Here is a 144,179-nt window from a genome sequence, read left to right on the forward strand (position 1 = left end):
CTTGCTGGCTGCTGCCAGGTGGGGGGTGATTCCTACTGCCCTACACTGCCCCACACTGCATGGGGGTTCTGTCATGAGCCCCCATCCCCTGCCCACTCTCCCAGCCCCCTGCCCCATGGCTGCCCCACCCAGCCCCAGGTCCAAGTTCTTTTAAAAATAAAAGCCCCACATTCACTGGCTACTGCCAGGTGGGAGGGATCCCTGCTGCCACTCACTGCCCCACACTGCATGGGGGGCTCTGCCACAAGCCCCAGAAGCCCTGACAGCTGCTGCAGGAGCCATTGAGCGGGGGCTTATTTTTTTTAAAGAGCCTGGAACTGGGCGAGGCAGCCATGGTGGGGCAGGGGCTGGGAGAGTGTGTGGCGGTCGTGGGGTGCTCAAGGAGGCTGAGAAGCAAGCAGGAGATAGAGCCTGGCAGGGCCCCACCCATGGTCCCCTCCCCGCTCCTCCAGCTCCCACTACCCCTCCCCCAACTTACCAGTATGGAGTCTGGGTCCAGCTCCCTGATGCAGTGAGCAGGGACTGCCCAAATCTTCGAAAATCTCTGAATCTTTTCTGAATTGATTTGGAAAGCTTCAAATCAATTCAGACCTTTTTATTGGTCTCCTGATTCGATTCAGATTCGGAGATTTGGCCACTGAATCTGGCCGAATCTCCTCCGAATTGAATCAGCACTTAAAGCTTTGCACAGCCCTATTACTTAAGTTGTTGACCATTCTCTTTTCAATTTTTTGCTCATCTAATATCCGCTATCGTGACCCCCTCATTCCTTTAGTATTTTTAAATGTCTCGTGTTGTCCACGTAAGTTTTACAGTAATTTGTGCTTGTAAATGATATTAAGTCCTCATCAGTATGTTTAAAGGTTCTGATGTTCATGTCATCTTTTGAGGCCAATCATGTTTTGATAGTTTCATATTCAGCTACTATACCAACACCAAAGTACTTCAGCTGACTTTTTCTGCCAACTATATTTTTCTAGACTTGTGCATAGATGAGCAAATACAACAAAAATATTATTGACTGTTTTTTTCCATTTGTAACCTTTTGTTCTAGTAATAATAATGATTGTTGTTATTAATATAAATGTCTTACTCATGGTATTGATTTATCCATTTTATATGAATGTTTTCTTGAAAAAAATCAATAAAGGAGCTTTTCAAAGAGAATTGAAGAATTGTTTGTGAATCTATTCAGTTATTTCTATAAATATCTTATAAAAACCATATTTTTGTGCATAAAAACGTTTGCAAAAGTACAAGTGTTATGGGTACTAGTGAAAATATACATGGAAATGCATATAAGTGTGAATATTTATATTGAAAATGTGTGTGTGGCCTGAATGGAAGATCATCCAGACAGCAACAGAAACAATGCAAAATAACTAATGAAGAAGCAAAAACAGTAAAATAGTGAAGGCTCCCAAAATATACACCTTGAGCAATCAACATGAAATTTATTCATATAAAAGATTTCCAAAAATGCTGTAAATAACAATTGATAAAAATCACAACTTCCAGACACGTTGGAAAAACAAAATTGATTAAATAAGAGTAAGAAATCATTTACTATGAACTGTTCACTGCTTCTAAGTAAACAGCTTAAATTTTCAGCAGTGACTATTTAGAGGGCGGTAGTATAAGAGATATAATGGCGTTGTGATGGTCAGCAATTATGTGAGAGGAAAGGATTTCTTAGGGTGATATCTTTTTTTGGACTAATTATGTAGTTTGGATAAAGTTAGACAAGCTTTTGAATGCGAGACATTCTTCACCAGGTATTTAGAGCATCTTATTTTGTGGGGTCCACCTTGAAATGCCTTAATAGCACCAGGTACCTAGAAAAAAATGTTGCAATCAGTAAGTACTGAGCAACCATCCACTAAAAAATTGCCCTGTTCATTTTATCTCCAGAGAGGCAACCACAATTTGAGGTACCTACAATCACTGTTCTCTATTTGGAAAACTAAGGAACTATATCTTTAATGAACACAATTTATACAAATGTTTACAGAGACTCACAAAACAAGTGTCCCTTTTTTACAGAGTAAAAAAGGTGGATTTGAACTGGCACAGGCTTTCTTGTGACATTTCCCCCACTTTGGAGCTCTGTGCTTTCAACAGTGTATCTCCTGCACAAGATAAAACTAATCCACACATATCTTAGTATATTTATAGGAAATATCATTCCCTCATGGATACCTTTCACTGATGTGGGTAATTTCTATTTTTAGTTGAACTACATATTTACTGAGCTGTGGTACAAGTGTTTAGTTTCAGATTTGTAACACAGTAGGCTTTTCAATGATCACCAATTTTCTCAGCATGTCATGACGAGCAACAACAAAACAGCATTTAATTCAGGATATATATTGTTTATTTTGGGACTTCTAAAATGATGCCAGTTTTACATTTCAGACGGTGTATGCTTTGTTTAGTACACGCACACACAGAGAAATATGCTTTCTTTAAAATTAACAAATAATAGCAATGTTTTCAACCCACATCCATGATAAAAATTATTCTATTCTGGTTCTTTCACTGTGCCCATCACTATGATATCTGTAGGCCTATCTGTACCAGATACATCTCTGTCACCATAGTTCTGCTGGCATAGCCAGGTTAGCAGATGTAATAAACACTGGCAGACACAGCTGGCTTTCAGCAAAGCAGCTACACCACTTCTCCATGTGACAGGACAATGCATATGGCAGGGTAGGTTTGCACCTTATATATGCTAATTAAATTAGAGATAACTGTGACCAGGAAGCCAGCGAACAGGGACTGTACACAGGGGAAGCAGTTTGCAGGCAGTTGCTGGAGGCCAGAGGAGGAAGGAGGAGAGAAGGCAGGCATCAGATCATCCCCAGGAAAGGTAAGAGAACCAGCTGCCTGCACCTTTGGTTTTGCTGACTGTTTGTTTGGTGGGCTGTGTGTGTTTGGGGCATGGGCTCTGAGAAGCTTGGAGTGATTGCTAACTGCTGATTGCTGATTGTTGTGGGATTGCTGATGCTGTGGGATTGCTGCCTGGGCCTGACAGAAGCCCTAACAAAGGGCTTGAGTCAGTAATTCAGTACCCTAGAGATGTTGTCTCCTACTTCAGCCCAGACTACAGGAGCACATGGGACACTCCCAGAGCTGGGAGCCCTCTCACTGCTCTCCATGGGTATCTAGAACAGAACCTGGTCTGGAGCTTCACATGCTGGTCCATTCCACCTGTAGGAGCCCCTGTCCTATTCATTAGAAAAAAAAAGGAGTCTCTGCATATATGGTGATTATTAGGCACTGAACCAGATGACCATTTGCAATCAGTACCTCTCTGCCTCTCATCCCGGAGCTGCTTGATCAACTCAAAATGGTGCGCATCTTCACTAAACTTGATCTTCAGGGAGCCCACTCCGACTCTGCCCTGGGGATGAGTGGAAGACTGCTTTTTGAACCTGGTATAAGCACTCAGAACACCTAGTCATGCTCTCTGGGCTCACAAACATCCTGCCTGGTTACTTTGCGACACTTCACTAATGATGTGCTGTGAGACCTACTGGACCAGTTTGTAATTGCCTACCTTGACTACATACTGCTTTTATTGGCAGACCCTAACCAATATTTAGCACATGTCCAAACAGTGCTGGAAAGACTGTGTCAACATAACTTTTTTACAGACTTAGATAAATGGGCATTTAATCTACAAGAATTGAGTTCCTTGGATTCATTTTATCCCCTGAAGGCCTGAAAATAGATCCTTGGGAGGCTCAGGGCATCTGTGAGTGTAAAGCCCCCTGGAATGTCGAGGAAACTTCAAAGATTCCTGGGGTTTGTGAAGTTTTACCACAGATTCATCATCAACTTTGTAGAGGTAGTAAGTCCTCTCACTATGCTATTGTGGAAGAATGTCCAGTTCTGGTGATCTAGGGAGGAGTATTAAAACAACTGAAATAGGCTTTCACCTCTGCTTCTGTGGTTGCTCATCCAGACCCTGTCCTGCATTTCATAATAGAAATGGACACACATAGCACTGCCATAAGTGCAGTGTTCTCCCAACAGCAATGCCCAGAACAGACCTCACACCCCTGAGCTTTCTTTTCCCAAAAACCTACCCCAGCAGAACAGAATTACAAGAACTTTTGGATTGTGAACTGCTGGCCAGGTCTGGCCAGACTAACAATGCTTTGTGCAAGCCACGACTCACTATTAACAAGCTACCGCAGAACAGCCACAATCTCCTGACTGGTTGCTTGATACTTTTGGTAGCCACACCTGCACAAGACCAGTCTGAGACTTTGTCTACTCCTGCAATCTTTGCACTGACACTAAAAGATCCACACAGAAACTGTGGGCCTCTCCAGCCTCAACCATTTCTCTCAACTCTGGTCTGCTATTTCATTCGACTTTATTGTAAAGATGTCTGAATCCAACAGATACTCCACTGCCCTCAGCCAAAGATGCTGCCTAATTATGGTTGGACCATGTTGTTTGCCTTCATGGTTTCCCAGACTACATAACCTCTGACTGTGGGCCCCAGTTTGTCTCCCGATTTTTGGCATGAGGTCCTGAGCCTGCTGGGAGTCCATGCCAAGTTCTCATCCACATACCACCCACAAACAAATGTTCAAGCCAAGAGAACAAATCAGATACTAGAGCAGTACCTCTGGTGTTAACTCCATGTCCAGCAGAACAACTGAGCCACCTTGCTAGCACTTGCAAAGTTCGTCCACAATAACTCCACATGTGCTTTGACTCAACAGACTCCATGCTTTGCTAATTATTGGTTCTACCCCCACCCTACCTGCCACCTCTGATACCCCTGCAACTCTGGACTGGGTATAACATGTGCAGGAGGTCCAAAAGAACAAAAAATCTACCTAGAAAAGGTGAAACAAGCTTATAAACAACATGTAGACCAATATAGTCAACAGGGGCAAAAAGTATGGCTATTAGCAGATCCCCTCCACACCAACTGCAGAAACTGGACCACAGATATATTGGCCTTTTCCATATCACCCAACAAATTAATCTGGTCAACTTTGAATTGCAGCTCCCACCAACACTAAAAATCCATCCAGTATTCCACACGTTCCTGTTTAAGCCTGACACTGAAAACTTGCTCCACCACTGGTCTCAGCCTCCTCTACCACTCATAATGGCTCAGAGTCAAGGAGAATAATTAGGCCACAACACTCCAGGCTCAAGGTAGATATTATTTCATGGACTGGGAGGTTTATGGGCCAGAGGAATGCATGTGAAAGCCCATGGAAAGTGTCCATGCCCCCAATCGAGTGAAAAAACATAACTGTTGGTGGCAGTAAAATTATACAAGATATGAATTTAGACTGGCGGTCCCTGGAAGGGGTTTTGGGCTGGTAAATATCAGGCTGTGGCTTTGAACATGGGGCCTCAGCTTGCCTAGCATAGCAACTCATCCTGGTTGGCTGTCAACACAGAAGAGTGTTAGGGTGGACACAGGTGGGCAGAATACTCCCACTGGGCTTCATCGCACACCTACTCCCTGCTACTGGAGTGGCCGGCCAGGGTCAGCTGACCCTTCACTTTTTCCAGGATAAACCCCTGACTTCAAAAAGGCAGTGTTTGGGCAACCAGGTACAACCCTGTATTCAGCACTGTTGGCTTGTGCTGCTACTGGCTTCCTGACCAAGCCTTTGGATACCTGACCCAGCTTGCCCATGGACCTCAAGTCTGGCCTGATTCTTTATGTACCTGACTTAATCCTGGCTTGATTTCATGGATACCTGATCCAGGTAGCCTTCTGACACTGACCCTCTGCATCTCTGACACCTTTTGCTGGGTGGATCTTCTGGCTTCTTGGATTCCCTACATTCTTACTCGGCGCACAGCCCTTGGACCTGAGCTCCTTCTCCTGACCTTGAGGTAACCCCTAGACCTGGCTGCTTATGACCCAGCATGACAGGGCTTCCCCTACCCCAGGAGTAAGGCAGGATGGAATCTAATGCATGATCCCACTCTGATTGTGTAGATAGTGCATTAGATCCCATTGTGCCTTTACCTGCATGTGTAGAGGGCCCTTGGGCTTCTCAACAGTAAGAAATGTCCTTCCCTGACTAGTCTCAATAGTCAAGTGTTATTCTTGCAGGTCCCTTCTTTTAAACTGTAAACTAATCCTTGCCTGGTAGGCCTCATATTTAACATATTCACATGGATGCTGATTTAGAACATAAAAGAAATATAGTTTATATCAAATACCACAGGGCATATAAACATAGCTTGATGCTACCTATTCATAGAGACGACACATTCTATATCATTAAAACAAACTCAAGAAAACAAGCTTGCATCTCCATTTCTCAGAGACTGGAGCTCCTGTGACCTCCCATGCATGGGGTGCCCCTGTAGCTGGGAGATTACAGCAGATGGTCTCTCAGCCACAAGGTGCTGGGGCTCTGGGAGAGGGCTCCCAACTGTGGGAGCATGCTTCTTGCTGGTAGAGGGGGAGCCTTGTATCAGCAATAATGTATGATGGGATCTGATTCATGATTGGGCAGATTGCACAACAGATCCTATCATACATTTACCTGCATATGTAAAGGTGCCCTAAGTGACATAAAAAGAATAAAGTGCAAAAACAATTCCTTGAAAAGCAGCTTTCCTACCCTATTTTGATATCAACCAAACTCCCCACCAGCTTTTAGTATTTATAGTAAATACCTGGGCCATTGCCTTCAGGAACCTGCATTCTAACACAGCTGAAAAGATGCATAAGTTTATCTTCATAAACAAATATAGGGTTTAGGGCATCATATGGGGTGGGGAGGGGCTGATGCAGTGAAGTCTGTGTGCTGGGGAGCACTGTGATGTAGTCAGCTGAGGGTGGGGGCTAGGGTGCCTTCATTAGCAGGAAAGCCTGCAGCTGGGGAACTGGCCCATGTCATCTGGCCCACATGGATCCCCATAGAGCCATATGCATGCACAGTGAAGGAGGTGGATCTGTGAGCACATATGGTACTGCAGGGAAAGCGCCCATTTGCGTGCACGGTGCAGCAAGGAAACTACCTGTGCATGCAGTGCAATGCTTGTGGCTGACGCTGGTGCAGTTCTTGCTGGTGGGGCTTGTGTGGGCCCCCAGCTACTTAAATCTTGGATGGCACTGGTCTGCTGTAATACCCAGGTCCTTTTCTGCTACACTGCAGCCTAGCCAGTCATGCCTCAGTCTGTATTGGTGCGTGTGATTGCTTAAACTTGAATGCAGAACTTTGCGCTTGTCTTTATTGATCTTTATTTGATTGATTTTTGGACCATTTTTTCAGTTTATCAAGGCTATTCTGTATCCACGCGATACATAGCATAGCCCTGAATATTAGATTGAGTGTGTGGGGCTGACTGAATCTGCAAACCAGCCCTACACTACTGTTCTAGACAGACAAGATAAAGGTTAACATCTCAGCATCTACATGTGCACCGCTATTAGGATGCAGGAAACTAATAAACTCCACAGAGTAGTACTACCCTACTGCAGAGTGTTTTCATGTGCAGATGCACACAAATAGATGCTGACACAGCTGGCTGGGGCATGAGGGTGCTTCAGTGTGGGGGCTGCTTGCTTACTAGCCCCACAGTGAAGCACCCTTGTGCCCCAGCCAGCCCCTCCGCAGCACACTGAACCCAATTAGAACAGAGCTGGGCTGGGAGGCTTACCTCCATAGCCCCCTGACAGCTTAGGTTAATCCAACTGGGCTCCACATGCTGCACATGAATGAACTCCAAAGCTTATCACTCCAAAGTTAATTGCTTGTGGGTGCATGTTAAAACAGCGCACCTGGAAGCAAAAAACTCCTGAGCAATAAACTCCGGAGTTTATTCACGTGCACCAATTGCAAGTGTAGACATGACCAATGTCTAACATAACTTGCAAGCATCCAGTTACAGGGCGGTCTAGCCCTTAAGTGGAAGCAGGCAACCCTGTTGTAGAAACTGAGCTGCAGATGGTTAGCTAATGAGAACCTATGCCACTAGCAGGTAAAAACCCAGAGGAGAAAGCAGAGAGTAATAAGCTGGGTGAAGAAGCAGTTTATGGACAAGACAAAAACTGGTACCTAGATAAAATTGCTACCTGGGAGGGGCCATGCTATGCAACTGGGTGACAGCTTAAGGGCCCCTTCTACTTTTCAGAGAAGGGATAGAAGTTTTGTTTGATTGGTTTATTGGTTTATTTGATGCAAGGACTGTGTTTGTATTTGAAGAATTGGCTGAGGATTTGCCAAGGGGAGCAAAGCTAGCCTTTGCAGTCACACACACCCACTTACAAATCCATTTTTGGTAAAGGTACTCCATAGATGATCTTGGGGCCTACTCTCTCAACGCTTCTCAATGAACAAAAACTACAGAACCAGGTCCTTTCATTCCTCTTTATTAATCTGTTCCTTTTTTAGTAGTATGCCAAGAAATGAACTATTACATAGGTTTATAGCTAACAATGGTCTGCCCCTGCTACTTATGCTGAATACTACTTCTTCAGTAAAAGTACTGCACATGAAAGTTAGTGGGGTAATTTATGGTATTGTAGCACTACTTAATGTGAGCAAAGGAGCAAATTCATGCCCCTTGTGAGCAAAGCCTCTTATTCATATAACATAGCCTAGGGCAGATATTACACACAAACCAGTTTAACTGATCAGAGACTGGAAATGTTGGAAAGGTAGCATCAGTTTGAAAAAGGCTGAAACTGGTTTGAGATAAACCTGGTTGAATGTAGTATCAGACAACTGATTTGGCTCAGACCAGTTTATGCAATGTCTGTCCCAAACCCTTTGCTGGTTTAAGTTAAATCTGAATCCTTCAGTATCCTGGCCTGCTATCTTGGCTGGGCAGAGCTCTGCTTCACAGCAGGACTGGCCCCTCCCCTCTGCTCCCTGGCTGGAGCTCAGCATAGACTTTCAGGAACAGCAGAGTTTGCTGGCTTCCCCCCGCCCCCCTCTCACCACTTGCTGCTTAAGCTGAGATACCTTCCTCCTCTCTGCCCCAACAGGAACCATAGCCAGCATGTGGTAGCTAGCTTATGCCCAGAGGTGTCTGTGCGTGTGTGTCTCTCTCTCCAGTTTCACTGGGACAGGCAGACAGAACAATGACTGCTTAGGGCTTTTGGAGCTAATCAACAGGTCAGCCAGTAAGCTGTTCAAGAAGTTTGAAGTAATGTGGAGAGAGGCTATTGTTTTCCTAATCAGGTGATAAACACTGTTATTAGCCCCCTGGCTTGCTTGCTCGCTTGTCAGTTTGGTGCAGACAATATGACGAAGCGGGGAGGGAGATTGAAAAGCTCTGTATCATCAACAGATGAATGCACTGCACACTCCCACTTGCCTCAGAGCACTAGCCCAGGGCTGGCGACACTTCCGCCCCTTGAGCAGCCAACGGGGAAAAGCCTGGGACTGTGCAGGCAGACCTCCCTAATGAGAGAGACTGCCAAGGACTGGCCATGCCCACCTTAGCTCGGGTCCTTGCAGAAGGGAAGGGTGGGCTGCTCTAGCACACCCGGGCTTCTAGCTTGAGCCACTGCAGGCATATGCCTGAATTTCCTCAGTACAGAGAGAATGTCTGTCCAGTTTCAAACCAGTTCAGCCTAGTCAGGTTAGACTAATCTGAAAAGATTTAATTAATTCAGGCTCAGGCTTTTTTGAATGTCTGTTCTTAGCCATAGAAAATGGACTCCGGTCCAGAAGTGCAACAGCTGATCTGATGATATCCATATATGTTTCTGTATAGTGTACTAAGCAGATCAAAGTATAATCTGCATTTATTAGAGAAGTGGTCTCCAAACTTTTTTGATCGCGTACCCCCATCAGTAAAAAATTTTTGAGCACCCCCCCAACATATAAGTATATTTATTTATTATAAATTATATACATGTACTACTCAGTGTAACACTGTACAAAGTTTGGAGACCACTGTACACTGTACTACTGTACCTCCGCGTTGTGGAACTTCCACTCTTCCCTCAAGATACCTCTCGTACCATACATGACACGTGACTGTCTGACATATGGACCGAGTGAGAGCGCCAGTGTCAATCAGTATATTAAGTACTAGTAAAGCTTAATTTCTTTCTTATTTTTTTAGATAAAAAATAAATATAAATAGAAGTTCTAATATTTTCTTCCTGCACCCCAATGGATTGTCTTGCGCATCCCCTGGGGTACGTGCACCCCACTTTGGAGACCACTGTATTAGAGAGTGTGTGTTTGTTTGTTTTTTTATTTTCTTGAACAACTGTTAGAAAATACCAGTTGTGTTCATGCTGTCACAATAATCCAGCCTGCAAACAAAAGGGACATTTTTGCTAACAGTAACTTTACAGTGTGCATGGTGTATCTTATTAAAGAAATTCTTACTTACCATAAAGTAATAAAGTGAATATCTTGTCAAAACACAAAGGAATCACAAAGATTATGTATTTTAATTTTGTCTTGGGACGCCTTTAACAAAGAAGTTTGAAGATATTGGCACACATTATATGAAAATACTTGGTTGGCAAACAGTACTGTGTAAATTACCACATCCCTATGGAGTACTGAGAAGGTTATAAATGAACATAATTTAATGCTGATATAGGGTTTCTGAATTATGCTACTTTTCAAACTTACTCCCCTGGATTTCATGGAATGATAATTGGACAATGGTCATTTAAGGTCAATCATAAATACTTTTAGAAAATACTCTGCTGTTTCACAGCCTGTCCTCCTTATGGTAAATATTCTAAAATAAAGCTATTGATACTGTTACAAATGAGATTTCTTTATTTCCAGTATAAATAATTAAGTAAATAAATAATGTCATCAGGTTTTCTGCATGCTAAAAACACCATCATCTGTTAGCCTTAATAAGACAGGCAAGGATTTCTTAGGTGATATCTTATATTGGACCAACTGCATAACTGGGATAGAGTTAGACAAGTTTTCAAATACAAGACATTCTTTTTGAAGTTTCTCACATAATTTCTGGACCATCACAACTGCAACAGCAGTAATTTCACTCTATCACAGCATTAATAAAGTATAATATCCAGTTCTACAATCTCATAACCCTTAACTTATATAATACTATAAGGAGTGTCTTTTGTTTCTTTTTCTAGACTTAAATTCATGGCTCTGCTTCTGAAGCAAATAAATAGAAAGCCCAGCAACCATTAAAGCATGACCAACAATAAACAATGGTTGAGCTCCCTCTTCTGGCTCTGCAGCAGCAGTTCACGGAGCAAACACTTTCAAGAGATTAAGGCTTTGCGAAACAGCACCGTTCCATTTTGACTTGCATTTCGACATTTCAACAGAACAGCATTTCGTTTCGAAGTTCATTTTGATTCAAAACTGCTGTTCTGTTTCATTTTGTCAAAGCAGTTTCACTGTTTTGACATTTCTCCCATAGGCTATAATGGGGAAGCTCAAAACAGCCTATCACTTTGTCATTTCTGGCCTGATTTGAATTCAACTTGCAGGAATGGTAGCCCCTTCTGAGGGTATAATGCCTGCCAAGTTTCAAGGAGATAGGTATAGGGGTTTCAGGGAAACTATATCCCAAAGTCTTGAAAGCAAAAATCTCACATCGTGTGTGTGTTAAGCCAGTGGGGTCAAAACTAGGCCTGCTAGGCCCTGCTGCAGCCACAAAGCCTGCCAGCTGTCGAGGAGATAGGTGCAGGGGTTCTGGGGCCCTGCACCTCTGGCTGCTGACAGGCAAAACTCGTGACATAAGTGGGTGACACTGTGTGTGTGTGTGTGTGTGTGTGTGTGTGTTAGTTAAGGTGCACCCTCACTCAACAAACACCAAGGCAGAAAGCAGGGTGGCTCAAACAATGCTCTCTTTTATGCAGTTTTTCCATTCCTCCTCCAGTTCACTGGGATTAGAAGAGAACTCAGGGAAGGATGACAGTCACTAGCCAACTACATGGACAATAATGAGAGCACTCCTTTCCCCCCTCTCCTTACTTTAGTTTCTGTTTCCCTGCAGGCAAGCCCAGCTTGAGCTTTGAAACTCAAAACGTTCCGAAAATTTCAAAACATTTCAACTTGCTTTGTTTAATTTTGAGGCTGTTTCGAAGCTCTTGGTTTTGTTTAGATTTTGCTGTTTTGAGCCTGAAACAAAACTGCCGGCAAACTTTCGCACAGCCCTACAAGAGATATGCAGATATTGTGGACGAGGCCCCTGCACAAGCGCACATAGACACAAACATAATTTTCAGTTCATTGTTTCATAAAAGGGAAACAGCTCAAGCAACACCACATGCAAGATGATAAGAGGTCTGTGCAATGGTATGTTTTATATGTTATAATGGTCAATTTTATTTACAGGCTTTTTGAAGGTTTTTCAAATATTTGAGAAGAAGGAAGAGCAAAATAGATGATAAATATCTATTAAATATGTGTGAATTATTAAACATGCTTACATTGTTTTTAAGGAACCCAGTTATAACAATCATGATTTTTGTGTACCATGGTTTACGAACAGAAGGAAGAGCTATTTACCAATCAGATTGTTCACCAAGGATATTTTAACTAGAACTATAAAACCACCTCTTTTAATTTCAGTTTGGCTAGCGCACAAACCCACCAATTTGCATAAAACAGACGCCTAAATGAAATAAAAAAATAATCTAGCCAATAAGTCACTATTTTATTGTATATAATTCTGTGCATACTGTGAAATGCAGTGGAGACTGTAATCTATACAAGACCTCACTTCTATTAAGTACAGTAAAAGCTGTGCTATCTGGCATTTTACCACCTGGAATGCTCTATTAACTGGCATCTGTCCCACCATGGCACTTTTGGTTTTGCTGCTGTGAGCCAAGTCCCACTTCTTCCTCCTGCACCAAGGCCCAGGGCAAAGCAGCCTGCGCGGGGCCTCCCTCTCTGTCCCCTGGCACAGTGATGCCAGGGAGTAAAAGCCCTGGTGCACTGGACGTAGTGGGAGGGGTGGCAGCCCGAACAGGCAAAGAAGCTTCCAACCCACTGGGCTGGAGGTAAGTATAACTCTCAGTTAACCAACATATTTGATTAACCAGCACCCCCCATTCCCTATGGATGCTGGGATAACAGAGCTTTTATTGTAATTTACTTTCTTAAAAGAAAATCCTTTCAAACTATCCCAGAATGTGTTGAATATAGGATTTCTCTTCTTATAAGCCACCTCTGTTGCATAAAAAATGATATATGTCTTTCTTCTGAATAGCCATTTAAGATTAATATTTTAGCAAAAAAAAAAGACTTATTTTATCAATAATTAAAATGGAACTACTAATTTCAAAATAAGAAATTAAAATACATTTTGCAATGTTTCATCTTTTCTGTTTGTTGGTTTGTTTGTTTGTTTTCTATTATGGGCTTGGCTTTCTGTTATGGCCTTTGAAAAGTTATGTTGTTGCCAAGAGCAGGGATCTAGTGCCTCAGTTATGGGGGTAAATAACAAGCATCAGTCTGGTGTTATGAAAGTTATTTCTTCTCTCTGTCCCAGCTCAGTGGGACAGGCAGGTAGCTTAGAACTTTGGATGAGAATAAAGACCTAATTTGGTTATCTTCAGGAATATGTAGAGACTTTGGGCAGAATACTGTTTCACTTGTTGAACTCTAATGATACTTATCAAGCCATGTAACTGTCATTTTTGACGCTTATTAGGCAGTTTGTGATCTCACTCCACGCCTATGTGGATGCATAAACAGTTACTGAGCATGTGCAGTACGCTGTATGCTGTACAGGAAGGTACATGGTTCTGTGTGCATCTTGGTCAGTATGAGTCACAAAATTGTATTCAGCAAAACCCCATGATCAGGAGGCATTGGACACCAGAGGATGGAAGCCCTCCCAAGTTTCAGCTCAATACTTAGTGGCTAGAGCACTCACCCAAGAATCAGGAAACCCAGGTTTTAGCCCCCCTCACTCAGAGGGCATGGCCAGGGAGAAGAAACCAAACCATACAAATGTATGGCTCAGTGAGGTAGCTGCTGTGGAGTCCCCTGTCACTCAGTGGTAGAATCTTTGTCTGCCATGCAGGAGACTGGGGCTTGATTCCCAGGTGCTTATGCAACTATAGCCATGGAGGCACCAAATATCTGGATTCAATGTGGCCTTTGGATTCTGTCTCGGTGACCTAAATGGTGGGTGCAATGTCTAGGCAGCCTCCACTCTTCCAAACTCCTGCCTAGGCATATGTGTTGGAGGTCTGGATGGCGTCTCATGGGCAACTGGAGCCGCCTTAGTCGGGGTGGGGGTAGGGAGGGCATGTGCCCCGCCCCAGCAATCAGTCAGTGACCAGTGGGGGAGATCCCCCAGCAACCAATCTCAGTGACCAGGGGTGGGGGAGCTCCTGCGCAGCTGATCTCGCTTCCTGGGGAGAGGGGTCAACTTCTTGGCCAGCGCTTGCAGGGGGCACTGCTGCTCCTTTCTGCTCCCCCTGCCCTTCACCTAAGCGGCAAGTGCGGCCAGTAAGGAGGTGCACTGATGCTCTCTGGGGATGCATGTGCACCCCTATGTACCCCGTATGTGTCACCACTGTGGCCTCTTATGCATATACTACGTTCTGGAAGGATCAGTGGTTGCTAAACTGACCAGGAGGCTGCTGTTCTGGAAGGCCATGGGTTGTAAAACAGGTGGGTATACCATATACTAATTCCATTAGTACCAAGACAGCTGTGGGCTATAAAACAGACCTTTGGCCTTAATGGGATAGAAACTTCTTCACTGTTCTCAATCCATTTTATCCAGTGACTCTTCAAGCAAGGTGCAGTGGCTCAGCTTCAAGATAAAAGTTGTGGGAGGAGAATAGCACCTAACCTGTGCCTGGTGATAAAAGCTAAGTACAGACATTCAAGAAGGCCAAGAAGGAATGCTCTAACACTTTTGAGCTTTAGTCTAAGTGTCCACCATTAGGTTGGGAGGAAGCAGAACACGTTAGCTGTTGTTGGGTTGGGACGACTCAGAACCTGTCTGACAAACCCAAGCCCAGCAGGTAGTGGGACTCTTGCACACATCCCAGCATACCCTGTGGGCTTCTGAGTAGAGCTGAATGGCTAAATCATCCCTGATTGGGTGGCAGGGACATCACGGCTGCTCACCTGGACCTTATGTGGCAGTGGCTCATAAGGACGTGCACCCTTTTGACCATGAGCCACCAGCTGGCCATCCTGTGTGCATAGTCAGTGTACCCTGCACCTGCCAAGTGTGTGTCGGTATGTTGGATGCCTGGATTCTGTGGGTGTGTGCATGCACATGTGCACACATGCACCAGATGCCTGGGTTATGTGTCTGTGAATTCGTGCATGTGCCCCAGATGCCTAGGTTCTGTGTGTGTGTGATTGTTCAGGATGTGTGTGTGTGTTTGCATGTGCGTGGACACTCATACGCACTCCCCACACATGCACACACACAACCCACTTGTCTGGGGCATGACTGAGCCACTGACTTTCGCATGGTCAGTGAGGACAATGTCCACCTCTTGTACAAATCCACGTTCCCCAGGGTGATGGAGGGTGGGCGCTATGCTCCTAGGGCTCCCAATTTCATCATTGGTGACATCATTGCCCCCCTTGCCCAGTCCTCACTGGGGGCTCCTTTCCTGGCTCATGAAGCCCTATGGGAGGCAGCTAGACCACTGGAAAGACCACTTCAACTATGGACTGGGCCAGCATCATGAGCACATGAGGCTCAGGGATGAGGGAGAGGGAAAGTCCCCCCATTGTGTGTGGCCCTGGCTCTGTACTATGGCAGGATGCCCAGATCCATGAAGCTCTGCCTGAGTAGGTCCTCACCCGTGTGGACGAGGAACCCTCCCCAAATGAGCAGGGCTGGAGGGCCCTGGCACCAAGCCATGGGTCTCCTACCATGGGCTTCTCTTGTGTCCTGTGTCACAGGAACCACTGCTCACAACCCATGGTGCCTGAGCACTGCTCGCCTTCCCTTCTCCCTCCCCAACCTCCCTTCTCCCCCTGGGGTACACACCTGGTGCAGGGGAATGCAGCCAGAGGAAAAGATGTGCCTTGTTTTAATCAAACTTTGAAGCAGGTAATTTTTAGTGTGCTTATTAAACGAAAACTGTGCAGCGTTACCTACTACAGAACTTGGGACCTTCATCCCAGTTAACGCTGAGAGAGCGGGGAAAGACCCTGGCTGCACTGGGTGGTTATGCCACGAGGTTGGGGGGGTGTGCCCAGCCATGGGGCTCAACTTAACAAACATGAAACCCTGGGGTGGCAAGGGGAATGCCACATATGAAATTGCTGCCCCTCGGTTTAATTAAATGTTGCAGCTGACAAACTTTTCATATACATAATGAAGAAAAACTGTGGAAGGCTGCCTGCCTGCTCCAAAACCTGGATACTAACACATGCTTTTCCTTGCAGAGGCTGTGCAGCTCTCCCTTAGTGGGACTGGAGCTTGGAGTGGCCTGGCCACGGTGGGTTGGTGGACTGCTCCCCTCTCCCATTCTGAGTGCTCCCATGCCCCTCTGGGACTGGCCTAGAAGCTCTTTGGGACCCTGCACCTACACTGGCAATCACCAGCAACTGGGGGAAGGCAAGTGGAGTCAGTGTCAGCCCTGGCAGCTGGTCTTGGGCAGCCTGGTCCTCCTCCCCTCCTAGAGTGCTGCTTCCTAGAACAGGGCCCACTGGGTGCTTTTCTGGCTCCTGCTTGTACAACTTACACAGATGTATTTCCTGCACTCTTGGGGCAGTAAACCAAGTGACATAAAAAGACAGATCCTAACTGCTCCCCTGCTGCCAGATCAATGGGCCTGTGGAGAGTCTGGCAGGGCAGGTATTGTGGCCTTGTGTATTGTGCTATATTTAGATAAGAGGGAGGGTTGAATGGAAATGAAATGATTGTTCAGAGTAATCTAGTCTAAAATATATTCTTACAGTGTTTATAGCAACACTAAACGAGTTCCACATTTGGCACAACCTTGACAGAGGAGCATGAACAGACTGGGATCTGGATATGGTTGCTTTAAAACAACACTGTACAAGGTGGACATCTTGGACAGCCCCCTGCATGAGTGCAGTGTCCACAATCAGCATAGCACTTAATCAGAAGCTGCAATCTTTACAAACGCCCAGATGAGGTAGATGGAATCTGAACACTGAACAATAATGTAGACAGTGGCTACAGGGGTGGGCAAAGTCTGGCCTGTGGGTTAGATCTGGCAGGCAGTGAACTCCATTTTCCAGCAGCCCCTGCCTGCGAGGCGGAGGTTGGTTTCCATGAAGGCCCCAGCAGCAGCCATGCTGTGATAGTATGGGGCCAGGGTTTCCATGGAGACTGGCCACAGCAGCGCTGGCAGGCAGCAGCAGCAGTGCCACCCTCTTCCTGGTGGGGGAGCTGTGCTGAGGGTGGGAGTAGGGTGGGCTCAGCTGCTGCTGCCTGTGCAGGTTGGGCAGCAGAGGCAGCAGTGGCGGCGCTGCTGGGAGGGGTAGCTATGGGGGGCTAGAGGGAATTTTGGGGTGGCTGTAGTCTCCCAAGTCTCCCCTAGCACTGTCCCTGCTGGCAGGGCATGGAGCTGTGATCAGGAGCCAGGGCAGAGCCGCGATCTGCAGCCTGCATGCCCCATGCAGGGGTGTGCAGGCAGTGGATTGCAGCTCTACCCTGGCTCTGAGCCACGCTGTCACTGCTGCAAGGAGCCAGGGCACAGCCGTGATCCTCTGCCTGCACACCCCTGCCTGGAGCATTCAGACTGCAGATCATGGCTCTGCCTTAGCTCTGGACCACGCTGTTACTGCCACAAAATCCCAGCCTGACTCTGGAGCAGCTTTGCCCCCTGCCATGCACCCTCCCAGCACTGCTGGGGCTGGTCTCCAGAGAAACCTTGGCCTTGAACTATGACAGCGGGGCTGCTGCAGGGTCTCCATGGAAACTGGCCCCAGCCACACAGGCAGAGGCTGCAGGGAAATGGAGTCCGGCCGCCAGCCATGTCTGCCATTTTGCCCACCCCTGCCCTATATGCACAAGAATCAGGCCTGATTTTGTCTTCAGGCAAAAAATGTTGCAGTCCTCAAAACAGTGTGCATTTATTAGCATTTCACTGTGCTAGAACATTGTGTTTCAAAACTGACCTATTTTTATTTTGGTTCACAGTGTCTGCTGACTGGAGAGGTGCATATAGATTTAGAGCATAATATAGTTTTTATGATGAGAGTCTAACCACAGTTGTGTGACGTTCATTGTGAAAAATCCACTATAACCACTACATGGATTTTTTAGATATGCATGTAGTAAATAAATAAATGCATACAATCAATAAATTTTGCCTTTGTAAACACTTTTGATCATAACGAATCATCCTCATCTTGCAGTTTGCAGAAAACCATTTGACATTGAAAGATAATGTCAAGTTAAAAAAACCCCACGCAATTATACTACTGTTATTTTTCAAATTCAAGCTAAATACAAAAGACACTAATTACAGATATGTTGAATACCTTTAATACATACAATAAAAATCTATGTGTATTGCCAAATACCGTATATACCAATATAAATTACAAAAATGAGGAATCAGTCTGGCATCAAAACTAACACCAAGCACTTAAAAAACCCCAAAACTGAACAAAGCCAAAACAAAAAATCTTTCATTCCAAACTGTCATCCTGATGTCATCAGGTTCCACATCCTCTGTCATCAGGTACTGGCTTCTATAGACAAAGGTCTCTGTTGCTAGAGATCTCGTTATATTACACAGATATGGAGTCTTTGACCTTTGGATCATCAATTCACATCCATCCTAGGTCTGTATGGTTTATTTATTTATTTATTTATTTTACCAGTGTAGAGTTTAAGCAAAAAGTTCTGTTTTTGGTGGACATTTGTCTACATCACAACACTAGCACTACATTTAGTGAAAGCAGGCAATCTTGCCTAGAGTCAGAGCTGATGGGACAAAGATTAAATCAGCTCCTGTCTCTCTAATCCCTATCTACCTCGTATTTCTTTCTGCACAGTGATTTATGTCATCAGGAGGGGAAGAATGTGTCCACACCTAGCCCAAAGAATAGCCATGTGGATAGGCACTTTCTTGAGGGATGAAAATTTGGGTTTAAACTCTCTCGCTCTATGTAAGACATAAATAACCTCAGTCTTCCATTTCCGCTGAGTGAATGATTTACTTCATGAAAGGTGACCACCAGCTCCTCTGGCTGTGTTTTAAAACTGGCAACAACGGCATTTTAAGGGAGATGTAATCTTATTTGTGTGATAGGCATACTTTTAGCATGCCTACCAGATTAGGGACCCTGGACTTAAATAGGATTCTATTTAGTTTCTGGATCACAATTGGGCTGAAGTAAGAGATAAGGTGTCAAGCTGCTGAGACTGGGGCAGTGTCAAAAACAGACTTCTAGTCATAAGCAGGGGTCCTGGTTTTCCCTGATTTAAAAAAATCCTCAATTTTCAGATTAAAAAAGTAACCCCAAATCCACACTTTTCCGTGATTAAAATGAAACGCCACTATCTCTCTCTCTCTCTATATATATATATAGATCTAGGTATATAGAGATATATAGTAGTGTTTCATTTTAATCATGGAAAAATGTGGATTTGGGGTTACTTTTTTTAATCTGAAAATTGAGGATTTTTTTTTTTATCAGAGAAAAACAGGATCCCTGGTCGTAAGTGAACTTCAAAGTCAAACAGAGAGGCACCTAGTATTGTAAGGAATACCTCCTGTGTTAGATGGCTGGTAAATGGGCTTTTGGATTTACAGGTTTGGACTGAAGTCTGCCTAACTCGTGTTCTAGGTGCCTAAATCCTTTGCTTCTGATTCTCCACCAGGGTGCTACCCTGGGGCATGCTGGGGTGGCACGCCGGTGTGTCTTCAGATTCTTTCAAAGATACTGTAGTGCTGCACAACGTTTACACTGTTAGGTGTGCAAACGTGAATCACAAGCTAAACCCAGAGATTTCAAACAGGAATTTAAGGTATTAAAAATATTCTGACCTGTTGTGGTCTCTCTCAGTTCTTTGCTATAGAAAAAATGCTCCATTATATTTCCATAGTCAAAAAATGAGTGAAAACTAAGAGCTAGCATTTCCTGAAAACTGCTTTGAGTCTAATCAAGGGTGTCTCAAATCTAAAAAAGGTTGAGAATCACTGCTCTGGCCCTCAGTTACTACTACTGAGACTGGAGAATTATTGTAATGGTCCTTTGCCCTTGCCTGGATGGAATGTGGATGGATGGATAGATATACTTGTGTCCATCTATATCAGTTCTCTCTCCTAGCTGATTTTACCAGAACAGCTGTTTTAATTTACTTGTTTGAGACATACTATTTCAATTTTGATGGGTGTGAGCTATTACTAATACAGGATTCAAATAACGTGCAATATTAGTTTGGCACACAATATTCTTCAGTAGTTTCTCAGACTAAAGGAATGTTAAATATGTTCTCCAGCACTACATTTGCCCCTGTACAGCAAGCTAACCACTGCAAGGCTGGGTGTCTTTACTAAAAATGGGAGGAGGTGCTTTTCTGTATCCTCCTTCTTTGGCAATCCCTCGTAGTCAAGGGTGATTGTCTTCCATGACTGTGATATCTGTGGGTCCAACAATGACTGACGAGGCTGATCTTAGATCAACAGACTCTGCTGCAACTCAGGCATTTGTTTCTGTACAGGCTGAGTGAATGATAGAAATCAGAATAGCAATCCTACCACAAAAACCAGGTTTCAGAGGACTGGAAAGGTGCCAATGTGGTCCCCATTTTCAAGAAGGAGAGGAAGGAGGAACTGGGAAACTATAGGCCAGTTAGTCTCACCTCTATCCTTGGGAAAACTCTGGAAGAAATCATTAAGGATCATATTTGTGGCAGCCCAGCAGGATAAATAATGTTGAAAGGAAATCAGCACGGATTCATTGCAGGCAGATCCTGACTGACTAACCTTGTTTCTTTTTATGACCAGGTCGCAAAATGCTTAGATGCAGGAGTTGAGGTAGATGTCAACTACCTAGACTTTAAGAAGGCCTTTGATACAGTATCTCATTCTGTTCTCATAAATAAACTGACAGGCTGTGATGTAGATGATTACACAGTCAGGTGGGTGACAAATTGGCTTAGGAGTTGCACCCAGAGAGTGGCAGTGGATGGGTCGATATCAACCTGGAAAGAAGTGGGCAGTAGAGTCCTGCAAGGCTCGGTCCTTGGACCGGTGCTATTCAATGTCTTTGTCAGTGACTTGGACAAGGGTGTGGAAGAGCACCCTAAGTTTGCAGATGACACCAAATTATGGGACCAAGCTAACATACCAGAGGGTAGGGAATGGATCTAGGTGGATCTGGACAGGTTGGAAAAATGGGCAGAATGAAATAGGATGCAGTTCAACAAAGATAAGTGCAAAGTGCTGCACCTGGGTAAAAAGAACCACCAACACACTTACAGGCTGGGGGATGACCTCAGTAGCACAGCAGCGGAAAGGGATCTTGGAATAATAGTTAACTCCACGATGAACCTGAGTCATCAATGTGATGAAGCAATCAACAAGGCTAACTGCACTTTATCATGCAGTAGCACATGCATGATGAACAGGTTCAGGAATGTGATGCTTCCCATCTATGCAGCACTGGTCTGGCCACAGCTGTAGTACTGCATCCAGTTTTGAGCACTGTACTTCAAGAGGGGTGCAGAGAATCTTGAGAGGGTTCAGTGGAGGGCCGCTCAAATGGTCAGAGGTCTGCAGGCAAGGCCCTACGAGGAGAGACTGAGGGACCTAGATCTCTTCAGCCTTTGCAAGAGAAGGCTGGAAGGTGATCTTGTGGCTGCCTATAAATTCATCAGGGGAGGGCAGCAGGGAATAGGAGATGCTCTATTAGGGCATCACATGGAGTAACTAGGAACAATGGCCACAAATTGATGGAGAGCAGATTTAGGTTGGACATTAGAAAGAACTTCTACACCGTAAGGGTTGCCAGAATCTGGAACAGGCTTCCAAGGGAGGTGGTGCTTTCTTTTACCTTGGGGATCTTCAGGAGGAGACTGGAGATAAATAACTAGCTGGGGTCATCTGACCCAGCGCTCTTTCCTGCCCAGGGCAGGGAGTTGGACTCGATGACCTACTGAGGGACCTTCTGACCCTAACATCTATGAATCTATAATCAGGCTGAGGATGCGTCTGCAGTTACTCTGTGTTCTTCCTGGATATATACTATAATATATATATTGGCTCAGGTGAGTGTGAGAGAGAGTGTGTGTGTGTGTGTGTGTGTGGGTATACACACACACACACACACACACACCAGAGTTCCTTCTAAGCTGTGTGGTGTGCGCAGCTGCGCATGGCAGAGCAGCGTAAGTGTGCCTGCATGGCCACACACACCACAAACCTTAGAGGGAATGCTGACACACGCATATACAAATGCAAACATTTACACACACACATATAGTACGCAGATGGAACACGTATACTATATATACACACATATATATGGTGTGTTTGCATGCATTTAGCATATACATATATATACAGTATAACCTCATAAATCCTGATGTCAAAAATCTGGAATTCTCGAAAATCCAGCACTTCTTAAGCTTTCCCCTCTGCTCCCTTGGATGAGATGGGGGGAGCCTGCACAAGGTGGCTGCTGCCACCATCCACCACCCTGTGGGATTGCTCCATGTGCAGCCACTGCTTTCTCCCCTCCCGGATGCGGAGGGGGAAGCTTGTAAGCAGTGGCTGCTGCCGCCTTTCACTGCCTTACTCTGCGTGAGGCCATGGCTCCAGGACTGGCTGCAACTGGCTGCAGCTCCAGTTCCAAAAAACCAGAATTTTCAAATTCCAGCAGGTGCTTGGTCCTAAGCATGGTTAAACTGTATACGCGCACACACACACACATATACATAGGCCTCTGGTTTCTATTGTTTTCCATCTGGGAAGAGCACAGACCAACTGCAGATGATGAAAGGGTGCTTGTACCTGAAAGCTTACAATTTTTTTGCCAACTATTTTAGCTGGTCTAATAAACGATGTGTGCGTGTGTGTATGGCTCATGTGCATGTAGCTGTATGGTAAATACATGCATACACACACATCACGTGTGTGTGTGTGTAATACACAGAGCGCCATTCTTCTGGCTGAGTCTTGGCTCAGGCTGATTCTTTAAGGCAAATACATTCATACACATTTACCATAAGCAATCAGCCTGCGCCAGAACTCGGTCAGAGGAAAGGCACTGGTGCAATGAGCACGGGCTTTAATTTAAGCGACCACCCTCTCTTCCCCCGGACTCCCACAGCCGCACGAGTCCCTAAACTCCCCGCCTGCCCGCCCCCAGTCCCCTTGCCAAAGCCCCACCCCCAATTCTCATTGGCTGCCCCGGTCCCTATCCTCACCTCGCGTGTAGACCCCACCCCTTAGCGTCACAACCCCTCCCTTTCCCTTCCGTTTGCCATCCCGGCGCGCCTTCTTTTCTCGCGAGGTTTCTTATTCTCGCGAGCGCTCAGGGCCGCCATCTTACCTGCTCTGGCCGCGGCTGCTGGGGTTGGAGTGGGCAGGGGGCGTTTGGTGGTTGTGGGAGCCGCTGTCCCTCGGGTGTCTGGCCGCCTCTGCCAGTCAGACCTTTCCTCCCCGCTGCCTGCGCGCTCCCGGGGCCGCGGGGCAGGGCGCAGCGGACGGGGCCGCACGGAGCCTCCCGGCCGGTCCCGCCCCCTTGGCGGCGCGGGGCCTCCGGCGCGGGCCAGCGGGAGCGGGGCAGGGGCGGCTGTGCCGGGCGGCCGGCGGGGGAGCCGGGTCCCGTTGCCGGCGCAGGGGGAGCCGGCCCTCGGCCCTTGCCCGCCGGAGCTGCCGGGGAGGCGGGGCACGGGCCGCTCTGGATGGTGGTGAAAATGATCATAGAAAACTTCGAGGCGCTGAAATCCTGGCTCAGCAAAACCTTGGAGCCCATGTGAGTACCCGGCGGCCCCGCACCCCTGGGCCCTCGGGCACCCCCTGAGCCCGGGCAGGACGAAGGAGACATCTTGGTGCTGGGGGTACTCTCAAGCCCTTGCATGCAGTCTGCACCTGCATTCCATGCCAGTCATTGGAGCCCCCCCACGCATCTTTCTGAGTCTATCTTCGTAGAGCCCATGTGCGCAACTAGAGCACCCTGTGATATGTGGAATCTTTCCTGTAACTAGAGCCTCTCAGGGCAGCATCTAGGCCAGTGGTTCCTAACCTTTTTTGGACCAGGACCCATTTGTAAACCTCTCCAAACCAGTGCCCTGCTCTCCTGAATTGCTGCCCTCCCAGTGTGTGGGGCGGGGAATGGTGTGTTGTGTCCCAAGCAGCCCCTTGTAAGCTGGAACTGTGCCAGCCTGCAAGGGAAAAGCCCTAGTTCCCTATGTTTTTATCTGCTAAAGGTGAATCCATTTTTAAAGTTTGTTCACAACCCATATGTTCTTGCTACCTGCTCCTGGGTTGTGACCCATGGGTTGAGAAATGCTGCTTTAGGGCAGTACTTCTCAGCCATGGTGATGCAGAACCCTTCTGTCCCTTGAGAACCTTTCAGGGGTGCCGTGCGTGCCCCACAGTGGTAGCATTGTTAGGTGCATGAACGCGACTTGCAAGGTAAACCCTGGGATTTCTGAGCGGAATCCATAGTGTTAAAATCCTTCTGACTTGTTGGGGTCGTCTTGAGTTCTTTGCAACAAAGGAAAATAGCTTTGTTGTTTTTCTGCTGCCTAAGAAACAAGTGAAAACTAAGAGCTGGCACTTATTCGAGGGGTGCCTCCATTCGCTCTCGAGCCTTAAAAGTCTGAGGACAGGTCTTATAAGGAAGGGACTTGAAACTAACCTGACTTTTAAAGACATGCTCATCCAGAAACAGAGAGTAGTGTTAACTCTCCCAGGTCACATCTGTGCTCTGATATCTTCTGACAAACCCAGGTGAGAAATTAGTGAAGCACTAATTTCTAATAGCTCAGAAACATTTGACTCCCTAAATTCTGGATCTCTGTAACCCAGCTAAAACACTCACAGATGTTTTGGACACTGCTCTATAACTTTGATTAGCCACCTGGAACTGAATAAAAAGCTCATATAATTTAAACTGTATGTCTGTCATGGTATAATTCATGGGGAGGTTATAAGCTTTATTAACACTCAAGAGGTGAAATGCTTAAAATTTATGCAGGAGACCTTCATTTAGTAGGGCCTGATTCAAAGCTTACTGAAATCGATACGAGTTTCTTGGTTGTTTTCAGAGGCCCTGTCATGAATTAAAACACATTAACAACATGAAATACTTGAGCTTGTGGTAAAGCCTAGATCTCTTTTATAGGTTAGGTTTTCTTATTTGACTTGTGATATATTTTGCATGGGTGTACTTGTAGAATCTTGTTTAAAATGGGTTAAGCATGATTTAGATATCCAAATGTCTTCCTGATTTGTAACTTACTAGTTCTTATTTAGTCTCTGTGCTCTGTGTTTTTACTTGTTTCAGCACTTAAGTAAAGTTCATATTATAACAGTCGTTCTCTGTATTGTGATGGTAGTGTGAATAGGTATTCCTGTGGTGCAAAAGTCATCTTGTTGTATTAGTTTTTTATTATTTGCACTGAGTACAAAATACAAGCATGTAATATTCAAGCAAAACTAAAATACTTCATTAAAAATTAGATTGCAAAATTTCCAGCTCACTTGGATTTCTTGAGTCTGTGTAAAAGGTTTTATCTTATGCATTTGTTTTTTGCAAGTAATCAGTTAATGTATAGTATTTACTAAAATTGCTGTGGCTAGTTTCCCCGTGTAGATGTGTACCAATTAGTTTGAACTGACTTCAAAATACTTAACTTTTATTGGGAAGAAAGATAACTATTTATATAGTTTTTGCCTGTAGTCTTAAAAAGATTCTGTTTCTTTGATCTTTTTGTTGGCTAGTGTGCTCCATGGAGCCATATGCTTCAGTGCATCAAGCTAGTGATTGGTTCTCTATCCATAATCCAGTAGTTGAGGTCTAGTAAATGAAGGCCAATGAAAAACTGAGGTTAGGGGCACCAGTGAGTTAGCAGTTCCATACTCTGCTGGGAAGGCCAGGTGGTGGAATACTAGTATCCTGTTCCTGGACTCTGCTTGAAGGTGAAACTGCCTTCTGCTACTGCTGGTGGCTGTCCAGAGCAGGTGAAGAATGAAATGGAGGTTGTCATATATCAACAGTGGCTATCAGTAGTCTAAAATGTTCCAAATAGCAGCAGGGGAAATTGTATCATATTTTTGTTTTCTGCTTTTTTGGAAAATGATAGGCATTAGCCTAAGTACTGAAGCTTTTTCTAGCTGGACTTGGGAAGGTGGCACTATATTGCTTCATATTTAGAAGGTCATACATGCATTTGCAGAGTAGAAATATTTAAGCATAATTTAATCATCATAGAACTGGAAGGGACCTGTACGATCATCAAGTCTGGTCCCCTGCCATGGGCAAGAAGTATTGGCCTCAAGCTTAGCTCAGCAAGGTGCTCAGAGAAGGGTGTTTGTGCCCACTGATTTGGATGAAGGGGTAGAAATGATATAATAATCTATAATATGCCTGAAGAAGGGTGTTTGTGCCCAAAAGCTTGCAACAAACAATTTTTTCCAACTATTTAGTTGGTCTAATAAAATACATCACATCTACCCAAAGAAGCTTTTCTGCCTAATTTAGTAACTCAAACACTTGCTTTGGTGGGAGGGAGGGAGTTACCACTAGGTTTTATAAGTCCCAAATATAAAGAATATGGGCTGAAAACCCTTAGATGGAGGATACTTCTTAATCAGGAATTGTAGTTGGTTACCAGAGGCAACAATGGCTGCATACGCAGTTCATATATAATCTGAGGGAGAAAGTGGGAAGTTCCTGAGAGAAACTGAATGTCTGTCTGCACCTGGCTGTAAATTAGAATGTCTCTAAGTTAGAAACTTAAGAAGCTCAACTTCTGTGATACTCTTACAGAAACACAACTGTAAATCTTAAGTTTTTAATTAGATGACTTATTAAAAGCAAGCTAGTTTTCTGTTGCACTCTACTTTAAAATGATGCAATAAACTTTACTGGGGCAAAGATGGGTTTAAAAAGTATGTGTGTGTTTTAGGCATTGCGTTCGAAGTATTGGGTCAGTTATCACTCATCTCTGAGTACACGCTAGAACATGCAGGCTGTGAGTTGGAGTGAAGGTGTTCTGGTTTCATTGAGAGTTGGAAAGGTAAAATCTCTCTCTCAACTGTTCCACAGTCATTGGCAAAACCTAGATAGACCTCTGCCTTGACAGGAATGTGGGCATGCTTCTAACTCCAGTTGGCTGCTCTGTTAGCTGGGTGTAGACCACAGCTTGCATTGGAGGTGGATGAGTTGTTCCAGAACAGAGGCTACCACAGCTAGTACTCCTATGTCTTCCCATGGTTCCCTCCAGGAAACGCAGACAAATTCTTGTACAACATTCATTTTTCTGGAGTGCTGAGAACTGTAACATTTCCCCAGAATCTTAGTGTCATGTGAATGAGTTTGGTACCAGTGTGGGCCCAACACATTTTACAGTGTTTTGCATTTTGCCTGCTTTCACTCAACTGGGGCTAACCTGAGTGCAGGTCAGTCTGTGGAATATAGGGACAGGCAGCTCCAACCCAACTTGGCTGCCAAAGATCACCACCTAGTCTCTAAATGCTGTATGCTGTATGCTGTGCAGGCTTCACTACATGTTTTGCAGTTGTGGCTATGGTAGGCAAGAGGTGGGAAATGATGGCACTGATGTAGCTTTGCTAGCAAAACCTGTCATCTGGATGCGGATATGCTCAAAGGAGAGGGTTTCTGCCAGAAGGGCTTCTATCGTTTGAGTCGGTGATGTAAATGTGCATATGGAGATGGAGGGGAAAACCCCTCTTCTGTCACTCATGCAATCTCTGCTTGGGAGTTCTGTTGCCATAGTTGTGGCTGCACAGTTCTGGCAGCAATGACCGCATAATGTAAACCAGGGCTATGCATCTGGTGGTGCATCGGCCACACCTTGCCTCTCAGGGCTTAATCTGTGGGCTGTGCAGCTTAGTCTGGGCACTATTTCCTCCTTTGTTTGCCTGCCACTGAACTCTCCATGCTTCCCTTTCCCTCAACTGGCTTCTGCTGCTTGTCTCTTGCATAGGTGCAGGATCTCACCATTAGTGTGTAGTATTCACTAGACTACAGCTACTCCTCACTTAAGGTCATAGTTACATTCTTGAAAAATGCAACTTCAAGCGGAACGATGCTAAGCAAATCCAATTATGCCACAGTAGTTACCTTCTAGCAGGCAGTGGCCGAACAACGTTTTTATAACCCAACGTTGTGCGACTTTAAACAAGTATGTTCTCTGATAGATCAGTGATGTACCCTACAAGTGGTTGTCATCTCTGTAGAGAGCGTACGCTCACAGTTTGCCTCAGGTGACATCATTAACAGTGGTATTATTTAGGTTAAGCCATCTCTCTTCATTTTCTACTTTATTTTACATAGAGGTAATTAAAACAAAATGTTGCCATAGTATAAAGTTAATTAAGATCTTTTATTGGCACTGGCTTTCCCCTCATAGCGGCTTAAGGCTCTAGGTATTTAATTCTTTTCCTCCTGTAGTCTCAGATCTTTTTTGCAGCTTTGTTCAGTTTGTTAATACTGATTTATCAAAAACTTTTTGTTTATGTGAATTAAAGGATAAAGTTTATGTGCCATGTAGGCATAGCCTCATTAAAATGGAAAATGTTCTTTGCCCTAGTTAATTATCTGAATTGCCATGGGATTATGGTATTGTAATTGCTTATTATCATAGGAAGAATAATAATAAAAAAAGTTTGCATTTAATTTAGGGGGTCGGACTAGATGATCTGTCTAGGTCCCTTCCGACTCATTGATTCTATGGTTCCTAAGAAAATCACATATAATATTTACAGTATTGTGAAAAAGCTGTCAGATTAATCTGGTCATCATGAGCTTCCAGTATTTTTCTTCCCTCCCTTTATTCTTGTGCCATCTTACCCTATTTTGACAATTTTTTTCTATCAACTGTCGATACTTCTTATTTTTGTGCTCAAATTTTTACTTGGTGAGCTCCTGCAATTTCATAAATTAGGTTGGCAGTTTTAGTTTTCCCTGTAGTGTTACTTAAGAGAATTGGCAAGGAAAAAAACTATTTGGTGATAGTCGGTTGTGATGAAGCATGCTTTGTCTACCTAGATCATTAAACGGGTGGCAGTAAACAAAGGTGAGAGAGAGGGCATTCCTTTCAATTTTTATTATTGCTTACCATGCTACATTTCTAGATCCCATAAGATTTTTTTTTCTACCTCTAATAGAAACGTAAGAGGAATACATACTTCAGTTTTGTCAAGCTTTTGCTTAATGTAAAACCGTAACATTGCTTTTATGTACATTACAGTAAATAAACATGTTTGCCTCTGGCATCCCAGAGTTTTGGTAAGTTTATTTGCCTTTTCATTGGTGAGGACCCTGGTTTTTTTCCTCCCTCTTGGGTGTATCTCAGTGGAGAACTCCCCTGAATAAAGGAGAAAGGGAGTCTCTGCTTGGGAATTGCAGGGAACTACTAAACCATGAAGCTGCTTCTAATTGTCAGGCCTCTTGAGCATAAGAAGCTGTAATGTTCCTTTGTAAAGTCTTTAGAATCTTTTATTCTGTTTTAAACATTTGCTAAAAATAATTGTAGCAAGAGCAGCCCTGCGTGGTTAGCAGCAACCTAATCTAATACAGAAGGAACGTCTGTGATGGTGTCTGTTTCATTGCTTGCTTACTAAAGAGCTTTGGGCTCTGACACATGTTACATTTGTCACGCCCTGTCTGGTATTTTACTGTGACAAAAAGCCTGTAGTCACACGTTTGGGCTTTTTGTCATGCTAAAAAAAGGTTTGATTTGGTCCCAAAATGGCAGATTCATGACAGGAAACTTGCTGTTTAAAACTGCAATTTTGTCTTTGGAAGGTTTAACAAATTTAACACATGGACAGGTATTCCTGTCTCTCAGTATTGCACAGCGATCCATAACTCCCTGGCAGTGAGTGACAGAACGTGCCTGTAGTCTAGGAACTTTGAAAGGCTGTTGGTGCTCCAGCCCATGAAAGCACCAGGAACTGTAAAGCGTAGCAGTAGTTGTTGGGGCGAGTTTGTCAGTGAGCCTCTCCAATCCCCTGACAGCATTCCTGGAGCTGGAGGGAGCTATGGAGCAGCCTCTTGTCATCCCCTGGCTAGATGGAGGGCAGCCTTCAAATACATCAGTGTATAGTGCTTCTGAGTGTAATGGCATTGGCCTTCTTGGCCAGTGTTAAGAGTCGAACCACTCCTAGAGATAGATGAACGAGTCTATGTTTGTGCTGTTTAGCCCAAGTCTGAACCTGACAGCTGTAACTAGAGTCTGTGGATTAAACACAGAATCAGATAAATATACGTGTGCACTCGCCTGCTTTACGTGAGTAGAAAGGCAGCATTGCGCGTAGGTTCAGTTTGCTGTTTTTTTCAGACACCTGGTTTCAGAGCATTTGGTGACCATGTTCAAGTTCTCATACTTAAAATAGGGGCACCTTGTGTTATATTGCTAACCATTTCTAAAATAAGAGGGAGCGTTCAGCAGCTACTTTCAACTGTCATCTTTCAGTTTGGGTTCCTGATGCAAGTACACAGTTAAAATAGGGAACTTGTACTGGAATGAATTGCCCTTTTGAGAACAAAGGGATTTGATGAAGGAGCCTGTCTCTGTCCCCTTCCACCACTTTCCTAAGTGATTGGCAATGTTCACACTTTAGTAAAGCCGTCAGATTAAAATTTGATGGGTTCAATATGGCATATGTTTTCCAGATGGCTACAAAGCTATAAAATGCTCTGCAGACAAACACTGCTTATGCATGACTGATTCTAGGAATCGGCCTGCAAGTAGTGACGGTGACCGAAAGGCCAGTTTGCAATGTGAAATTTCTTGCAGAAGTGGCACAAAAAGGTGAGAAATCAGTAAGAATTGCCAGAAGGGCTGTTTTTCTTTTCAGCAATTCATTTTCCTCGGGCCACCATGAAAATGCATACGATCCACAGTTTGTGTTCTTATATGTTCCATTGACAAGGAACAATGGACATGACAAGGAACAATGGACACAAGTTATTAGAGAGTAGATTTAGATTAGACACCCGCAAGAACTACTTCACAGTTAGGGCAGCTAGGAGCTGGAACCAACTTCGTAGGGAAGTGGTGCTGGCTCCTACCCTGGAGAGGTTTAAGAAGAGGCTTGATGACTACCTGGCTGGACTCCTGCCCAGGCAGGGGGTTGGACTTGAAGATCTACAAGGTCCTTTCCGACCCTGCTTCTATGATTCTATGATTTTGCTCTTTCATTTAGCTTCTTTTAGCAAAATTAAGTTTCTGTTGAAATTAAACGCTGCCATAAAATCAAGTTTGTTTTAATACTTGCAAAGATGAAAATCTGGTTGAAGGTAAAGAGAAAATGGGATTGACCAGAATGTGGATGCTGATGTTCATGTTTTGGGGTATTGTCGGAGGTTGCTTTGTGTGCAAAGAATTTAATGTGTTGCCCTGTATGTAACACAAGATCCTTTCCTGATGGCAGCTGTAGTCTGAGATGGAAACTAAGAAAAGATTCTTTCCATCTGTTAAGTGCTCCACCTTTCTTCATTGTAATCACTGAGTTGTTTTTTAAATGTTTCAGATGAGCATATGCACTGTTGATGTCGCTGTTGTTTCTTCCCATTGCGCTCTACTAAATTAGTACCTGTTTGGTAAAGTTTATTTAGAGTACTCCATGGGCATTCAGTATCACTGTCTAGATCACTTAAAATGCGCATGGAAACAAACAGATAACTAGATACCCTTATCTTTTAATAGGTGTATATTTCAAGTAGACTCATATCACCAGAGACCCTGGTTTTCTCTGATAAAATAAATATCCCCAATTTTTGGATTAAAACAAGTAAGCCAAAATCCATATTTTTCCATGATTAAAATGAAACACCATTAATAGATAAATATCTATGTAGATATATAGATCTATATCTATAGATCTATATATAGTGGCATTTTATTTTAATTGTGGAAAATGTGGATTTTGGGTTACTTGTTTTAATCCAAAAACTGGCGATTTCTTTTTTTCCTTGGGGAAAACCAGGATCCGATATTACCCTTAGATTCTTTGATTACTCTAAACATACCAGCACATCTCTCTTCATTTTCTTTGCTGTAAGAATGCTTCAGCAAGTTATTCTTGCTTTGGAGTCCTAGTGTCCCCATGTTCAAAGTTTATGCCATGGGATGTAGTGGCTTCTGGGTCATGTATTCCTTGGAGGTTTTCAGATAGTGGCAGATGAGGTTAACGGAGGCTGCCAAATATGCTGCCCCATTCTGATGCACTTGTTTTGAATTAAGATGCATATTTTTCTAAAGCTCCAGTCTAGTGTAACTCAGCCTTTTCAGGTTGTCAGTCCTTATTTGAAGTCCAACTTTCACAACCCTTTTATGGTATACTGTCAAAGAAAGAGTAAAATACAGGGTGTTTATAAAATCCTTGTGCATCTTTACATTTTAATAACTTTGGATGTACACGTGATAAAGCAAACTGTAGACGGTGGTTGAAAGCATTAAGTTTTAACACAATAAGTAGAAATTAAGTTTTAACACAGTATAGCTCAAATTTCTAGACTTCAACATAGTTGTCATTTTGTGATGCTGCATTCTGATTTTCCAACTCATTGGAAACATTTTCCAGTTGCTGTTGCATGATTTCATGAATTGCATTTATGATCCTCACCCTATGCATAGCTTACACTATGTTCCAAACTTAATGAATTAATTATGTTTTCAATTGCCGTTTACAGTTTGTTTGTATCTTTGGATGTCATATGTATATCCAAAGTTATTAAAGTTTAAAGTTGCATAAGAACTTTATAAATGCCCTGTACATAGATGTGGTTTGCCAAAATAAATAATTTATGTAGCTGAGAAGAAATAAATGGTTGAAAGAGCATATTTGGCTTTGAAAAGAGAGAGTGAGCAAAAAGGGAGGTTTTCATTGCTTTAGATTGGGGTGGCTAGTGTGTGGCATAGGTGGCACAAGTGACACGGGCAGCTTGTGTGTATTGTTCACAAATGATGTACACACAAGGAGGAAATGGGGAACAGTGATAGAGATCAGGCAGAAAGCATAGCAACAGATCAGGCAGGGGAAGTGAATGGGTATGGCACTTGGGGGGATGCTGGGCTTAGTTTGTGGGATGCCTTTTAAAAAATTTGGCCTTCACGGCCGTAGATCAGGAGCCAGACTTGATCTTAATGAACAACTTGTTTCTCCTTACTCTTTGTGTATCCAACAAGCTTGCTTAACCAAACTATAACATAACGTCATCAGGCTCATGGACTCCCTTCCCCCTGCCTCATGATAGATCCAGTGCATGCTGCATCTGTTTCAGCCAAGCTGTGCTCCATGCTGCATGTGGTGCCTGCACTGCTGGTCCAGGATGTATGCTGCACATGGTGTCTGCTTCAGCTCGTTCTGGTCCTGTGCTGCATATGGCATGTGTAGTGTGGGTTGGGGATTGGCTGTGTGATAGGTGGGGGAAGTGCGGGTGGACGGCAGGCTGGAGAGGACATCATAGTTTCGTAGTAGGGTCAGAAGGGACCTGAGCTGATCATCAGGTCTGACCCCCTGCCACAGGCAGGAAAGAATGCTGTGTCAGACAACTCTGGCAAGGTGTCTATCTAACATTCTCTTAAAGACCCCCAGGGCAGGAGCGGGGACCACTTCCCTTGGAAGTTGGTTCTAGATCCTAGCCACCTTGACTGAAATAGTGCCTCCTGATATCCAGCCTGAATTTGCTCTCAGTCAACTTATGACCGTTGTTCCTTGTTACTCCCGGTATTGCTTGGGGCAACAGGCACTCTCCTATTGCCTGCTGGTCTTCCTTGGCCAGTTTATAGATAGCCACCAGATCCCCTCTCAGCCTCCTCTTGTGCATGGCCCTGCTCCTGTGAGGCAATGATGTGGCGTCAGGTTGGGATGCTTTGTCCCTGCCTGCCCCTGCACTCCCCCTGGGACCTTTCAAAGTACCCCTGGGTTGGCAACCCCTGCATTAATTGGAGGCTTTTGTTGAAATGGTCAGCAGAAAAATTCACATTTAAATTAGCTTTATGGCTTATGTTTGGTTGAAGATACCCTGTAAACAGTAAGGGTTAGATACACAAGGATAAAAAATGTTGTATCAAGTTTGACATTAGAAAATGTACTGCTGTAGAACTGTCAGATATGGGGGGTTTTGTGCATCATCCCCATTCACATTAAATCAATCATTTAGGTTTCAGGACACATTCAGTGAAATCAAGGAAGCAGTTACTTACTCTTTTTAGAGTTACTGTTTTCACATTACCTGTAGATTTGGGAAGAGAGAACTTTATGGCTTATGTGTAGTTGAAGATACCTTGTAACCAATAAAGGTTAGATCAGGGGTGGGCAAAATATGGCCCAGGGGCCAGCTGTGGCCCACCAGACCATTCTAGCCCGTGGGCCCCTAAAATATTTTAGAAAATTAATATTAATCTTCCCTGGGCTGCCTGTTATGTGGCCCTCACTGGTTTGCCAAAACTCAGTAAGCAGCCCTCTGCTCAAAATAATTGCCTGCCCCTGGGTTAGATGCACAGTTTTTCAAAAAAGTATTTGTTATTTAAGATCTGCTTAATGCTGATGCAGCTTTATGCTAGCATGAATAGGTTTTTACTGTGATTTGTTTTTTTGCTTACTGAACCACTGTTCAACCAGACTAGCAGAAACACTTGGTTGAGAGGGGTTGTATATACAATACAGAGTTTTGCTGGTGTAGGTACTTTAAGGAAACTTTCATATAATCAGGTCTCCAAGGTGCAGACTTCATAGCAATTTGCTTGGGATTCTTCATTAAGGCAAAAGTTGTAATGGCAAGAATGAAGTTCCCAAAGTACTAGTAACTGAATTTGATTGCATTTACTTCTACAGCATTCATCAGAACATATAAGTGATCAGGAGTGTCATTCACCTGGGTCCCTGGACCAGATCTGGGCCATGAGGCTTCTTATGGAGTGGATCTGACTTGGGCTATGGGGCAGCAGCTGCAGTGGGAGAGACAGCTGTGGGTCAGGCAGCCACTGCTATGGCAGAGGTGTTCAAGCTGTGTTGCACACCCCTTGCTCACCTGCCTGCCTCAGAAAGCTATGCCCACTGGGGCCCTAGATTTCACAGCAGGCTGTGCCTATTTCTGACTGTGCTCCCAAATTCTCTGGCCTGTAGGCCAAAGGGAGCATCTCCATTGGCTAGATCCAGCATGTGGGCTATATGTTTGACACCCCTGCTATAGATATTTCAGTATACTTTTAGTGAAAACATTTATAGTTAGCTAGATGAAAGTTCTTCAGCCTGATGATTTTTTTCATAAACTCTTCTCATTTAAAAAAAATTCTTGACAGTATTTAGAAATCTTGAAGTTGCTTCGATATCTTGGCCTATGCTTTCCTCCATATTTTTTCCTCCCTTCTATCATCCATCCCTCGGCATACTTTTGGGTCAAAGAGACTTTGGAGGGATTTTGTGGCAGCTTACAAATATATCAGGGGCTAGGCCAGGGGTTCTCAAACTTTGTGATACTATGATCCTGAGTGCTGAATGGCGATGGCAGGGGACAGGGAGCTCGCACATGGCAGCCACTGGTGACAGCCACCATTTGGTCCTGCCACCACACGCTGCTTCTGTGCGTTGCTGTGCGCCCCCCCCCCCCGGGAAGTTTGCAGCCCCCTTTTAAGTTTGCGAGCCCCCAGGTGGTTGCGACCCACAGTTTGAGAATCCCTGGGCTAGGCAAACAACTCTTCACCAAAGCGCCCCAGGAGCAACGGTCATAACTCCTAGAAGAAGGTTTCAGACTGGATATAAAGAAAAACTTCTTCATGGTTTGTGTGATGAGACTGGAGTAGACTCCCAGTTGGGGTGGTGCAGGCACCTACCCTGGAGAGCTTCAAAAGGAGACTGGATGCACACCTAGCTGGGGACAGGGGGGAGCTAGTATCTTTGTAGGAGAGAGTAGATGGACCTCTAGGCTCAGCAGGCTGTCCACTGAAAGAATGGAAGAGCTCTGTAACTCCTGGACAAAACAGAATTATGCTCCTAAAGCAAATGCATAGTTTTGGGGTCACCAATAGCAAAGACTTAGAAAACTTGGAGTTGACATAGCATTTGGACCTGAAATGGTATATGCAAGTAGGAACAGGAGATTTTTTTTTTGTAAGTGGAAGAGTGGTATGTATGATTAGTGGGATTCTGGCTTTCTCTGACTTAACCCAAAAATTGGGGATTTTTTTTTTAAGGTAACCTGAAATCCATGTTTTTCTATTATGAAACTGAAACACCACTATATATTTATAGATCTTTATCTCTGTAGATCTATAGAGATACAGATATTCTGTATATTAGTGGCATTTCATTTTAATCATGGAAAAAACATGCATTTTGGGATACTTTTTTTAAATCCACAAATTAAGGTGTTTTTTTTATCATAGAGAGGATCTGGGGATTGTTTATTTTTGTTTGTTGTTTGTTTTAGAGCTTAGTAAAGACTTAATTCTGGTATGTCCAAGACCCTTATGTATCTTGAGCTTGTTTTGATTTTGTTTTGGGAAGGCAGAAAAAAGGGGAAAAAAGATTTTTCCTGTCATGGCTGAATTCTAATTGCAGGGATCCCAGTTTCATGGCTGACTGTTGTTTCTCCACCAAAAGCTACTGCAAATTTGGCAGTATCTGTGAAAGTGTTAAAATTATGGTGCTGAAGAGTTCATTCAACCCTTCCCTCTCTCAGGCCAGAAAGAGAAGCAGCCATTACATCATCCACAATTCCAGTGCAGAAATCAGCTTCCCTGTTTAATGTATATACCTCATTTTAGGAGGGCTGGGGTTTTTGGGGGGAAAGATATTTGTGAGTAATCTGAATTAATGAAGGAAATGACACAATGAAGCGTGAAGTCTGATCCCTTTCTGATTTTGTGTAATTGAGTTTTGCATCACTGAGGGATTAAGAAAAAGTTTTAACTTTTTTTTTAAAGCATTTTCAAAAGGTAGAAGGTTGGTCTCGGCTTTTTTCACTTAAAGTGAATGCATTAGGGCTGGTGTTTTGCCTGTTTACCTAGGTGTTAGATTTTTCAGTTGTTTCTTTTTAAAATGTATTCCCTTTCACTTTTCAATTCTGGAAAAACACATGTAAGCATTGGGCAGATCATTTCTATGGCTATGATTCATGTTTAGAGTTTTGCAGATGAAATTGGCAACCCTTTTTTATTTTCATGTTTCATTCTCAAATTCTTATTTTCCTAAATAATGCAAAATTTGATTTGAGTATCTGTAAAGTTAATACAGCTGTAGTATTTACTATCTGTAACCATTTCCACATTTATGAGTGGAATGAGTATGCAACTCTTTCCTTTCCTGTAATACAGAGACACTGTCTTGTAAAACAATGCTGTAACCTTTCCTTGTGTAGTTAATCAGTGCTTAACTGCATATTTGTAAATACAAGTCTTTAGTCTGGTATCACAAATCTATCTATAATGAAAACATTTTGCAGTAAAAGCTCTGTTATCCGGCATCCCCCAGGAATGGGGGATGCCAGATAACAAAATATGCTGGTTAAGTGAGCGGCCGTGGCTGCCACTTCCGCCGTCACGTCTGGGACATCCCTCCACACCTCCTGCTGCATCATGGCCCCTCCCGTGGGCCCTGCGAGATAGAAAAGCAGGCCCCGCGCAGCCTGTTACGCCCCCGGGCCATGGGAGCTCGGTGGCACGGGCTGCTCTGCCACAGTGGGCACTTCCGGTTTCACTTTTCCTTACGAGTCGGCATGCCAGTTAACAGAGCATGCAGGCTTCTAAGGTGCCAGTTACCGGAGAGTTTACTGTAATTTACACTTTAAAACTAGACAGAACAAATTTCTAAATTGTCTTCTGCCCTATTGAAATGTCAAACACATGGTGAGGATACATCCTTTTTTATTTTGTCAAATATTGGTTTGGTTCCTAAGCCCAGGGGTATCAAACTCACTTGGGTTGGTGGGCTGCACTTGCTTCTGGTGGTGGCATTAACTGTTGACCCCTACATGTTGACTGTTGCTCTAATCACCTAGCCCACGGGGCTTAATGTTGCCAGTGTCGAAACATGCCAGGTTGGCCAACAGGCCATGTTTTTAGACGCCCTTGCCTTAGCTTAATTTGAATGTGTGTGGTGATGACGAGGGTTGCAGCTGAGACTATTATAATTATAAGTGATAAGCTGAAGTAAAAATTGAGTCGAACCTAACTTTCTATTCTGAAGCCCCTAGTTAACCAAGTGTCATTCACATTTTAAAAATAAAATCTCTTTATAGATTTCTGTACGTTTCCCAATCCAATTTGAAATCTTAGTACTTATTTCATTGAAGAGAAAAAAGCAGAATGTGGTAAAAATAACATCTCATTGTAACCAATTCAATCTATGGTACTTGACTTAATAAGAAAACATGTTTGGGAACACTTAAAAATAGGAGTTAGGTTTATGTTGCTCTTAAAAGTTTGAGATGTTGCAGATTGCTTTTGGCATCCTACTTGTGACTGCACAGTTTGATTCCTGTTATCTTATGTGGGTGTTTAGTAGGGCAGCACTAAGCTGCATGTGCACAAAGTGGGAAAGCTTAGTAAATTGTACTTCAATTCTTGCTTTTCCTTAACACTTGTAATTAATGTCATAATATCTATTGTAACTGAGTTGCTCTCTCAATTTGCTGAAGTTGACCTTTGTGGCCTTATTCTATTAACTTTATTTGTATCCAGTAGATTTATGAAGTGAAGTTTGTAGGTTCATGTTTGAGAGGGATTTTGTAGGAATTTTTCCATGGCCAGTGTTATGCTCGTCATTCACCTATTCAGGTGCACATAACAATACTTGTTGTCTCCATGTTAAACAAGGTGGATAATTCTGGAGGTTTTAATAGTAAGATATCTTTTAAGAGGTTGGGGGGGTATATGTTGATTAGTTTGCTTGCTAGAACCCAGATCATTGCTGTTGAACAGTACTGACAAAATCCAAATATACAAAAATTGTGAATGCCCTTCCTTTAACTAGTGAAATTTGCTTTTTGGGTAACCTGTAAACTTTTGTGGTGGTTTTTTTTGTTTGTTTTGTTTTTTTGTTTTTTTTTAAGGTTGGGCTTCTTTTAAACCATATTTACTCAGCTAAGACCAGGTTCTTTTTCCCCATTCAGCAGGGGGTGTGGAACTTTGCCTTAGATTTTTAAGTTCAGGCCCAGAGCACATGGTAGCTTAGCTCTGGTTTTGGGCCTAGGAGCTTAGTTGCTTCTTGTCCCAGCCTGGAATGACTTGTTTAGTGGGGCATGCAGTCAAGGGGAGGGTGTTACCAGATTTGCCCCTTACTTTCAGATGCGCTCAGTTATTAAGGGTACATTTTTAGGGTCTCTCTAATTCTATCAGTGTGCTGCTTGTGTTACTTGTGGTTCTATATGGAGCTGTATCTCTCCCTTCTGCAAATCCTTTCCCCCAATGGAGCTATCTTGCTGGAGTCGCACACACAGACATCCCTACACCTCTGACCCGGCTGGGTTGATCAGCATGTACAGGTTGATACCCGCATATGCCAGGAATCAGTTAATTAAGGTAACAATACAATGAAATCAGACACAAGCACGCAAGTGAACAGAATACCTCTGAATCAGGCTGGGTGTCCAGCTGACACCTTCTTGGGCCACCATTCAGTTCATTAGGGCACGTCTGAGCCGGACTGGGTCATTCAGCCTATCTGAGCTGATCCCCTTATGTCTCTCAAACTTAGCGTGTCCCAATCTTTTGCCTTAACTTTCCTAGTAGTAGTCGCCTCTTGATGAGTAAACCCCACAGTATTTTGGGGCTTTACAGGGATCTTTGTCTTAGGCAGAGCAAGTGGGGAAGGGGAAGTAGAGAAGAAAAAATGCACCTGCTTACCACCAGTTTGACTATAAAAGTTATTTATTGCTAAGTCTATGAAATTAATGGTGGTCCTAGTAGTAATAGCCATGCAAGAAAAAACAAATGGAAACAATTACAATATTACCCTGGTTCAATTGAGTATTTGGGGAAACCTAGCTCAAGCTTAACTTAATAAAATTCAGGTTCAGAAAGCTATGCCTACAGAGAAAAAAGAGAGCTAAAGAGAGACAGCTGGGATCTTACCAATCCAAGGCACTTGGGTGTTGACAGGCAAAGATCCTAGCAGGATCATTAAAGGTTAAAGAGGCGCCAAAAAGAGACTATCTGTTTATCCCATTTTCTCAAGAACAACAGCGGATGGTGTCAGAGAGATTTCTCCCTCTGGAAGCACACTGTTTGCTGCTTTACAGCTTTCTTATACCCTTAGTCCAGCCTCTTCAAAGCATTCTGGTGAATGTGGCCGATCGGGGGGGAGGGTGTACCCTGTACATGTCATCCAGTATGTTTGCACTGTGAAGTTTGCATTAGTTTTTTGTATTTTACCTATTGTGAATAACCGTCAGCTTAGCATGACTTTCAGAACTTACTGTAGTCATTTACTGGTACCTTGATTTGGTCTGTTTTCTAAAGCAGGAAATTCCAAGGGCACATGGAACATACCTAAGGGGATTATTTGGAACGCTCATAAAGTTTATGGGGAGGACTTCCACCAGTCATCCCAGGAAAAGTATGACAGCATTTGTGGTCAGGGCTCCAACAGGCTGGGTGTTGTGATGAACCCTTAACCATTGTTCAAATATTTCCCATCCCCCCTCTGACTTGGTTTTTTGCCTCAGCATCCCCTAACCCGACAATCAAGTTTTAGTCAGTTAAGTTGAAATAGGCCTCCCATACTGGGACTGGGAAATGTACGGCCCAAGATGCCTATTAAACTTTTCTTCTGCTTAGTTCTGGTTAGGTGAGGTATAGTGGGAGGGAAAGAGAAAGTCCTTTGCAAGTTCAGCAGCTGGGTGCCAGGGTTCCCTCAGGAACACAAAGCTGACAGGTAACAATGGAGTGCAGGGGAGATTGCAGGGTGGGGAGAACCTGTTCCCCTCAACCCCCTTATCTTCTGCTCCAGCTCTGGTCTTCCTCAGCCTGGCTGGGAGCTACCTCTGCCTTTCCCTGGAACGGCCAGGGTTGCTGACGCTGCTGACTGCCCTGTAGGAGCACAGCTGCAACAGAAGACAAGTAAGGAGTGTGAGGGACAGGCGGTAGTGCGGGAGGAGGGTGTGATGGCGGAAGGGAATGAAAGATCGGCAGGGGACAGGCACAGGCATGGCGGGGCACATGGGGAGGGGCAGGCACAGAGCGAATAGGCACTGAGGGGATGGGGTGGGATGTCTTGCCATGGTAGTGGGGGGGGGGGGCTCAAATTTAAGATAACTTTCCACTAATTGGATTCTACGCATGGAAAATTATTTATAACTTTCCATGTTTAGATTCTAATTATTGCGGGGGGGGAATCATTAAATTCAAAGTCGCCTTGGATTCGGCTAAATACAGTTGTGTTTTGGTTTCTTAGTCTTTAGGGTATGATTAGGTTATTTTCCAGCTTTTCACTCTAATTGTAAAGAAGTTTTCTTTACTTTAAAAAAAATGCTCACATAATCACTTTTTCAGGGATCAGAGCTTTAATAAAAACAAATCTTTAAAGAGTTGCCATAAAATTGCAAGTGTTGGAAATTGTAGGTCCTGTACAGCAGACCTTGTGAAGCTTTTAGGATGAAGCTCTGAATTTAGATAAATTTATAAACATAACTGTGTCTAGATTTGCTTGACCTTTTAATCGTCTGTTCATGTGTAGTTTCTGATGGTATTTTACAAGCCTGAAACATTTCTTAGTGAAGTCACTCCACTTGTCAAATGTCAGCTAAAATATAAATAGTAAAGCAATTACATCTTATGTAATTTTGTTTAAAGTGTTTTAAAACGAAGACTGCTGAGGATGGGCCATTTGATAAAACATTTTTCAATATGTCCAGTTCATAGCAGCAAAGTTATTTTTCTGAGAAACAATGTAGTGTACACCTTTGGGGAGAGAGAAACCAGAATCTTAGTTGATCAGTGACGTACCTGAATTTCATTAAGGGACATTACAATGTTAAATATTTATGTTGTATAGTCAAGCTGTGAAATATAGTAAGGTTATGCCAATGCTGAAACTCTGCCATTGGCACCCTCATTTGTAGACTGTTTATAATTAATTCTCTATAGTCCTTCTATACAGCATCGGGGAGATCAGGTTAGAGATGACATGGGTAGATGACCCACCCCATAATAGACTTTCAGGTATTACCAAGATGGCCTAATTCAAGGATGGTGAGGAGCTTGTTAAAGCTGAACCAAATCAAGCAGAAGTACTGCATGTGGGCAGGAGAAAGCCACTCTGTGGTCTCATTTGCTTGACATTGTTCATCCACCTGTGATCATTTAACTCTGTACTGTAGGGATGCCTCCCTGACGAAAAGTGTCTAGCCCAGTATCCTATCTCTCTTGGTGGCAGAGTGGATGCCAAGGGGGAAAATATTTATATAGGGCCTAGCCAGACTGATCTTTCCACTGTTTCTCTTCCTTTGTAGCTTCCAGAATTTAGAAGCTTAGAAAGTCTTAATTTGGAGGTTGTGCCTCAGCTGTCATGTTTAAGACCCACTGATGGACCAGACCTGTCTGGCATGAATTTCTCAACAGTCTCATCCTTTAGCAGAGAGAGGTAGTGGTGTTAGTCTGAAGTTGGACAGAAGGCAGGGTAACCTTATTGGTTAACTAAACAAGATGCCTGAGGAAGTGAGCTTGAATTCATCAAAGCTTGTGCTTTACTATTATCTTTCTTAGTTAGTATACAGGGTACATATCTACCTTGTTTTATCCATTAGAACAGAGATGTTCAACTTTGCCACGAGTGGGGGCTTCATGCAGTGCTGATATGCGGCTTGCTGCGTGCTGCTAGGGCAGCTTCCCTCCAGAATGCCCCTCCCCCCCATACTTTGTGGCCTGTGCCAGCAGCATGTGGCCCCCTCCACAGACCCTTCCCCACTGTGCGGCTTGGAGAGGTGGCCAGCATGGTCCAACAGGTTGTAGGTTAATGCTGTTGGGTCATCATAGTTTCATAGTTTGTAGGGTCGGAAGGGACCTGAGCAGATCATCAACTCCAACCCCCTGCCATGGCAGGAAAGAGTACTGGGGTCAAATGACCCCAGCAAGGTGTTCATCTGTCCTCCTCTTAAAGACACCCAGGATAGGAGCCAACACCCCTTCTCTTGGAAGTTGGTTCCAGATACTAGCTGCCCTGACAGTGAAGTATCACCTCCTGATATCTAGCCTAAATCTACCCTCTGCCAGCTTGTGACCATTATTTCTAGTCACTCTTGGTAGTGCTTGGGGTAACAGGGACTCTCCCCCAATGCCTGCTGGTCTGCTCTGACTAGTTTGTAACAGGCCACTAGATCCCCCCTCAGCCTTCTCTTGCGGAGGCTGAAACAGGTTCAGGTCCTGTAGCCTCTCCTCCATAGGGCCTGCCCCTGCTGCCCCCTGATCATGCGAGTGGCCCTCCTCTGGACCCTCTCCATGTTGTCCACATCCCTCTTGAAGTGTGGTGCCCAGAACTGGATGCAGTACTCCAGCTGCGGCCTGACCAGTGTTGCATAGAGGGGGAGGATCACCTCCTTGGATCTGCTTGAGATGCACCTGTGAATGCATGACAAGGTGCGGTTGGCCTTCCTGACTGCATCCCCACACTGCCGGCCCATGTTCATCTTGTCATCAGTGGTGACTCCGAGATACTTTTTCTGCCTCTGCACTGACAAGAAGGGAGTTCCCCAGCCTGTAGGTATGGTGCTGGTTCTTCCTCCCCAGGTGCATCACCTTGCACTTGTTGGTGTTGAACCCCTTTCTATTCTCATCCGCCCACCCCTGCAACCTGTCTAGGTCTGATTGCAGCCTATTCCTTCCTTCTAGCATACCCACATCCCCCCACATCTTAGTGTCATCAGCAAATTTGAACAGGGTGCTTTTTACCCCCTCATTCAAGTCAATAATGAAGATGTTGAACAGTGCAGGCCCAAGAACCAAGCCCTGTGGAACCCCACTGCCCACATCCCTCCAGGTTGAAAATGACCCATCCACCACCACTCTTTGGGTGCGGCCCTCCAGCCAGTTGGCAACCCATTGGACCTTGTAGGTGTCGACACCACAGTCCCCCAGTTTCTTAATGAGAATGGGGTGAGAGGCAGTGTCGAAAGCTTTCCAAAAGTCCAGAAAGACTATGTCCACTGCTACCCGTGCGTCTAAGGATTTGGTGACCTGGTCATAGAAGGCCACCAGGTTTGTCTGACAGGACCTGCCTCTAATGCACCTGTGTTAGTTGTCCCTAAGCATAATCTCCCCTGCTGGCCCCTCATGGACATGTGCCAGAATAATTCTCTCAAAAAACTTACCCAAGATCAAGGTAAGACTAACTGGCCTATAGTTTCCCGGGTCTTCCTTCCTCCCCTTTTTGAAGATGGGAACCACATTGTCCCTCTTCCAGTCCTCTGGCACCACACCAGAGCACCACGAGTGCTCGTAAAGCCGTGCCAGGGGTCCTGCAATGACCGCAGCTAATTCCCTCAGTGCTCTAGGGTGGAGATCGTCTGGACCAGTTGATTTGAATACATCCAGTCCCTTCAGAAGTTCCCTAACTAGTTCCTCACTAACCCTTGGCCTAGGTGTGCCTCCCCTGGGGTGTAAAGGGGGCCCAGAGGGGCGGTGGCTGTTCCGGTTCCTGTTCAGGAAAATGGAGGTAAAGAAATTGTTAAATATGTTAGCTTTGTCATCTGCTTTGACAACCAGATTTCCTAGCATGTCCTGAAGGGGCCCCACATTACCTGGAACCTTCTTTTTACCCCCTCTGTATTTAAAAAAGGACTTCCTGTTGTCCTTGATCTGGGAAGCTAGTCCCAGTTCCACCTCCGCCTCAGCCTTCCTGACTGCCTCCCTGCATCCCCGAACAACTGCAGTATAATCCTCCCTGGTGATGGCCCCTCCCTTCCATTGGGTGTGCGCCTTCCTTTTAGCTAGGAGACGTTTCCAGATGCTTTTGGTGAGCCTTGGGGGCTTCTGCGCCCTCCTGCTCCCTTTGATCTGTGTTGGGATTACCTCCCTTTGGGCTTGCAGGATCATCTCCTTAAGAAGCGACCACTCTTCTTAGACACCTGGCTCCCCTCCAAGACCTCAGTGCTTCTGCGACTATTGTCCTTGGCCCATTGAAGTCCACCCTCCTGAAATCTAGGGCTGCTGCCTTGCTGTAGGCCTTTGCCACCTTGCACTGGATTGTGAATTCTAGCAGGTGTTGATTGCTGTCCCCCAGGTGGTCAAGCACCTGCAGGCCCCTCATCAGGTCATCACCGGTGGCCAGCACCAGGTCCAACAAGACATCTCCCAGTTGGACAGCTCTGCACTAGAAATATGAAGTCCTTTTTTTTCTGGTTTCATGAGAGGTTGCCTCTATGTCTTGCCAAAGCTGCATTGTTGTACCAACTGGTTCGAAGTTTCAAATTTGTGTTATTTCTCTTTCACGGGAGAGGAGGCTCTGGAGAAAGCAAAAAAGTACTTACAAAAAGCTTTGAATTTCAGCCCCCGCCCCCCGAGAAAGACCTTAAATTCTGTAGAAGTTGTTGGGTTGCTTGGAAAGTGTTTCCACAGCTGCTTTTGTGCAAGCCCCTGGACATTTCTGTCTAATTTGATTTTGAACAGTTACTGTTGGATAGCTACCTTTTACAGTTTTGACATGGGAATGTTAGGACTTTTTTTTTCTTTCTATTAGAACCATTCTTTCATTTAATGACTTCGTATTTTAGACTTCTTATCCATTGATCCTCTCCTGCCCCTCTTTCACTTGGTTTCCTACTGATTTTGCTTTTGACGATTTTGTTCTTTAACTCTTCTTTAAAATTCAGTTTAGACTCCCAAGTAAAGGATGGTTTTACAGTTGTGTTAATAACTTTTGAAAAATGTTGTCTGTCACACTGCTTTGGTATTCTATTTAAAACACAACCATGCCTTTCCAGTCCTTAATCCTAGTTTTTTTTTAATTAATGGTCCACCTCCCTCTGGGTCTAGGAGTATTACTCAGTCTAGGAATATTATCCTGTGGGCCTCTGAGGGTTTTTTTTTTTTTTTTTGATGCCTTCTGCCTGAGTAGCTTGATATTTTGTGCTTTTTGCATGTGGGGTCCAGCCTTTAGTATGCTGCTATTTGTAGTCCTGGTTTTCTCACCATGTCACTTTTACCCCAGGTGAGTATAGCAGTTCTCCACTTGCATATTTTGATTCAGAGCTCAGATTTTATCCTTTGGGATATCTGTATTAACATCTCCAGCTGTTTTTGCGGTTTTTTGCTTTGGCGACACCATGCATTTCTTTGAAAATTTGTTTTGTCTTCATTTTCTTCAGCTTAAATCTTCAGCACCTAGTCCTACCTTTCCAGTTTATTTTAGCACTCATCTTGTATAGATTCATAGGTTGTTAGGGGCTGGAAGGGACCTTGCAGATCATTGGGTCCAGCCTTCCTGCTCTAGGCAGGAAGACAGCTGGGGTTAGGCTCGACCCCAGCAAAGTGACTGTCTAGTCTTCTTGAAAACATCTTGGGTAGGTGACTACACTACCTCTGGAGAGAGTTTATTCCAGTCTGGACAGCCTGACTGTGAAGAAATTTTTCCTGGTATTAAGCCTAAAGTGGCCTTCCAGGAGTTGGTATCTGTTGGTCCAGGTCTTCCCCGGGGGTGCCATAGTGAACAGTTGTAGCATTAAGTAATCGTGGAATATGAGTACTTTTCCTAGCGGCTTTAAGAAAAAAGAAGGGTTTTAGCCAGCTCATGTACATAATATTATTAAATACATGACAGAAAGACTAGGTGAAATGCTAAAGCAAATACACTCAAAAGTAAAGAGTTCTCAAATGTTTTATAGTGTAGATTATTTTAACAGCTTTCTTGGACACTTCTCTACCAATTTGTGATTATACTGGCACATGTCTTTTCCCTAATGACTTAGTATCCTGGTGGCAGCTTGAGCAATTCTATAACTGGAAAAGAAGGGAAAGCATTATCAAAGTGGCTAGTAGCTGAATATAGAGTTGTTCCAGTATGACTAGCCATCTGCCTGCAGATTACATATCAAGAGCTTCGTGGGCTGCCATTTGGGAATCTCTTCTTTGGGGAACACCCCTCCTTTGGTAGGTGGGTGGGACTAAATTATAAAATACCAAAAAACTTGCTTTTTATCCTTGCGAGTTAATACACAGTGTTTTAGTTCTCCTTTCATTTCAGAGGTAATCATTCTTTTCAGAATATTGTTCTTGCCTAAGCAGAGGTGTTGGCTGGGTTGGCAGTTTTGTCTGTGTAACATTCTTCAGCCTTGTTATGCTGAGCAGCAAGAGAGAAAGATGATATTGAGCATCAGGGTTGAAATCTTGGCATCACTGAAGTGATGAAAAAATCTTTGACCCCAAGTAGGTTGACCTTTGCTGCCATTTTAATTCATGTTGCTACTTAAATCACCCATTCTAGTAACATTTCAGTGGTGATATCCATATGGCCACTGCTCCACAACAATGTTCAGATAAAAAGGCAGTCCACATTTTGCGGAGCAGACAGAGAGAGAGAGAGAGAGATGTAGAAGGTAAAGGCAACGTTCATAATCTGCTTGCTTCAAAGTTGAAACGAATCTGATGTCAATTATCATCCCCTGACTAATATGCTTTGAGATGAGGTTTAGTAAGGCTGCTTATTCAGTAATCTGCCCTCGCCTCCTTGTGCCTCTGTATGGGCTTGGGAGAATTAATGTACATTTTTTTTTCTCTGTAAGAATAGTAACTTGCATCATTTTATGAAGGTGAGACAAATTTCTGCTGATCAAAGAAAATATGTTAAGGCAAATATTGATTTTTCACAAGAATTTTGGGGGGAGCTCTATTTGTACTGATCCCCACTGAAACTGATTGTACATTTTCCATTAATTTTTAATATGAATACTGTGAGATCCTTGATATGTCTGTCTTGCCAGTTGTGGGCAGTTTCAGTTTTTGGTTGAATTTTACATTTTTATTTACAGATGTGATGCAGATCCATCAGCTCTGGCTAAATATGTTCTTGCTCTGGTAAAGAAGGATAAAAGTGAAAAAGAACTGAAGGCGTTGTGTGTTGATCAGCTGGATGTATTTCTTCAAAAGGGTAAGATAATTTTTGTGACTATAAAACTTCATGGAGATGCTTTATTTTTTAATGTTTATAGATTCTAATTTAATTTAGGATTAATTATTCTTTTCACAAGGCTTTATTACATGTAACTAGCTACTTAGGTTACATCTCTAACATCTAAAATAGGGATATTGCATAATATTTACATAAGCACTAACCTTGTATTTAATGTATTAATTCTTTTTAGCCGTTGCGTAGTTAAGGACAGGAATATTGGTAATTGGACTATATGCATTTGGCACTGTATTTGTGGTGTGAAATGTACGTGTTCTTAGACAACTTTCTTGGATCTCTAAAATCTAAACATAAAAGGTTTGGGTTCTGTTTAAAAGTATGGCTGTTGTTATAAAGCAGTGATTCTCAACTAAGGGTGTCACAGCACCCTGACGTGCCTACCTATCCATTTCAGTTTATTTCATTTTGTCTAAGTGTGTTCCTCCTTGGTTACTAAAGTGTGCCACTGGTGGGTGCATCCTTTGAGCTTCCATCATTGTGTCCTCCTTCCATGAAACCTTTCACCACTGTTAAATTATAAAAAGGTGTATATCTTATAGCTTTAAAAATCTTTAACATTGAGATTAGATCAGGATCTCTGTATCCACTGCTTTTGTCGGTACTGTGATTGAAAAAATTAAGCTCTTGGGGAAAGGAGCTGTGCCTTTTTTCTAATGTATTCTATTCAGGATGTTGACTACCCTTTATAGCTTCCAGTTAGGTGTTTTGATTGGAAAAATTGTATAATTTTAGGGGTAATTTTTCTTTGTTTATATGTTGTTTGCTTATCTTACCATCTTTTTTTTTTTTTTTTTTTTTTTTTTTTTATCTCAAATACTCCTGATTTGGAAGATGCAAGATGTGGGTAAAACTAAAAGTTTGTTTGTGTTGATGAAAAGTCATCCTTAAAACTTAATTGTAAAACGTTAGTACCGTGGAAAATCTTATATGGAGATAGAATACCACTGTCATATACCTAATAACATTTAGTGTGATTTTTTTTTTTTTTTTTGATTTTTTTTGGGCAACATTTTAACATTTTTCTAGCGGCTTTATTCAAGAGTAAATCCCTGGTGCACGAAATAATGCGTTACAAAATAAAAAGTCGCATATTGATAAATGGAACTATTAAGATTATATGTGTAATTTTATTTACTTTATCCCTTATTTTGTCCAACTACTATTTAAAAATATGTAATGACTAGATCAGTATTTTAGGAGCAATATGTTTTGTAGCAATTTAATTATGTAGCAAACTCCTTCATTCTTTATTTATTTCCAGTTATGTTAAATAACTTCCATAGTGCAGTTTATATTCTAATGATGCTGTTCATGAGCCCTGTATTTGGCAAATGAATTAGTAGTTGTTACTTTAATGCCAGTTCAAATCCATAATATTTATGTTAAGTAGCATTCTGTAGTGGCTTGTAAATGTAAGCAATGGGAAAGTTCAGATTTAAATTATAATTAGGTTAGAAAGGTTTAAAAAAACAGATTTTAGAGGGCTTAGGTAATGACTTGGTACTTTTTATTCTTTTTTTTTTAATCTTTGCAAGTATTCAGGCAATACTTTCCTTTGAAACATTTACCTGAGAGACGATAGAATTAAAATTTTAGTGAATGTATTAAAAACACGAACTATGGGGTTCTGAATCTCAGGCATTTGTAAAGTATGTACAAACTTTCTATTTTTAGAGACCCAGATCTTTGTTGAAAAACTTTTTGAGGCTGTGAATACAAAGAGCTATCTACCTCCACCAGAACAGCCATCATCAGGAAGCTTAAAAGTAGAATTTTTTCAACATCAAGAAAAAGACATAAAAAAAGAGGAGGTAAGAATTTGGGTAAGACTTGATCTTAATGCACAACTTTTCTCATTGTTCTTGTGTAACCAACAAATATGTTTGTATAACCAGACTTTAACATAATGCATTTTATAATACAGTGTATGTGATGTAATAAGCACTGTAGAACTTAAGCTATAGCAATAAGAATTGATTAAAAGAACAAGGCATGATATTGGAGAATGTTTCACATACACATCTGAGGACAGAATATGACTGTAGTGTAATGGGGGCTAACTTTTTTGGCAGCTGTGGTGCAAGGTAAGCCAGGCACCCTCCCAGAGGGCTGCTCCTGTCCTCTTCCCATACTGTTGCTCAGCTTTCTGTTCCCTGCCCTATTTGCTGCTGTGTTCTCGGAACACTTTCTCCCTAAACTGCTTCAGGCCACACACACAACCTTCCCATGCTACTTGTGGCACATGCTGCAGGTTGGCCCAGCCCTCCCTTAGCGTGTTAAGGCTACTAGTGTGGTAGCTTTCTTTCTCCCAGCAATTGTGTAGTGGGCTGAAAACCATCTTTTATTCTGAGCTGCTTTTTAAATAAAAATGTATATGTAACCCTAGTTTTGCTACACCATATTATAGAATCCTTAATCAGTATGTTGTCCCCATAGAGTGATGATCTGTTAAATTATTTACTACTAAAATTTTCCTTATTTCTTGCGTATGTAGACTGAGCTGGCAGGTGGTAAGAAGGGCAGCAGGATGCTCATGCTCTTTCACCCATAACCTGTAATAGTTTTGCAGGATACTGTCATTAAACTTGCCGTATATTGCAAGCTGCTCCTCTTTTTTTCATTGTTTTTATTGACTTCATATTCACAGTTACTTCTTGACATTGCTGCAGGCAGAGGAGCCTGATCAAAAGCATTGTAGCATCATGGGTAACTCAGCTGTCATTAACTATTTCCTGTACTTCTGTCCCTAACCTTAAACTGTAGGCATGCTGTCTTCTTTTCTCATCCCTCCTCATTGACAGTGTCCTTTGGGTGATGTAGGTTGATGACTCTGTGTAGTACTGATTGGGCAGTGATGTAATGAACTTTCAGCAAAAGTAAAATGGACTTCCTTGAGCCAAGCATAATGTGGAGAGGTGGCTCAGTGCGAATCTCTGGCTGTAATCCTACTTGGCAACAAAGTTCTTAATGTGAAGCAGCTCCCATTAAACCCCCCTCCCCCCAGTTCTGAAGTATCTCAGTCTTAACCTTCATATCATTTACTGATGTTGCAAATAAACTGGAGTGAGCAAGTCATAGAATTGTAGAAAATTACAGTTGGAAGGGACTTGAGAAGGCCATCTAGTCCAACTCCATGCTCAAAACAGAACCATCCCCAACTAGATTATCACAGCCAAGGCTTTGTCAAGTCAGGCCTTAAAAACCTCTAAGGGTGAAGATTTCACCACTTCTTTAGGTAATTTGTTCCAGTGTTTCATCACCCTCCTACTGAGAGAGTTTTTCCTGATATCCAACCTAAACTTCCCTTGCTGCAACTTGAGACTATTCCTCTTTGTATGTCACCTGCCACCACTGAGAACAGTCCAGCTTCTTCCTCTTTGGAACCACCCTTGAGGTAGTTAAAGGCTGCTATCAAATCCCCCCTTAGTTCTTCAGACTAAATAAACCCAGTTCCCTCAGCCTCTCCTCAAAAGTCATGAGCCTCAGTGCCCCAGCCATTTCCATTGCTCTCTACTGTACTCTCTCCACCTCGTCCACATACTTTCTGTACTGGGGGTCCCAAAACTGGACACAGTATTCCAAATGTGGCCTCACCAGTGCAGAATAGAGCAGAGTAATTACTTCCCTAGATCTTCTGGCAGCGCTTCTACTAATGCATCCTGGTATGCTGTTAGCCGTCTTGGCAACAGGGGCACATGGCTCGTCTCCAGCTTATTGTCCATTGTAACCCCCAGGTCCTCTTCTGTGCTATTGCTGCTTAGCCAGTCAATCCCCAGACTGTATTGGTGCATGGGATTGTTCTGTCCTAAGTGCAGGACTTTGCACTTGCCCTTGTTGAACCTCTTGAGATTCTTTTTGGCCCAATCCTCCAATTTGTCTAGGTTGATCAGAATCCTAGCCCTACATTCCAGTCTGTCTACTATACCCTCCAGCTTGGTGTCATCTGCAAACTTGTTGAGGGCGCAATACATCCCATCTTCCATATTGTTAATGAAGATATTGAACAAAACCAACCCCTAGGGCACTCCACTTTATACTGGCTGCCAGCTAGACATTAAGCCATTAATTACTACCCGTTGAGCCCAGCAATCCAGTCAGCTTTGTGTGCTTTATAGTCTATTCGTCCAACCTATCTTTCTTCAGCTTGCTTGCAAAAATGCTGTGGGAGGGCAGTATCAAAAGCCTTGATAAGGCGAGATGTATTTTGTCCACTGCTTTCCCTACATCCACACAGCTAGTTATGTCATTATAGAAGGCATTCAGGTTGGTCAGGCATGACTTGCCCTTGGTGAATCCCTGCTGACTGTTCCTAATCACCTTCTCCAAGTGCTTAGGAATGGATTCTTTGAGGACCTGTTCCATGACTGTTCTGGGGACTGAGGTGAGGCTGAGTAGTCTATAGTTCCTTGGATCATCCTTCTTCCCTTCCTTAAAGATGGACACCATATTTGCCCATTTCCAGTCATCTGAGACCTCCCCCAATCCCCACAAGTCTTCAGAGATAATGGCCAGTGACTCTGCAATCACATCTGCCAACTTCCTCAGCACCCTCAGGGGTATATTGCATCTGGTCCCATGGACTTATACACGTTCAGCTTTTCTAAATGGTCCCTAACTTATTTTTTCACCATTGGGAGCTGTTGACCTCTGCACACACAGGTTCTCTAATTTTCATAGGAGAATGCTACACACCTCGGGGAGGATTAGATATGGTATGATAGACCTCAGGGAGGTACAGAGAACTTGCAGGGTCTTTCTCTGCCATATTTGGTCCAGAGGAGGAGCAACAACAATGCCACCATGTTCTGCTTCAACAGATGGGGAGAAGTGAAATTTTCTCTTTAGAGAAGCAATTTGTTTCTGGAAGTGATGTATCTGGCATCAGGTACACCTTTCCAAAATACAGCTTTACAGGTTACAGAATCTCTTATGAAGACTGTTTTTTTTTTTTTTTGTTTTTTTTTTACCACAAGTTGGGGGTCCAAGGACTTGGTTTTCAGTTCAGCCTTCCCAGATAGGGGCTACCTAAGGAGAAATATCTCTGAAACTGAGGTTACTTTCATTACAGTGGATGCGTTAGTCCAAGTTACCAATTGGTTGTTTTTCTGATCCTATGGTTAGGAAGCCTCTTGTGTTTGCCATAACTCCCACATCTCTGTGGAAGTTCAGGTACATGAGGCAGGACTTTTTGCCTTCATGATTCTGTTGGCCCCCATATGGCCTAAAAATGTTGTTTTTCAAAACTTCGGGAGTGATTCCAGAGCTGCTCTGCTAGTCGCTGACATCTTGACTCAAAACGAGAGTCCTTCACTTGGAACCTTTACTCCCTTCATCTCACAACTTGGATGCTGGATGCTTGCCACAGAGAACAAAAGTGTTCTGTTCAGGTCAGCGACTTATTTATTTATAAACTAAAAGACCATGGCAAAGTGAAAGAGGTTTTCCAGCTTGCATCAGGCTGTTAATCCTGACACTGCATCCATTCCAGACATTCTGGACAACCTTTTATAATGTAACCAGTGTGATCTATCTCTTATTCGGAGAACATCTGTGAGCTGTCTTGGCCAGTGGTGGTCAAGGTTTTGACCCTGTAGGCCAAATGAATGGTGCAGGGCCAGTCTGTGGGCCTGATTGAGTCCAGTGCTGCCCCTGCACGCTGGGATTGGGCCAGTGTTTATTTTGGGCCAGTGTGTATTTTCTCATCTGACAGATCTAAAATTCCTCACATTTAACTGTGGTATTTCCCCAGAACAGGAATTCTTTTCCTTGATGGGACTGAATTTGGTCCTTATGTCACTGCCATTTGAGGCTAACAGTCCCTCCAGTGTGTGCTCCCTTCTCTGCCTGTTCATGAAAACAGCATTTTTGTTAGCTAGTACTTCATGACAGATCAGTTGAGATTCAAGCCTTTGTCAGAACTTCTCTGTTTTTCCCTTTTATCAAGATAAGCTTTTTGACTAAGGTGGTGTCTGAATTTTTGATCAGCAGACTACCTTGCTAGGGTTCTTCCCAAAACCTTACACCTTTCAGGCTCAAGCTGTGTTACTCCCTTGACAATAAGAAAACTTTGTCCTACTATCTGGATGAGACAAAACCCTTCTTTAAGGTTTCAGTTGGTATCTGTCTTGATAGTTTCTGAGCTGATAATCATAGAGTCTTTCAGACTCACAACTATGTGAAACTGTATAGTAATATCACTAAAGTGGAACTGCCTTCTGTCATGAGCTTATTCCATTAAACCACAGATTGATTCCATAGCCTTCCTAAGCAACATCACGATAGGTGGCATTTAACAGGGCAATCATCTCAAGTTTGACTTGCACTTTCACCAAACATTGTATCATAATGAAAGCTTCTAGGGCAGATACTGCATTTGGCAGCATAATCCTTTTATTGCTTTTTGCTTAGTGGATTCCTGCACCTGCCTCTAAACATGTGACAGTGTGAGAATGCTATATACGAACAATTATTTGAAGAAGAAAGAGAAGATTCTTACTTGTAACTGGAAGTGTGTGTGTGTCTGTGTACATAATAAATCCTACCTCTCCCCTGCCCTCCAGCCAGAGTTACATGTAGCATAAAACTCTACAGATGAGAGGAAGCAAAGGGACAGAAGGTATATACATCCTTTGTCCTCCGCTGCCTCATTTACTGCTAGTACGAGTAAGGGCAGGCTTGGAGCAAATTCACTGTGTACTGCTGAGGCAAAAAGTCTCTTGCTAACAGCTAAGAACATACATGAATTCAAGCTGCAGCAGAGAAAAGTTACGTTGGAGATTAGGAGGAGCTTTCTGACCACAAGTGTGGTTAAGCATTGGTTACCTAGAGAGATTGTGGAATCGCCATCCTTGGGAACTGGTATTAGAAAAGGGGTCTCAGACTTAAGAATGGTGAGCCATATTCTCTGTCAGTAGCCAGGGGGTAGGCCATAGCCAGGGTTTGGGTGATAAGGCTTCTCACTGGTCAGACTGCCTGCCCCCCAGCAGATCTGGACTTTGAGGCTTCTCGCCATGGTTGCTGGAAATGCTGCTTTGGCATGGCATCTGGGCAGTTTATGCTGCAGCCACTGGTGCATTCTCCATTTTCCCATTGTTGGCTGCTGCTGGCCTGCACCATCACAGGAGTTCCAGCTAAGTCAGGGGTTCTCAACCTTTTTCCTATCAGGACCCATTTGCCAAGATCCATGTCCTGTCCTGACCCACACCTGGTTTTGCCAGTGTCTGACCCCCAGTCTCCTGCCCCACTGGGCCATGCTTGTGTCCTTCACTCCTGACCCGTAGGCCTCTGCCCCACCAGCCCTTCCAGAGCAGCCTCCAGCCATCCCTTTCCTGGTTGGGCTGCAGCCTGGTAGCTACAGCAGCTCAAGTTCCTTCAGGCATCAGCCCAGCGAATCTGGTCCTGGCACAAGCTGGAAGGAGGAGTAGGCGAGTCCTGTGGCACTCCCTTCCCCACTCTAAGCTGGGGCTGCCATACTGCACTAGGCAGCCTGGTCATGGCCCTGCCCCGCCAAGCAGCAGCTCCTAGCCACCCCACCAGTGCAAGCATGGGCACTGCCCCTGGTGCATCCAGCATGGCCACGCAGCTCTCCCCTGCCTCCTCCCACTGCAGGGGCAGGTGCCTTCCTGCTACCCTTCTGCCCTGCTACAGCTTACTATCCTTTGAAATATTCTTGCAACCCACAGGTTGAGAAACTCTGGTCTAGCTCATGAGAAACCCCACAGGTTGGATGACCCACTTCTGAGGGTCATATGTTTGGTAACCCTCTGTTAGAACATTCTTTGAAATTCTGGAATTGATCAGACTTTAAAAGCTATTCCATTACAGACAAATATGCTATCAAGTTGCAGCTTAATGTACATTTCACTCAGCAAAAAATGCACTCAGCTTCTGTGTTTTATTAAAACTATTGCAAAGCTTTGGCAGACAAGGTTCTCTGCAAAGCTTTGAGCATTCTGATATCATGTTTTGACTTGCTGTTTTTCTTTAAAATCCAGACAATTAAAGAGGAAGAGCGAGAGAAGAAGTTTTCTAGAAGATTAAATCACAGTCCTCCTCAGTCAAGTTCTCGGTACAGAGAAACCAGGTGATGATAAACTTTGGATAGCTCTTGCATTATATCAGTAATCAGTTTTAGTTTTTGGAGGTTTTTCTTTTGTGCTGTCATCTGATGCTCCATTTCTCTATTGCGTTATGCTTTTATGTTCTAAAAGTAGGAGTTTGTCAGGTAGTTTCTCGATATTTGTATACAGTCATGGTATAAACCAGTACAGTTTACGAGTAGCTATGCAGGCTTTCCAAATTTAAAAAATAATATTAAGACTCTGTTTGAGGAATCTTTTTGGAGCAAATTCTGTGTTAACACTTGGTGATTATGTTATAACATACACCCTATTTTGCATTGACCTGGAAGCTGAGTAGCTTTAATTTGGTACCATATTTACTCAAAGATGTTTATCTTGAATATTTACTCGTATAAGATATGACCCCCCCCAATATATAAATTCTGTATACAGAAAATGTATAACTTAGTTGTAATTTTCCAGCTATAGAATATAATTATTGGAAGTTTGCCTTGAATTTTGTGCCCCTCCATTTCCTACAGCACAGGAAATAAATCTTGGGGTGGAGGGAGGATCAGGTGGCCCCCTTACCTTCTGGCTTCTTTCTCTTTCACCACCTTCTCTCCCTCCCCACCTTTTACTGCCAGACCCTGTTCTTTCTCAGCTCCTGGAAGTGAGGGGCAAATTTGAAATCACAGACTTTCATGCACATGCCTGTAGTAATTTGCATATAGGCTGATTACTGTGGCTACACATAGACTTAATTCATCCACAATTGATGCATTTTACCTTTTTTTAAAAATTGCTGCAATTTTTAGCACATAAAAGCACCCTTAAGCATCCCCTTTGTAGCTATTTATATGTAAGACAAAGTATGCATGATACTAGTACAAAGCCAAAAGGCTCATGATTTACCATATAGTTTACTGGGCTGGGCCCCAACAGAGTCAACAGGATTTCAAGCCATAGCTCAGCACTGCTTAGTATATGTGTGTATTCCAGAGTCCTGTTCTTCCCGCTACTCCCTCCCTGCCAAATCATCCATGTGTTAATTAACCCTTCCACTCATGACTGAACTGGGTGTTCTTGTCATGAGTCTTGGGGTCCTCCAAAAATGTATATGCAGATGAGGTGCAGGGGCAGCCTGGTCCAGTGTCATCTCATGGAGGGTGGGGCCACGTTATTTATATGCAAAAGTCAGATGGTGGGGGGGGGTGACAGATTCTGGATGAACTGTTAGGGGTGCATTTGGTGAGGTTTGCCAGACATGCATTTAAGGCTGGTGAAGAAATGGGAATGATTGGAAGTAGGAAAGAAAGGCACAGCTCATCTGTGGGAGTAAAGAGGAAGTTGAAGTTCATTCAGTGTAATGGCTCACCATGACTTTAAAGAGATGGCACTGGGGGGGTTTGAGCTCAATAGGCACTACCATATATCTTATTCAGGTGGGCTGCACTAAGTTATCTTTGTGGTGTAGGTACTGATCAGCATTTTTGGCACCAGGGAAGAGTGTTGGAGGTTGCTCTGGTATCTCCAAGTGCCAGTCTGGTATTGCAGTACCTTCAGGCCTGGTGGTCATAGCTTGCTGGGAAGAGCCATTGTTTCCCCACCCCCCTTTTTTTTTGGAAGGGCTGTGCACAAAAAAGAAATGAACACATTGTTCCTATCAGTATATTTAACAAATATGGGCCATGTTTCATACTAGTCATGCTGTTTTGCCTATGTTTAATCAACTTTATAGTAGGTTTCCATTTTTAAGCACATTCTGCTTTTGGCAGCAGTTTAATGATAGGTAATGTATTTAAGGAGGTTTCCTTGTATGAAAATATAAGACAAGGAGCTCTTTTCCCTCATGTTGACGGGATATTATTTATTTATTTATTTATTTATTTATTTCAGTAAATATGGTATTATTATTTTTTTTTTTAGTAGCTTTCAGTTTTGACTTTAACTTCTTGAAGATGTGCTACTGGGATAATAATTACTGGTTCAGTATTTTATCTGAATCTTTATGGTTTATACAAGACATCTTATACAATAAAAATTATGCAAACATTCACATGAGAGATTTGTCTTTGAAGAAAGGAGTGGTATTCATATACTTTGGTATTCATTTGAAAAAAATCAACTACACAAATAAAATCAGCAGTAAATGTAGCATCATGTGCCAATATTTTCTAGATTCTAGGTAAGTCCCAGATCTTATTCCATATCTTCAGCTTTCCTACTAACTTTAGAAGTTCACATCCCACCTTGGAAGTTGTATTCCACTCATGGAAGTGAATAGGTGTTCTCTCACTGGACAGATTCCTGACACTAATCCTGTTCCATCTTGCAGAGATGCAGAACTTTGTGTTTCCAGAAGATATTCCTGTTTTCCTTGCAGGAGGCACACAGTTCTCCTATTCTTTCACTGGGTAGTAGCGCTTGGCATATTCATCATACTTTGATCCAGCTTGCTCAAATGAGAAATGGCTATATGAATCAATGTATTACAAGTGGAAGATTTACCTTGTGCCTGATGATCATAGTTAGGGGACATCTTCAGGAATTGAGACCAGGGTTCCTTGGCCCTTTTTAGATAGAGGAGGTTTTAACTCTACCTCCTACTGAAGCACTTGAACCAGGCTAAAAACTAGGATGGAATGAGGGCATCCTCCTTGTCTTATTGAATTCTGGCCACTGGATACAAAGGAATAGAGGAGGCATGGCATTGGAAGGAGAGCATTTAAGAAGGCTGATTCTATAGTTCACTGAGGGAGAACACTTTCATAGGAAGAATGGAGGGAACCCTGATGTCTGGTCCTTTGTGTTTATCCATCTTGCATTAGATAGTAATTACTTCTATGCTTTTCATCCACTATTTTTTAAAACAAAATGCTTAAAATAATTGACCAAGGCACCCAGGGCTCACTTGCTCCTTTCTCTGTAGGAAAGTGTCCTCCTGAGTTATTGAATCAGGCTTCTGCTTGCACGTTCTCCTACTTCCAGTTATTCTTACATTTTGTTTTCTGTTTAAAGGCCTACCTTCCACAGAAAGTGGCAAGAGTTGCGATTGTTAGGAATAGGGATTAGATCCCATCACACCTTAACCTGAATGTCTGTCAGAGGTCTTAGACGTCTAGTAGGTGAAATAGTAGTGAGGACTTAGTTTTTAAATATCTTAATGTATTCCAAATTTTGTGTGATGGGGCAGGCAATCCTACTGTTCCCTCTCCATGCTCAAAGCACCGTGGAGTTTTAGCCAATGCATTATGTTCCTTTTAATAATTTTTAAAAAACTTTAGAGATTTTAGTAGCAATGGAAGTGCTTTATAATTTAAATTATGCTTTCAAAGTGGTCATATTTTCAAATAACAATTACATTGATGTGTAATGAATCTATGAATTTAGAAGCCGTGATGAGAGAAAAAAAGATGAACGTTCTCGCAAGAGAGACTATGACCGGAATCCACCTAGAAGAGATTCGTACAGAGACCGGTACAACAGAAGAAGAGGGCGGAGTCGGAGTTACAGCAGGAGTCGAAGTAGAAGTTGGAGCAAAGAGAGACTGAGGGACCGGGATAGGGACAGGAGCAGGAGCAGGACTAGAAGCAGAACACGAAGCAGAGGTAGCTGCTCTTGATCTATTTTGAACTAAGAAATTATCCAAGTTAGCCAGGTTTGGGGGCTTACCAACTTTGATACCATAAGTCTTATGAAAGTGAACTCTGTTTTCTTACAGAAAGGGATCTGGGAAAGCCAAAATATGATCTGGATAGAACAGATCCATTAGAAAACAGCTATACTCCGGTATCTTCTGTAACAAACATTTCATCTGGCCATTACCCTGTCCCTACCCTGAGCAGCACTATTACAGTTATTGCTCCTGCTCATCATGGCAATAACACGACTGAAAGTTGGTCAGAGTTCCATGAAGAACAGCTAGACCACAACTCATATGGAAGACCGCCACTGCCAAAGAAACGCTGTAGAGACTATGATGGTAGGTAATACTTTGTAGTAACTTAAATAGAAGTTTAAATATTGCACCATTGATAAGTAATCTTGGTATTTTTTTGATAATGTCTTTTGTTTAGCACTGTCATCCTAAAAGCTGTTTTCTGTCATCCTATTTTAACTTTTTTCCTCAGTAAAATCCTTAAAACGAATAAGTCATTTGAGTAGTTTACTTTTTAAACAATCTGATGATTGTCAGTGTATTTTTGACCTGTGCAACTGAAACTGCTCTTTTTATATGAATTTGCGGTTGAGATTTCCTTACCATTGTTCTGTTACACTTTTTATTATCTTCGTGCAGAAGTTAGTTGTCCAGTTCAAAGAAATCTTGGATAACTTGTTCCCCTGATTTTATTCCTAACTTTTTATTTATTACTTGATATTTTTTGACTGGTACTGGCTTTTAACTTCAAGTTCTTAGGCTTTCTTTGCACTTCAATTTTGGCAGTTTTTCTTAAAAATTTTAGTCCTGTGTTCATACTGCGGTTCTCAAACTGTTTTGACTTGAGGCACCTGTCATTGGTCCCAAGGCACCCCTCTGTATCTGTTGTGAATTGACACCCCATTTAAAAAACTAATTATTATATTACAGTGCTTACCTCCTTACATGGAGGCTGGGCAGTAGGGGTGTGGGAGATTGTCCAGGCAGGGGCAAGCCTGAACCTGGCTTATCTGCTTATTTCTTCACATGTCCTCATACCTCATGGCACTATTCAAAGAATCTGGCATATCACTGTTCTATAATATTTAATTCTTCTTTACACTTTTTACAAGTGTCAGCTCATGAATTTGACACAGTTTGCATTTATTCAGTAGAAGTGTGTCAAGTGTATTCAGAGTTGATACCTTACTAGGAAGAATTTCCTCAACTACAAAATTCCATCAGTTTTTCAAGTCATTTCCCATTATGGTATATGTTAGTAGCGAGGGATCAGCATGCAGGTCAGATTGACTATGGGATCAGTGGCGTCAGTCTGAGTGTGATCCAGAATGTCTGCCTGGCTCCGTGCTCTGGATCTCATTGCTGAGTGAACCCTTGTGCCGTCGCAGTGAGCGTTGTGGGACTGTCATCTGGCTTGGAATACCCATGGGTCCAGAAATTTTGTGGTGGGGGAGCAAAGACGGTGTTAGCTGTCATGGCAATTAATGCTGCCACTGCTCCCCTGTTGTCAAATTTCTGGACCCATGGGGTGCCCTGCAGGTTGGTTGACACAGCCCCACATGTCAGAGGTTGATCACCACTGGTTGGCATATACCATCGAAGATCTAGGGTTGATCTACATTTAAACTTCCGTTGACAGAGTAGTGAGTGACATTTTGAGACTAGCCAAAGCCCAACTATAGACATAATTATACAGATAAAGATGTGCTTTTATTTCACAAGTTGCATGAACACTAAGGAGGTCTGCCAGTTTAGGTATGCAGATGTAGGTATTTATAAGAAGCTTTTGCTGGTGGGGACTAAGCCCTAGAAGATTTTTATGCTTTACATCCACTTGACTTTGGGATGCAGATTTACGTATTTTTAGAAACTGCATATCCATAAGTAGTTGTTATGCTGAGACTGAGTTAAGCTTTATCTTAGATTAAAGGCAGTTAACATTTGGTAGGAACTTGACCTAGAACATCTGACACATGAAAACTATATTTGCCCCTGGCAAATTGAAAGCTAAACAAGGGATCTTGAGCCCTTTTTCATTCAAACTTCCTGATTTCAGCTTTCATTTAATTTCTAAGTAAATGTGAGCAGACAAGTAGGGTTAGGATTCTGAGATACCTTGACACATTTGAGGATTGGAGCAAAAGAAATTCCATGAGGTTCAATAAGGACAAGTGCAAAGTCCTGCACTTAAGACCGGAGAATCCCATGCACTGATACAAGTTGGGAACCAACTGGCTAAATAGCAGCTCTACAGAAAAGGACCTGGGCATTACAGAAGACAAGAAGCTGAATATGAGCCAACAGTGTGTGCCTCTGTTGCCAAGAAGGCTAACAGCATACAGGGCTGCATTAGCAGGAGTGTTGCCAGCAGATCAAGGGAAGTCATTCTTTGCTTTATTTGGCACTGGTGAAGTCACGTTTGGAGTACTGTGTCCAGTGTTGGGCCCGCCACTACAGAAAGGATGTAGACAAATAGGAGAGGGCATTTTATACACATGCTTTAGGAAAGTGTGTGGGACGCTTCAATTAGTGGCTCTGAGAGCTGCTGTAATTAAAACGCCCAGAGCATTACGTGTATCAGTGTTCCCTGTGCTGAAGAATGGCAGAGGCACTTTAACTAAAGCTCGTCAAACAAGTTTTAGTTAAAGCACCCCTGCTGGTATTTTTCAGCACGGAGATGCTGATGCATCTGATGCTGGAGCCTGCTGGAGCGCAGCAATTGGTACCCTCTAGCAGATTCTATTAATCGAGTCTGCTCCACTGCATTGTAATTACAGTGTGTCGGAGCTGGCTCCCTGCATGTGTATCAGCACTCAGAGTGTCTAGCAGAGGGCAATGAAAATAGTTAGGGGGCTCAGGCATAGGACTTACGGGAAGAGGCTGAGGGAGCAGGTTATTTAGTCTGGAGAAAAGAAGATTTGAGGTAGGATTTGATAGCAGTCTTCAACTACCTGAAGGGGGGTTCCAAAGAGAGTGGAGCTAGACCAGGGGTGTCCAACTTTTTTGAATGTGGGGCTGGATCATGAACTTTTTATCACCCAGTGGGCTGGCCAGCCATATTCAAAGACCTCACAGGAAGTGGTATCACATCCCCCTCCCCCCCCCAAGGAAAGTACAGTGTTTACTTTCGTTTCCTGTTGCAGCACCTCGGGCCTCAAAAAACAGCTTGGAGGACCTCATGGCAACCTGTGGGCCGTATGTTGGACAAGCCTGAGCTAAACTGTTCCCAGTGGTGGCAGATGAGATAACAAGGAGCAATGGTCTCAATTTGCAGCAAGGAAAACTTAGGTTAGATATTAGGAAAAAACTTTCTCATGAGTGTAGTAAAGTACTGGAATGGGTTACCATAGAGGTTGTAGAATCTCCATCGTTGGAAGTTTTTATGACCTGGCTAGACAGAGTCTTGGCTGGGATGACCTGGCTGGGAGAGATGGTCCTGTTTTGAGCAGGGAGTTGGACTAGATGACCTCGGGAGGTCCCTTCCAATCTTAATTTTTTATGATTCTCTGAAAGCTGCTGTACATCAGATGTTCTGTGGTAACCTATTTTAATATAGGCATTTGTCCATACCAGTATATTGTTTTATTTTTTTTATGTAGTCCATCCTGTACAACATCTTACCAGATTTTACTTTTCCAAAAATAAGCCTTATAAGTGTCCAGAAACTACTATAAAACTATCCTTTAGATTGTCATTAATATTCTATCAATTGCCAACTTTGATTTAAAAAAACAAATCCCTGTGGAACCTTTCTTTGAGTTGCCTCTCTGCTTGTGCGTTCTAATTCTTTATAGATAAGGCTAACCGCCTCACAAGCAGGTCCAGGGAGGTGATCCTTCCCCTCTACGCGGCACTGGTCAGGCCACACTTAGAGTGCTGCATCCAATTCTGGGTGCTGCATTTAAGAGAGATGTGGCTAGCATTGAGAGGGTCCAGAGGAGGTCCACTTGCATGGTTAAGGGGCAGCAGGGGAGGCCCTATAAAGAGAGGCTAAAGGGTCTGAACCTATTCACCCTACACAAGAGAAGGCTGAGAGGGGATCTGGTGGCCGTTTACAAACTCACCAGGGGGGATCAGCGGAAATTGGGGGAGGGCTCTGTTCCCTTGGGCACCACCGGGGATTACTAGGAATAACGGCCACAAATTGTTTGAGAGAAGGTTCAGGCTGGACATCAGGAAGGCTTAGTTTATGGTTAGGGCTGCCAGGCTCTGGAATGGACTCCCAAGGGAGATGGTGCTCTCTCCTATCTTACGGGTCTTCAAGAGGAGGCTAGTTAGATATCCGGCTGGGATGTTATGACCCCAGCACTTGTTCCTGCCTGGGGCAGGGGGTCAGACCTGATGATCTGTTTAGGACCCTTCTGACCCTAAGCACTGTGAGAACATATAGTTTCATATCTACTTCCTCCTCTCGGGGTTAGATGCTGTCTTGATTTTTGTCTGAACATCTAGGGCATATTCCCTGCCTCTCTAATCCTATTTTTTTATACTCTTTCCTTTTCCATCATGATGATTTTTCTTATAAAACAATTCAGTTTTATTTTCTGAGTCTTCCAATATCTGTTTATAATGTTCTTCCTGAAACTAAGTCAGTGTATCCTTTTTCTATCCACATAGTTTATTAAGGTGAATATAGTTAATACTTTTTTCTCTTGCTGTTTTATTGAGCAGGTTTTCTTACAGTACTTTCAGGGAGTATTATTTAAGCAAGTGACATTGGACGTGCTGGTAAAAAGAGATTAAAAAATGCTTTTTGCTGTCTGCTGTGTGTATGGCTTGTTTTTTAAAGAGAATCTTTTACAGGTATACTAAAACATTTCAATGCTTTTGGATAACCATTGCAATATGCACAATTTAATTCAAAATTTCCTATGTTGAACATTTAAAATGAAGCTTTCAAAAGAAGGTTTTGGTCCATGCTAATTTTTTTTGTTTGTGTTTTTTTTTTTTGTTTTTTTTGCACCTAAACAGCATTATCAGGGTTTACATTGAATTTGGAAGTTATACCTGGGTAATATCCATTATTATACTTGGCAAGTCTCTTTCCACCCTAAGTCTGCCTCTATATTTTCCAGGTTTCTTTCTCTGGCTGTTCTGTTAAGTTCCTGTAGCCAGTCAGTGTTACAGCTGCAGGGTGCTCTATCTCACTGTCAAACAATGTCTGCTCCTATGCTGCACATATTTATAATGGAAATAGCAGTAGCCTGTGACACTTCCACTGCCGTGTTAAACCTCTTGGAAACCCAAGTCTCAGGTGCATTACTTGGGCATCTTTTCAAGGCATCCAGACCATTTTGTTTCCAAGCTCATGTGTTCATAGCCTGTTCGGTGGTGCTTATTTTCCTTGTCAGTGAAACTAAACCGTTTGCTGCTAGTGTATCCTCAACTGTTGGTGCAGAAATTGTTAGGAAAATCTTAAACTTTTATGATGTTTTGTAGATTTCTGTGGAGAACTTGCAGTTTGCTCAAATGGTCTAGAAGGTTCACTTCTGCTCTGCCTTCTGCTTGACTTCATACTAACATGGTTAACTCTTTATGAATAGGCTAAGTAGCAATCATGTTAAGTGGCTATTTAATTATTTCTAGTCTAGGTAATTAAAATTGGGCAAAGATTTTAAATTTCTAGGTTCTGTATTGTAAAGAATATCTGCTATATACTTAAAGATCATACCTCTGATGCAAAATGCTATTAACACTTAATTTTTTTTTCCAGAAAAGGGTTTCTGTATGAGAGGAGACATGTGCCCTTTTGATCATGGCAGTGACCCAGTAGTTGTAGAAGATGTGAATCTTCCTGGCATTCTGCCTTTTCCAGCACAACCCCCTGTTGTTGAAGGACCACCTCCCCCTGGACTTCCTCCCCCACCACCAATTCTTAGTCCTCCACCTGTTAATCTTAGACCTCCAGTGCCACCCCCAGGCCCTTTACCACCCAGCCTTCCACCTGTTACAGGTAAAAATTAAAATTTAAAAAGATTTATGTGCAGAACTTTTCTAGATGCAAAATGCATTCATGTTATTTGGCCTACATAACAGACTAACAGGCAACATTTAATATGATCAGTTGATTAAAATAGATTTTAAAAAAGCTTCTCCAAAATGCTTTGATTTCTCTAATATATGTATTTTTTATACTTGTAAATTGTTTATTTTAATTTCAGATTCATAGTTTTAATTGCTGCAGGTATTATCCCTGAAATAGCTTGTGTTGAAATCTCAAAGCAGCCAGATTTTGACAAGAGTTAGGGGAAGAGGTCTTAAAATCCACAAAATCCTCTGTGGAGCACTTGATTTGAACTTGTCAAAGTCTAAAAGAAACCCAAAGCACAGCAAATTAAATGTCTGAAAATATTGCATCTGCTATTATTTGTGACACCCAAGATAATAGAACAGGGAAAAGAAAGAAACTTTTCTTCAGTGAGTTTCCTTTTCCAGTTGCAAGTATGATATTATGAAAGCTTCCAAAATGATTTCAGAAAATGGTTCTCCCTTGTTTTAGTGGGAATTGGGTGTCTAGACCTTCTAGGAAGCTTTGAAAATTTCACCTTTGACATGGTGGTTTTGTAACTTCCTGTCCTTCTTTCTCAGTGTGATGCAAACATAAATCACAATGGTCTGATAGAACCATTAAACAGTAATTAATACTTGAAACAACTTTAAACTCATTGTCTCAATTTCAAATTGATGGTATCATTTTGAACAAAAAATAGTATCAGTGTTCTGCTTTTCTTAAATGCTTGCTTTACCTTCTGTCACATCCAAAATGTGTATTTGTTGATAATTTAAACGTCAAGCTTAATTCACCTGATCTTCAGTGTCCTCTGTAATATTGTTATATTCTTGAGAATGTTGTGGTTTTTGACAAATTAAATTGTGGGTACTTGCAAACTGTAGAGTCTTTTTTGCTTTACTAAATTTGTAATATCTAATTTGTGTTTTATACAGTTTAATTAGGGATATTCACTATGTAAATAAAGTAGTTGGTTGGCAATGAATATTTGGTTTTGTGTGTGAAAAGTGTTAAACTGTAACTTGTCTGTAAGTTGTATTTTAACGTAGTTTAAGGTGCCAGTGAGAACAGCTTTACATGAATCAACGAGTATCCTTCCTGTGAAGCATTTAATTAAGTATTTTTGAACACATGCTTCAAATGCAGTTCCTTGCCTGTGTAATTGGGGCCTTGGGTAGATTCATAGAAAAGGAGGCTGGAAGGGACATCAGTAGTTCATCTAGTCCAGTGCCCTTTTTAAGATTGGTTTGTCCCTGTCTAAACTATTACAGACAAGTGTTTGTTTAATGTGTTGTTTAAACACTTCCAAGGCTAGACATTTTGTAACCTCTCTGTCAGAGGTTGGCAGCCTGTGTGGCTCATGGGCTTGCAGACGGGCAGCATTCAGCAACAGAGGGCTCTGGTTGTGACCACTCTCCCTGTATGGCCTTAGGGACAAGCACTGGTTGCAAGCAGGTCATTCTGGTCTGCAAGCAGGAAAAGGTTGTCTACCTCTGCTCTAAGTAATCTGTTGTAGGAGCTTGAATCCATTGTCAAGGAGATAAAAAGGAAAATGAAATAGTGTCCTTTATGGTTTTGACAGGACCACCACCTCCGCTTCCACCTTTACAACCTGCTGGTATGGATGCTCCCCCAAACTCAGCAACAAGTTCTGTTCCTACTGTTGTTACAACTGGTATTCATCACCAGCCACCTCCTGCACCACCCTCTCTCTTTACAGCAGGTATTGATACTTTGTCCATGGTGTTCGCTAAATAGAATAATAGCGGTTAATATATAATAGCATGGTTCCTAGAACTTGCTATACGGTTGTACTGTTTCGGGCAGACAGTCTTTGCCTCTGAAGTTCAAAAAATTAAACTATAAATGTCTGCTTTTAACTATGTTCTGATCTGAAAATTTGCATGCAAGTGCAAGAATCTTTTAACTCTGTTTTACTAAAACTCAGGTGACTTTTTTTCAGAGGGTGGTATTGCATGACTGATTATTATTTGTCAGAACCATAGGTAATGGCAGGCTCTCAGAACTAGGATTTTATAGCTGCAACTTACTTTTATTGTACAATTTCTTTTATTACCAGAAACATACGACACAGATGGATATAATCCTGAAGCTCCAAGTATAACAAACACTTCCAGGCCTATGTATAGGCACAGAGTTCATGCCCAACGGCCTAATTTGATAGGGCTTACATCAGGCGATATGGATCTGCCACCCAGAGGTATTATGAAAGTTGTCATTATTTTTGTTTTCTTTTGTTAACAGTAACTGTGGTAACTTTTTAAGGCTGCCCACTGCAGTTTTATTATACCCTTCTTTTCTGTGAAATGAGCAAAATAGGAATAAGAACAACGCATGGTTGATGATCAGAGATCCTGGTTTTCTCTTGATTTAAAAAAAACAAACTACTAAATTTTCTGACTTAAAAATAACCCAAAATCCACATTGTTCCATTATTAAAATGAAACATTTATATATTTATATATATATATATATATATATATGTGTGTGTGTGTGTATGTATGTTTCATTTTAATCATATATATGTATATGTATGTATATGTATATGTATATGTGTATGTATATGTATATATGTATATATAAATAAAAAACAAATTGGCTATTGAAATGCATAGCAATTCGGTACAACATGATGCACAGAATTCTCCTATCCTGTAACAAAACTTAAGAAGGTAAACTGTTATGTGGCAGCAGGTACTGCCTACAGGCACAGGAAAACAGTCAAGTCTAGTAAGCCAAACAGCATGCAGAGGGAAGAGAATACAAGGATACAATCACAATATAGATCTATGATAGGCTATATGTGCATTCTACTAAGGAGCTTCCAGTTCAATTACTTTTCAGTAGAAGCTTTCCTCAGTAGCCAGCTCCTGACTAGCTATACATAATGTTGTGTCTAACTTCCGATTAGTTTGTGTTGTTCTGTTATGTTGTGTTATTTCATGATTGGACATAGACCTTTACAGAAATTATAGCTGGATGCCAGCGTTGTTTGCAGACCATCCAGGTTATCCAACTGGTGGTTAAATTGTGTGGCTAAATTGCTGCCCACAGAGCTTGTAGGCACAGCTGCCAGAGCTGCTATGTTCTCATGGCTTCAAAACACGGGGTAAATGCTGCTGGTGCTTGTCCCTTCATCCCCTTGCCCACAGCCAAATTTGATGGTTTTAGTAGCTGTTACTGACTAACATCAGCATCGGGGGAAAAGGGGGGGGGGTGAGCAGTGGCAGTGTTTACCCTCTAGTTTCTGGAGCAGTGCAGTGCAGCAGCTCAAGCAGCTGCCCAGTTGCTGGAGGTACATACTGTAGCTCATGGAAACCCTGCCCCTGGACTTGACTCATTGAGCCAAATCAGGTAGCCGCTTCTTGTTAATCCCACTAAAAGTGGGCTAGGTCTATTCTGGTGGATAACTTTTGCTGTGCTTGCTCACTGACCAGAAATCTCTCTAATGAGACATTGAGCTCTTTATGTCCAAGGGCACAAGTCAGTCACTAAGTGAGATTAGGACGTCATTAGGCTTCTGATTGGCGAATTGGCTGAAATAGTGGATTAGCAGTTCCACTAGTTGAAATAAATGCAGTACTTAGTTCTTAATCTATGGAGCATAGCATCTTTTTCAGTATAAAGTTATTTCATACTTTTTAAAGAGCAAAAACATATTGGTGCAAAACTTAAAGAAAACCAGAGAATTAATATATTATCTCACATCTGTGTACAGAGAAGCCACCAAATAAGAGCAGTATGAGGATAGTGGTGGATTCTGAGTCCAGGAAGAGAACAATTGGTGCAGGGGATGGTGGAATTCCTACGAAGAAGACCTGGTTTGACAAGTGAGTGGTCATTAAAACTATGTAGTAATATCATTTGAATTTAAGGAAGTTCATGTTTGGGAAACTGAGCAAGCTAGTAGAAAATGTTCTTGGGTTTCTGAAATATCTCTATAAATGGTAGATCTAAGCCTTGGAGTTTGCTCCTTGTAGTCTAGAGTAAAATATTTAGGAGCTTTCCTTTCAAGAGTATAACTGGCTTCTTAATTGCTCAGAAGGAGAGGAAAAAACAAAGTCTGAGCTGCTAAAGTCGTTGCCCTTATTTATGTACATGTTTAACCGATTTGATATTGTTCTGATCTTAGTATTTGGCAAAACAGTAGAAACTTAATCATTCTATTTTTCTTTTTCAGCTTTCCCCACATAACACTGTGCTCACATCGACTTCAATTTTTGTTTGACTAACTTGAAGTCCCATGAAAGAATTACGTGAAAATATTTTAAATAGGATTCAGACCTGCCTGTGAACTGCTTGGGATATCCTTTTTAAATTTTTTTTACTAGAGGCGCTCTGAATTTCTCCTTTCAAATTTTATTGCAGGCAAAATTTCAACAGAACAAACAGTCCTGGATTTCAGAAGAAGGTACAGTTTGGAAATGAAAATACAAAGCTTGAATTGAGGAAAGTTCCTCCAGAACTTAATAATATCAGTAAACTTAACGAGCACTTCAGCAGATTTGGAAGCTTGGTAAATTTACAGGTAAGAGTCAAAAGAAATGTTCTGTGACAACACATTGATGATAAAGGTAAACTGCAAAGGGGGAAAACAGGGGTGGATTTTTTATGCTACTTTGCTTGATTACCTGAAAACATTTTCAGTTTATCTGCCTGTTTTTATTTATTTATTTTGTAACCATATCTATCCTATATTTAGTAATCCTCCTTGAAAGCACAGAGAACTAAAATGAAAGCTTTGTTTGTTTAAAAGACCAGAGTATTTTTCTTGAACAAATACTTCCCACAGCGGACTAGTCAGGTTTTTGAAATTTTAATAATTCAAAAACTTTTCAAACAAATCCAGTCAGATTCCTTTTCTGCTCTGTTTTCTGAGTTCTGGTTGTGTTGTCATAGCTTTTCCACCTTTCCACTGAGGCAGTCAACCTTAAGCCACTCTGAAATTCTAGCTTCTTACTGCCACCTTTTATGCAGCTAATATTACATCCCATACCTGAAAATACTGTGGCATTAGCAGACTATGTGATTTAACAAGATGAAAACTAAAGCATTTAAGATGAGTCATGCTCTTCCTGAAGATGTTTTTCTTTTGTTAGGCAATACAAGATGCATACATATATCACATATATGGAACTATGCATATAGTTCCACATTTTAGAGAGAGAGAGATACATATAGAGATAGAGAGAGCTGTATCTATTTGTAGATAGATGGATATCTTGGATTACCTAACAAATAAAGGAACAAAAAAGTCTTCAGGAAGAGCGTCTTGTTAGGTGATCCAAGTTGTATATAAAAGGAAAAAAAGTGTATATATTGGATCCACGCTCTTCCTGAAGACTTCTTTTCTTTCAGCGATAGATAGCTATCTAATGTAATATAATAATGGCCTTAGTCTGTCCATAATGCTCTGGGCCAACTGTGCATGTGCCACTGAGAGGGTGCACGCCTATTTGGCTGTGAGGGCCCGAAGTGTTATGGATAGAGGGAGCCACTGCTCCGTCTCCCACCTCCAACAATAGCCGGCAGAGAGGGGGAGGTGGCAGGGAAAAGGGTGGGGGCGGGGGAGTTCCGAGTAGTGTTGCCCCTCCACCACTGTGCCCCCACCCTCTGCTGCTACCACTGGTGCCCAGCCCTGACAACAGTCGGCATAGAGGAGGAGGGAGGCGCAGGGAGTGGGGCATATTGCATGCTGCTGGGTGTCGGCGGCTGGCGCTGCATGCAAACTTCCCTCCCCCCTGTTCCTGGGAGCCAGCAGTAGTGCGGGGTGGAGTGGCAGGTGGTGGGAGGGGCGCACGGGGCTACTCTGGGAGCAGCAGTGGGTGAGGTGGGGGGCCAGACAGGGCAGACACGGAGTGATGCATGGGGCCGGACACTTTTGGGGGGGGGCGGGGAGCAGGGCAGAGTGCACAGGGCTGGAGGTGAAGTGGCGCACCACAGATTACTAGGTGACAGTGCTCCATCCCTGCACCCTCCCCCCACCCATAAATGTGTGTGTATGTATAGATATAGATCTGTCTTTCGATCTGTAATCAAATTGATCTTGCACTGTTAGACATGAGCTAGATAGGGAAGCTAGTTTATCCCTGAGTTCTGTATTTCAAGATAACTTCTTTCTGTTGTCTAAGCTGCTGCGCATTTATATATTTATAACCTCCATGAAATCATTTGACCATTTAGTTACTTTACCTCCTATTGTTCAGGTTTTTAAAATGTTCTTAATATACATGTTAACTTCAGCTTTAAGGTAAGGTTGCTTCATGACATTAATGAAGTTCTTCATCTGTTAATTTCCTGTAGTTTTCAAAACATTGGGCCGATGTGGAGTTCAGAATCTCTGCAGTGTCATCATCTCACTTAGGCCTCTAATGTGAAGGAGCTGTTGGTTGGGGTCCCCGCATCTCTCCTTGCCATGTGGAGTGTAGAAACCTCTTACGTTACATGCATTCTTGGCCTTTTCTGGCCTTTTGGTATTTATATAACTCCTTGTCTTGCATAGACTTTATAAAATCTACATGGACATAATGGACATTTTATGAAGTGTATGTCACCCTACTAGAAAAGGCACATTATAAAGAAATTCTGTTTCAAATTGACCCAACCATTACATTTTAATAGTATTTAGTTATATAGAAATTAGTGTTTCTTTTGCAAAGGCATTAAAAATTTGAAATTGCAAACTTTTAATTTCGAAATACCTGTATTTCAAGTTATTAGTCTATTTAATTATTTTTAACTAAAAGGGTTCTTTTGTACTGTGAAAGTAATGTAAAGCTGCAGATTACTTTTTCTGTTCACCTTTTGTGGAAAGTTTATAGAGGATCTTTGTATGTGGAAAGTTTTTTTTTTTTTTTTTTTTTTTTTTTTTTTTTAATAGAAGAATTTTGATAGCATACCTATGAAAGTGCAACTGAGTAGTTCCATTATATTAGAAGAAAGAATATTGAATATTTTTTTATCTGCCTAAATATACTTTTTTTTTAATTAAGCATATGTATTCATTTATAATATTTGTATTTTGAGGTAGGTATCTGCCTACGTGCTGCTATGTTGTGTATATATACCTAGACCATTGTTGAACTATATGGACCACAAAGCAAACGTTTGGGGTATTCCAGCGTACTGGAAATATAAATTTAGAATATCAAAAAGCAATTTTAAGTTTGGATGGCAATGAAATTTGTAGTTATATGCTTCTGAAAGATGCTAATAAAATGTATACCTTGGGTCTGACTTCCTACACGTTTATTTATAGTTGACTGAAAAGAGGACTAGCATATTATCCTTGAGTGCACTTGTATGAAAATATGTATAAAGCCATCCTAGTGTATGAATTTTGTATTATCATGCTCCATAAACTTAGTTTGTACTTAATATTTTAAATGAAAACAAATTATCTTAAATAATGAATAACAAAAGAGTTCCTGCATATGATTTTCTGTTTCTAAAGCCAGTAGTTTTAAATTTAGGGGTATAATTATTGAGAGTTCAGATCACCAACATCCCTTGTCTTCCAAATAAAATGGCAAAAAAGTCTAAAATCATAAATCTTTATTCAGTAATCCATAATGGATTTAATGGGAGGTTTTAAAGCTGAAAATAGCAGTTTAATGATGATGTTGATGATATATTTGTTGAGGTGATGTTGTTGCTGTGAGAGTCGAGGATTCTTATGCATATCATTTATTGGACCAACTGCATTGTGATAGACATGGGCAAGCTTTCGGGTATTACAGTACTCTTCCTCAGGCCTGATGCCCAAAAGCTTACCTATATCTTTTCCAGCCGTGCAGTTGGTCCAAAAAAAGACATCACCCACAAGAATTCTTACCTGTCGCACATTTCTTGGACCATCATGGCAACAACGCCATCTCAACATCTATCATAACATGGAAGATGCTGAAATTTGCCACTTACGGTCGATAGAAATGCCATTTAAGTGTGTGTAATAGTAACTGCTGTGTGTGTGCTTGACTTCTGTTTGAATTCTTAGGTTGCCTATCAGGGTGATCCAGAAGGTGCCCTTATTCAGTTTGCCACACATGAGGAGGCAAAGAAAGCTATATCAAGCACAGAAGCAGTATTAAATAATCGTTTTATTAAAGTCTATTGGCATCGAGAAGGCAGTGGTCCACAAATGCAGGCTATCCCACAAAAGGTAAAGAAGTTAATTCTATGTACTGCCTGTAATAGAATTTAAAATTTTATTTTTTCAATTAGTATTTTTAATTAAATTGCTAAAAGGTAGACAAGTTATTTTGGAGTATAAAGTTTAAAAGAATAAAACTACCTTTATTAATTTTCCTTGGACCCTGGTGTTGAGTTTCAAGAGCTGATTAGTAAGATATGAATTAAGGTCCTTAGTTGAAATGGTTATGTTGACACCATTATGTGTTTTCTGGATTATTCTGTTCCATTTAACCATCTGTGAAGTTTTAAATGAGGCTCTGAAGTAGCATTTACTTTGTTAATTATCACTTGCTCTGTTTATCTGATGCAGCCTTTTCTTTGTAGCAGACCATTAGAAGAGAAGTGCGTCAGATAGTGCATTTTGTTTTATGAAAGGGCCTTTTCCCAATCTTTTATGCTCCCCTGAAATATATCCTTTTCCTCCTAAATGCTTTCTGTCCTGATCTTCATGCACATCCTTCTGCATATAGTCTTTTCCACTGTAGGGGTTTGAAGGACAGAGTTCAGCTTCTACTGAGTGGGGAAAAATAGCAAAATTGAACTTTCATTAAAACATAAGGCTAGAATTTACAGGATAGTGGGGAATGCAGTAACATTGAAGACAAACTGCAGAACAAATAAACCCAGATTTTTGTGCCATTGATGTTCTGTATTTTAGGACCATAATGAGGAATAACTTTTGTAATATATAATTAATTTCTGGTCCTATACCTGCAATTTTGTCTAAAAACTAAAATTTAGTTTTTACATCCCTTTCTTTTTTTGTACCAAGATATTATTTTGATAAAATTAGTTTACCTCTATTTGTAAAATTGTGACTTCCCAGAGTTGTTTTTCCCCCTGCCAGTACTAAAGGCAGAACTTTATTTCTTGAAATTGGGAGGAAGGGTGATCTGTTTTTGTAATCGCCCTGCTAAATGTCCCAGTTAACAGCTACTATATCTAGATAACTTTCTGGATCTGCTTGGAAAAACTGCTGGTAACGAAGATGATTTTCATTAGGTTCTGTTAAGTAATTCTTAGAAAGTGCTTGTGATCAGACCTGAGTGTTTTTCAGTCACAAATTTATTTATTTTTTCCAAACCAAAGAGAATACTACTTTTCAGTTGGCCCCCATCCATCCTAAATCAGACCGTCTTTTACATGTGTTTTCCCCTTTTATCTCTTTTGTAACCAAGCAACTGAAAGAAGTAGATACAAACAGAAAATGCATGTGCATGTTTGTATTTTCATATTTTTGCAAATGAGTAGTTGAAGTAGCAGAGGGTAATATAGTTTCTGAAAGGACCAGAATTATGGTTCTTACTATTTATTCAGTGTCACTTGCCAATTTAACAAGTGAAATGAAGAATACTGGATTCAAAGTGCTTCGTGGGAAGTACACTAGCAACTTTTTGATCATATTTTAATGTGAAAGAATAACAATACGTATTTATGCCTGAAAAATCCAGCTATTGCTACATACATCGTGCAGTTAGTGTTAATCCCCATGATGCTAATACTTCAGTTGCCACGCTAGAACTTTGTAATGGTAGGACCCTGTACCAACCTGCATGGTTGTTAGGCCTCTGCTGATGGTGTCAGAATGTGTTTCAATTTTCTTTTTTTTTTCTTTTTTTTTTCTTTTTTTTTTCTTTTTTTTTTATAGGTAATACAGCCATTAGTTCAGCAACCCAGTTTACCAGTAGTGAAGCAATCAGTCAAGGAGCGATTAGGTCCTGTACCTGCAAGTAATATTGAGCCTGCGGAAGCTCAGAGTGCCAATACAGAAAATGTTCAGGTATGTACAACATTTGCTGTTGCAAAGGTCCAGGATACAAATCTTTCCTTTTGTGTTTGTAGTAATGTATTGTAATGTTTTTCTAGTTTATACATTTTTTTTAATAGTGGCAGGTATCACGCAAATATGTCTGAAACCTCAAAAACTTTCTGATAAGATTTGATACAAGTAAAATTTCATGAAACTCATTCTAAAAGTTGTGATAATTAGCAGTTTATCTTAGGTCAAGTGTCCAATACTAAGGGGCTACTGTATTGTCTTACACACAACATTCATATTCTCTTCCCTCCCCCAACTCCTTTAAAATCAGCCCTCCAAATTCAGGGTGCATATTTCAAGTGCGGAAGTTGTTTCTACTGGAAAAGAAGCAAGCCTGGTAGCACTGAGCATGCCAGGCAGCTGCCAGGATGCCAGCCACTATTCAGTAAACTGAAGAGTGGACTCCTGTGGCATCCTTCCCACAGACTTAGCTATAGGCTGATCCCTGTAGTTTGTATGTAGCAGCAAGTGAGCTGGTGGGAGTATCTTGGTGAAGCTTGTGATGTGGAAAAAAAAACTTTTTATTTACAGGAACTTGTATAAAGAACTACATATAATAAAGAGCTAACTGTCTTGCTGCTGTCCTTGCAATGTAAACTTGTGTGACATTGTCCTCTTAGAGTATTCCAGGAAGTATGGCATCCCAGGCATGCCATGCTTCCTGGACAGTGTATTCCCTGAAGGGCTTACCCCATGTCATATACTTGACCATGAATCAGGAAAATATCATTGCCCCCCCATTACATCCTATCTTCTCCCTGCCCCCAAAAGTACCTGTCTTTTTGGGAGGAGAGGGTTTATTGTATGCAAGAAAACAAGAGGCTTGTTAAAGGAGGAGGGGGAGAAACTTTTTCTTCAATTTGAGTAACTATGGTAAGTATGCTTGTATTCAGAGATTCTTTTTTTGTTTCCCAGTATTGAACTGGCACATAGTATTTGGTGCAGAGATACCAGTGAACAACTAGTCAAGTCAAACTAGATGTTGAAGTACCTAGAGTCTTTCTATGTTGTTGTGCAGGATGAAATAAATATTGTCACTATCTGGCATGGATTAAGTTTATTTAAATGCTTCCACGTGTATGTTGCTGAATCACCTAGGTAGCTCGTGTGCTGGGAGGTCTGATCTAGCACTGGGGACTGGTGATGCACAGCTGCACCATACTGCCTATCCCCTCCACAGCACACTCCTGTGATGCAGAACCTGCTGCTCCATCACATCTGCACTTCCCGTGCTACAAAGAGGTTGGGAATCTGCAGCGAATGCAAGCAGCTGGTTGCTGTAGAGGCGAAGACTCCCAGCCCATGATCGCAGCCGGGTTACAAGCTCTGACTGTGCCAGCAAAAGGCTGACCCCAACCTAGGCATATGGTTATTAATAGCTCTCTAGAATAACCATTGTCAGCCTTTCAATTTAAAGGTTTCACCACAGAATAATAAACTGTATATTACTGAAGTTGGGAAGCATGCATTTAAATAAGCTTGGCCAAATAAAACTTTAACTATTAAATTCTCAGGCTTTTAATTTGTAGTATTTAAACAACTTCTGATTGTGAAATATTTTCTAAATATTTGCATGAAATTATAAAATCCAGTAACAGTACTTATTGCGAAATACTGTTACTTTAGATGCCTTTGCTTCAGGAGGTGCTCATTTTGCATCTTGGATAGCAAAATAAGCCTTAGAAATTAAGCAGATTTGACTTCCAGTTTGGCTTGTCTTGACCATCTTCTAAATGTCAGTCCACTTAAGTAACAGCTGTGAGAAGCGTAATAAATTAAACTGTTCAATTCCCTACATACAGTTCACTGCAAATGAGCATACCACTGCCTTAAGAATCCCATTAACTTGAAGGTTTGGTGCTTAATTGCCTGTGTGGCAACCTTTCGACCCTCTCTTTAATGAGAGGTTTTTTGTTTTTTTTACTAGAAACGGTCTGTTGTGCCACATACATGTGAGAATTTTTATTTGTACAGATTGGACACTTCAGTGCAAATGTTATCACTTTGAGTGATAATGACATAGTAGACAGGGCTTTCTTACTGAGGTGGTTGTTGCCAGGTTTCTGCTATATAGCTGTTGCCTTTTGGTTTTACCTCCGTGTGTTAAAGCTGTGCACTTTCAAATTCTTGTAAATCTAGTTTGTTGGTCATCAGTCCCACTGAACCTGCATTGAAAATATTCCGAAGTATTTCTTGTTGTTGGTTTTATAGCTCCACTGTAGCAGTTAAATGATTTTACAGGAAGAGTTTTATTTCAGGAGATCAGTTATGAAAAAGATGCAACGGATTACATTTTATTTCGTAAGGTTCTTGTTGCTTGCAGGAATTGGAATCTTTACTTGCTAACAGTCAACACATTTAATATATTACATCTCTCCCATTAACCTGCATCATTAGAGGTAGATGGTCAGCATCTGACTTGGAAATACTTTGAAAAATGTTGTATTTCTTGTAATTAAAGGAACGCAAGTAACATAGTAAACTGTATGAATCCTGAAATATTTCAGAGCAGATTTTTTCTCTTTGAGGGATTCTTCAAACACTATATCTGGTCTATAGCCAGACAGTTTCAGCATTTCTTTGGTTCATGTACCAGAAGGAAGAAAGTCTTTAGCTTACGCTTCACAGCACAAGTTCTGAAAGGTGACATTTGGAAATCAGTGCCTGGATTTTCAGCATATACAACTCTTAAGTTCAGGGGCTTCTCTAGCTAAGTTGCCTTGCATGTGAAAAAAGATGCTTCTGGATATGGTATTGTAAAACATCTTTTTTCCAAAGTGACACCACCACATCTGCTATTGTTTGGACACATTGTTGTCATCCCATCTATTCAGACCTCTTATCCCTAGGGCAGCTGATTATTCAAGCATTTAATAGTCTTTTATCTAGATGTTTGGATCTTAAAAGTACGGTACATGACTCTACTCTTTTGTTATGTCATGCTTTCAAAATTGTGTGGTTGGATTTTCATTATAAACTGATATAATTACACATTTAGGAAAGAATTAATTTTATGTTTTGTTTTCGGTTAGAATGTAACTAAATTATCTGTGAAGGATAGACTGGGTTTTGTATCAAAACCAGCTACTCCAACAACTGAAAAGGTAAGAAAATACCATGTCTGAATGTTCCCTCTCGTCACATCTAATATATTCCTAATACCGAATTCATTTTATTTCAACTTTGCACTTACAAGTTTAAAAACAGTTAATGGCCAGTTCTATGTAGCTACATAAAGTATGTGTATACTACTTTTGGTTTAAATAATTGATAGGATTCTAACAAGGTGGGTATGTACTCCTGTTTTACATTTGTTTTACATACCAAGTTGCCTTCATTCATCTACCAAAAAAATGTGTTAAAGGTGAACTTAAATGCTTTTACAGTATCTGTTTAGTATCATGAGCTATTAGCAAAGTAGTTCTGTGAACTTCAACTACCTTTGTAACATAAACTGAAAGGCCTGCTTTCTGGGGAAGGAAAGGCTCTTAAGTTTCTGTGTACCTCTTCAGACTGATATTACAAACATTTATCCCTTCATTTGTGCTTGGAATAGTCCCATCCAGATGGTGTGTAATATTTATTTAGTGGACGTAGTGTGCACCAGAAGTAAAAGTGACCTTTACATAAGAGGCGAAGAACCAGAACACTCTCCAGAATGATGCAAATAGTACTGTATTTACTTGAATCCAAGAGATTTTTTTTCACCATTCAGCATGGCGGGGTGGGTATCTCAGATTCCAGTACCAGCCCAGCTGGGGCTACAGCTGTCATTTGCCCTGAGCTAGGGCCAGAGCTGTCACTCCTGTTGCTGCCTGGGTAGGGCCAAGGTGATTAAAGATGGCTCATGCATGCAGCAAGTGGAGTGTAGGGGAGACAGCATGGTGTGGAAGAAGTGGGGGCATAGGAGATGGTGCTGTGTGTGGTCTGGGGTAGATCAGAGCAATATGCTAGCTAGATATCAAGAGTATTGACTTAGACATTTTGTTAATTCTGTACCAGAGTTCCTGAAATTACTGCTTTCTTTTTGCACTCAAGTATTTGTGTGCATTTGTATTAAAAAAAAAATACGTAGTTGTATATATTTTATTGCTACTTAAGTTTAATCATAGGAAGTCTATTATGGTTTCAGTGGAAGTCCTTCCTTTTATTCTCCTCCCATACAATTTGAATTTATTAACACACATTTCTTTGAAGTGCAGATCTATATTAAAATGGGTTTTTTTCCACTTTGCTGTGCACTTAGGCAAATAGTGGTGGGAATTTGCAGTTTGTATATGTTTACACATTGAGTTAGGGGAAAGCATCATTTTGCTCAAGTTCCAGACCTTGAAATTGGGTCTGACCAGTTTCTGGCTACTGTTTCTTTCGTCGTTTGCGCTGTTGTATGGGCCAGACCATTTCTTTGCAACTGCTGTGTCTGTGTACATACTGATCAGCTGTTAAGAGCAGGGTATTTTCCTAGAGTATGTCCTTGTTGCTGAATAGGAGGATGGAGTAATAGGATACAATTTAAGACATCCTTATAAAGTTGCTACACCCCTGAGAACATAGGGCATTTATACATACGTTTGTCTGCTCTGATGCTGGAAATCTAGTGAGTCAGAACAGGCTCAATTAATTGAGTCTGTGGAGCATGAGAACTGACTCACCCAGCACTGAGAAAATGACAGCAGTGTGCTTGAAACTAAAACACCTTTAATGTGTTTTAATTCAAAAGTGCACTGCTGTATTACTGCTGCAAAAGTGCAGCTGGACGCTACATTACATGCATGTATGCATAGTATGCATATGCCTACAGTGAGCCAGGTTGGTCTCTAAGCAGCTGTAAGAGAAAAGGTTCAGAAACAGAAATGGTGATCACCTGCTTTAGGGCTTTGGGTAAGGGCTGAATAAGGTGGCTTTTCCGCCTTTTCTTCTCATACTGCATATACTTCCCATACTGCATATACTGGGAAGGCTTACCTCACTTCTGAACAGATGCATCTGTTCTGTTGTTTCTTTTCTGTTAAATGGCTAAATGTTAAATTCTTTCCTTTTTAACAGGGCACTAGCAGTGTTTTAGGAGAAAAGGGTAGAGAGATGCATGTCATTTTTTTGCTCTTTGTTGTTTTCCTGCCTGTTTGAAGAAGATTGCCCTGAAGCCATTTGTTGAAGTACTATTTGCCAGATGTTGGTGTTTTATAACTTGTTAAAGCAGCATTTCAGCTCACCTTTAACAGCCCACTTAAGCACCCCTGATGGGCCTTTATAATATACCATTTATAACGTACTAATATTTTTTTTCCTACTCTCTCAGCAGATCCACTCTAGAAAATATTTTAGTAGTGGAAAGAGTAGAGACAATAAATGCAAAAGTAGTAAAGACCTTTTTGTGAAACATTTTCAATTGTAAATCTCCCTTAGTTGTAGCTGGTCTTCTAAACCTTTTATCTTTTTTCCTGTTTCTTTCCTGTTGCTTTTTTGTGCTATTAAGTGTTGGATTTTTTTTATGAAGACACAGTTGATCAGCTGTCTCACCAGAAATCTCCAGGCAGCTTTATTTTTAATTTTCCCTTAAATTTATACTGGAGCTATTTTAAATATCTTAGGATTTGAATGCATTGTATATATAAATGCTGTATTTGATAAGGAGTCAGACAAAACCATATGTGCATCTTCTCTGGCCTTTGAAACTCCATAGTGGCCTGATTTTTAGGAACACTACAAAAACAGTTTGCTTCAAATCCTTAGCTGTGGTAGAGAATGGCATATGTTAAGGAGGGCCTACTCAAGTGACATTTGTACTTCTCAACCTGGGCCTGACTGTGTCAGTCCAGTCTGAACATAACTGAAAAACATGCAAAGGCTGCTTTAAGTTGCATTGGTTGCTGACTGCTTCCCAGGATCACCCTTGAGCTGAAGATTAGTAAGGCATAGGGAAATTTTATAGTGCTGTATTACACATGAAGCAAGGGAAGTGAAGTTGACACTAAAATCCTTTCTGTGCTCTGTGGTGCTAAAGAAAATCTCCCTTTTACTGTTTATTTTAGCCTTATTTTGCATTTGACTTTTCATTACAGCTACAATGTCTGCTCTGAGCATTAGTGTTTAAAATTAGGATACAGTCCTGTATTTTAAGTGCATGTAATCACAAGTAACATCGTTTCAGGTAGAAAATTTTAGGACTAATTGTAGTCTCAGGTACACAGCACCAGAGCTGAGTCATCTTACTTTTGATCAAATCCTAAAAAAGCTTCTGTTTAAATTTTTAAGCAGTATTTGTAATCACACTGTAAAACCTATTTAATCAGAAAACATTTAGAATACTTGATGTGGTGCATTTTTATTAATTGCTTAACTCCAAGCTATCAGAAATATCTTATTACTCTATAATTTTTATCAGCCTTCTAATCAAAGGAGGCAGAGGTCACTGGTTTTATGAAAAATGTTTTTTTAAAACATTTCTGTTTTTAAAAGTAAAAAATCTGAAATTACTAGCAAAAATTAAATGTTTTCCTCCTGTAGGTATTGTCCACTTCTACTGGCTTGACAAAAACTGTGTACAACCCTGCTGCTTTGAAGGCAGCACAGAAATCTTTGCCTGTTGTTTCCACTTCCATGCTAGACTCTAATGAAGCACAGAAGAAAAAACAGGTAAATTAAACATACTTCTTAAATGTATATAAAATAATAGATTTAGGAATTTGTAACTGTTAGAGGTTGTACGAACATATCTCATAACTGCATGGGTAGAATTAGTAAATCAAGTGTTCATCACAGAATAGAGTTGGTTTCAAAAGGCAACGAAAGTAAAACTTTTGTTTTCTAGTACTTGTTGAAAGTACTTGTTCCTTTCTGTTTACTTTTTGCAGTGTATTTTCTACCAATTTAATGAAGATCAGTAGGGACACAGCATATGAAGCTTTTGTAATGGGGAAAAGAATCTTCACATTTGGGATGTTGATTTTTCTTTGTTAGTTGGAAGAAGGGGTGTACAGTATAATTCTAACTTTGTTTCCCAATTGTCTCTTGTTTGCTGTATTTGGATCCTCTGTGATCAATATTTGCCCTCCTCAAGTGAGAATTGTCCAGCCTTTTAGCCTGTTTTAATTGTACTTCATCCCCTTCATTTATTCACTTAAGTATATTAAAGAATACTAAAGTCCCGATTTCCTTTTGGGTATAAGGCGAATAAAGCCAAAAAACATGCCTGGCTCTGGGTGAGACTCACCAGCTCAGTTTACATTTTTAAAATCACTTTTGGGTCCTCTGGTTCACTTTTACTTGAGTAAACTAAATATAGATTGAATATGTTGTCTTTGTTTGAATCCATCCGATTTAGGTTTACACAAAAGCATTAAGGACAATTCAGCTCCTAAATGGAGAGTTTAGGCTAATGGACATTGTCTGTAAGGGTTTTCAATTTTTTTACTTTAAGCAGGGCTTTATGACTATATATAACATGGGACCAGACTCCTTTGGCACATGTATGACACTTACAGCATGATATTTGGAAGTTCTTAGTACCTGTAGCACCCAGTGACATAAACTAAAATTGCAGTTGCTTAGCATCTTTGAAAATAAGCTGATGAATATCTAGTGCTAGGTGTCAGAAATTAGAAGCCACTGGTTAAAATCTCAACTGCAATACTGAATAATCATTTAAAAGGAAGAAAGAACTAAAGTTCTGCAACATAACTGGCTTATTTCCTCATGCTTTTTTCTGTTTAGAGAGATTTCTATTATAAACCTTTTACTTATGAGAAAATCATGGCTCATTGTGATAGATGTAAGATTTTCTTATTTTCATTAGTTTTTTCTCATCTCTTTGCCTTTTTACCTATCTTCCTTTTCCGTTCCCTTTTTCTTCATGCCCCTTGAGTATATAATCCTCTCTGGAGGTTGCAGCTACTAAAGAATATGATTGCACATGTAACATAACATACCAAGTGAGCAGAATTTAAGATGGTATTTAGGAGGATATACAGATGCAGCATTAGTATTTTTATTATGGCTATTGGTGTACTTTCATTCTACATGAAGTAATTCTGTGGCAAATACCCTTGTAGTTTGGTTATACTAGACTCATGCACGGGTGGGGTTTTTACATTTCTTTGTCTCCATGTCAGGTATGTTGATTAATTCTTTCTAAATGTCCTGGGGCCTAACCCCTTACTCCCATTCTTTGTCTGAGATTAAGGAATATACATACCTATACATTTTAACCCGCATTAGAGGAGCTGAGCTGCAGCTCTCGCCTGGTCTTTGCTGCCCTCTAAGTATAAGTTTTTTCACAGTAATAAAGCAGACAAATATGTGTTTGTCATTTGTGCATTCATAAGTGTCTTCAGAAAGAGTTACATTCCTAATAGCTTCAAGATAAATCTTTAATGCAACTGATTAGCTTCTTTCTGGGTAGAGAGCTTGATTATTTTAGTTATGGTATCAAAGTTTCAACCCACCCCTCCAAAAAAGACGAAACCAAAACAAAAAACAACAACCAAAAAACACCCCAGCTTTTTAATGTACTTTTGACTTGATCTGGAACTAATACCACAAAGCTTAATTTACTGAATCCTACAACATATTTTTTCTACATGTCTGAGCTCTTGCTTATAAGTTATGTAAATTAATTTTGTGCGTTAAAAAATACTTCCTCTGGTACCGTGGAGTACAATATCCTGCCTCTCACTGACATATACTGATCTGCTATAGATGATTACCCTATTTGCAATGAAGGAGGAATGCTTAATCCACACGAGGCATGCACCTGCCTAATTCAGGTTATCAAATCCTAATGTTTGACACTGCTTTCCCAAATACAGCAGTAAAAGCCACATTATCTGGCACCTTACCAACTGGCACGATCTATTAACCGGCATGCCAGCTTGTAAGGTGAAAGCGAAACTGGAAGTGCCCACCGTGGCCCTTCGGGTTTTGCCAAGACCCCATGGCCTGGGGCATAGTAGCCTGTGCAGGGGCCTTTCCTTCCTGTCCCCCAGCATACTGATGCAGTGGGAGGGGCAGCAACATGGTGGGAGAGGTGGTGGCGCACTGGATGCGGCAGGAGAGGCGATGGCCCGAGCAGGCAAAGACGCCTGTTTCAGCTTCTTGGGTAACTGGCATATTTGGTTATTTGACATCCCCCGTTCCCCATGGGTGCCAGATAACAAAGCTTTTGCTGTACTGTGTTTGAGTAGCCTTCTTTAAGTATATTAGTTTATATTTGTTACTAGAAATTTGGTGGTTATCAGATTTTCTAAATCATTTAATACAGAACTGTTTAGTCGATGACAGAATATTTTTCTATTGAGCAGCTCATCATTCAAAATCTAGAAACTTTCTGTAATCTTATAATCCTAGGAAGCACTAAGACTTCAACAAGATGTGAGAAAGAAGAAGCAAGAAATCTTAGAAAAGCATATTGAAACACAAAAGGTAAAATGTTAAATGTTGAACGTCCTTGATTTGAGTAAGATGGTAAAAATGAGTTGAAATCTGACTTGTAAAAGTCAATAACTTGTATTATTAGAATAATTAGAAATTTGTAGGCATGGATCGCAGTCTTTCTTTAGGAACACTATTATCGACAGCGTTCTGGTTCCTGGCTGTGACTCTTCCATCTTGAGACAGAGCGAGACTTGCATAAATATAAATTTTAATCTTAACTGGGGGGTCAGTTCTCCCCCGGTTGTGGTTGTTATGAAGTGGCAATAATGGCTGCTTCCTTGGTTCCTAGGTCTTTCCAACCAGGTTTTTTTTCCTTGGATGTGGTCAGCAAAGAAGCCACATGTTCAGAAGTAGCAACAGCTGGAAGTTGCATCTTGCAGTCTTGTTCCTTAAGTATCTAAAAATACTGATCTCTGAAACATCTTACTCTTGTCCTGCTTTGTTGCTACCTCTACAGTAAAGCTTTAACGCTTTTGATATGTTGCTTTATTTGTCCTCGTAGTGCCAAGTCTGTCACCTTTATGGTTTGGTGCAGAATTCCTGTCCATACCTGTATTCTGTAGATCAGGTTGTCCTTCCTGGCACTAAGGCTCAGAAGTAAATGTCTGACAAAGTTCTGTTCCAGATGGTGAATATGACTGCTTAGTGTACCCTACTACAATTGAGCATAATATACAAAAGTATAAATTATATCTAGAAAATCTTTTAAAATATTTTATAAGCATTGTTTAAGTTAAAACATAAAGAAATGACTTTTAAAATTGGACAGATGTTGATTTCAAAATTGGAGAAGAACAAAGCCATGAAATCAGAAGACAAAGCAGAAATTATGAAAACACTGGAAACACTGACAAATAGCATTACCAAGCTAAAGGATGAATTAAAAGGTGTGTCATCTGGAGGACCTCCTCTGAAAAGCATGAAAACTAAAGCTCAGGTACTCTGCTTTTTATTATAGAATTACATGCTCATGTTAATTAATTAAAAAAATAATATTTGAAAAAAAAATCTGTCTAGATTGACTCTGATAATTTAAATACAACATTGCATAAGATGATTCTGTATTTTTCCATCACTTAAAGAAGCCATAGTACTCGTTTGAAATTTGTTACCTGCTGTTGTCACTAGGTAATACCTATTATCCAAAATATATCATAAGAATTAAAATCGTGCGCACACACGCTCTCTCTTTGCTGCTTATTCCAAGTAACTACTCAATTTCTCCTGTTTGGGCTTTTTTTAAACAGCAGCATGAAGAGCAATACCATATTCCTTCAGCTGTAAAATGCACTTTTTAAAACCAGGTATTTCTTTCAATAATTTCCTGAGTCTTAAATTCAAGTTAAATTAAAAGAAAAAGTTAAAAGGTTTCTTTATGCGTCAAAGATGCGTTATCCTTGTTAATGTTTTTATTTTGTTAGTTTGTCATAAAAATCAGGTGCATCTTAAAATCAAGAGCGTCTTTATACTCAAAGGAATGCAGCATATCTTAAGCAAAAAGTTGCATTGAAGTTGAGGGTCAGATTTAGGTTTGTTTCATGTTCTAAATTACTCTCGCCTACGTTGCAACCTTGTGCCCTTTTCATTCTTGATTATGTAACAGTACTGTCAAATAAAGAGTTTGGCTTGTGAGGAATAATGTAGTACATAGATAGTTTACAAATATCTAACTGAACCTTCCCACTTTGTATACTGCTTAATTCCTGCGTAGTATTCTCAATTTCTTTTTAACTACTTATAATGGGTTTTGACTTGAGGTTTCTTTTTCTCTGTTTGCTTTTCTTTTTTCTGCTACAAAAGACTGATTTCTTTGGTCTTTCCCACAATGTTAAAATCAGCCTCCAACTCTGCTTTCTGACCTAGTTATATTGTCTTTTAATGGCGGATATTTTTTGCTATCTGGGGAGGGTATGTTATCCACGACGATTATAAAATGATTTTGAAAGGCTTGGTAAGAGAATAGTATTACAGAATTCTGTCAGTCCTTTTATAAATGATTAACACCAATTGTTTTCTCTTCTGCTCTAGCAACCAGATAAGGAGATACTTGCACAAAAAAGCAAAGGTTTTACAAACTATTGATGGTATTCTTCAAAGTGTCTGGTACTTCTCTAGAAGACCACAGTCAATCTTGGTCTCCTCCAGCCATTCTGATCTGCATCCCTTAAAATGTTTACTTTTCCCTTCTAATATGTTTGTTTTAGGAAGCTCCTCTTTTCAGGAATGGCCTTGAATCCAGCCTGTGGTGAAGTCTTAAAGGACCTTCAACCATATATGTGAGCAAAAAACATGGAGCAATCTGCTTAAGAGGCAGATCAAACTTAAAAAATAGTAACTATAAAATTATGGTGAAGTACAGATTTGATGCATAAATATTGAGGTGACCTTGCTCATGGCTTCATTACCTCATCCATTCCTCTGATAACATTTTATGGCTTGTATTTTTACTTTAGGCATCATATTTAAAAAATTGGGCCTGGAATTTAGGTTTATTTTTCAGTATGGGCATCCTCAGACAGTGGAACTGTGAAATTGCTGTATTTCAATTAGAAACAATATAAGGGTGTAAAATATATATTAAAATTTGGGAAAACAGGTTTCTCATACCTTCTGCAGCTAGCAACCTCTTTCAGATTGAGATGTCCTAACTTCTTCCCGAAGGGGTCTAACCTTATCTTGAGGACAAATTGAACTGTAACTATGCCAGAAATAACAGATGTTAAAGAATGAACCCCGTTATAAATGAGGCAGTAACTTGCAAATTCATTCTTAAGTATAATTAATGCAAATTTAAGTATAATTAATAGAGAAGTTTTTTTATAAGGTTCAACTGGGGAAATAATTCAACATGAACACAGTTTTAATCAGTGAGTGCTAGCAATACTTTGTTTTGTGTTGCATCTCAATTTATAGTGAGAAAACTTGCAGAGAAAAGTGGGATGAGAACTTGAACTTATTTTCAATTGAAGTTTGCAGAGCTGTGGGTTAGAAAATGACAGATATGTAGTTTTGTGACCAGAGAATTGTCAGTTTGTCCTAGCAGTGCTCCAGGAGGTTCTGGAGAAGAAAATAGTCCCAAGTAGGTATAAAATAAGAGTGGGTGCTAAACTGTGAATTGTGAGTAGTCAAATACTGTGATTAGTTCTTCATTTTTCTTGAAGTCTGAAATGAGAGGAAGCAGTTGAGGACTATTAATTTCCATGTTTTTGCTTAATGTTTTTACTTTGCCTTAAATGGACAGAAAATTCATGTTCCACCCCTGAAGCTTGTTTAGGTAGCCAAAGATGTCTGACATGCAAGGTAAATTGCCCTGGAAGAGAATTATTGAAGGTATCAACAAGAGGACACTGTACACCATTAAGGAAAATCTTTGCTTTGCTCTTAATTAAAAACAAAAAAACAAACAAAGCAGCCTCATGAGAGCCACCTGACTTCAAGTGATAGATGAAGGGAAAGGAATCAGTCATCTGAACAAAGTAAAAAAAAACAAAAAACACTTTGCGTTACTTGGGTAACTTGCTTTTGAAGTTTATGTTAACCCCACTGCAAAAGGACCTTGTTGCTGGGACTGTAAGCAGATGTCACCTTTGTCCTGCAATAAAATTATCTGTGGTGAGGCAAAATAAGAACATGCAGATATCTTTACCTCTTATTGCACTACAGATGCCCAAAGAGGGCTGTGCCAGCAGTTCCTGGAAACAGGTTTGCCACTCTGTTGCAGCAAATGTCTGTACCTTTCTGGCACAGTATGCCAGTTTGCAAGCATGCATTCAGGTTGGAGTGTCAGGTATCTGGGGCCATTCTGTAAGATTAATCCTGTGGGGCAGTGGCCCTGAGCAATGTCTGCACCTGCCAGTCAAGCAGATCAGTTATGCTGGGAGTACATCCTGGCACAACTGATCCTGGCAAAAAAACCAATGTTTTAGTAGCATTTTCTTAATGCTTGAAGTTGGGTAGCAAATGGAACCTTGAAAACTTAAGGTAGTAGATGCAGTGCATTAGATTAATGTGACTGTGCCACACAGATTGCAAAATGTTGCTCCCACTGAATGTGGAAACCTTTGGCTGCCACCTAACTTGCCTTAATTAGTCCTTTTCAGCTTTTGGATCCTGGTCCAACTTAAGGGTGGCAAGGGAAAGGGCAGGAGGAAGGGAAAATAAGAGCATCAAAAAATAATCTTTCCCAACTCCTGAACCTGTTAAACCTCAGACTCCTATTGTGTGCTTTGTGAATTTGAACCGCGAGTCATGTTTCTTGAGTTTTGAAACAGTTGACTTTGGACATCCTGGGCCGTGTAATGAATGCGTGGGAAAACAATATGTGAAAAACTATACAAAAAGTAGTAGTTTATTTCCTGTGACTTTTTTTTGAAACAATCTTGCACAGGAAAAGATGAAGATTTTGTAGTACTATTTGCCTTATACAAGTCATGTAATTTGAGAGATAGCAAGAAAAGATGTCTTTAGGATATTCGTGTTGACATTATCAGTTTGAGTAATCCAGCCTTTTCTTTTTCTTTTTCAAAGCCTCAAGTTTTCTCCCGAAAAATCTTCCTCCTTTATCATTCAGTGATGGATATTTGGTTTCTAACTCTCACACTGTCACCATACCTGTGAGGTCTTCATCTCTTACAGTCAGCTCTTGAGCACATGACACATTGGTTTAAAATCAGCATATGTAAATATAAAGTAATTTGCGCATGTTCTTTTTATTTGATGTGTCATTGGAACAAATGGTTGCTGTCTTTTCCAGATTCTCAAATTGAAACAAAATTCCATCAGATACATGGTCATACGTGAAGGTCTGCTGTGCCTCAGACCTTATGATTACATCTGACGCATCTGAATTTCATTTGAGCAACATATTTTACCACGATCTGTATGCATGGGTCAGAATAACAGAAAATTAGGGTTGGAAGGGGCTCCAACCCCCAGCTTAAAGCAGGACCATCCGTAACTATTTCATCTTAGCCAAGGCTTTGTCCAACTTGGTGTTAAAAGCCTGCGTTTGTTTTTGTATATTATGGTTGTTAATGCATCATGCCCGGAGAAGTGAATCGGTGCATGTGCAAAAGGGTTCAAATGTTTTTGTAGCAGAGGTCTTGGTAGTGTACTGCACACATTTGTGACCTGCCTTCATCTGCATTGAAGTACTGGTTGGACTTCTCACATTACTGAACTATAGTGGCCGTAAAGTTGTTCGCCACTGGAGTGGATGCTGTCTGTTCTGTTTATCATTTTGTATACTGAATTGTCTTGTAGAAGTCATGTTTTTGAGACTTCTCTACCAAAACTACATAGCAGCTGCAGATCACATTTTGTTTTCCTACTTTGTTTCAGCTGTTGAGTCAGTACTAGAAACCATGACGACATGGATCTTGAAAAAGCTCACTGCAAACTGAATGTCATTGTGCTCTCAAAACCTGCTATCATGTTGTGTTGTCTGAAAGATGATACTCAATGGAATAGAAATAATACCTATTAAGTTAGAGCTAACTTATACAGACCTGAAAAAACATGGCTTAGATATAGACATTACCCTTTCCTGGTTTCTGAATCCCCGTCTTTCTATGCTTAGCTTTGTCTCTTAAGATTCTACTTTTTAAGACACATGTACAGAAAAGGAGACCCTCACTGTAACTTTAACAGCCACCTAGCTCCCTGGAGACCATATCATGTTAGTCCTAGCATGCTGCATACTTTTAAGACACCCTCTCATGACTACCCTTTAATAGTGGTATTGTGATGGACCAGCAGGACTGTGGTCACTCAGCAGATTATTTCCCTGTTTGAGAGTAAGACATATATGAACTAATAGCCTTTCTCGACTATTTCTTAGATGCAGAAAGAATTGCTGGATACTGAGCTGGATTTGTACAAGAAGATGCAGGCTGGGGAAGAAGTCACTGAACTAAGGCGAAAGTACACAGAACTGCAGCTTGAAGTATGTCTCTTTCCCTTTTTTTGTTGTTTGCCGTTTTTAACAGTGTTCATGTATTTTTTTTTTAATTAACTTGCATTTTACTTTATACAACAATTTATGCTGTAATGAAGTTTCAAAGATGAAGCCTCATTTGTGTAGGTTGTATGCAGCTATTTTCTCTTAAACTTTAGTGGAGATACTTCACTTTTCTGTTCTTACATTGTACATATTTTTAAAAGCTGGTGTTATTTGGTGTGTTATAAAGTTACAGTAAGTAACAGCTTTTAAAAGAGCTGATGTATTTATTAAATTTTGTCTGTAGGTGGTGCTGTGGATGCTTATAAAGAGCTTAATGCTGGACTACTTTGATTCTTGTTAAAAAGAACATCTCTCTTAAATAATTGTCAGCATGAAGAAACATAATCTTGATCAAATTAAAATGCTTGAGAGAAGCTGTGTCATCCTGTAACTGTTTTTTAAGAAGATATAGTCTAACTCCTGAGGTTTTTTTTAACATTTATATAAATCAGACTGGATCAGGAAATGTTCCAAGTACAAATTACATGCCTATTTCTTTTTAAAGACACTTGGAGAATAAACTATTTTTTTCAAAAATTGTATAATGCAGCTTTTCTTAATCATCTTGATGATGTATGAGAGTGATGCATATTAAAATACATAGTATATACTTACAATATAACCCTTTCTTTACTGTAGATTGGCAGTGCTTTTTTGCTTAATTCTCTGCTAACTCAATGAAGTTTGACCATGCCTGTAAACTTTCCATATTGCCACTAACATGAACTACAGGTGGCACTAATTCTTTTGATGACATCTGGAATAGAGGCACTGAAATAAAGACACTTAAGTGATCAGCAGTGATTATGATGATGTTCTTATTTGTATATGGTTTCAATTGGCTTGCTTGGCTGTCTTTTAGAAGAGGCCTGTAGCTTTACACTACACTAGATATTTTACAGTGCTTTAATGAAGTTATGAATTCTGTAAAGTGACTAGAAACAGTTTCATACATTGAAATATTTTCAGAAATCGAGATCTTTACTGCTACAGCATAAAGTTTGTCCCTCTAACTCTGAGTTTCATCTAAAATATTTCAATTCCATTCCAAAGTTGAGACTGTTTGTTTCATTCAAGGAAATTAACTCATTTCTGAAAGAGATGCTTGGAAAAAATGTATAGATAGAAGATTTAATCGTTTTTAACACTAAACCCAATTTGAGACATTTCCTAAAGCAGAATGAAGTGTACACTGTGATTATAACATAATAACATTTAAATTCTGTCTTAATGTCTAATGTGTGCATCAGAGTACTGATATTTTACATACAAACTTCTTAGGCTGCCAAACGAGGGATCCTTTCTTCAAGTCGTGGCAGAGGAATACATGCAAGAGGTCGGGGTACATCACGTAGCAGAGGGAGAGGAATACGAGGCCGGGGACGAGGAAGAGGAGTTCCTGTTCATGCAGTAGTGGATCACCGACCAAGGGCATTGGAGATCTCTGCATTCACAGAAAGTGATAGGGAAGATCTCCTTCCTCATTTTGCGGTATGTAATTACTTCAGTTTTTCCTTTCTTTGGATGATGATGCCTTGTGGTAGAGCACTAGAAAAATGTCCAAAGAATGGTTCTAACTAACTGTTAGCACCAGTCTCCCAGATTGTACTTTAATGATCCCTTAGCACTATTAACCCTTAAATGGAACATGAAGTATGAACATGGGCAACTCAGTGTCCTAAAATCAAAGTCTAACTCCATTAATACAACAAATGTTAGCATAGCAGTTTCTATATACAGAGGGAGAAGAACACTTAGTACAACTATCTCACCCAATGCCAGATATTACTTTGCTCAAAAGAAAAGACAGCTGCTCAGTTCCTGAAATCAAAGGGTGCATCATTGGCAAAAACAGTCCAGACAGGTGTTGAAGGCTGGATTTATGACAGCAACACACACGACTTTCTTGCTGCCCCCTTTTAGTGCTTTTCTAGAACTTCATTCCTTCGATGATTCCTCGTTCCCATATTTTATCCTGGCAGCATATTCCTTTGTTCAGCAGACCCATCATGAGCACACCTCTTAATTTGGCCTTTTTCTGGTATCTTACTTTGGGCATTGTCCATTGGTCTCCCTTATCTTTCATTAACATATCCAATCATTTCATCCCTCTGATTCAGCCAGTTAGTGCCAAGTTCATTTAATTTGAGCTGGTAACAAATATTACTATGTTGCGTTAGAAAAACTTCTTACAGTAATCAAAAAGGAAAGAAACCTCATGTGAGCAAACTGAAGGCCTTAAGCTGCTTGCGGGAGGCAAGACCCGTTGATATTGTAGACACCAGCAAAATGAAAAGTTCAGATAATAAGGCTATACAGAACTTAAGCAATGATTAAATAAAGCTGAATCTAAAAGAAAACTTTAAACAATACTGTAATTTACCACTCTGTAAACAGGTACAACTTTAAAGCATAAAATATGACAAGCTACCCCAACACTAACCTCTGTGCCCGAAAGCTTGTCTAACATCTCTCCCACATGAATGGTTGATCCGTTAGAACATATTACCAAATAGACCTTGCTTGTCGCAGTTAAACCCAATTTATAATTAAACAAAATATTCTAAAATAAATCATTGGCTTCTGAGACTCCCCGGACAGGTAATTCCTTTAAAGGGGGTTGGGAGATGCCGCTGAGGAAAAGACTTCAGGTGTTATAATTAGGCATCTACTTAAATCTCACTGGCCGCTGATTATTTTCAGGAGGCCATTGTGCTGGCAGCCACCTTTTTTGTCAGGCACTTTTTGTACAGGCAGCTCCCATTTTTTTTCACTCCCCTTTATGCAGCCTGTTGGCTGAGAGCCTGGGAGTGTCCCTACCCCTCATCTTTTTTTATTTTGGTAGCCACAAACAGCTGCTGAAAAAAAAATCCTGCTGGGGTGGAGGGCTAACTTGAAGTAGCAGAGATAATGGGAGTGGGGATGACTGTGGGGACAGGTGATTGGCATAAAATGAGCACCGGTCTCATGATTTTCTCTGCTCCCCCCTCCCCTTCCTCCTCAGCTCCTGCTGCTTCAGTTTAACCCTCCTGGGTCTCTATTCCCATCTCCCCTGTCCCACCAGGCATAGCCACATTGCCCCACGGTGGCTCAGCATTGCAGCCCTACCTGACCAGTCCATTCTCCCCCAGCCTGGACCCTAAATAAAAGCACATTCACACCTCATCTGCTGCAGCCTTCCTCTTTAGGTGCTCTTCTGATCCAAGTGCCAGTCAGTACTGTTTTTTCTGGTTAGTTCCAGCATGACATTACATGCTGAACAGAACAGTTTGCCACCATCTGCATGAAGAGTCCCTTCAGGGTACTGCTTCACAGAGTTTGTGCACTTTGCTTTGTGGACTGTCTTCTCACTCAACCTGATCTTAAGTGCAGCAGCCAGCCTCACTGTGCTGTGTGTTCTTTAAATCCTCCCAGTCTCCTGTGCTGCCCAGTGATTGGGTCAGTCACCATGCTGATTGGCTTAATCACTGAGCCTTGCTGGGAGACCCTGTACTTTATACAGAGTCCCTGTGCTGCTGCTTGTGCCAATGAGCTGTTTCCCCCTCCCACCCCCGGTGATTTTTGTCAGTTTCTGGCAGGAAGAGCATTTTCCTGCTCTTTAGGGAAAGTGCGGATTTCCTGCTTTTCCTGCAAAACGCAAAAAATCTATTTAAGTAGATCCCTAGTTATGATATAACTGTTACAACTGTGTGCTTCTGTAGATGTAAGTTAGTTAAATCACTGTAACGTTGACCCTCAAGAGGTTTGGGAGGGAGTGCAGCTCCCTTCTGCTGTGTGCACCACCAGGGGAGGCATTGGGGGCATGTGCATCCCTGGATTTGTGCGCGGGCCCGGCCCATTCCCTCCCTCACTGTGGGACCTGGATCTGCACCGCCTATGCCCCCTCCCTCCCCTTTGTCCCTTCCCCACCACAGACTTACCGGCAGGATGCAACTATCCAAGATGCTGGGCTGCATTCCTCTAAACTAGTTATCAGATTGGTATCAGCTGATATGCCTGCTTAATCGGCCATTGGTATTGACCAAGAAAATCTGTATCGGTGCACTCCTAATTAATACCACAAAGTTGCAGATTCCTATTTAAAGCAAATGTGTGCAACAACCCTGACTACAACTGGCGATTAACATATCCATGAGTTTGACATTTGCTTTAAAACATTGTATGAATGGCTTAGGGGAAGGATTTTTATTCAGTGGGGCTAGTTTCAAGGAAAAATAAAAGATACAAGAGAGATTGATTATATTAAAAAAAAAAAAAAAAATAGTACTTTTGGAATTTAGTTTTTGCCGGCACACAAATAGTATTAAAAATATAATTTGAAGGTCACTTTTAACATTTGTATTTTACTGTCATGGTATTGTATGCTCTGTACAGCATTTCCTTAATTTTGACAAGTAAGCTTGTGAATCCTGGGAATCAGCAGCTGTTTTTAGCTTGCAGTTTGGGCATGATTTTTTATAGTTAAAAGTATCACAAACTTGGCATATCTTTGTTTCAAGACTTTTATTTTGATTATAATATTATACTTTAAAAGTCCAAGTATGTAACTCATCCATGGGGTAGAACTATATTTAAGCTACCAAGATTGCACTTTGTGATTTCCTTAAAAAAAAAAAGATGCCTTATTTAGCTTTTCTCTCCCTTTTACTCTTCCTAATAACCCTGGATTTGAAGGAGTACTGTCATTGAAATTTGTATTCAATTTCCCTTCAAACTGAGGGGCAAACACTACGATCAGATTTTTCACCACAATTTTTAAAAGTCTATGTGTACGTTATCTTCTGCCATTTAAAAAAAAATAATGCCCCAAATGTTGTTTGTGGTGGAGTTCAGTTACAGGACCACAGTTCTGTGCTCCAGCTGTATAGACGCTATAAACAGGGATGCCTCGTGATAGACCCAAAGGTGTGCTTTGTAGAGACTTGTGTAGATCACATAGTAGAGGACTCAGTTTGTTTGAGCTCGAGTCTTGACAGCTTCTAGGAACTTTGTAAGAGGGATGCTCAACCTTTTTAGGTTGGTGGGCTGGATGGGCAGTGCCTTATCCCTCCACAGGCCAAATCAGAATGGGCACCGTGGGGCCTTGTATGGCCATGTGGGGTGGAGGGGGTGTGGGTCATGCCCCTCCAGCCCCATCCTGGCCCCGTCTCGGGGAAGAGTTGTGACCTGGTCCCATGGGAGGAAGGGGGCATGGCCCAGCCCCATCGTGGCTGGGTAGGGGTAAGGGAAAGTGGTCTTGTCCCACAGTGGGGTGGAGAAAGGGGCTGTACGTGGGGAGAGGGAGTTTGGACTAGCCTCAACCCAGTCACACAGAGAAGGGGGCTAGGCTCCACCCCGATCTCGCTGTATGGGGGCGGGGGGGAGGGAGCAGTTGTACCCCAGCTCTGACGTGTCCCACAGGGCTTAGGGTTTAGGCATCAGGGAGAGGTGCCAGTACTGCTACTGTTCCCCCACCATCAAATTTCCTTACCTTTTGAGGAGCCCTGTGTGCTGGATTCCAAGGCTCCATGGGCTGGAGGTTGAGCATCCCTGCTCTGGGACATGCTTCTATAATAGATTGGAGTTGCTTCAAAATTGCTTTTAGCGTAAATAAGAAACTTTGAGGGGGAATATCCATAGGTTTATGTCAAGGATGTCAAACAAATGGCCTAGCCCACAGGCTGGGTCTGGCCCATGGAACTGCTGCATCAGGCCCACAGGTAGTCTGGTGGGCTACTGGAAATGGACTTAACGCTCAGCTCTGCACTGCTGCACGTCCTTGACACTGTTAACAAGTCAGTGCTCTGTGCTGCCACATACCCCAAGACCCACACTACCAATCAAATGTAGCTCCACAGATCTGGCCTGAAGGAGCCCCTGAAGACTGGGTCTGGCTCACAGCAAGTTTGACACTCCTGACTAATGGAAAGGACCCAGACAATTGCAGTATGCTGCAGGGCTTGAGCTGTGTCAGAAATGCATGTGAAAATAAGTGTTCTCCAGAAAAAACAAAATAGAAATTTACTATCGCCAAAGTCATTTGGACATGTATCACTTTGTTTTATGTAGATTGAGTACATACGAGAAGTACAGTATTTGCATAGAAGAGAAATTTCAGTTAGTTTGTTTTTCTCATATTAAAAGCAATATGGTGAAATTGAAGATTGCCAGATCGATGACTCTTCTCTTCATGCAGTGATTACTTTCAAGACAAGAGCCGAAGCTGAAGCTGTAAGTATATTCTTTCAGTTTAAAGTGCTTTTAAAAAGTTCTCATTAAACTTGCTTGAATTTATCTCAGCTTAAGAATTAAATACGTTTTCAAAATAGTTCAATATCATGTTTACTCATTTTACTTGTTTAGTATTTTGGATACCTATTTGATACACAAGTTTGATTCTAGATTAAGACTAGATACTCAAGTCCATCTTAAAAAAAAAAAAAAAAACAAATATCTGAAGCTGTTATTTTTCCTGAAAGCCATAGCAAAAAGGAAACTTGAACTGCTTAGAAGTAGAGATGGCCTGGAGAGCCCTGTAGAAATACATGACAGAACCTTACTTGTTAATTTCTCCTTACCTAGATTCCCCATAGTCTTAAAGTTTTTACTGCTGTTATTTTGTATTTTTGAAATAATGTATCATGAAACAGCTTATTCAATGATTTTGTTTTATGTACCGTGTTTACTCAAATACAAGATGACCCAGATTATAAGACAAACCCCCAATAATTAGATTATAAATGTGATATAATTTTCCAGGTATAGAATCTAATTATTGGAGGTTTGCCTTGAATTTGTCCCCTTGCCATTGCTACAGTAGGAAAAATAATTGGGGGGGGAGGGGCTGTGCTCCCCTCCTGTTCTGTCTCCTGCAGCCCCTTCCCCTCCTTACTGTCGTGTCTGGCCCTGCTTTCCCTGAGCACAAGGAAGTGAAAATTAAATTTAGAAACACTGACCTTGAAAGAAAAATAGCTGTAGTAATTTGCATATAGTACCAATAGACTTAGTCTAGAATTGATGAATGTTACCAGCTTTGAAACTGCAGCAAGTGTAAGGACAGGTACTCCATAAACACACTTAAACAACATTTTGAGTGCCTGCTTACCTATAGAACAAACTATGCATTGTATTAGTCCAAAGTTGAAAGGCACTCACTCAATTTACTGTATAGCTCATTGGGCTGGGCCCCAGCAGAAACAATAATTTCAAGCTCTGGTGACCCCACAACTCAGCACTGGTCAGTATATGTATGTACTCCAGATAACTGCCCACCCCCCCCCTCCTAAAAAGGATGCATGTGCTAGTTAGTCCTCTACTTACGACTGGATCCAAGTATTCTTGTCACGAGTTCTGGAATCCTCCAAAATTTATATGCAGGTGAAACATAGCAACTTGGTCTGGTTTCACATCATGGAGCTTGGGGCTGTGCTAATCCATATGCAACAGGCTTGTGGGGTGGAGGCAGTGTGATTCTGGGTGAACTGTTTGGGGCCCCATTTCTTGATGTTTGCCAGCCATTTAAGGCTGGTGAAGAAATGGGAATTATTGAAATAGGAAAGAAAGGCACAGCGCAGCTGTTGGAATAAAGAGGAAGTCGAACTGTATTCAATGTAGTGGCTCACCATGTCTTGAAAAAGAGTCAGTTGCTGAGGGGGACTGAGTGCAATAGACACTACTAGATGGGCTGCACTAACTTCTTCGTAGGAGAAATACCATGACCACAAAGGTGGTTTTCCCAGGGTAGGGGATATACTATGAACATGGCAGGGGGACCCTTGTCTGCTTGCGGACAGGACTCCCTACATGAGCCAGCTTCCAGTGGCAGGATTCTAGCTACACACTGACTATGGAAATGGGCGACTCCTCCCTAACTTGATTCTGCAGCCATACAACTGCGGGCAAGTGAAACTTGGGGGCATCTGAACCACAGGTCTTCAGGCTTGGGCTTGCATGTAGGAAGCCTGTGAAAGGATTTGGAAGTATTGGAAGCCCCAGGTTCAGGTGAAGGATACTTGACAGTAGCAGGTCCACATATGGTTCTTGAATGATTCACACGGATTTGGAATTGATTTGGCTGATTTGACTTGGGACATGAAAAATTTTTCTTTAAAAAATTTTTTTTTTGCCCACTATAGATCATGTATTTTATAATCATGCTCATCTCTGGCTGATTTTAATCAAACTCATAGTTGGTTTTCATTACTGAGCACATGCTACTTTTACTGGGGGTTCAAAGATCAGTAGTGTATTTAGTAAGACTTCCTTGTATGTGAATTTAAGATTAGGGGTTTTTCCTCATGCTGATTAGGAAGGAAAATAACCTTATCTTGTGTTTGAGTAAATACAGTATTTGTTCCATTTCTCTGTATTTTAATTTGTCATCTTGGCAAGTAAAGTTATGTCTAATCCTAGGACTGTGTTTAGACTAAAGATCTATTTCACATTTTTCAAGTAAATAACTTATCCAAAAGGTGATAGAGTATGATTACCAAAATGTTAATGTTGTAAAAAATAAATTACTCTGAATTTACCATTGAGTTGCATTTGATCATTTAAGTTTGCTTTGAAATTTTGCCTGTTTATAGCGTTGCTAGTATGACTGGTATTTTAACTTCATACTAGTACAACCTGTATTTCCCCCAGATATTCCAAAAATAAAAAGAAGCTGTATTTGTTAATAAATATGGAAGATATATAGACCAGTGATGTAATTGCTAGGACTTGGGTAACCTAGTTTGTTTCCTTGCTTATGTATATATTTTGTATGGTTTTAAGTAAATTAATAATGGCATTCATTCTTAGCTTTCAAGAACTGAGGATAAATGCATTAAAATTGTGAAGTCTTCTGATATTAAGTGGGCCAGCTGAAAATCTTTGGCAATAAGGACATGCGTATCTGTTTAAGGTTGAATGTGAATTCCTCCCCAACTAGCCTGAGCCACCTTGCATATGGTACTAATATTTATCTTGGGTTCCTTCACACAATGCACAATGCGATAAATCAGTTTGCCAGATCTTTTTTACTTCTGGACTTATGGGTAATAAAAGGAAGTACTGAAGGGCCAGAAGTCAGGAAGAGGGGATGTGGCATTGTAACTTGGCAGACTTTCTGTACACAAGATCTGCAGCATATGGTTAAGTTCCAAACACTGCAATAAGGGGCAGACTGTGAGGTGAGTGATGGCAAGTTAGATCTTATACCCAAATCTTAACCTTACCTACTAGGTTCAGGATGAAGAGCCACTGGGGATGTGATATAAATCTGAAGCCTGTAGCCTTTTCCCAGTGCAGGCTGAAGCTAATGACCTGACCATTGCCAAAACTCGTTCCCCTTGCTGGCCCTGAGAGTGGCTGGCTCCCAATTCCCAGTATCTCTGCAGCAAGATGCTGAAGAGTAGTAGGCTCTGCAGTGGAGGGGAGTGCTGCAGGGTGGAGGGGTGGCACAGCACCGCTCTGAGACTGATCCCCCTGCCAGATGGGACCTCTTTTTGAGCGAGATCCATCCTATGGGCCATAATTTTCAGACCCCTGATATAACTGATCAGCAGGCTGATCTCCACCCCAACTTAATGCCAGTCCCAACTATCAGTCTGTACAGAGCATAAGAAAATATTAAAAAGGAAATAGAACTCTCATTTCCTCAATGGCTCTATTTCTCTAGTGTCTGGATCAAATCAGTTATCGCAATCAGAAGCCAATTTCTTCTTTCTTCAGAAAGAAAATAATAAGAGGAGAAGATGGGGTTCTAAAACATGTAAATTTCTCCCTTTTTATATTTGGAGGTTAATTAGGGGTTGTCATCTCTGAAGATATCTAGCCTCTTAACTGGTATTCTTTAAGTTTTAGCCTGCTGAATAATTTCTGAATCCTTGTGCTTCATCTTGTTCAAATATATTGGAAGTGCAAGGTAATAATATCCTTAAGGGAGCTGAGATTTTTTGCTTGGATAAAGTACAGTCTAAAAATGTCTGACATGTTGCTATGTAACTCAGTTTTGTCCACTTAGGGAAATTAGTAGCACATTTATCCAGAAGCTTTCCAAAAAGAATTACTCATGAAGAGACCGGGCCTGAAAAATTTGTATAAAAGTTTGTATAAAAAATCTATACAAAACTTGTCAAAATTGTATAAAAATCTATGTACAAACATTAAAAGTTAAAAGCAATTCAAGTGCCTCTTTAAAACAGTTTTTGGTCTCATAAAAGATACCAGATTTACCCAAAGAACCTTGCCTGTCTTTAAAACAGAAACGCTCTGGTGATTCCAAGAGTGTTGTACCCTTAACGTCAACATTATCTGAAAATTCACAGGAATTCCCAAGGAATCAGTGAAACTTTCTGAGAGAATTTAAGCTCTGAATTTATTTATTGTTAAGTAATACAGTCTCCCACAGGATTCTCATTAAGGAAATACAGACTAGACAAAAATATAGTAACATAGATACAAAATGATTGGATTATTGTGCTCAGCAAGTTGTTCAAACTGGCTTATTGTCTAGTTGGGAGGAAGTATCATTTGGAGTTCCCCAGGAGTCTGTCCTGGGTCCACTGTTTTTAATAACTTCATTTGGATGACGGGATTGAGTGCACTCTTACCAAAATTTGCAGAGGACATCATTTTGAGTGAAGTTGCAGACAGTCTGAAGAGTTGGGCTGAGATCCAAACTGACTTGGATAAACTTGAATCTCATCTGATTGATGAGAATTTGGACAAATTCTCAACTAGGACAAGCACAAAGTCTTGTGGGATGGAATAATTACATGCACAAATACAGATTGGAGAATGACTGCCTAGGCTGAACTGCTGCAGAGAAGCACCTAGGGGTTGCACGGAACTGTAAGCTGAATATGAGCCAGCAGTGGACTCTATTCATCTCTGGTGATGTCTTGCGCAGGGTACTATGTCTGGGTTTGGGCCCCATACTTCAAGAAAGATGTGGACAGTGTGGAAAGACTCCACCAGAGAGCAACAGAAATGATGAGGGGCCTGGGAAGTATGACTTCTGAAGAAAACCTTAAGAACCAGGGTTATTTAGTCTGAAAAAGAAGACTGAGGGAAGATTTAAAACCCATCAGAAGGACCATTATTGGAACAGGCTACCTAGAGAATTTGTGGACTCCTCCATCCCTGGAAATTTGCAAAAGCAGTTTAGATGGACACTTGATTGGGATGGTTTAGCAAAGAATGATTCTGCCTTGAGCAAGGAGCTGGACTAGACCTTGTGAGGTCCTTTCCAGCCCTACTTTCCCATGGACACGTTACTGATTTCTTTGTGCTCCCCTGCTGCTGTTTGCGTCATGTGTTGCTTGCTTCCTTTAGTCTGAACAGACTTCAGTTATGATCTCTTCTCTAAGGCACACTTAGGAGACAAATTAATGGGATGCCACTGATGTGTTATGCTAATGCTAAACGTTCATGTCTCTTCCCTCCCCTCCCCCAGCTCAAGTACACCCGAGACATAATTTGTCTCCTTGCGTAGTCTAGTTTATAGTTTAATACTTGACATACATGAGTGGAAGCAAGAAACAGAATTTTCCAAGGGCTTACTAGATCACACATGCTTTATCCGTAGACAGACTACTAAAAATATAGAGATCTGTGAGAAAATTTCAATAATTAACCTGTTTATACCACTCCGTCCTTCAGAAATGTTGCTATTCTTTTTGGTTTGCTTCTTCCACCTAGTTCTCCATTCCTGTGGTTCACTCTTCTTGTCTTCATTATGGACTTGCTTTATCATGATTCGTCTCTGATTGCTGTAACTCCCCCCCCACCCTCCAATTTGGGAGCTCTGCTCAGCTGAAAACAACCCTGGCCACATGTTCAATTAGTTTCATAGTTTCATAGTAGCTAGAGTCGGAAGGGACCTAGGTAGATCATCTAGTCCGACCCCCTGCCTTGGCAGGAAAGAGCACCGGGGTCAGATGACCCCGGCAAGGTGCTCATCTAACTTCCTTTTAAAAATCCCCAGGCTAGGAACCTGCACCACTTCCCCTGGAAGCTGGTTCCAGGCCCTAGCCGCCCTGACTGTGAAGTAGCGCCTCCTAATATCTAATCTAAACTTAACCTCCGCCAGCTTGTGACCGTTATTCCTGGTCACTCCTGGCAGCGCACGGGGGAACAGGGACTCCCCCAATACCTGCTGATCCCCCCTGACCAGTTTGTAGCAGGCCACAAGGTCCCCCCTTAACCTTCTCTTGTGGAGGCTAAACAGGTTCAGGTCCCGTAGCCTCTACTCATAAGGCCTGCCCTGCTGACCCCTGATCATACGAGTGGCCCTCCTCTGAACTCTTTCCATATCGTCCACATCCCTCTTGAAGTGTGGCGCCCAGAACTGGATGCAGTACTCCAGCTGCGGCCTGACCAGTGCCGCATAGAGGTGGAGGATCACCTCCCTGGACCTGCTCGAGATGCATCTGTGGATGCATGACAGGGTACGGTTGGCCTTCTTGACTGCCTCCCCACACTGCCGGCCCATGTTCATCGTGGAGTCAATGACGACTCCAAGATCCTTTTCCGTCTCCGTGCTGGCAAGAGGGGAGTTCCCCAACCTGTAAGTGTGGTGCCGGTTCTTCCTCCCCATGTGCAACACCTTGCACTTATCAGTGTTAAACCCCATCCTATTCTCCTCCGCCCACCGTTGCAACCTGTCAAGGTCAGCTTGTAGCCTATTGCACCCTTCTAGTGCACCCACATCCCCCCACATCTTAGTGTCATCAGCAAACTTGAACAGGGTGCTTTCTACCCCGTCATCCAAGTCACTGATGAAGATGTTGAACAGTGCGGGCCCGAGGACCGAGCCCTGCGGAACCCCACTGCCCACGTCCTTCCAGGTCGAGAAGAACCCATCCACTACCACCCTCTGGGTGCGGCCCTCCAACCAGTTGGCGACCCATTTGACCGTGTGGGCATCGACACCACAGTCTCCCAGCTTTTTGATGAGGACAGGGTGAGAGACAGTGTCGAAAGCCTTCCGGAAGTCCAGAAAGACTACATCCACAGCAACCCCTGCGTCTAATGATTTGGTGACCTGATCGTAAAAGGCCCGCAGGTTGGTCTGACAAGACCTGCCACTGATGAACCCATGTTGGTTGCCCCTGGGCATGCATTCCCCCGCAAGGCCCTCCTGGATGTGTGCCAGGATAATTTTTTCAAAGAGCTTACCCGGGATTGAGGTAAGACTAACTGGCCTGTAATTTCCCGGGTCCTCTTTTTTTCCCTTTTTGAAGATAGGGACCACATTGGCCCTCTTCCAGTCCTCCGGCACCTCGCCAGAGCACCACGAGTGCTCATAGAGCCGCGCCAGGGGTCCCGCAATGACCTCGGCCAGTTCCTGTAGAACCCTAGGGTGAAGATCGTCCGGACCAGCGGACTTGAACACGTCCAGCCTCTCCAGAAGTACCCTAACTAACTCCTCGCTAACCCCTGGCCCAGGCGTGTCTCTCCCGGGGCCCGAGGGGGGCCCAGCAGGGAGGTGGCTGAACTGGTCCCTACTTAGGAAGACAGAGGCAAAGAAATCGTTAAATATGTTAGCTTTATCATCTGGTGTGATGACTAAGTTGCCCATCGTGTCCTGCAGGGGCCCCACATTACCCGGGACCCTCTTTTTACCCCCTATGTATTTGAAGAAGGACTTCTTATTGTCCTTAATCCGGGAAGCTAGTCCTATCTCCATTTCTGCCTTGGCCCTCCTGACTGCCCCCCTACATCCTCGGGCGACTGTAACATAGTCCTTCTTGGTGATGACCCCATCTCTCCATTGGGTATATGCCTCCCTTTTAGCAAGGAGACATTCCCGGATGCTCTTAGTGAGCCATGGGGGTTTATGTGCCCTCCTGCTCCCTTTGACCCTTGTTGGGATTACCTCCCTTTGGGCATGGAGGATCGTCTCCTTAAGGAGCAACCACTCACCTTGGACATCTGATTCCCTTCCCCTCTGGGTCCTCAGCGCTTCCCCAACGATCCTCCTTAGCTTGTTGAAGTCAGCCCTCCTAAAGTCTAGGGCTGTTGCCTTGCTGCAGCCCTTTGCCACCTTACGCTGGATGGTGAATTCCAGCAAGCGATGATCACTGTCTCCCAGGTGGCCCATCACCCGCAGCCCCCTCACCAGGTCATCACCCGTGGCCAGCACCAGGTCCAACAAGGCGTCTCCCCTGGTGGGACTGTGCACCTCCTGGGTTAGATGGAGGTCCTGCACTCTGGCTAAGAACCGACGTGAGCGATCAGACTTGGCTGACTGCTCCTCCCAGCAGATGTCTGGGAAGTTCAGGTCCCCCATGATGACCACATCCTTAGCCCTCACTACCTCTGTGAGCTGACCTAAGAATTCCTGGTCGAGCTCTTCTCCCTGGTTGGGAGGTCTATAGTAGACTCCCACTGTTAAGTCTCTCTCCCCTGGACTGCCTTTTACTCTAACCCAGAGTGCCCCCCCTCTACCCCCTTGCTAATTAACGAGGAAGTATATTCCTCCTTGATGTAGAGTGCTACTCCTCCACCTTTCCTTCCTATCCTGTCCCTCCTGTATAGCCTATAGCCCTTGACACTCACCGCCCAGTCATGCGATGAGTCCCACCACGTTTCTGTGATCCCTACTATGTCAGGGCTGGTGACAGCTAGGAGGAGGGCGAGTTCCTCCTGCTTCTTCCCCATACTTCGAGCATTCGTGTAGAGGCATTTGAGGCATCCAACGGTTGTGCCCACTGACCCCCTAGTCTCAGCAATGCCCCGTCCCCCATCACTTACCTGTTTCTCCCTTTTGACCATTGGTCTGGGCTCGCTGGCTGTTGCTGGGCCTGGTAGTTCATCATCTCCTCCGCCCTCATCTTCCCCCTCCCCCGACGAGCCTAGTTTAAAGCCCGCCGAAGGAGGTTCACCAACCTGGAAGAGAACACACGCTTACCTTTAGGGGAAAGGTGGAGCCCATCCCATCCCAGCATGTCTCTCATCACGATGTGCCGGTCATGGCTGAGGAAGCCAAAGCCCGCCTCGAAGCACCATTCCTGTAGCCTCCAGTTGGTCTCCGCTATGCACATCTCGTGACATCTGCCTCGACCGCTCACTGGCAGGATGGAAGAGAAGACCGCCTGTGCGCCCATCTCCCTCAGCACGCCTCCCAGAGCATGGTAGTCCTCCATCAGGCGATCAGGGGCTCTCCTGGCCGCATCGTTAGTACCCACATTGACGAGGACCATGGGGTAATAATCGGTGGGCTGGATGATGGACTGGAGCATCCCCTTCACATCCTGAATCTTCGCTCCGGGCAGGCAGTAGACCTCACGTGCTGAGGGATCCTGGCGACAGATGGGGCCCTCCGTACCTCTCAGGATGGAGTCACCAATCACGATGACGCGACGCTTCCTCCTCTTAGGCCTCTTGACTCCCGCCGCCCGCACAGGACATTGTGTGCGCAAAGTCTCCTCCCTGGAATCTTCCACTGCTCCCTCCTCCTCCAGGGCTGCCAGGGCCTCATATCTGTTCTCCAGATGGACAGGAGGAACTGGTGCCGCAACATGGTTAATAGCCCTGACGCGGGAGACCGTCTGCCACTCAGCAGTGGAGGGCTCATCCCGGGCTGCCCTCTCCTCTGTCGTACCACCCTGCAGAGAAAGAAAATACCTATCAATTTCCTCCTCTGCCTCACGGATTCCCCTCAGCCTGCTAACCTCCTCCAGGAGCTCCTGCACCCGCTCCTCCAGGGTCCTAAGGCGGATACCTACAGGACAGGTGCAGGAGTCCCCAGTCCCTGCCCCCCCAGACCTTGCCGGGCAGTTCCCGCAGGCATGATATGATATTCTAGTGACATGATAGAAAGCAACAACAAAGTTATTTTATACATTTTGTGGAATAACTTTGTAGCTTATTCCTCCTTTTTATCACTCCATTAATTGATTGAGTATGTGGCCAGATGACTACTTAAGGTATGATTAACTGGTTAATCACAGTTGAAGTATAATATGTAGATGAGGCCTTAGTTCTCCTTTCCTGAGTAGACTGAAGCATTGACTCTTTCTTGAGACTTGGAAATGAGTTCACAGCCCCAGTGTCTTATGCTGCCAGGATCAGCAGCCATGTCTCAGTATCTTAAGAACACCCTCTTATAGAGTTCCAACTCCATGGGCATTGGGTTCACCGCTTATCTCTTTAGAACTGCATAAGAGAATCAGGGATCCAAACCTTTTTAAAAAAAAAAACACCCCAAAACGTAATCTCTTGTTATTCTGTCTTGGTCTGTGGGTTATCTTTTGCTAGGTAAAATGATGAATACCTGCATGTATTATTTTCTCTGCTTTTTCACAACTTGGTGAGTGGTCTTTGATCTTAGACCAGAGTCCTCAGAGGAGTCCAGGAATGCTTTCTGTTCTGCACATGCCCTCTACTGGAACCCGTAGCAGCTGTCTGTCCTGTGTAGCTAGTCTTCTTCCCACAGCAGCTAATCTCCTTCCTTTTGCTATAAAAATACACATATGTAACTGCCCTCCTCCACCCCAGATGCTCTTAAGTTTTAATGTTTATGAGCCAGCTTTAACACCTGATCTTGTTTGTACTTGGGAAATTCTACTGCTCCAAATCTTACCCTGCAGACAGCCCTCAACTATCCAGTTGTTCTAAGACAGGGGTTGGAAACCTTTTAGGAATGTTGCTGCAAATTAATGGAGCAAACGTAAGCAACTGCTTACCTCCCCTTTCCCAGCCACTGCCACATTCCTGTCTGACTTCTGACATCCTGTTTGCATGAGCCCAGTAGAATCACTTGGCTGACCTGCATTCTAAAATGCCCCCAGGTTCCTGAGAGCCATCAAGATGCAGTGCTCTTCCATGGCCCCTGGTCTGTAGAATAAGCAAGATAGCTGCAGTAACGAGGATGACTTTACTTAATGAGTCCCGACATAAAACTTTGTGTTAAGTTGTTTATTAAGTTGACAAACTTAGTGACTGACCCCCTTGCAGGTTTGGAGGTGCCCTTTGGTATTGCTGTATGAATCCATACCCTTTTATTAACTTACGTGCTCATATTGCTTTAGCTAAGAATTTCTTGCTGTACATCTAAACTTCTAGTCTCAGCTGACCCATGTGGTTTCATATGAAGGGATTTTCCATTTTTAGTTTTTCTTTTTAAAACCTTAGGAATGACATACATAAGGTAGCAAAAGCAAGCATTCAGTCAGAAGATTAGGGAATAGGAGAATTAAGGCTTCCCCTAATTTGCCCCTTTTATATGTATGCAGTATGGTAATTCTTAGTTACATGATCGTTGCCTCATTGAGTGCTCAAAACTCAGATCAGATAATGCTCAAAAATAGAAATGTTGTGAACAAAGCCATTGTCAATAGGATTCATTCTCTCATTTATTGTAGAAGTTGGAAAGTATACCTTTAGGGGGGGAGGGAGTGACTGTATGAAGTAAAAAAGGTTAGGTTTGTGATTAAGACCAGTTGCATTATGGGCTCCAAAACTGGAATGTTCCCCCATATGTGTCTGCTGACGAGGAAAACCATTAAATGACTTGTGGTGGCAAGGAAAGTCAGGTGAAGAATCTTTGAGCGTCTAAAGTATTACAAAAATGCCAAGTGTTCTGAACAACCAGGTCACAGAACTTGAAAGCTGGGCTCCAAAATGAATGTACATTTTTGGAAATTTTGACTTCAGACTGTTTCCCTTTTTGTTAAATGGAGCTGTGCCCTCTCTTCAGGAAAGTCTTGTGAAGATGAATTCTCAGATACCACGGTGAAGGTCACCAAATGCCAATAGAACACTTTCAAAATGTATTTGATACACAATTTAAATTTGTAGTAAATAAGGCATGGGATCACATGTTGTGTAATTTTCATTCATTAAAAGCAAGAGACATGGCAAGTATTATACAAAGTTTGTCTGCAGGGGTAACTGAATTCATCTGTACATAATTTCACAGGTTCTTGTTACTGATGACTTATACAATGAAGTTTTTCCATAATCATGAGGAAAATTCATTCAACTTAACTACAAAGTTGGAATTGGCTGTCAGACTTGGGTTTGAAAATCGTATGGAGGCCATCTCTACACTACAGTTTCTTTCAGTAGAGTAATTGTCAGATGTGATCCCTAATCAGTATATGTTGGCAGCAGTTATGTAGGTGCAATTGTGGCCATATAATGTTTGTACTAGGATAGCTGGTTTAGCTTAAAAATGGGTGTCAGATAACTACTGTTACAAGTCCAAGGTTCAGCTTTATCAGTCTAGCTCCCCCTACATTATACATTTGCCAGTATAATAAACTTTTATATTCTAAAGTGGTAAAGTACTCGAGTACAGGAATGGCCTTTGACAAGGGTGAGTCGCATACAGATCTCATGAGATGCACACAGAACCTGGGCAGTTCTGTTGCAGCTCCTTTTGAAGAGTAAGGGTGATGCATGTGATGTTGGGACTGGTATATGGGGAACATGAATTTTTGTCACTGATCAGCTTTTAGCCATGTTAAATTGTTTGGCAAGTGGTAGGAAGTTCATCCATCCTGAGAGGGAACCTAATTATGTAGACATTTAAAAGAAATTCAGTTCTTCTAATACTTCAAAAATATTCTAAGTAGAAAATGTTTGTCATTTATTAGGAAAGCACATTTTAAGTATAGTAATTAGCAATAAAAAATGAGACCAGAAGTAGTTACATCATCAGAAGCCATTCTTAGAGGCTTAGTTCTGAAGGGAGTGTAGCTAATATTTTACCTTCTCAGAAGAGAGAGGCTTAAATTTTATGATGGTGTACATTTTAGCCTGGAAGGGAGAGGAGGATTCCCTACTGTAAAATGTTGCATTTTTATGTAGCAGTAATTTCTTCAAAAGATTACAAGTTGTTTCTGAACCTAAATGTCACGTATAATACTTTTAAAAATTCTAGTTGTGTGACATTGTGATGAGACCATGGACGAAAAGCTCCTGAGCTGCATTTTAATAGGCATGGAATCTTTTAAATTTATCATAAATTTATATGTAAAGATTTAAAATTTATACCTGGGGACTTTAATATCACACAATTCATGTTCAGATGTCATTGAACATGTAATTGTTTCTACATTTCACATTATGCTGTACTTTCAGATTGTACTATAAATCTTATGTGACTGTGACGGTTATTTCGGAATGTTGCTAACGCTGATTTATGCTAGTTCATGTTACTTTAATTTGAACATACTATTTCCAAAGCAGCCACTTAATGCATTGGGTACTTAGAAAGGCATGAATATCCCATAAGTTAAAATTTTTACATTTCAATTACAAAGGCTTTACAAGAAGCAGAACATTTTCCAGTAGAATAAGTTATAATCGCCAAGTTTAATTTTTTTACATCAAACCATTTGTATTTGTTGGTTGCCTCAGTTCCTTTTAATAAGTTATGTATTAAGCGTTTTTCAGCTTTGTCAATTTTTGAAAGGTGAAACACCGATCAAAATGTTGCTCAAAAGCAGTAATATCAAGTACTGTTATCTACATATGATTCATTACTTACTAAGCTTTTTTTGTTGCATCTGTTAGTTTTTGTGAACTCACTTGATTATCAGTTCTTAAACTACAAGATAAAATATTATATTTAATAAATCTACTTAATTTTTAAGCTGTTTATAGTAGTTAGAATTAGCTTATGAAGGCATTAAAGAAGAACATAGGTTTTCTTCAGGAACACCTACTGTTCCTGATCAACTACTGAAAATTTTATTTTCCCTTGTAAAGATAATGCTACGCTAAAATAAGTTTTTTACTTTAACTTGCTTTAGGCTGCTATTCATGGATCTCGATTCAAAGGGCAGGAATTGAAGTTGGCATGGAATAAGCCAGTTACCAATATGTCAGCTGTTGAAGCAGAAGAAGCTGAACCTGAAGAGGAAGAGGTAAGCTTGCGTTCTCTCTGTTTAATATTTTTTTTGATAGTTGAAAGAGTTTAAATTTTTTTTCTTTAAAAAAAACCCCCAAAACAACCAAAAAAATTGTTAATATCTGTGGTTTGCACTTTTATTTGAAGCTTATTACTTATGGGCATAATGGCTGAATGCTACCAACAGCCCATGTCTACAGGCTGGAGCAAATGGCTCTGCAGACTGGATGTGGCTCTCAGGCTATAGGTTGCCAACCCCTGGTTAATAGCAAAATCCAGAAACAGCAGAAAACGTTGTTTTCAGGTTGACCTTTGCACATATACCCAAATTTGAGACTGGTGATTAATAAATAATAAATTAACATCTTCGGTTGAGCTTCCCATACATTAGCAAAGATGAAGAATGAATGCGAGAGAAGATCTCCCTCCTATTTAAGTAGGTCCTGGCTAAAACCTACACATTGACAATTTTATAGAAACTAAAATAATTTCTTGGAAGAGTTTTTAGTTGTAGTTTTTAAAGCACTGCAAAATAGATCAAATCTGTTGACAGTGTGTGTACAGACTGAAGAGAAATTTGATGTAATTTTACATAAATGTTGATGCCTGTGTGGTGTTGAATTGAGATGCGCTATTATTTCCTTAGGACTTGTGTGAGATTTTTCTTTCCGACACAGAGAAATAATTTTACTCTTGAAGGCCCTGATTTGAAAAAGATCAATTTGCCAAAAACTGAGTTTTTATTTATTTAAATTGAGCTACACATCTACCCATTGTTAAGACTTTAAAGGAGAAGGTGCACTCTTTTTACAATAATAGAAGGTTTAGCCAATTATAGTTTAACACCAGTATATATGTAGTTTTAAAAACTGTCCAGAGATATTGGTTTATTCTTAGTTTTGCCCATCTCTGAAGGTAAGGGTGATCTTCCTCTGGCTCATGGTACAGCATCTGACCCATAAACCTCCTGGAATTTAGTATCTATATATGCTAGGTGTCTTATATTTAGAAAAAGTTAAGTTTCAACTTTTCCCATTGTTTTGTGATCTTAGCTTTATTTATCACTTAAATATTTTAATATGTATCGTGTATGGAAAAAAATACAATTTTTCAGGCAATTAAACACTTGATGTTAACTATTAAAATTGTTTGGTGATCAACTGATCATGGTATAAGCCCTGTTTTTCCAAAGCATTTGATATTTATTTAATTTTGCATCTCCCTTTTGTATATGAAAATAATGTTTTTCAGGGTACCTTGGTAATTTTAAAATGGATTTTCTGCTTAAATCCAAGTTTTTCTCAGCTCTATTTTAAGTTGTTTGCCAAAAATGCACAGTGGCAGTTATTTTTTTCAGGATGTAATTAGGCTAATGCTAACTTCATTCTCAGAATATTTTAAAATCTAACTTTAATTCTGAACTTTTTTGTTTTACTATCTACAGTGCTATGTTTGCATTGCACATTGAGTGTCCTTAATTTTCCCAAACAATTTTGATATTTTGATGTTTTTCATTTCTATTCTTTAGTGTTCTGCTGCATCAAAAAAACCCCTTTTGAATATTGCCGTTTGAGATTTTCATTTTTGAGTTTCTTACTGAACTCATATTTATTGTGCAGAACTACTACCATGTACACTTTAAAGGTGTAAGGATTAGGAGGGAGGGGCTTCCTCAAGAATGTTTTACTTTTGTAGTGGCCTGTATGTAGCTCACTTTTTAATATTAGTAATAGTCTTTCTCCTGTTCCTAAAGTCTAAAGGTAAAAGATTTATAAGTGCTAGTAACATTTCCTAATCTTCTCTTCCATGTATTTAGCACTGTATCTATTATCTTGGCATCCTTTCCTCCCAACTTCGTATATTTGGTGTATAATCTCCTTTGTAATTGTAAAATAGTTATTGCTCTTGATTCCACTTAATTTCCTGGTTGTCCTGTTTTTAAATTGTATTCAAGTATTAAATGTACCCACTTGATTCATGTTCTGTGATCTATGAGCTATCTAACTATTGCTGTTGGAGACCTTATCTAGTAATAGACATGTACAGATGCATGTTGAGTGTGACATTTTAGATCTTGTGGGATAAAATATCTTATTTGCTTAGCTGTCACTTGATTTTGTCATTTCCATTAACAAATGAAATTACAGAACCAGCTTCTGTTCTGGATTAGATATAACTTTAATGTTTCTGAGAACCTAATAAGAAATGCCTTCTAAAAAAATATTCAAGGTTGTTTTATTAACAATCCAAATTCCTTGTAAAGTACAGTCATACATGTCTGGGATCTGTGCCATCGAGGCTGGATTTCATCGTCTCTGTTTCACAAAACTCATTTGTGTTATGACTGAAGACAACTCTTGGATATTTGTGATTTATGCCTATCTAGTTTGAGAGGCCAAATTGCTATTTCTGCAAGTACTCATTACTCAAATGAATTAAATCTTCTAAGTTTTTAAAAAGTCACAGAGGTGAGAAGCTACTGCAGCACAGAATGTCCACATGTAGGCAAAGTGCTCTGTAAATTAGGACCCTAGCTTACAAGGTTCTTTGGGTAGATGTGATATATTTTATTAGACCAACTAAATAGTTGAGAAAAAAGTCTTTGCAAACTTTTGGGCACAAGCACCCTTCTTCAGGTATTGTGAGACTCTGCTTTTGTTCTGAGATCTCCAAGGTAGGAAAGAAGCTAAAAAAAAAAAAAAAAAGTGCCACAAGAAATCTATAAAAATGTAAATAGGTTGGGAAGACGATGGGTAGAGATAGGAGAGGAAGGGGAAAAGGTGGGGGGAGAAGAATGCAGGCGGTAAGCTCATTCAGGTACCCGGTGGTTCATGTCAGGCAGGTTGTAATGTGTCATAAATTCAATATCTGTATTAAGTCCATGATCTTCTGTATTCAGTAGATTTATTAAGTGAAGTTTGTAGGCTCGTCTACAAAAGGTGTTTTGTAAGTTCCCTTTGAGTATTAGAACTGAGAGGTCACAACGGGAGTGATTGTACTGTTAGAAGTGTGCCCCCCCCCCCAGGTAATTGTATATTTTTGTCTAATGGATTTTTGGTGAGCGTTCATTCTGGTACACAGTTGTTTGGTTTCTCCTACATACTTTCCATTGGGGCATTTGGTGAACTGAATGAGACGCATTGTCTCTGGAAGTGCAGGTGTAAGATCCAGGAATGGTCATGGCTCTATTGTGGGTTGTGCTTATTGTGGGAGTGGTGGAAATTTGTTGGCAGGTTTTGCATTTCTTGTCCTGACATGGTCTGGATCCATTTGGGTTGGTTTGAGTCAGAGAGAGTTTGCTTCTGGTGACGAGGTTTAGCAAGGTTTGGTGCTTGTCTAAAGGCTAGAATGGGTGGTTCTGGAAACATCTCTTTAAGAATTGGGTTGTCTTCTAGTATGGGTTGCAACTGTTTGAGAATTTTTCATGTAGGTTCCAGGGAAGGATGGTATGTCATAAATAATCGTGTGCCATTCATGGGGATTTCCTCTTTGTACTGCAGAAAATCTTCATGTGGTATCGGGGTAGCTCTTTCCAAAGTGCAATCTCTCTGGGGAAATATCATTATTGGGTGAAAGCCCTTTTGAGATTTGTGTGGCGGCGACTGTGGGTAGTCTCTTCAGTGCAAATGTGGTGAAGGCTCTCTGATATTACCGAATGATGAGTTCTGCAGTTCTCTTCCTCCATAACTCAACAAAAATCTATAGACACTGTTAGTTAAATAGAGAAATATGTAATTTAGGTAGTGAAGGGTTGTGTTTGGAACTGGGGAACAGTGGAAGGAAATAGATGATCTGTTCTGAAAATATGCTTCTGCCATCTCATGACTCCTCCCAGAGACATTAAGCCTGAAGTGGAGCCCATAAAGAGGGATCAGAAGAAATAAGCAAGCAAATTTTATAATCTACTAAATTGCCATAGTTATCCTGAAAAGAACAGCGTTCTACAGACCTGGTAACTACTTGTCTAGGAAAAGATTTTCTGGGGCACAGTTGACAAATGGAGGTTGCTCATCTGCTTAGTGACAAGATTCACCAAGCTTCCTTTTAGTTACAAAGTAAAGTACTTTTTATTAAGAAGCCTAAGGACCAATTCACTATATATAAGTGTTTTGGATTTATACTGTTTGAAACCCTGGTAAATTGTAGAAACTTTCTAAGGATTTCTTAGAAGACGAATTTGCAGAACATAGATTATTTTTGTAACCCGCCCCCCCCCGGCTGTGGCTATCATAGACTCATAGAGAAGGAGGGTTGGGAGGGACCTCCAGAAGTCATCTAGTCCAATCCCCTGCCTGAGACAGGATCACCCCTGTCCAAACAATCCTATATAAACTATAATCTGAACTCTACATAAGACTCCCCTCAACCCTGACCAGTGAACTGATTGAGTTCACCTGATACTTACAGATCTAGCACCCTAATCTGCCACATGTAAAGCAGTGGAACTGTGCCCCCTCTACAGAGGAAGGCAAGAACCCCAGCAGTTCATACCAGTCTAGCCTTCTAAATATGGCAATTGGTCTGACCCTGAGTAGAGGGGGCAAGACCTTCTAGCCAGGAACCTCTGGCCTTGGTCCCAGCAGGAGCACTGGAACACCCAAGTAAAAGCCCCCCATCTTGGCTGTAACTAACACCTAGTGCCTTCTAAAAAACACGTAAAAATACCCTCAGACATGTAGCAGAAAGGAGTGGAAGTGGGGCAGGGAGAGCAACCAGCAAAGCCCAGTAGCTTTGGAAATGCACATGGTAGAGCATAGGCATAGCTCAGCCCTGACCAGTTGATCTCCAACCTCTTCTGGAACATCTCCAAAGATGGAGAGTCCACAACTTCCTTAAGGCAGTTGATTCCACTGTGTCACGTCTAAAAGCAAAGAACTTTTTCAGATATTCAATCTACACGTACTTTGCTGCAACTTCAAGGACTCACAGCTTCTTTGGTCCCTCTTTTCTGGCCGGCATACTTACAGAACCTCTTCATGTTGTCCTTGACCTCCTTTTGCAAGGACCTTGTTTTTTCTTTGCTTTCCTGATTTTTGTCCCTTTGGGCTCTTGCTGTTTCCTGGGCTGCTTCCTTAGTGACCTGCCCATTCTTCTATTGTCTGTATGCTTTTCTTTTGCATTTGAGGAATTTTAGAAGCTCATTGGGCAGCCACATTGATCTCTTGCCATTTTTCTTGTGCTTCCATTGTATCAGCCTTTTGTTAACATGACTCTTGTGAGAGGATTGTATAGACAAATCTAATGATTCACTGTTGTCGCATGCTTGCTAAAATCTTTGAACTATCTGTTGAAATTTTTTTTTTTATGAAATGTTGTGCAGTCTTTTGTTGATTTTAATCTTTTTTTTCTCCCCTAACTGGCCAGAACTACATCTTTAGTTTTGCCAGTTCTTATTATTTTGATTTTGCTCTGTTTGTGTAGGTAATTCAAGTGCTTATATGTATTTTTCCCTTTTAACTATACAGGTCCACGTTGCCCTTTTATCCTGTTTACATAACCAAGTAGAGTTAATGTATATTCTCTACAACTGAACAAGTCCCCTCTATCCTTCAGTATATTCCCATGCATAATGGATTTCCAATCAGAGTTCCTTGGAGCATTTTGTATTCCTTAAACGTCAGCTTTTCCCTTTGAGGGCACTTCTGTATTGTTTCTAGTGTATGCTCTTGTTAGTATTTGTAATACAGTAGCATAAGCACTAGATCTTAGATGGACCAGGTCAAGAGTAATGTTTTAACAAATGGAGTTGTAAACAAATTACCTGAGAGCAATCCTAAATGGCATTTCATCTACATTTTATAACTGCTGTAATTCCAGCTACATTAGAAAACTTTCATTTTGCCAAAATCAACTTTTTTAACATAATAAATGCATGTCTGATAACATGAAATCTACCTAAATGCCATGGTAACTCCTGTGCACACATAGTTCATCCGTTTGTGCCAAGTGCATGTATGTGTGCACAAATAGGCACATACTTGTGCATGCACATATATGAACATGCCCTGTAAGTGGAGAAGTAGAATTATCTGGAGAATACGGAATAGAAGAGATAATCTTGTGATGAATCTAAGAGGAAAAGGTCATGTTATAAGCGTTTTATTTCATCTTGTTGAATTTTTATGTAATGTTGGGCTCTATTTAGACAAGCAATGACTTTCTTTTGGAGGTAGGCAAAATGATTGCTTGTATAGTTTCAGTGTCAAACTTAATGGTAAATTTCCAGATGAAGCATCTCTAGTTTTAGATATTGGTTTGAGGTTAGGGTAGCTTAAGTTCCTCTGGATGTAAAGGCAAAAAGTGTCTATGATCATATGAGTAATAGATTACTTTCCATTTTAGTGTCTTAGGATTGATGGCAATTAAATTTTGAACACATAACATATTGAAGAGCCAGAAGAAGTGCATCTTCTGGTTCTTACTGTCCTTTTATGTTGTTAGCTTTAAAGAAAAAAATTAAATTATTGTTTTTAAAGAAAATGACATTTTTAAGAAATTATATTTATTTATAACATACTAGCAATTTCAAATACTTGTTTCTATTTCATTTTTAAGAAAGTTTGCTTCTGTTTATGATATTTTAAACTCTTGTTTACCAAAAAATATTTTTTTACTTAATATGTTCTCTACTGGAACCTATCATATCTTTCTTTTAAAGTTTCAGGAAGAATCTTTGGTAGATGACTCTCTGCTTCAAGATGATGATGAAGAGGAAGAGGATAATGAATCTCGTTCATGGAGAAGATGATTCAACTGATCATTGAAAATGCTAGAACTGTACCTGTGTTGCATTAGTATTACCTAATGTACTTTTGCATATTTGTATTAAAGGGTTTTTGGTAAATGTGATGAAGTTGGATTTAAGAAATAGATGAAAAAGCAGCTGATTGATCCTGTATTTTGAGAGAGTGATGTTTTACATTTCAGTAAACAATTGCTAAAGACATCATATTAGGAACATTATGCAATGTTTTTATTACATACTTCTACTGAAAGTTACAGAATTCTTTGGGTTCTTTGTAATTTAATGAATTGGTCAAAACACAGATGACCAAGGGTTGTTATAACATAGATGATTTTTGTTCTATTCCAGATATGGAATGAAAATTTGCATTTAAAATCTTTGTGAATGTTTTCAGAAATGAATAGATAACAGTACTAAACTGAAGTCTCTAAAGTTATGTATTCATAATATTGCATAGTAGTATGCTTAGGCTTTACTATGTACTAGCCTTTTGTTGGATTTGTGTACGTATTTTACGTATGGGTTTTAATGATACAGTGTATGACTGCTTTGCATATAAGTCCTTATGACTTTAAGATGTTTAAAAAAATAAAGAAATGGAATGGTCTTCAAAAAAAAAGAAAGAAAAAAAAAAGAAAAAAAAGCAATAACCAAAAAAGCTAAGACAACAGTCCTTGATAATGGAAAAAAATTTTAAAAAGAAAAAAAAGGAAAAAAAAAAGAAAAAAGACCATTCCAAATGGAAACCCCCACCCCCATATTCACAAAAGGAGCTATAATCACTGTCTTTTTACATCATCATAATATTGAAAGCATAAAAAAGGTAACGACGTAATGTGAAGTCTCATATTTAAATGTACTTTAATGTATGGCTTTGCACCGTGAAAGCCTTTGAAACGTTTTTTAAGCTTTAAAACTGAGGATCTAATTTATTATCAAGCAATTCCAAATAACGTTTCATGAATAAGAAAAGCCTTCTGTATGCTTACAATATGGACCTGTAGAAGAAAACTTGGTCCCATGAAGAACTATATAATAAAAGAAATGTAATACAGCATACTTTAAGAAAAGTGCAGAATTTGGTAGGTATTAGTCTGAAGAACTTTTGAGCATACACATTAATATTTCCTGTGTCCTTTTTTAAAAAAAAGATTTTTTCTACTGTAAACCAAAGTTGGCGGGTGATCAGTCGATACCATGGTCTGTTTGTTTGGTTTCTTTTTAAAATGTAAAGCTATGGGATACTAATAGAATTGTGATTTTTGTAGAAACACTGCAATTTTTCACAGGGCAGTTTTGTTTTAATATATTCTGTAGTTTCTCGCCTTCTTTAAAAGGAAGAATGCTTAAAGCTTAGTTCTTTTGAAATAAGGGACATCCAGCACCCAAAAGAATGGGTTTCATGTTTTTTGAATTGGCACATAGTCTCCTTTCCACAACTTTTGTGCTGGGGAAAGTCACCTGTCAGCTATTGGAATTCTTCTGCATCCAACAACTTATAAATAACCATAATATAAATCTTCTACATTGCTTATCTAATAGGTGTGGAGATTATGGTTTTTGTCCATCGTCTCTTCATTATGTTCTTATTAATTTCTTTGAAGGCAAATTATCACCCAAGAGGTCCATTCTTTGGAACATCATTATTTCACTCAGGGCTTTTTTATTTACATGAACAGTGAAAGGAGAGTGAAACTCCATGTCATCCTTTAGATGAGTTCCCAGGTAGATTTCTTGTTCTGTGACCTTTTTTTGCTGATAGCCTTGGATACCAAATCTTTTCTTGGAGGTTTTTTTTACACAGCTTAACATTACATGGAAATTCTACAGTTGACTGCCAGACTTGTAATTTTTTAAAACATGCTATGAAGACTTGTACTGTATTTGGGAAAATTATGACTTTTTTACACTAATTTCAGGCAAAATAAAATATTTTAAGAAGTTTTTTTTTATCCGGTACTCCAAATGAGCTACTTTGGTTCATTGAATAAATGCAGGTGTTTTAACTTTTCTGTTTTTAATAGTTTTAGTATTTTCAGCAGGGCAGCAGTCAGTCCTAGAGACTGAAGTTTATGGGCTTTTTTTTTTCCACCCCATGAAACACCATAGGCCCAAGGACTGACATGCTTCTCTAGATATAGTTATTTTGTATATTTCATTTAATATGTATTCTAATTGAATGCCAACCCAGTACAAGTCAGTGATATGTCCAAAGGGAGTGAAATCGCTTGCTCATTTCAGGTGTTCTCAACTTAAGTATGTTCACTTGATTTAATTTCAAAATAGGGGCATAGACAAATTATGATCACCTGAGCCATCTGGTTTTCCTTTGACAAACTTCTTATAATTATTTTTCTCTAAAGTCAGATAAAAATGAAAAATTGTTGCTGAAATATATTTTCTGTACTGCTGTTCTTGCCACGTTGCTTTCAGTTTTTGAAGGACGGGCACCAGGATCAGGTGCTATGGCTCACTGTTGGAAACAAACACACTCATTTTGTTTCCAACCATAGTGGCATTGTTTGTGGTAGGTAGTTTACAGAGGCCTCCCAATATGATTAAGTGCTATTCTACATAGGTGTTGTTCCTGCCAGTCTAAATTGATTCCTGTTTATTCCCGTGTCCTTCTGGGCCCTAGTAGACTTTACATTTTATCACAATTAACATGTTAATTGCACAATAATTTATAGTATGCTGCATGTCCAGCCAGTTCATGCCGTGATAAAGTGGCAAAGCATTTTGGACATTTATATATGTGCTTGGGTAGGACACTTTAATTAGAGCGGATCTGAAAGCCGCTCTAATTACAGCACCCAGAAAATCATGTATCGAACGAGCTTTAGTTAAAGTGCCCAAGCTGCCACTTATCAGCATGGGGAAGCTAATACACATTATGCTGGAGTCTGCTCTGACACGCTGTAATTATAGTGCATCGGAGCAGCCTTACTGGATGTGTATAAGCGCCAATTAATGTTAAATGTGGGACATCTTTGTCACTGGTTTGCATCACACTCTAATTTGAGCATGTGCCATGTTTGGCACTGGGATGCATTGTGTGTGGTTTTAGGTCCCAGTATGTGGTCAGCACAGAACACATGCCAGCAAGCTGTAAATCACTCTGCAGCTTAATTGCAGAGCTAAACTTGCAGGGCTTAATTGCAGGGCTAAACTTGGACTCAGAGAGCCCATCAGTTGATGCACGCTCCCTGTGTGCTGGCACCTGAAGCCACACAGTGCAGCCCAATGCTGAGCAGTACTGCCTGGCTTTCAATTTGTCAGCCAGCAAATTGAAACAGTGACATGAGAAGTGTAGCAGTGGGGATCCATCTTGATTCCTAGCTCCCAGCACCCAGTCTTGTGGTTGGAATCTGACTGACTTTTATCCTCGATCCCAGTTACAGAACTAAATTAATGTTTCCCAGGGCCCTTTAAAAACTGCCCTTTTTATTTATTTATTTTTACACCCTATTGCTTGGTCTAGCTGTGTGTGTGTGTGTGCACGCGTGTGTGTGTGTGTGCGTGTGCATGCGCGTGCACCTTTTTCCTAGCTTCATCTTATTCTGTAGCATCAGTTCTCTGTACCTTGTCACAGCCTGCCTTGGTCAGAAATCCTGCCATGACATCTACTTTTTGAAGCAATTTTCTGTTCTAAACAATGAACCATGCATTCTGCAACTTTTGATTCCCTCCTTAGCATGTGTTGTTGCTCAGCTAAATTGCTCTTTTTTTCTAACAGTTGCGCAAATGGAGTTTGCTAGGCTTGAAAATTGAGAAGGATGGCCGTCTTGTGTTTTTTTGGTTTGTTTTTCCTCAGAAAACCGTTCCAAATTTCTGAAGGAAGAAAGGTAAATCTTTTAAGATGCTGTTTTCTGTTCTGGGTTTGAAGGGCTTGAATCAGAAAAATCCAAATATGTTGTTCACTGAAATGTTGAGTTGAGAGTAAAATAGTGGAAAAAGCTGTTGAGTGATGTATAGAGAAAAGCATGACAATTTAAATGTTTCTTTTTCATGGAAGCTGATATAAATACTTATAGTTAACATTTTCCTTTTAAATAGCACTTTCGGTTTGTGAATATTTTTCTCCCTGAAAATCCCACTTTACAGTCTTCTTCCACCAAAGAAAGTAAAGTCCATTTGAGGAAATCTCAAAGGTGTAATGAAATGAAATGCAAAGCAACCACGATTCAGTCCATGAGGGGGTTTTTGTCATTTTTGTCATTTATGGCCAGTTGAAAACTTTCAGTTGCATGATGACCATCTCTTACTTAAGTCTCAAGTTTTCTGTTTATCAAACCTTGACTAATATATTACTTTAATAAAGTATTTGCCTTTTTCCAGGAGCAGACTTGTCTAAACATGGGCAAACTAAATTCTTCTGAAATGGAGCTGGCTGGATGGGAATGTAGGTGCTCTTTAAAAGGGTGGGGAAAAAAAGAAAGGAAAAGAGAAGAAATTGCCCTGTCTCATTAGTTCCATAGTTTCTGTACCTGACTCCAACCAGATGATCAAATAATGCACTGAATTAAATTGCAACACCCAGAAAAAGGTAATGTAAAATAAACAATAGATAAGTGAGCATTTTATTTTAAAAAATTGAGCAAAATTGTCAAATAATATTTTGATTTTTTTTTTTCAGTATTTAAACATACTTCAAATAGTTTAAAGAATATATTACTCATCTAGGATCGTCCCTACAAACTGAAACCTGCTGTGTATAGTATGAGACAAAGGTATGGAAGCATTCTTGCACAGAGCTGCCAGTGTGCTTAACACTTGAAGAAGCCACATCTTGAAATGCAAAGGTAGCTTAATCATCATGACTTGGTTTTTGTAGTTATAATAAAGAAGCTAAATCAGGATTATTGTCAGGTAGAATAGTCCAGAAGGACATCAAATGCATACTTACTTTAATCCTTTTATCCACCCCTGGCTTGAAAAGAAGCAAGATTCTTCATGTCTTATTACTAAGGATCTGTCAAATTTGGGATGACTGTCCCCCGATTTTTCAGTCCATATGTGGCACCAGTCACAATTTTCATGATCTATCAGTCTTGGGGGAGGGGCGGGACTTCTAGGGGCCCTCAGTGGGGGGCGGGGGGAAGGGACCTGCGGGCGGGGGGAAGGGACCTGCCACTGTCACCAATATCTGCTGCCACCCCCCCCCCCCGCTTTCTCTCCTTCCCCTCATGCTTCAAGACATTGGGGCTTCCCACCCATTTCTGTTTATAACCCCCCCTTTTTTCCACCCTGCTTGCTGGCTGTTTTCATGGTTTTTTACAGTCCCTGTTTTTTTTTTTTTTCATGGGGGAACTACTAATTTTACAGTTTCCACAGAACTTGTGAAATTGTGATTTCAGTAGGTCCCTACTTATTAGAATTTCCAAAGCCTTCAGATCCCATTACATGGTTTAAAATATACCAAAGATCCTTCATTGTTGCTTAGTTAGCCCACTACCCTCACTTGGTGGTATTGGCTGAGATTTTCTTCAGATTAGGCCAAAGACCTAAGTTTTTATCCAATATACCTCATTTACTTTTACAGACTTGTGCAGATATGTTTTTTTCTACCCTTTTACCATTAGATATGTTGCTTAGTGGAAATAGTATTAGATTTAACTAAATATTGTTACCAATTATTAGCCTATTGAAATTCTAAAGTTTCTTCAGAAAATAATGGAAGCAATTGCGAACTTTATAAAAAATTCTAAATAATTGTGGTTGTTATTCTACTTCTTGATTTGGATTTGTGTTGCTCCTACAATATCCCATTTATCACTTTCAGAAAGCCGCTTTTTTCCTAAGAAACAAATTGGGTAGAATTCAGCCTGGATTTTTCATATTGGGATGGTTTGCTAACTGGCTGGTTTGCAGCCGGTTCCAAAAACTAGGTCTCCTTTGTGGCTTTTTCTTAGAAGCTAGAGCATAGTTGCAGGTGATAGGAACAGCAGTGCCCTTTGGAAAAGCTAGAACAGTGGAGGACAAACTTCTGGCAACTGCTGAATTAGAACATTTGAGCAGTCCCATAGGGCTGTTTGTTACCATCTACTCCTTGCTGTCTTGGAAGCCTTCATCTTTGTGTGGGTTAAGGAGCCTAGCCTTGCAGAGAATCCAGGTTTTCTGGTATGTCTCAGAAATTCTTAGTAGTGATTTCAGATTGCTGGTATTCACAGAAGCTAGTAAAATCATAGTAAAACTCTGATTCCTTGTCCAAAACTAGTTTGTTCTCCACCGGTAGATGATTGTAGGATCATAGAAAAGTAGGACTGGAAGGGACCTTACAAGGTCATCCAGTCCAGCCCCTGCTGAAAGCAGGATCATCCCTGACTCAACCAGTTTTTCCCAACAAAAATGCCATCAGAAATGAACAGGTGTGCTGCAGAATTTTGCCATAGCAATGAACTACAATAGGTATGAGGATGGGGAATGCCTTAACAGGTGCACCGCAGAAAATTTTTATTAATGTAAGTGCGCCTTGTGCTGAAAAAGGTTGGGAAACAATGGACTAAACCATCCTCAAATGTCTGTCTAACCTGCTCTTGAAAGTGTGCAGGGGGTTGTGGAGATTCTACAATTTTCTAGGTAGCCTATTTCAATACTTGACCACTCTCATTGTCAGAGTTCTTTGTAACATAAATGTCCCTTGGAGCAGCTTAAGGCCATTGATCCTAACACTGCCTTATGAACACAGAAAAAAGCAGATCTCCATTCTCTCTCTAATCCCTTTGGTTTTGTGAATCCATGGCACGGGCCTACTTATGTAGCTTATGGAATGTTTTATTGTTTGATTGCCTTGCTACATTATTGGTTCAGCATTAATGCTGTATACTATAGATTCATTTTCAAATCTTTAGTCTTCTGTGCTTTTATTCCCAAACCTATTTTGAATTGGTGTAAGTGGTAATTATGCAGCAAAAATTAGGGATTGTGCTTTTCCTGCTTTTAACTCTTTAGACCTAAACTGAGTGCAACTCCTGTAAAACATGATATAAGCCAGTTATTTGTTTTTCCCAATAGTTAACAGCTTGCAAATTCATACTCTGCATGTTTTTAATATTTGCTGTATTTGTTTATATGTTTATGAAGACATTTTTATTTGAATGTTAATTATGCATCTTTTTTCTTTTGTTCAGCAAAGTGAAGATTCAGTTTTTTCCAATAGACTTGTAGTGCTGAGACCAATTGATGTCTTTTCGAAATGACTTCTTGTTTGGTCCTGTAATTCCCCTATGGTACTGATCCTGTGATATCTTCCTGATTTACTGCTGTCCTGATGCACGTGCTTACAACAATAACAAACCATCCTGGTTTCAACTTTCTCCAATCGAGATCATGAACAGTTAACATTCTGCAATGTTATTTCCATAGGTATGTGAACTGTGTATAGATGCTTCCTTGTCAGCAGCTGGAGAAAGACAATATTGAGGCACTCATTCTTCAAATGGGATTCTTTTTTCAGATAAAAGTGTCTGCAACAGAAACATTGGGGGGTCATTTATTTTGTTTTTGTTAAACGTTCATTTTGTTATTTTTAGAATGTACATTGGGAAAATGTCACAAGTTGTCATAAATGTATTTGTTGGCAACATTTCCCAAAACACTTATCTTTGCAATACCTGTGTCTGTATATTTACGTATGATTTTTTGGTAGCTTGTTTTTAAATACTTTCTGATGAGCAAATCTGCTTTGCTAAGAAACAGGAAAGGTATTACATTATGATTTGTGGGTTTGGCTTCTCCTGATAATAGTGGAGGGATGTTTTTTGACAGCTGCAATTTGAAGTCATTTAAAAGCTGCTACTTTACTGTCCTTAGAACTTGAATGATCATTGGAGCATTTCCTCTGTTTAGCAATAAATGGGAACTTCTGCTTTATGTGGGCTTAGTACCCTTCTAAGCTGTGAAGGGAAAAGGAAATGCCATCAGACTTCTCCAAAAATGTTTATAATGATTCTTTGCTAGATGGAAGATTTCTTCCCTCTGAGGCAAACCCAGCCTTCTCTCTCTACAGTAATTTGCTCTCTGGGGAGATGAGAAAAAAGTTTCATCAATTGTAAGGGTTTCATCATTATTCTCTATCTTGCATGGAATTCTATATGATAAAAATGTTTGAGCCAAAATGTTTCCTGCTGGTGGAAAAAGCAGGCTTTTGACAAATATGTATGTTGATATATGCATGTTACATTCCATATTGTGCCAAAACAATGTGCATCTTGCTAATGCACATTTGCTCTAGGTGGGATGTACAGAAGCACAGAAATGCCTTGAGGGCACAAAAACGATAATCTTCCAGCTGTGCAGGGCTGTGCTGCATAAAGCTGGGGAAAATGTCCTTTTCATTATAGTATCCTGTTCTGAACATGGAAAAATGTTCTTTCTCAACATTTTCAACTCACTTTCTTAGGATAAGAGACTTTTTACAGCTCAGATGATAACGCTGTGCTTTCTCTTTTGAAAGCTAGAGGGCAGCATGGGTACACAAGTGAATCTATCAGCAACTAAAAGTAATTTGCTCTCATTTCAACACCTCCTTTTTATATGATTTCCCTGTTTTTCAGCTCTCATGCTAATATTTACATTTCTTTTAGAAGACTGTATGCATCTTTATCAGCTCAGCAGAAATTCTGCTTTTGAGTTGGCACAAATGCCTTGTTTTGATTTGGCTACAAGTGTTAGAATTTAACCTTACATGTTAAAATCCAGATAAAATAAGAGAGCATTGCTGTGTAGGAATGTTCATCCACCCATCCATCCAACTCTTTTTCATTAGTGGAAATCGAATTGTATTTTTCTTAATAGACTGTGATTAAAAACTGCAAAAAAAAAAAAAAAGCAGATCTTGCACAGTTGTCTCCTGTTCATTGTGGTTTTTGTTAACTCTGTTTTTTTTCTGCCAAATCTCATTCATATCAAGCTTGAGAATAAGAGCATAGGTAGTAGGCATACAGCTAAGGGTCATATCCCAAAAGAAAATGAGATTTAACTATTTTCATATAAACCATGAAAAAAGAAACATGCATTTAGGCCACTTGAGGGTCTAAGGAAATTGTATTGATAACTCTGATATGTGACGGTCTAATATTTATAGTAATACTTTTGATTTAATTTCAAGCTGCACTAGCTTCCAGGAAGAAGCAACTTGGACTGGTACAATATAATTGACATGAATCTGTTTCAGCTGCCGCAATCAGATGCTATTGATTTGTGTAACTTTGCTATTCAGTGATCTCTACTCCGAAAGTTCCAAATGTGTACCATGAAACATAGACTTCAGATCTAGATGTATGGGACAAAAGAGGAAAAGGAGTACCCTTTCACTTTTCATTCCTGTTTTCTTACCTCTTGTTGCTGGATGTGAAACTTGCTGTCTTACCAGTTAGGGTTTTTAAATCCTTAGAAACCAGCCATATGCACCTAGGTATACACTTTCAGTGAACATTAGCTGTCGTCCAAGGCATCCACTGTATATCTCTGTCAGTAGAATATGTGCCTCCAGCTTCACTGAGCTGAACAAAACTTGTCATGCTCATTAGGACCACAAGTGACCCCTCATGTCACTCAAGACAAATATATAGAACCCATTGTTTTCATATTAAGTTGCCTTGCTTGCAATCTATCTTGTTTGTATGTCACCCAGCCTACTGATTGGGTGCAACAGTAATATAATAGAATTCAGGCTCCAAAAGATTATTTCAGTTTGGTTAGGGAAGACAGCAACGTGTGAAATGTAACTTAATAGAAAATAGGAGTATGATTAAGTAGAAAGCAAAAGACAGCCCATTTTGATGTGCGTTCTATGAGCTGGCAGGTTTCTAGAATCAAGGAAAAATATTTGAACTATAAAAGGGTTGAAACTTTGACAGAGAACTTTGTTTAGCCTTTTCCTGAGTTTCTCTTATACTTGGAATATAGCATCTGTGGAAGTTTTGTTTTAATGGTGTATTTACTTTTAGTCCATAATCCTGCCCCAGTGAAAATAAAATGGCAAAAGTTAAGTGGAATGAGAAGCTTCCTGGGTAATCTTTACAAGGTATTACTACAAGTACTAGGTTGAAATGTTTCAAACTTAGACCTTGTCTTCGTTGCTTCCAAGGACACTCCACAGGTAAAAGATTGCTCTAAAGTTGATTCATTAGAGATTCCCACATTTTCTTTCAAAGCGCAGATCATTTTCATTGTTCTCTTTTGTCTTCTGTGTTTCTGCCATTATAGTTCACATTGTTTGACGTTGTAGTGGGAGCGAGAGCCCTCTCTGGTCCCTCTTCTTTCTTCTTTTCCCCTTAAGGTGCTGGGCCCCATTCTAAGCAATTACCTTTTTTAGAATCACAAGTCCAAACAATAAACACTACTTGTGCTTGCCTTGTCTGCTCAGTGAGTCTGTCCCCATGGGAAATAGTCCTTTGGCTCCCAGACCCTGTTAGTCCCTCCCTTAGCCCCTCTCAGGGGTCCTGGCCCCTTTGGTCCCACTCTCAGCACCTATCTGGGCTCCTGGGTGTTGCCTGGCTGGCTAGCCATGTCCCTCACTCCTGAGTCTGCAGGTGCTTACCATCTGCCCCCTGCCACATCTCTTGTCCGATGAGGGGGATGGTTTCTGCCATGGCTCCACTCCTCCAGAGCTTCCCCAGTGCTTCTGCCTGTGTGCTGCCTCCAGCTGCTTCAGAGGTGCTGCGCATAGCTCTGCCAGACATTCCACCTGTTCCCTGCGACTGTCTCGGGCTGTTCCGTTCTGTTTCCCCTAGCTATTCCCTGTGCCTAGTCTGACCTGGCTGTCATCCCAGTCTGTAACCTGAGATGGCTAGGTAGCCTAGAAGGGCTGTGTTGCCTGATAAGTGTCCTATGTCCAAATTCCTGCTACAGATATCCTCATGGTAATACTCATATTCTTAACTGGGAGCCCCTTTCATGTGACTTAAGCAACTTTCTGTTGTGTTGAAGCATATATAGATCTGAGCTACCTGTAAATGAGGTAGCTTGGGTACCTGGACACTAACATAGTGCAGCCATACCAATAATGGACTTTCCATCATTCCATCATTACCATATTTTCTTGCATACAATGCACACCTTCCTCAGAAATCAGCCCCCCAAAATTGGGGTGTGTTTATTAAGTGGGGGAAGCTGATTTTTCTGCCCAGGGTAGAAGCGCCTCGCTTTAACTCCTGCTTCATGGTGACATTACTGTTCAGGTAGCTGAGGGATTCAGTTGACTTGCTGGCTCATTGCTCTTTACTCCAGAGGTGTTAATGACCATATTTATTTGTTTAATAGTCCTTATGTTCCACTGATCAAGCTGTCTTTAGGGCATTGTTGCTATCTGCCAGTTGCTCCTGGGCTCCCTCTCTTTCAGAAGCTTAGAGACTCTAGCTCTTTTCAAAATCATAGATCTAGCCACTGAGACCAGTCTTCATAAGCAGCTAGGGTTTCAGTGTTAGTTAAGCAAGAAAAGGAGGGTGATTCAGCTGAACATTAGGTTCTGTACCATTATCAGTTCATTCTGCCTTTCAAAAGCACATTATTCTGAGGCATACTGTATGTAAGAAAATTCAGGAAGAAATTCTGATCCTGAAAATGCATGAAGTAAAGGAGAATGTCAATTCCCACTTAAATCTTGCAGTCATAAATATTTTTGAATGTAGAAAAAATCATCAAGATAAGTACAGATTCTGTGCTTAACTACAGTGGAACATTATTTACTGTATACCTCCAGTGCCTGTGTCTTGGATTTGCAGCCTGGGGGCTATGAGGATAAGCTCAGAGGTTTTATGACTACCTTACTTTTTGTGGGTAGATGGAAAGAGGGTTTTTTTCAGTTTTAACATGGGATTAAAGTATTGAAAATGTTGAGAACCAGTGCCATGGTAATGTAACGCCAGATCTGTCCTGGGATCAGTTCAGTCATATACACAATTAGAAAAAAGAACAACAACAACAACAAAAAAGCACAATAGGAACTGTTGGCAAGTGTCCATAACTACTGCTCAAGGATTGGATTAATATGGATGCTGAGCATATACTCTTCACCTGCTGGTAACCCTTCAGAAGAAAATTTGTAAGGGGAGGCTTGTATTACATCCCAGCATATTTCAGAAATTTTTTTTTTTTTTTTTTAATTGCCAAGTAGATGTTAGTTTAATATCCAGTATTGGTGACTGCATTTAAGTCTCAGACTATGAACTACTGAACTTCTGATGCATTTCATAAAAAATTTCACTTGTCATTTCACAAAGCCCACCTATATGAAGTGACCCATATTTATGTAGCATTGTACTGTCTTTACCTTCAAATGTGGACTTCCCAGTTTACAAATCCATTCACACAAATTATGCAGTTGGACCTATTTGTTATTGGCATACCCAGTTCTGAAGGTGAAGTGAGGCAAAAGGAAGAACAGCAATAAAAGTGGTGTTTGTCTTGAGGTTGGAAATTGGTCCCTTTCATTGCTTAGCAGATGCAGGCATGGTAGGAAAAGATTTATTTCCTGATCTGATTTAGAGGTGGGGAAAGTGTAAAAGGTTAACCTCAACCATCTGGAAAGCATATGTGTGTAACCTTTTTTTTTAATGTTTTAAAGTTATTTAAACCATGAAAAGTTGATTCACATAAGCCACTACCTTTTGTTATATAATGTACTAGTGAATGGAACTGTACTTGAGTACTTTATTGTATTGATTAACTTGTCAAAATGCTTGTATTTCTTCACTAATTTGATATTGATTTTAACATGTTAATATTAAAATAATTAGTTGCATAAATATTCTATCTGTATCTATCTGTTTGTAACATCACTGAGCTTCCTTTTTAGTGGGTCTTTAAATTCTGTTGTTTTTTTGTCCCAGTACATCTTTCATGACTTCTTTTCATTACCAGTAGAGTACCTTGTCTTGTGAGGATACTGACTGATCAGACCACTCCACCCTACAAAAAAATCTTCTCTATGTTATATTTTACATACAAAACATTTTCCATCTTCAAAAAAGTAAAAAAATTAGAGAATGTACCCTGGTTTTAAATATGTGCATTTTAAAATGTTAGTGGTATAAGCAAATATCACATTAGAAAATGAAGTCTGAAATCTTTAAAAATTGACAGTATTTTGGATGTCATTAGCAACTCTTTTATAGAGTGATTATGGACTATAAAGTGCTAGCCATAGATTAAGGTTTAAAAAAAACTTTTAAAAGTAATTCCAGCAGATAATTACTAGTATTGCTGTAGTCACAGCCAGGATTGATGGCAACTTGATTGGCTGTAGCAGTTACTAAAGTTCACATTTTATGACCTCCTTAAAAATATTAATTTAGAAGCTTATGAATTACTCTCTGGAGTCATCCTGAATTAACAAATACTGGCCTATCTTTTTAGCTGCTTAAATTTTTTCTATTAGACCATTTCTGCTCACCACCACTGAATTTAATAGTTTTTACAGGAGCTAATTTTGTAAGTAGTGAAGAATAACCCTTTCATGACCCCACACACACGTTTTTTTCCAAATGTTATCAGTAAGTTGCTATCTCTCATCTTGAAAAGAATGAAGAGCTCTGGATTTTGTTTGGAAGTTTGCTTAATCGGTTCCTTCCCATGTGCACTTTAAGAGCCATCCTTAAAAAAAGATGCATGATATGGGCTTAGGGTCCAGTTTAGAAGAGGATTTTTGAAACCTAACATGAAATTTAGGCACTTAAATTCAAATTGGGAAGTCAGCCAAAAAAACACCCTACTAATCTGTTTAGGCACCTGAGAGTCTATAGGTACTGAAGTTTTCACCAGTGAAGTTATAGTAGCTTACAGCCAGTGGTATTTCCATCTTGACTGAGTTTAGTACTTCAGTACTATTCTCACACAGCCTGTTAGTGTGCTCAGAGTATGCCTAATATACACTTATCTGTATTAAATTCAACAAACAATATAGCAGCCACTTGTTTCAGTCAAACATGGAAGAGGAGGAAGAGGTGGTGGCTCTTCCCTTTATACTTAAACCCACAGCTGCCACAGTCCCCACCTTCCAGGAGTATGCACTAACCACTGCACTGTAAGCGGCACTGAATACTTTTTATAGCCAAGGATGCAACGTTCATGAAGGCAGAGAGGGGAATATACCCAATGAGGAAGGGTGTGCTCATTGGAAAGAGTGTTTCTGGTCTCCAGTCCCTACTACAGGTTTCCCTCACTTTATGCGGGTTCTGTATATGTAAATTCACTCTTATGTGATGATGAGACTTTTTACACCCAAAATTCATTATATGTGACAAGTCTGTAGGGGAAGGGGTGGAGGGAGGGGCACAGCACAGCCCAGCAGTGGCAGGCAGGTGGTGTAAGCCACTCCCAGGACTGCAGCAGTGAGCAAAGCGGAGGGAACTGTCAGTGGGTACAGGGCACAGGACAGGGTGCAGCTCTTGCTTTTTCCCACACCCTGGGAAGCCTGTGAGCTGGGTAGTGTGTGCCCCCAGATTTGCATGCAGAATGAGAGCAGGCTGCTGCTGAGCTGGGGCTGGTGGCAGCACCAGGTTCATCCTGGCATGAAGCTGGGCGACCCTGTGCTAAGGGCGGGTGGTGGGAGCACTGGGAGGGGCAGTTGGGATGGGGGGCTACAGTGAATTTTGGGGTGGCTGCAGCCCCCCTTCCAGTACCACTGCCACCTGCCCTGAGCGCAGCATGACCTAGCCCCCTGCTGGGAAGAGCCTAGTGCCACCACCACCCCCAGCCTGCAGTGGCAGTCTGTTCTCGTCCTACATGCAGATCCAGGGGCACACCTCCCCCAGGAAGAGCCCGGTGCAGCCCCCCAGCCTACAGCCCTCCCAGGGTGTGTAGCAGCAAGAGCCGTGTCCCCCCCCCCAATCCCACACCCTGCACCCACTGACAGTTCCCTCCACTTCGCTCCCTGCTGCAGCCCCAGGAGTGGCTAACACCACCTGCAGTTAACTTATAAACTGCGTTCTCATTATGCGAATTAGAGTTATGTGCAGTTTTTTGGGAGCACGTACTGCATAAAGCAAGGAAAACCTGTGCCAACATTGTTTGGTATAGTTTATCCAATGAGACTAAAACAAGATGTCCCTGGAGTCGGGGATCAGAGCACCTTTGTGAAAAGTGGGTTTGAATCTATTCAGGTTGAGGAGAGGGGTCAATGAACTCCAGATCTCTCTCATCCTGGGTGAGGAGTATAACCTCTCTACTGTTACAAAAAAGATGGGGTGCTGCATCTCCTGAGCTGAGGTGGATCCAGCCCAGCAGACCTTACTTAGGTGCTTGCATCATAGAGATGGGGGGGCGGGGAATACATCTGAAATCCCATTTTCAGTTTTGTGTTGTCTTACCTCAAAGTGACACAGCTCACTAAGTACAATTTTTGGAATACCAGTTTGGCCTAGCTTCCTGACTCAAGTCAAGTTCCACCCTGAAGGCCAGATGTCTAGCAGCTAAGCACTGTGGCTCTTGAACAATGTGATGTAAATATAAGTGCTAGAGTAGCAATGTGGGTATAAAAATGAGAGGGTGAGAGAGTTCATACAATTTCTCTGCCCACGGAACTACTATTAAATAGCACTTTAAATTTAAACTGTAACAGTTATTATGCACTAACAGAATTTGTAATACACTTGAAAAGACTTGAAAAGAACAATAAGAATTAGCCTGGAATAAATATTCTATGTTAGTTCAATATTTAGATGTTTATTGTGGTTGCCACCTGACCTTGAATTTATCGACAGTACATTAAAAGAAAAAAAAGACTAAAAATGCTTGACTAAAAAGGCCTGGGGAAAAGGGGAGGTAAGGCGGGGAGACCGATGACAGAGCAGTCTGTTAAAAAAAAAACAAACCCAAAACAAAACAACCCCCCCCTAAAAAACAAAACAACAAAAAAACTGAGAAACCATGAGCTTGATTGAAGATCAGTCGTATGGATTGGGGCTGAATGCAAGTGTTAACATAAGTGCCATACTGGGTCCGACTAATGATCCATCTATCCTAGTGTATATCTGACAGTGGCAGAAATCGATGCTAGAGGGAGAGCAGCGGACTGGGTAGATGTAGTGGTCTGTCCTTTATTCATTACCTTCCCAGGCATCCATAAGTATTGGTTTACAGATGCCAGAGGGAATATCTTTAGCCATTCTGTTTGGTAGCCATTAATAGTTCAATCTTCCATGAATTTATCAAGTTTCTTTTTGTACCTGGCTATGCTTTCTGCCTCCACCTCCTCCTGTGGCAATGAAGTCCACAAGTTAACTATGTGTTGCATAAATAAGTACTTTCTCTTGTTTGCTTTAAGCCTGTCTCCTACTAATTTCAGCACATGCCGCTTAGTTTTAGTATTCTGGGTTCTGGTGAACAACAATTCCCTGTTCACTTGGTCCATATCCTTTATGGTTTCATGGACTTCTATCTTATCCTCTCAGCCTTCTCTCTTTCAAATGGAAGAGACCTAGCCTTTTTAGACTCTCCTGGTATGGCAGTTGCTCTATACATCTGATCATTTTGGTTGCTTTTCTCTGTACATTTTCAAATTGTTCTATATCCTTTTTGAGATGCAGAGACCAGAACTGCACACAGTATTCAAGATGAGGGTACACCATACACTTGTATAATGTCATGGTGATGTTCTCCATTTTCTTTTCTGTTCTTTTCTTCATGATGCCCAGCATCTTATTGGCGTTTTTTGATTGCTGCTGCGCATTGAGTTGATGTACAGATTTCCACAACTTACAAAATTTGCACAAACAGTATTAGCACTACATCATGGAACTCCACAAAGTTAAGTCAGTTTTTTCATCTGTTTAATCTAAAGAAAACAAATATTAGAACCAAAATGTTAAATCCTATGCTGGAGAGCTTATTGCCTTATGGGGATCTAGTCAATTTACTACTACAGTGGTTGACAGCATTGATGTACCAATGTATAACCACAAAAGGATTCTGAGGATGGTTAAAATAATTCTTGGTTGAAATTCTTAGTTGTGTATATTTTTGTACTTTGCACTTCCTTGATGTTACCCTGTTTATGTAGGTTCTACTATTTATGTTTTAATATGGTAACCCTATAGTCCTTCTTTGCATATCCTCATTTGAATGTAGTGTTCAAAGGTTTGGGGGCTGCTCATGCCAATTTTACTGTCTGTGGGCATAGGCCCTACTGCTTTGGGGGTAACTTTTGCCTAACGTAAGTGGTGGAACCTTTGAACAACAGCTCTGTGCCAGTCTTCCTAACAGACTGAGCTAAGTGACAGCTCTTGAAGTTGGTTTGTTATAGCACCTTTATACGCACTCCAGTTGTGGGGAGGGGGTGCTTTTAGTAAAGCAGTTCTTGGGAGCTCTTTTACTTAAAGCACCTACAGCATATCGTGTATACAGTGTCATGCACTTCAAAATGGTGGTGGGGACACTTTTAAAGCTAGTTCAATGAGCTTTAAAGTGCTCCTGCCACCATTTTGAAGTGAAAGGGCGCTGAGTACGAGACAAGGAGGCTGTTGGAGCATGCTAATTGGCATCCTGCTCCAATATATTGTAATTACAGTGCAGTGAAGCAGGCGTCCCACATGTGTACAGGCACCCCTAGTGACTAAAACTATTAACTGTTTGGGTTTCACTTGTTAAATGCCTACAGTTTTCTTTTAAAGTTGTGTGTTTATCCCTTCTCCCCTGTAATAAAACCTATTTGTTTGAATGTTAGTTAAGTGGACAAAAAATTTTCACTTTAAAACATCCAATTAAAATTTATTTTCCTGTGTTTCTGGATGGGGGCTCCAGCCAGATTTAGAAAGTTAGTATGAAACCCCTAAATTGAATCCTGCCCTTGTTACTGCCATACAGGGCTTAGCAGAAATGTGTTTTACATAATGTAAAATGTAACCTATCAGTAAATACATGTCAGTAAAAAGTTTGCAGCTTGTCAGTCAAAAAAAGAAAAGGGGAGGGAGGGGTTGGCAAGATGCTTCTTACACATTGAAGGTATGGATATAGGCACATGATAGCTGCTTTTAAAATGGAGGGATTTGTGCTGCACGGAAGTATGCAGCAGTTGTTCCTATATAAATACTATCTCTGCGTGAGCGTGTAGGTACAAGGTAGCTACATCCCCCTAACTTTGACCCTGAATGAAGAAGGGTTAAAATTGAAGCAGTTTTGCTATACTTTTGTCATTACCAAATCACACAGAAATAACACTCTGCATCTGTATCCTTCTATGGAGATGCAATTATTATGTGCATCTACAACCCAAGAGTGACTGTGTGTGGCTTAGCTTATGGCTTTCAAATGTAAAGGAAAGATATAACCATCATTCTGGTGATAAAATACTGAACAAATGCAAAATGCCTACATATTTTGTGACTAGATGAAGCCTGGATTCTTCTTCCATGTCTGTCCAAACCACACATTTATGTAAAAGGTCTTTCAACTGTGGAGAAGGCTTTAGTCTTCTCTCACCTGTGCACCATAAACAGAATTGCTTTCTTTCCTTCAAATTAGTTTGAAACCACTGATTTAGATCAGGGGAAAATACAATTCTTTTAAATACATGGAACTCTGAATCTGGTCCTTCAGGTGTACTTAGTTCATCTAACACCAATAGAATTATTCAGGTATACAGTCATAGGGCAGGATAGAATCAAGTTACTTCACATATTTAAATTATTTGTGATTTTAGAATAATGAAACAATATGCAACTTTTGAAAGAATATTTGCTTGTAACAACATAGTTAAAAGACCGTATTTTACAACATACAGAGGACAATAACCCAAATCTGATGGAAAAGAGAAATATAATGATTGTTGGAATAATGCAAAGTGTAATATGTATGACAAAGTGTAATAGAGATGCAAAGTGTACTTTAGATGACAAACTCCTTGGAGTTTCAGTGGTGGGGGGGGAAAACTTGTTACAGAAATTGGATATAGATCTTAACTATTGTCTTAATGTAAAACTTTGGGTTTCTCTCTCAAACAAACTTAAATGTTGCAACCAAGAAATATCACAAGCTCTTTTTTAAAATTTACCCAGCATAGTAAAATTAGCAATGCACTGATTTCTAAGCATCTTGTGGAATTTTCCTGAGAACTTATCTATGACTGTGCAGTTTTCTAGAAGCCAGCAAGGGGGAGCTCCATATAGAGAATTTCTTCCTTTGCATTCTTTATCCCTTCATGCCTAAGTACTCTTTCTGGTATTAGTCATTAATTATTGCATCCTCTAGAAAACACTGCAGGATGCACTAACCAGCTTTCTTTTGCTAAGCCACTTGTACGTATGAAGTGAAAATATATTCTCTGCCCATGCATGTGTTTCACTACATACAATCTAATAAATCAAAGTGCAAGTGCTTAATAGCTTAATTTGCTTTCTGGATCCCACAGACACATGAGAACATTCCACAGTGAACAATTCACTTACATGGAGATTCATAAACAATTATTACAGGCAGTTTCCATAACTTTTGTTTTCTAATAGGCAATGAGCATGTTGGGTTTAGTTAAATTATAAATGGCAGTATTCATGGGTAGCAGTTTGTGGTTTTCTTCCATATTTTCCTATTTTAAGACAAAGTGTATAAATGATGATTTATGTTCTGGGCATCCTACCTTAGAAGTTTTAAATCAGTTCATGAGGCTTTCATTGCTGCTCTTGTCATTTTATCCATCAGCGTTCAGTCCATTTAATCCGGGCCTCTCAGCTGTACAGACCTAGCCCCTGTTGTGAGTGATCGGCCTGCATGAGTGCTCCCAGCTTCTCCTGTCACATCACATTTGCATAAAAGAGGACGGATAACCAAATTTGAGCACACAAATGAAAATGCTAAGCGCTGAACCTGTCACAGTTGTTGTTCAACTAATTGTGAAAAATTTGGTTTGCTGGCTTTTCACTGTTTATCATGTGGACCCCCTTTTCAAATTTTCCTTGGCTTATGCTTCTGTACATGTAGCTTTTAAACTCTCTGCACAAGCAACCCACCCTGGGGATTACTTACCTCTCCTACCAGCTTTTAATGTTGGCTCATCTACTTGACTAAATTAGGACACCATGGCAAACAAACACATAATTAAAAACCTGGGAAAGACAACTGCAGTTGCACTCCTTAAATTGATTTTGCAGTCTTCTACTGGTATATGCCTTTGTATTTTGCCATCTTCCCTTTTCTTCCAATAACTCCTGGAAACATTTGTGATTTTGATTACATATGCTAGCAAGATATTTTCTATTTTATAAAATAGAAAATCTTTTTCATATTTTTTATTCAAAACTACATAGTACTTATAAAAATACATCCTTATTTTGTAAAAATGTATAATAGGCTAATATACAAATGTATCTACTTTAAAGTGTTTTCTCAAATGAGTGATCCCTTTTGAAGTGGTATAAAAGATCTTAAGTATATACACTGTCTAGATATTTTTAAGACCTATAATTTTTATTACTTTTCCAAACATGCTTTTAAGCTGCTACTGTGTTTATTTTCATTCAATATTTGTAACTCACCTGTACAGATTACTTTTTGTTTTCATAACTGCAATTTCTCCTCCTGCAGTTTTTGGTTGCTGTTTAACCAGTTGCTATTTAAAAAATAGCAAATGATGATGTGTACAAACACTGTGTGTACAACTGTCATTTAATATCCAATTCTTCTAGCATTTTGGTATCTGTAACAAATATACTTCATCCAAATAAATGTAACGTACCAATAGATAAGAATGACGAAGCAGTTACATTACAGTCCTATCAAAGTAAGAAAATTATTCTATAAATCTTTGCTAAAAAATATTTTTTTCCAATTTTCTAGTCCATGGGTTGAACTGAAAAGTCAATTCATTTTGGATCAAGGACGTTTTGAAAATTAAAGTCTTTTAAAATGTAATTGAAGTAAACTGAACTTAAGTAATTGAGAAGGTGATTAAGAACAGTCAGCATAGATTCACCAAGGGCAAGTCATTCCAGACAAATCTGATTGCTTTTTGTGATGAGATGACTGGTTCTGTGGATGTGGGGAGACCAGTAGGTGTGATATACCTTGACTTTACCAAGTGGGTCACAAGAATATTTCAAAGGGTTGCAAGCAAGTGCCAGAAAAATGCACAAAAGTATGGGTTTCCCTTTGCTGGCTGGCAGTGTTCCAGATTGCAAGGGGCTGCTTGGGGTGTGGCCAGCACGCAGGCAGGCAGAGTTGTGGAAGCAGCCCCAGCAGCCAAATAAAGGGTAAATGTATGGGGAGTGGGAATTGGAGGTCCAGGGCTTGGGAACTGTCATAGATTCATAGATGATAGGCTTGGAAGGGACCTCAACAGATCATTGAGTCTGACCCCCTGCCCTGGGCAGGAAAGAGCTCAGAGGTTAGATGACCCTAGCCAGATGCCTATCCAGCCTTCTCTTAAAGACCTCCAGGGTAGGAGAGAGCACCACCTCCTTTGGAAGCCCATTCCAAATTTTGGCCACCCTTACCGTGAAGTTCTTCCTGATGTCCAATCTAAATCTGCTTTCTGTCAGTTTGTGACCATTGTTCCTTGTTACCCCAAGAGGCACCCTGGTGAACAGAGCGTCTCTGGTTCCTTGCTGTGCCCCCATAATGAATAGGTAGGCAACCATGAGATTACCTCTCACCCTTCTCTTGTGGTGGCTGAAGAGATCCAGGTCCCTTAGTATCTCCTTATAGGGCTTGGCCTGCAAACCCTTAACTATACGAGTGGCCCTCCTCATGTGCATGTGTGTGTGCATGAATGTGCATGTGTGCACATATAGGGAGGGAATAGGTATGGGGGGGCAGGTGCCTGCTAGCACTGGGGGAAGGTGGCTGGTTGCAAATGCTGTGGCAGGGTGAGGGCAAGGGTACTGTGGGTCAGGCACCAGCAGGGCCCAGGGGGTTGTGGGTCTTGACAAGCCATTGATCTTTGCAAATGGGTCCCAGTATGAAAAAGGTTAATAACCACTGGATTAGATGACTTCCTAAGGTCCCTTCCAACTCTATAATTTTCTATGATTCTTTATGATTCTAAACTAACAAGTTAAATTTAAATTAAAAATTGAACTATTTTATTTGACAAAAAGTTTTACTACTAGTTCTTTTGCCCTACAAATATAGGCCAGGCTGAAACGTCCAGATCAAGGAATCCAGTTCCCTACTATCACTGGTTGCCACATGATGTAGTCCCATCCATATATCTCCAGCTTGAAACAACCTGCTATTTGTCCCCACTTCCGTTGGGAAGCTGTTCCAGAACTTTACTGCACTAATGTTTAGAAATCTTTTAAATTCCTAGCTTAAATTTATATATGGGCAGCTTGTATCCATTTGTTCTCAGGCTGACATTATCTTTTAGTTCTTCTTGGAATTGGTTTATAGGTATAGATATATGCATTATAAGGGTCCAAGATGGGCAGCAAGGGTTAACTGATTTGTAACAGCCTGGGTTTCACACACAGTTCCATATAGCCCTGGAAACAGACAGGCTGTCTAGCACAACAAAGCCAATGAATGGACACAGCCTGAGAATTGAGGGATGCATCCCATAACAGAAATCACAGCCTTAAGGCAGACAGGTTGTCTAACACAACAAGGACACAAAGCCTGGGAACCAAGGAAGTGCTATGTACCATACTGTCTCACAACATAAGTGACACTGGCTACCTTGCCCCAGAGCGGGGGGGTGGGAGCGGGCTGAGTCCCAGCTTTGGGGGAACAGACCAAATTAGGAGAAGGCCTGGAAAGATGCATGGACATGTGACCACAGAGACACAACCAACCAGAGATGGCTATGGATGAAGAGTCATCAGGAGTCAACATGAGGGAAGAAGAATAAAAAAGCAGAGGCTTCAGATTAACAAAGGCTCCCTCCCCATAGGCGATGCATGGGGGGACATGGGGGGGGGGGCAGGAGGCTTGCCACTATGGTACCTCCAAGTCTCAGGAGGCAGCAGTCATTCATGTCCCTCCCTGTTCCTTCCTGTTCCTCCCTGTCTTGCTCCCTGAGGCTACCATGGACCGAGGGCATACCAGCAGCCTGTCTCATGCACCCCACTGGAGGGAGACTGGACCTTGGTGTCCCAGATCCAGACTGCTGACACCTAAGAGAGCCTCAGAGTGGTGCCTGCATCCTGACCAGATGTACTTTGACTCTGATGACAGTCCTAGGATTGGTAGATATAGAATTGCTTGATTGTTTGTATTGTTGTTTTTTTGTTATCACTGTGTATCAATAAATTTACTTACTGAATGGAAAGGTTGTGGTCAGTCTGAGGGTTGTGTTCACCCAAAACACAGGTATAAGTGCTGGGTCCTAAATCCAGTACTAGCAGGCATTGCCATTTGCTCCACTGGTTCTCACCCTGCCACTGCCAGGTCTGGATCCAGCTTGTGAGGATCTGGCACAGGGTGAGTTTAATGCCCCTGATCTATACAACAGAGGAGCTTTAGAGACTGCCTGGCAAATGATTGTTACTTTGCAAATGAGGTAGCTTCTTCCTCTGATAGAATGGGGAGTACCAGTCTTTTAGCACTCATCTTTGGTGGAAAGCCCATTATAAAGATTGTATGAATACCTGAAGATTAATAGATATGTGCTCAGTTTAATTATCTTTTGGTAGGATGTTCATTAGTGTTACCCCAGTTTATTGCCTCCTGATTCTTCATAGTAAAACTTAGGTCTGCCTGGCTGCATCTTAAGGAAACGTAGCCCTGTGGATCATAGATGAAAGGGTGGTCTCCAAGATAATTCATCCCCTGTCTGGAGAGCCTTTCAGATAAATACTAGAATTAACTTGAATAAGAAAAGGAAGAGGGTCAATCAAGCTCTCATTGTTACACAAATTGCCAATTGCTCAAATCATGAGTGAGACCTTATGAGGGGGATAAGGCAAAGTGCCATGTTTATTGATTAAGAGCTTCTCTCTCTCTCACTCACTCACTCACACACGCACACAATTTCTGTTCTGTGCTGGGGTAAGTTACCCGTCTTATTGGTGCTCAGATCAACTTAGTGGCCAGCCAAGTTTATCACGAGTGGGAGCCAGCCCTCTGCAGTCCGTCTGGTCAGATGAACTGATGCTCCAGGATGACATGCAGAACAAGACCTAAAGTTGATATGTCTCATCCCATCTTTTGTAGATTTGTCAATTCATCCAGTCCTCTGGGCTTTTGCTGTGTTATCACTGCGTTGTTCCTTGAAGGTCGATTGATGTTCTCTCGCTGTTCTGGGGCGGATTCTTCTTGTTTTGGTCTTTTATTTGTCTAGATTCTTCAGCCAGTCACTAGCTGATGTTTTTCTTTTCCACAGACACTCTCATCCATTCTCTCACATATACAGCATACAAAGGTTGAGCACTTATGTCAAGCGACAGAGCAATACAAAATGGAGTTTCTTAAGGCAATTCAAAACTCAAGAAAATACATAAGATTAAGGCAATAGGCAAAAGTCTATCTCCATGTTATTTACCTAATATAAAGCTGGTATTTATGCCATTTGCATAACATCATTCCAGCATGAGAGTAACAAAAGGTGTTTTGTAGTTGCTAACATGAATGAGTTTAGTCTTCATGTTGGCCATAGGTATTATGCATTTTTCTCTGCACTCTTGAGGTTAGAAAAAAGTTTTACTTATTTCATACTTATTCCTATTTACTCTGCACCTGATAGTGGAGTCAGTGCTTGGAGGAGGGATGAAATCATTATCCTTTGAGATTTTTTGATGTGTGTAGGACAGGGTTTTTCCTCATTTTGGGGATAGGTTCTTGCAGATTTCCTTGCTGTATTGCCAATTTTGTTTTTGTACTCAGCCCTGACCCTTTTTGGGGAGGGAGGCATAGAAATAAAAAAACCTCAGCCATACCAAAGGGAGAATATTCTTTTAGAGCTTAATTTCAAACTAATCCTAGTTACTTGTGCTTTTCTCGTTGGCTGAGTCCATAACTCTTCTCAAGCTTCTGATTCAATACTGTACTGGCAACAGGGATATCCTTGCAATCATAGAAATGTAGAACCAGAAGGGACCTGTAAGACCATTATGTCTGGTCCCCTGCTGTGGGCAGGAAATTATTGGGCTCAGACGAGCTTAACAAGGTGCCTGTCCAGCCTCATCTTGAACACCTCCAAGGAGGATGACTGCACCACCTCTGCTGGCAGTGTGTTCCAGATTCTGGTGACCCTTACAGAGAAAAAGTTCTGTCTTAAATCTAGCCTGAATTTACCCTCTATAAGCTTATGCCCATTGTCCTTGTCTTCCCTTAAGGTACCTTCCTGAAGAGTTGCTCACCTAGGTCATGGTGTTCACCCCCGACATACTTATAGGTGGCTATCAAGTCACCTCTTAGCCTTCTCTAACTCAGACTGAACAGGTCCAGTTCCCAGAGTCTGTCCTTATAGGCCTATCCTCCATGCCCATGACTATATGGGTGGCCCTTCTTTGTACCCTTTCGAGCTTATCCATGTCGTTATTGAAGTGCAGTGCCCAGAACTAGACACAGTACTCCAGCTGAGGCCTCACCAGTGCCAAAGAGAGAGGGAGGAGCACCTCCTTAGATTTATTTGCCATGCATTGGCTGATGCACACAAGAGTTCTATTTGCCTTTCTGGCAACCTCATTGCACTGTTAGCTCATTCATCATCTAGTCAATTGTAACCCCTGGGTCTCGTTTAGATGCTATGCCCACCAGTGGACTTCCATCCACTGTACAGTTGTGGGTGAGGGCTTTTCCTACCCAGATGAAGGACTTTATACAACTACCTGTTAAACCTCATTTGATTCCATTCTGCCCATGAGTCCAGTGTGTCAAGGTCATCCTGGATCCTGACCCTACCCTCCAGCATGCCCACATTTCCCACAGCTTGGTGTCATCCATTAACTTAATCATTCAGCTTTCCACCCCCTCATCCAAGTCATTAATTAATATATTAAAGAGCATAGGTTCAAGTACCAATCCCTGGGGGACACCACTGGAGACGGCCTTCCAGGACGAGACATTCCATCGATTACCACCCTCTGGGAGTGGCCTGTAAGCCAATTGTCCACCTACCTCACTGTAGACTGGTCCAGCCCAGCACCCTCCAGTTTGTTTGCAAGAGTCCTGTGGGAAATAGAGTTAAAGGCTTTACTGAATTCTAAGTAAATCATGTCAACCTCGTGTTCCTTATCCAGATGGCTAGTTACCTGGTCATAGAAGGACACCCAGTTTGTCAGGCATGATCTATCCTTGACAAAGTCATACTAGTTGCA

General features: G+C 41.2%; 1 protein-coding gene across 1 annotated transcript; it reads left to right on the forward strand.

Moving 5' to 3' along the window:
- The first annotated feature begins 23,425 nt into the window (after window positions 1-23,425).
- Window positions 23,426-119,934, forward strand: RBM26 (RNA binding motif protein 26). The gene is made up of 22 exons (XM_090023795.1): window positions 23,426-23,873; window positions 48,060-48,178; window positions 49,895-50,031; window positions 56,215-56,303; window positions 59,674-59,891; window positions 60,005-60,265; window positions 65,655-65,894; window positions 67,534-67,674; window positions 68,032-68,172; window positions 69,691-69,802; window positions 70,341-70,500; window positions 73,969-74,133; window positions 75,814-75,945; window positions 79,017-79,088; window positions 82,492-82,620; window positions 85,330-85,404; window positions 86,186-86,353; window positions 91,256-91,360; window positions 92,699-92,908; window positions 97,541-97,627; window positions 111,148-111,261; window positions 117,904-119,934. The coding sequence occupies exons 1-22, from the start codon at window positions 23,803-23,805 to the stop codon at window positions 117,991-117,993; spliced, it is 3,036 nt and encodes a 1,011-aa protein (XP_089879921.1). The 5' UTR covers window positions 23,426-23,802; the 3' UTR covers window positions 117,994-119,934.
- Window positions 119,935-144,179: the final 24,245 nt, after the last annotated feature.

The sequence above is a fragment of the Crocodylus siamensis genome, chromosome 1, assembly GCF_052110815.1.
Source record: "Crocodylus siamensis isolate JL-2025a chromosome 1, ASM5211081v1, whole genome shotgun sequence".
Lineage (NCBI taxonomy): Eukaryota > Metazoa > Chordata > Crocodylia > Crocodylidae > Crocodylus > Crocodylus siamensis.

What these genes read in the sequence shown, in the direction of transcription:
- RBM26 (XM_090023795.1), top strand. Translation starts at nt 23,803, where the DNA reads ATGGTGGTGAAAATGATCATAGAAAACTTCGAGGCGCTGAAATCCTGG. An exon ending in GAAGCTTGGTAAATTTACAG is followed by an intron (nt 70,501 to 73,968) that starts GTAAGAGTCAAA and finishes TTGAATTCTTAG; the next exon opens with GTTGCCTATCAGGGTGATCC. An exon ending in CTGAACCTGAAGAGGAAGAG is followed by an intron (nt 111,262 to 117,903) that starts GTAAGCTTGCGT and finishes TTTCTTTTAAAG; the next exon opens with TTTCAGGAAGAATCTTTGGT.